Below are 132,461 nucleotides of genomic sequence, written 5' to 3'. Positions count from 1 at the left end.
TAAAAACAAAATACACAATATTTCATGAAATCATTTAAAATCACGTTCCAGGGACTAGGAAAAACAATACGTTATAATAACCATGTTAGTCAAAATAACCAAAATTAAAAAAAAAAAATGCTACGAAGCAGTATAAAAGATTTATATTTTTCTTATCATTATTATTCTACTGGTATGACTACTTTCTAAAAGTTTGCTGTCATTACTATACTCCTCTTGTCTCTATCTTGAACTGTATTTCTCTAGTTTTCAACTTCAAAACTTTTTAAGCCTCGTCAATCTATTTATGTTCCTGGGCCTTTCTTCTGATTCTCATTCAATTATATTACCTAAACAGTTTCGTTTTCTCGTTTACCCGTTGATTTATTCATGATGACAGATCCACAAAAATCATTTAAGAATTACAATATTTGAACTTTAATTATAAATGTTGTTCAGTATCAAAAAGTAAAAAGTATTTTCGTTACGTCATATTATTTATTATGTATAAAAATTGTAGGTATTATTATTATTTTTGTTTGTATAAAAAAATCGAATTGTATTTTCGTTTCTATGCTTTCAAAGTTTATTTTATAATTTTTATTTCATAGCCATTTGATACAGCAGATTGTTTAATATTTTCCAATATCTTGATATTTATTCTTTTCATAAATTCAATCAATAATATAACCCATATTTTGCAAAATCATTTTATGGATAAAAATATATTTGTCTATAAATGCGGTAAATTCTGTGAAAATAAACGTCATTACAACCATTTAATAAATAGTAATTATAAAAACTTCATAACAACTTTACTATTACCAATCAATGTAAAAAACATAGGAATTTTACCCAGTCTTTTAACTTTAAAAGTTCTTTTAGTATAAGTATTTGTGTCACAATAACCGCGATTAGTATAAAAATATCTATTATATTTATTATTTTTGACCGTTTTGACATAGGTACACAATGTTTTAACAATTTTAAAACTAAATAATTTTGTCAACAAAATATTTTTATTCATATTTTTCAAAACTATTGCTAAATGCATTATTTTGTTTTTGTTTTTATTATTATTTGAAATCTATAGAGTATTTGAGCGAAAAAGATATCTTTTGATTCAAAATACTGAATCAATGCAATAATAATAATAATAATAATAATAATTACAAACATAACAATAATACTCATGCAGGACGATATCTGAAAGGTTTTATCGTTATGAATCCAGAAAATATTGTAATGTCGTCGGTGCAGTTATTGTCGTCGTAATCAGCCGTACCCGCGAGGCCCATGCGTATATATATATAGGGGAGTGAGCTTTTCCGCGACGATTAGAGGGGTGCTAGCGCCCCATAGCTACAGATATTTATTTTACGCTGTTCGAAACGTTTATTGCCGGAATGCGAGGGTGCAAAATGTTTGCGAGAGACGCGCATTATTCAAACGTAACAATATTGAAAACAACATCGGAATATTATAATGAATCTCGCATCGCGTGCATATATTATAATATTATGTCCTCGCACAATGGCGCATTATTACGAATTATAATATATTTCATAAAATATTAAAATCAAAACGAGTAACGTTTATAATATATAAGTACATGTTAATTGGATTCGTGCGTAACTATATATACATAGCACAGAACACTAACTGCAGTGAGGATTTCAAAATGTCCGTATTACATATTATTATTATGTCTATATAGCATAATGAAATACGATTATAATGAGGACCTTGTAGGATAATATAATACATTATAGATGCATTATTCATATTAAAACATTTAAAAAAAAAATAAGAGGCCGTATATAGATATATCTATTCTGTAGAGTATCAGCTATATGTGCATAGGTAACAAAAATATGTTAAATATAAAAGTAACTTTTTTTTACTTAAAAATATTTACAATCTATACATATCTTGTATAGTATAACAATAGGTTAGGTTATACATGATTAATAAATGCACCTATTAAGACATGCATAGACGATAGACGAGTAGCAAAAAACTGTCCTTTGACAAGACTCTTCAAGTTAGCTTACATAAATGTATGAATGCATGAATACTATACAAATAATTAAATAACGATTATTTTTAACAATTTATTATTAAGTTCGTTTAATAATAAAATTTTAAACTAATCCTTAATTATCGAAACTAATTTGTTTCGCAAATAATAAATAAAGTTAAATATTATATCACCGAATAGGTTTATTCGTAACTTTTAGAACATAAAAATACTTGAACGGTTATTTTATAGTGATACAGATATTAAAAAATACAGTATCGTTTAATTGAACATGAAATACTTTTAATAATTAAAACGGGCAAAGTTTATTTTTTTAATAAATTTGTCATTCATTCTAACGTTATTCAGTTTAATTTTTTATGAATTTATTTGCCACATTTATTTTCAGAACTGTAAAATAAGACATTTTTTGAGTATGATATAACAATTATTATTAGTTACTTCCTTGTACTAAATTACTATCATTATTACTATTATTAATCAAAATATCAAATGTTATTTATATAAAATTATACTATGTATATATCACGATCTATTTCGTAGGAGGGGTCGATCACCTTATCGCTCCAAAGCACGAACCGACTCTGATAATAATCAACACTTTTAATATTTAAAGTTTTTCAAGAGTTTTAATTTTATATGAATAAAAAAGTTTTTAATGCATTCAGTGATTAATTAGTTGAGTGACAAGAATAATTAAAAATGTTCTTTTAATTTTAATTATTCACTTTTCACTTTAAATTTGAAATTAAGCCGTACGAGATAGTATCCAATATACCTCTTCGATATAATTCAAATAACATCACAATCATTATATTTACAACATAGTAAATACTAAATTTATAATAAATATCTAATAAAAAGTTTCTATTTTTTTTTTTACTAAAGAACCATTAAAAACAGCAACGACCCAAAATGTAAAAATACATACTCGGAATGTCTACGTCTAAATATCAAAACATTCTATGTTTTTCAAAACCGTCCAGAGATTTACAAAACAATAAGAAAAATCGCTATCGTTTTTAAAATGTATTTATTTATTTCATATTTTTTAACGAAACACAATCAGCGTTAGATTCACCCAAACATTTACTATTCCTCTGTTTTTATTTGAAATAATTCACTGTACAAATAATATTCTCGTGTACCTATGTCAAGTGTTGAGTTAATTAAAATTCACTTTTTTTTAAGCAAAATAGATATTATGTCTAAAAGTAGCAAATTTTTACTTTTATAATTACTAATTTGTAACTTTATTTTATTTTTTAAATATAAAAAAATATAACTAATTTTTTTTTATTAAATGAAAAATAAAAATAAAACAATGAAATAAATATATTTTCATGTGTCTTTAAAATTTGGCCAACGTTCCACCTTTGGCACATATGGTTTGCCAACTCTGGCATAGACAATGATACCTACGTATAATTTGGAACAATAATATTATAAAATACGTACAACTACTTGACAACACTACGTCATATTGTATTCTGTGTTCCAGTCGTTCCAGGTGATAGTTGGCAGCGATTCACGACCTCCGTCCAGTGAAAATAGTAATGGTTAAGTGCTCCACGAAACGGTTGTGGAAGACGACGTAACATGCATCATAACTTATAATAATGACGCCCTCGAAAAAGACGTGTGTACCGTGACCAAACAGAATTATGTAATAAGGAATAGACATATCATCGGCTCTCATTCAATCAAACACACACGTGTGGAGGCTGTGCGCCAAACGATAAATCAAATTATATGTTTTGATGTGTACTTATAAATTATGCACAAACATCGATTATGATCAACGGACCTAAATATTGTCGTACTCAATACGCTTATAGTATACCTGCTACTCAATGAGTGCACCATAAAAATATTATCATGATTTTATAATATGTAATAAATAATGTACTCTAAGAAATCCATTGAGGATTGACCGATATTAAGTCTCCGATTTTGTTGAAATAGACACAGTTTAAAAAGGGAAACTAACCCCCTCAATATTAAATTTAACTCATAGCCAAAATTTTCAATGATTTAAAATGGTTAAAATTCCTCTGGTCTATCTTCAATATTGAAAAGCAGTTGTCAAAGTATATTGACAGAGAAGAAATTATTGGAAAATTTGTTTAAAAAAATATAACAATAATCGTGCAATAATTGTATTAACATTTTACTTGTGTATTAATAGCTACCTATACTTATTTGTAATATTTATAATAAATTTTTTTAAATATTGTTAAATAAATAAAAATTATTTATGATACTTTTAGTACCAATACTATTATACTAAAAATTTGTAAATAAAAACTTATAAATAAATATTTATTTAAAGCTATTAAAAAGATTGAATAATATTATTTAATATCTTTTACGGTATAATAAAATAAAAATGAATAATATAATATAAAATCATATATTCGTTTTAGATTCTAAGCAAAGTGTTGAATGTATTGATTTTTTTTAGGTAAAGAAGCGTAAAGTATTGTTTACCCCTGAAATTTTATAGATATTTGCCTATGAGCATTAGTAAATACCTGCATAAATAAATTTGTCATAAAATGCTACCAATTTTATTATTTAATTAGCATTTATTTTCTAAGACCTACTGCAATTCAGTTTATTATTACATAGCAGATATTATCTACTTTCATCAAATACAAAATATCGAAAAGTAAACGAATAAATTTATTAAAATTAAAATTAGTACAGTGATGGTGATTCGATTTTTGTACCATTCGTTACGGTTTGGACGACTGCGGTTATTTGTCGAATTTAAAAACTATTTCAATAATAATATATTTTAGTCTAGTCTCTTCCACTAAGGCGTTCGAGCAATTTTTTTAAGCAGTATAAAAGAGATAATAATTTATAATTTATATTATCTTATCCTAAACTGCAAAGGCCTCGAAGTTAAATTCGATCCGCCGTACAGAGGTCAACCATATTATATAGGTTTAACTAATTTTTATACAAAGTTTCATCGTGGCCCTCAGTAAAATGTCGTGAAATTAACCTACATCCAATGTTCAATTGATGTTTCGCATGCAACGATTTCGGTGGGCACAGGTAGCTTTATTTTGCATACGAAATTTTGCGATTTGGATTACAAAATAAAAATATACGCTGCGTAGGGTTGTATATTATTTTATTATTATTATATTATTCATAGCATTTGCAATCGTCAAACGCCGTCTTAAACGAAATCATATTATTATATGCTGGCGGCCATCTCATCTTTTTTTTCCAATCTAAAATGCTAATATAGCGTTTTAACAAAAAATATATTATACCACAACCGTATATCATGTAGCTGGGCAATATATTTTACAACAAATCGTTGTTGGTAACAGGTACATAACTTGCGGTATAATAATTTATTTGTGTTTATTGCCATCGGATTAACTATACGTTTCGAAATAATATGCACCGGTAACGCCGGGAAGTCGGGCAAGTTGACAAATTGTTATTTCGACCCAACCGTGACAATTAATAGAAATTTTGTAAGGTATACCAACCAAGTTTAAACATCAAACTAACTAAATTAACATCGAATAAACTTCAATTAATTTCATTTTGAAAAACACCAAATTCGTTGTATTATACCTACAATAATTATTAACAGTGAATTTATGTAATATGCAACTGTGAAATATTTTATTTATCTCTTAAAAAAAATTTTGATTGTTGAAATTTAAGATAGAACAAAAAACAATTAAAACATTTAAAATAATAGAAATAGGTCAATTTCAAATTTTTATTTATTTCAGGAGACAAAAAAAACTTATTCGAAAACGACAGGTATAATACATTTTGATAAAACATATATTTTTTTTATACTAACTTGCTTGGTACCTCAAGTTTATCTAAAATAATTTATTAAAAAATCATTCTATTGTATAGTTAGGACTTCCTTTTTTATAGGGTACCTCGTCATTAAGCAGGTCACTGTAATGGATGTGGTCAATTTAAATCTAACAATAAATCAGTGCATACGAAGAACGATTCAAAACGGAGACGGTGCATGGTGTGTCAGCCTTTATTAGAATTCTATATATATAATAAATATTGAATAATATAACCTTTATAAAGGATATTTCATAATTTATTTATTATATTACTATTAGTAATACGATAAAAACACAGAATAGGTGTATAATATACATAAAATAATTGTTATTAAATCATACAGAAGATGTACCAACCATGGAGTAAAACATTATTTCTTTTGTAAATGAATTTATTAAAATTCTTATAATTGTAACTTTTAAGTATACTTTTATACAATATTTTTAAGTACTTAATAAGATATTTGGATCACTTAAGATGAGTCTTTAGAAATTGTTTTATTTAAATAAAAACTATCCTTTTTTCTTATAAATCACATAACTATTTAATATATAATTTTATAATATTACATAAAATAGTCTGAAAGAGTTAAATACTTGATGTTTTGTTTTATTGTTAAAAATAATAATTTACAATTTATTATAATTTAGTTATCTTCATTGAACGACTAGTGTGACGAGGTAAATGAGTTGTTAGTATAGAATTAAATTTAACCTATTTATAATAATTTACAAATATTTAAGATATTTTTTTCCTATATGATATACGACAGAGGCGGCCGAACAGTCGATCGCGAATAATTTCAAAATCGATCATGCTAGAATTTATTTTTAGGGCAACACGCCCTAATATGTTTCTTAATAATTATAATTATTTAATAATAAAAAAAATGTTCTATGAAAGTCGATTCTCAAAAGTGAAGTATATTTTTAATAGATCGTGACCAAAAAAAGTTTGGCCACTCCTAATATACGATTTAAATCAAGTAACAACCAGAATATAATAGTTTTTTTTTTTTAATTTATAATATTAAATTATATTTTTTTTAAATATAGCAGGATTGCGTTAAAATTTTTTTGAGCTCAACAATCTAAGAACTTATTCTCTATACTTTTTCTTGTGTTACTAAAATACTATGATATGCCTTGTTTTTCCGTTTATTGACTTATTAGTAATTTTAATCGTTTGAAACAAAATAGAGAACTTCTTAATATTTAACTCTCGTTACAATATTTATTTTTTAGCAATTACCTAATTTTAAATTTAAACCTCGTTTATCACAAAGGTAAATAACAATATCATCAAACGGTATAATATACGTATTATAAATAGAGAAAGCAACAAATAATTTACCTTATATTCAAAGTTAGTTTTTTATTATTTAGTTCTTGATAAATGTTATTTAGTCCAACAGTCGTTTTGTGATGAACATTTTCCCATGAGTTACTAGAAAAAAGAAAGCTTGTGTACTTATTTATTTTGAAATTCGAACTACCGGTTTTTTTTTTGTTTTTAACTCTGTGTACTTAGGATAATAGATCTATAGTAATATGTTTGGAAGATATGAAAGTTATGATGATTTGATAATGTAAGTAATTAGTATTAACCTAACAGTATTTTATAATTTTTTTCAAAATTACTCGAGTATAATATATACTAAATCTAAGACTACATACAACATATTGTATTTTATATTTTTATAAAACCATTTTTAAGAACTATTATCCTTAGTTTTTAGTAGGTACATAGATTTATTAAAATAGAAACTATTCGTTCGAATATTGATTTAAATATCAACATTAAAAAAAAAAAAAATTATTTACTTAACAATATTTACAATAAACATTCTCGTTTGACAGTTAATTTTTCAAAAATTGGATATATATTCTTATTGTAATAATTATTTTAGTTGCTTTATGTTTTAAAACTAAAAGGTAGTCAAATAAGCTATATTGGTAATAATTCGAATATCGGACCAACAAGTAGATACCTACATTTAAAATCAACTTTTCAACCCATCAATAAATAACCAGCCTTGGGTAACAAAATACTGACGATGTTACATTATAAATGTTTTGTAATAAAAAAATATTATAAACATTTTTGCAAAAACCGTAGTCGGTACAGTTATTATTTTCACACGTTGTGTGTTGCTAAATTCGTAGGTAAGTCTAGGTGCATTATTCTACGCAAACACGTGTAATACGACAACAGACAGAACGACGCGAAAAGCGCGGCAATATGATTAAACGTTAATATTTCACGATGTATAATAATAATATAGCAGGTACGCTATATTGTTCCGAGACCGCACGAACAAGTGTATAATATATATTTAGGCCTGCCGCCGCGTGTAAAGTAATATGTTATGATGTCACTTTCATATGTTCGACGAAACCGTTATTAATAATATAATAAGTTAATAGCGTATTTATACTACGACATTGTATGATAATAATGTATTATGTGTAGTACTGTAAAAATACGATGTTTTATTTTTTAATTTTTATGCTATCCCATTTTATACCTTGTATATTAAACTTTCTAGTTTGCCGTGCGTAATAAACTATATAGCTAGTTTAATGTATTAGTTTTATTTATTTGTACCAATCTTATAAATATATAGTATTCGAAATTTCATTATTTTGAATAAACCCCGAATGTTTGTTGTAATTCAGACTTTTACGAATGAAATTTGGTAAATCTTAAAATAAACAACTGCAACGTTTGTAAAAGTCCAACATTTTTATCAATAATAATATTATGTGATATTTTTCCATTACATTATACTCGTATACGAAAAAAAAATATTATAATATTATTATTTAAGTACTTGTATATTGGATACTATATTTATCTACTACCTACTAGTATATAGGATAAGTTAACACATTTATATTATTATTATTACATACTGTATTTTACTTGTATATTATTATAATGAATTATTATTATACTCTGATCGACTTTAGAAATTTTTATTTTAATATGTCACTTAAAATACCGTTTTATAAACTTTAATATATTGTCGCAATGAAAAATGATATAAGCTCTAACCAGTGAAAATTATTATGATGTATTATTGAATGAAATCTAAGAATCAAAATCTATCAATATTATAAAATCAATTCAGTATCAGCGACTGAAATAAATAATAAATATTTTTACAGTTATATTAAATAACATTTAACAATAATAAAAATTTGTTATCATTATATAAAATTAATAATTAATTTGTGTACCTAATATACTTAAATAATAATAATTATTTTATGTACAAATGTATAAAGAAATTTGAAAAAATATCACATAATTGGTAGGTACTAAATTTTGGTTTTTTACCAACGCTGGTTATTTATTCTAAGATTTACCAAATCACATTTGTAAAAGCCCGAACTATAACAATCATTCGGAGTTTGGCCAAATTATTTTGTATTTTGTATATCTTAAGTTTTACTGACTATAGTCGATAAAACTTAGGATTTACCGGTACACGTATTTTTACTGTAACATATTATATTTATATTAATTTAAAATTTAAAAAATATCTGATAAATGGTAATTTACCATTATTTACTATTTTAACTTAAATAAATCATAATACTTGTCCTTCAATTTTTTTTATACAATATATATAAAAAAAATGTATCATTTATTAGTACCTTTTTTTACATATTTTTTTTAACTACATTTTTAAAAGATAATAAACATTTTTAATTTCATATTTATTATTAAAACAAAAAGCAAAATATTTCACAAAATTTACTAAGGTAAAAATTGAATTTAAACGACTAATGGGTTAATAAATTACAATTGAATATAAATTTATAAAAGTACAAAATTAATGCAAAACAATATGTACCTTATATATACTGCTAAATGATACCATAATGGTAATTGGTCCACTACTCCACTCATTAAACTGTGAACACCAACTTTTAAAAATTGACCATCATTCAAAATTTTATTCTTATGCATTTTTTAATAGTAAAATTATAAATTTAAAAAAAACAAGAAAAATTGTAAAAAATATAAAATATACTTCAAATAATATAAAAAAATCAATAACACACTAATTGTTACTGTTAAAAAAATAAATCGAATCATACGAGTAAAAATTGTGGTTTCATGGGGGTGGAGGGTGTGATCATTATTGGTTAAATTACTTAAATCCTTACGACATTTAAATTGTTAATATAAAAATAACAATTTATTGCAATACATATTATTGTTGTAATCCTTGTAACAATAATTTAGTGAGTATTATATCTGTTTTAAAAATAATGAAAAATAAATACAGCTTACTATATAAACTACTTTTGGACAGTCTCCGACAAGAAGGCGCGGTTGATGTTTTTTCAAAACCACTAAAGACACGTGATTTTTTTTTTTTTGAACAATTTTCCGGGTACGCGTGCGTTCAAATAACTTACTGACGCGTCACCTTTTTCAAAAAACAAATATGCACCCCTATTACAGTTGTCTCGTCTGGCTCGTGTAGATTGGACTGATTTTTTTTCCATACATTTCGTAATACAAACGTTTCTCGCCAACGCGTTTTGTACCATGTATGTACATAATATATTACAAACACCATTAGTACTGAACATGTATAAATATTAATATATTATAGGTACAGAGATCGTTATTTATTTCACTTTGGAATGATAGTGAAACGTGGACATCAGTCGGTATAAAAGCGATTACGTTAGAGAAACAAAATAAAAAAATGTATATTATAATAAAAAGCGATATTATCGTTATGGTAAAAAAACCTATTTAGTTCTATCGCAGTTGCAGGTATGATAAAAACCGAATTGCGTGTCTTACAAGATAGCTTTATTATTTTAAAAGTCGTGTTTTCAGTATTCATATAAATATATACCTATATATTATATATTATATATATAGAAATGTGTCGTCTGAACCTTGGTGGTAATTCATCATTGACGCTGAAACACAAAAGGTTTCACGCATTAGTATACATTTTTTAAAAGGGTCATTCAAGAGGAAATAACAAATTATCATGTTTTGAACAATAATATCGATTGAACACGAACGGAACGCTATAAATACGGTGCAGTGTACAATCACCGCACCATACTGCTGGCTACATGTTTAATCGTTTTTATATTTTACGCCTATAGAAACAATAATAATTATTATCGGTTGTAATGGGTTTAACTGTGCACAACGGTCGGAAAATTATTTAAAAAAAAATATAATATACATTTAATAAGATAACCAATGAACTGTGCAAACAAACTGCACCAACCTTTTTTTCCTGAGATACATAAGTGAATTAAAAATTTTTTAAAAGAACGAACCACGTCCGCGCCATTATTTGCATGAGAATATTATCTTTACGCACCCATTTATTTCAATGGTGGTGCTGTGATCATGTAAATCAAGTCTATGTACTCCATCTACTAACAATTAATTTCATTGGCGATTTGTCAATGCATTTTTATAGTTACGATTATATACGAAGCACAGTTTGTGTTAAATTTCAAACACAATATTTCTGGTAAAAGATGTATTTAAAAACAAAGTCAAATACTTTTTTGTTTGTACAAAAAAATTACGGTAAAATTAGGTTTTTAAGGCATAATAAACGGATAATAATCAAGTATCAACTATCTGTTAGACTATTTGTGTTCAAATTAGTTATATTGAATGTACTTGATCATGTGCCAATTAATTTTAATTTACTAAGAATTATTATGGCTTTTTAATCAATAACTAATTTCAACATATTTATTAAACAATGTTAATTAAACTTATGTTTAATTACTAACCCCTAGTAATTTATACTTATGTGTATAAATCTAAATTTGTAAATAATTGATAGAACATTTTAAAAATTCAAAAAAAGTACCTATAATATTTCGGTACTTACTACTTAAATTTTAATATTGGCTAATACAGTTTGTAATACTCTGGCTTTAAGCTACTCATTTACTAAATTTAATGGTAATATTATACGTATTGCTTTTATATTAATAATATTAAGTGAGCATTTTTAAAGAGAAAATCTGTTTTTATAAGTGTGTAATTAACTACAGTTTACTATTATAAATACCAATAAAACAGTATTTAAAAAAACATACTAAAAAAAACTGTTTACGATACAATATTACTCAAATACATCACAGCACGCAATCCTGGTGATAAACGAGACGTTGGGCTATCAACGTCAATCGTCGACGAAACATTCAACGCACTTATAATGTAGAATACGATCCTAAAAGATCAGATGTTATTATATATATGATGGATGTCTAAGTATTTTTTTTTCGAAACATTGTCTTTTGAAAAATGATGTGATGCCAATTTGAAAACAAATCGTTGTGGCACATGGACTAACGCTTTCTAGCGGTCTGTGTTGCAATAATAGTTCTTATACTTACTACCGTACTAACTCTAAAACAGTCACAGTATAATATAATTAAATATTAATAATAAATTATTAATCTAAAAATGAACTATAATCCTGAGCAAAATATAATATATATTACACCTTCCCAACGCCATTAAAATTATAGATAATTTCCACCCCAAGAACAACCATAATCTCAACATAATAATTTGCTCCATATAACGTGACCGCAATTATGTTTATTGATGTAAACACCTGTATGTAAATAATCAATTATTATTTTATGAGTATATGGTTTCATGTTTCTACTTTAGATAAATAATAATAACTTTAAGCCAACATGATTTTTACAAGTTCGTTAGTTTACAGACTATGTATAATTACATATATATGGATATATAAATATGCAAATTGCATAGGTATTGGCCATTATTTTATCATGTGTAAAATATCACAGAAAATAAAATCTATTTTAAAATATCAATTTTAGTACTTAAAAAATATATAAATAACATTTTTCAAATTCTATGCGTATCGAGATAGAAAAATGTAATATAATGTTTATAAACGTTTTAAAAAATAAAAATATTTAACATCACTTGTCTACAATAAAAATATTACATTGTAAATAAGCATATATTAAAACGGTCCAAATAAGCGAACGCCAAAATATACATCATTATAATTTTAAAGTATGGTGAGTTATGACGAATCTAAAAAGGATATTATATAAGTTCATACAAGAGATAAGTAGATATTATGTGTGTATACTGTATACTTCTCATACGCATATTATATAAATATACATAAATTTAATATTATAAGTTTAATAATAAATAACAATTTTCCTTCTCGCTTCATTCAGACTTATGACTGACAAGTGACAACTATTGTCAATTTGTATAATGTCATGTGTAGATGCAATAGCTGCAGGTATTGTTTTGAGTTTTTGTTACGTGATAGAAAAAATACTTTTTAACCACAAGTCATTATAATATGTTGTTTACCCGTTGCCTTTATAATAATATAAATTATTTATTTTTTATGCTTACAGGAGTACCAATAAATTAATAATCCTAAACAATAAAATTAAATAGTCTATAAAATAATAAAAGTATTTACGATTTATTTGTTGGTAGGTATTTAATATACAATGGTTCTAATTGCATACCACTCTACAAATAATGATAAAAAATGTAACAGTCATAAATCATAATATTATATTCATAATTCATATTATCATGAAAATACTTACTAAACAATTTATCTGTTATTGTTTATTTTAAAAGATACTCCTAAATTATGTATTAATTTTAAAATAAAAACTTGCATAGCTTATTATTGTTTAGGAACTAATACATCAAATTTTAAAGCAACTAATGTAAGAATATATATTCAACTTTAACTTTATTTCCTATTTGCTTGCCTACTAAAGTATAATATAAAGATATTCCGTGCAATTTAATTTTTAATTTTTCAACAATGATAATCAATCGATCTATGATTTCATTTTTATAAAAACCGTAACCGTACAAAATCAATTTTTTTTATAAACACAATACTTATATTATCTATTGATTTGCAGTGAAATGATTCACATGTAAACACCGCGACCGATCGCGTTTTTTTGTACGACAGAGGGTTTAGCTCTGTATTCCCATCCATACTCCCGTGGTAGTATTATTTCCTGTTGGTAATATGAATCGCTTCTACAAACTATTTTACATAAGTAATTTATGGTCATATACTCGTGTACTACTACGTTATAATATGTACCATTCAAACGATCGATTTGTTTGCGATTGAACGACAAAAAAATCTGTAAAACGGTATATTATTATTGTACATTCATAATACACTTTTACCAAGAATTTAAAAAAAAGCCAATACTTTTGAGCAAAGTACTATACTTTACATCAGTTAATATTAATAATAATATTAATATTCATGAATCTCTTTTTTTTTACTTTTTTTTCCTTTTCTCCATATTTCTTATTAGAAAGATGGTGATCCGAATATTCCAAACTCTTCATGCTTATCCTCTATTATTGGTACCAATTAAATTTAATGTGAATCGTACCTTATTATTTATTTAATATTTAAGGTTTTTGACAATCGATTTTGGTTATAATTTTATTTCTATCAATTCAATAATATTCACTAATTATAATTAATTACTAAATTCTCGTCAATTATTTATAATAATGCGATACACATTTTTCTCATTTCAACCAAGTTATTCACATTTTTAGATTCTGAGCGGAGCGAGGAATGTAGTGGTTTTACAATGATGTTTATTTCTTTTTTATTCTGTAAACACTTTTTCTCCCCCTAAACTTGCTCAAAAGTACAAGTGTAGCATATTTTCTGAAAGAAATGTTCTTGAGCTGGTACTTTAGAGAGGTCATTTTTGGATTTTCGAAACGGTGCTTGAAATAAAAACGGTTATAGGAGAAAAAACCTACGATATCACGATTTTGTAATATTAAATAATTATGGACAACTAATTACGGCTTTGTTTATCACCATAGAAACGAATAAAATTAAAAAAGATCCCCTTATCCGCTCAGAAACGTTTTTTATCGAATGCAATCACTGCATTCAAATCGAATACCTATAGTAAAATTTCACTATCCTATCCGAGGACCGAAGGATGATGGACAAACATCCACCACCGAAATGCGCTGACCTACTTTGTTTTTTAGAATAAAGGCGTTGATTATTTCAAAATATTGATTGACTTAACATTTTTTTTTTTAAATTAAATAATTGAAATATTTTAAATGTAAGTTATCAATTTTATTTTTACAATGTACTTAAGTTTAAAAAAAATCTTGTAACCAACTTTCTTCATAATAACAACAAACAATATAATAATATAATATAAAATAATCATATTATATGTTATCTTTTAAAAGACGTTTTGTGAGTTTAAGTAAGCTGACGGGAAAATATTATATTAAGTATATCATTACTTTGTAAATTAAAATTTACGAACAAAATAGCGTTAGAGTTCTTAGAAACTAATTGATAAAAGAAATATCTAAGAAAAACAAGCAAACAAATGTTGAAGAGTAAAATAAATAAATTATAACAGGTTAGTTCACGGAACTAGTCGCAACAACAATCTTTTGTAAAAATACGTCGATTCACCGAATTATATGATTGAAGAAATGATAGCAGCGATATTGATTTCTATGCATGCATCGAATTAAACGCTACCTAAATAGACTTAAGATAACCGACGGTAACCGCAATAATGATATTATTCTCTGCGTTTGATCTGGGTGTAGTACAAAAATAGCAATGCACCTGCTTGGGGACGATATTTTCAGAAAACAAGGGTATGCATTGGCAACTTATAATATATGGTCCTTATATTTTGGTATTTTGGTATTTTGTAAATTTGTTATTGAAATTGAAAACGCAAATCATGAACTACTGCTCGGGGGTGCCATTTTCGAGAAGAAAGGGTGTGTATTTGCAACATATATAATATTATGTTTCTTATATTTTAGTATTTTACAGAATTTCCATTGAAATTGAAATCTCAAGCATGAACAACTAGTAAACTTATTCATGACACAAACAATATCATGTTAATGGTTTTCAACATTTTTAATGATAAAAATGATTATTGTTTTAATTTAAATTCTTCTTATATACCATATAAAGTACTTTATGAATTTAATACTAACTACCTGCCTTAAAGTATCTTCTGAATTCGCGTTCACATAATAATTCTCAATTGATAATGACCATAAAATATTTAAATGTGCATAATGTAAAAGATGAGTATACATATACCTAAATTGACTATTTTGCAAGAATCTCTGATTATAGGTTGGCCACTGATGATTTTTTTTCACTCAGAAATTCTGAAATTACTCCTATTGACCTGCTGCTGTGTTGATGATTAACCAATTAATAATAAAATTGAAAAGTTTTAAAAATGTACGCAGAGACGTATAATACGTAATTTGTACCGATAACACACATTAATGATATATATGCGCACGCGTGCTGCAGCAAGAGCTTTTTTAATTTTTAACGGGATAGGAAAAATGGTTAAAAAAAAAAAATTAAAAAAAGGGTCAATTATTCCGGTCTCGGTCACTTATCTCGTTTCCCTAGCTGCGTCCGAGATTAGTCTCGTAGGAATTCGTTTTGGGTCGGTATTATATTATTATACTCGGACAACCGTTATAAATGAGTTGCCTTTTAAAAGTTTAAAGTGATTACTCATTGTATTATTGTATTATAATATGTGTATTGTGTATTGTGAATATTATAAAAAATAAAAAAAAGGTTTTGAGTGGATCTCGTTACGCTGCAACAGCTGCTGTGGGAGCTTTTAATTAAAAATCTAAAGGTTTTCGTGAAATAATGAAAATGAAGCGATTTCGACGAGTCCGAAATACTAAACGATAGCAAGCCCATAAGCAATCGGGTATTTATTATTCTAGTTACGATGATGTATTGAATAACTATTCAAGTGTGACAGATTTTAAACGCTGCTCCTTTATTGCCTTTTGTATATTTTTTCGGTATGAGATAAATTATATTTCCCGGTCAAATCTTGTAATATCTTGCAAACAATTTGCTCGCATGTTTCGAATTTTATAAAACTTAAATTTGTTCAATAATAGACAAATATTACGCATTGGGAATTAAAATCAATAATTTTGCATTTATTACAACCCTCTGCAAGCCCCCGGGACAAATTACAGAAATATTCAAAGGGGAAATCATGATCGAACTCTCGACAGTAAAAATATAATATCGTAAGACTTATACAACTGAGAAAAATATATCAAACATTTCGTGCTCTGTTCGAGAAAAACAACAAAATATTAAATCACGTTGGTATTTACTTACCCGTATAGCATAATGATGTCTTAAAAATTTCCACTGAATTTCTGTTCGCTTTTTGTTTTCAGTGTTCATTTAATATCTTTAACGTGTCGCGAATGTATTTTTTTAACAATTTAAGTTTATTATTTAGATGTCTTATAAAATGATTTTTCATATGACTAAAAAAAAAAAAATAAACCACGTTAAATACAAACTGTATGATAGACGATACAACATTAATCAAAAACCTATCATGAACATTTACAATGTCATATCATTTATATGTTTCAAAAAGAAATTTCTGTTTTGACTTTTGAGCACCTAGCTCAATGTTATAGTTTTATTTAGTATCAAAATATATTGTAGTCTTTATCAGTATTATACGAATATCTTTTTTCTTTGAAACTCGTTAATGCTAAAATATAACACAATTGTTGAAATTGAATGTATGGTACGAAAAATCAAAAAACCTATATAGGACTGACAGTGTTCTAAATCACAACAGTTGTGCAAGGTGTTTTATTAAAAACCAACTCTGGATTTAAATTTCCCGGTAATTTTCGTTTCGTGGGTTGGCCAACTTGCTTTTACTTGAAAATATCATCAATTATTTCTCCGTAATTAGGTACTGAAAAATTTTTTGATTTATTTTGTTTTTATAACCATTGTACGACTTACTATTGAAGAACGTGCGTTTTGATCGTTAATTAGTCACAATGAAAGTTATGCCGAAACAATGCACAATCTTGAATCTTCGAAGGTCCATGAATCGAAATGTGACGCGTTATGAGTCAACAGTCCGTCGACTAATGAATAAATTTGTGGAAACTGGCTCAGTGCAAGATTTTAAAATTCTTCGTGTTATTGGTGAACCGAACCGGACCAGGATATATGTCAGTGAGTGATATTAAAATCTCAAGCTTGATCTTTTAATGTAATCACAAATATTGTAAGACCAAAACATTTTTAAGATTAATAATTTATTACTTGTTTAAGTACTGTTTAAAGCTTTAGGAATCGTGTATCACCCATGTTGTAAGGTTCGCAGTATAAAATATTTATTTATTTTTAATTCATCTAATTATTATCTCAAACATAATGTAAACGACGATTAAAATGATAAATTCTAATTGTTGTATAACTAGGTTCATGTTTATCTTAAAGGTTATATCTACTTATAATTTTTTATATAAACACAAATGAAAATATATGGTGAATGAATTAGTAGACTTTTACATCTAATCTAAGTAAACAAATGTAAAATACATTCGCTTTCAATTCATATCGTGTCATAATTCATAATATGCCTATAACGTGAAAAGGTCCTACTTAGTTTTTAACATGTTGTATTCTCTTTGAAGAAAATAATATACCTAAGTAACAAAAAGATAACGTTATATTAACAGTAGTCCTGTACAGCTGATGTTACTGTAGTTTACAAATAAGTAGGTATATATTATTATACCAAGAACAATAGTTAAGCTTATGAATAATAAACAACAAAAAATTTTAATTTAAATATTCAGTTAAATACTCGTCGTTTATAAAAGCAAAAAAATATATATAAGACTTCGAGCTTAAGCCCGTTTTAATGGGCTTAAAAATATATTATTCGTCATATATAAAATATATATATTATATATATATATAATAAATGTATATTTTATAATATAGCGAATGTTCTAAAAGTTTATAATGTTCTTTTTAATAAAAAGATAATGTGAAATACTTTAATACTTTTTAAACTTTCTTTTATTTTGTTGTGATTTAATTGCATTATTTTTTACACCAAATTAGTCTATCATAATATTATAATTCATTGAATTAGATTCGAATAAAAAAAGTTTTTTTTAAACTAAAAGTACTCATTGTTATAATATTGTTAAATTGAAAGTGAACTTTAGATTATTAAAAGTCATGGGATAAAAAAAAATAATACAATATCTAGTACACAAATAAAATACACCAAAATTTCAGATTTAATAAATCAAATTACTTTTTTACATTATATATTTTTATATTATTTTATATTTAATCCGCGCGCTGTATTAAAATTATTTATTATAATAAACTGTCATAGTGACACAATTGTTCTGTAAAATAAAACAAGTACCTAAATAAAAATATTCGCTGGAAATCAAAATTAATCTTTTTATGAAGCGATTTTCAAATAACCAAAATACCTAGAAATATTGTTAAATGTTATTTCTAAATATATATATATATATAATATGATATTTATATTACTTAGTAATGACTAGACTGATTGGAGCATTGATGACTTCATACAATAATATATTTTTATACTCTTGGTTGGTAATTATTGTTTTTACTGATAAATTAATCATAGTTTGAGAAGCATTATCGTTCCAAAAATTGACATATTTTATTCGCACGTTCTATAATTTCTTTAATATAATTAATTGATATTTTTTTAAAACATATAAGTCTACAATTTTCAAAATATATTTTATTTTTTTTTAAGTTTTATTTATAAGTATTTTCTATTTTAAAATGTATGATGTTTGTTTTATATTTTAAGATACATTTTCCCCTGTAGCGTCCGGATATAAATTACCTCTTAATATGTATATTGTCTATATTGAATCAATTTATATCAACTAATTGTATTAATATAATATGTTTTTTATATTTTGCAAAGTTATTTTCAACTGTAAACATTTTTAAATTATATTTCATGCATTTTTCTCGCTATAATATTCTTATATTAGAAGTGAAATGTATTTTTGTGCAATCTAATTAAACTATATAAATACTTAAAAGTTTTATTCTAAAATTATCACATTACGTAAGCTTTTCGTGGTAATATGTTCGATGTTTTGTTTTATGATAGCAGTACTTAAGAATTTTAAATTTAATCTAAAACCTTTAGTTGATATTTATGTTGTGGGCTGATAAGATTTGGATTTATTTGGTCTGGTCTAATGCAATTTATGTTTTCTCCAGAATCTATGGTTACTTTTATGTGTTCATTGTAGTTTTTGGGCGGAACGACGAACGAATTGAGAATTTACAATCATCTTCGTTTATATTTATTTTTATTTTTGTTCATTTATAAGCTATAGATGACAATATTGACGATTGAGACAATAAAAATGGTTCAATCTACATATTTAAAGTTAGTTTCTATATAGAAACAAATTTAATTTATTACTTTTAGTAATTTAAAAATATAAAATTAAAGACTTTTTAAAATAGTTGACACCCTCCCCCTCCCGAAAAATACGAAAACTACCCAAAAACAGTTTTTGAGAAAATCGATTTATTTTTTTTCATTAAAAAATTTAGAATCGTTAACACCTGAAATTTGCACCAACTATATTATGTGATGTGCTTTTCAAAATATTTTGACACTTTTATCTATTTATAGATAATATCTATAATGTTATTTTTTTAGTTTTCTTCTATTTAAACTGATAAAATATTTCTAAAACTTCCGTATAAATTATTCCAAGATTTTAAAATATGTAACGTTAAAACATTTTTTGTTTCTAAGACAAAAAGTTTTAAAGTGTAATATAAGATTTCTTAAAAGTTTTTTGCTAAAATTTAAAAAAAGTTTAGCGTAGATCCACATATACATGTTTTATGAGGATTTGATTGAAGTTAAAATTTTGACAAAATTTCAAACATAACGAATTATCCTCATACGATTATTTTTATAACGGTATTTTTATCTAAAAGTATAATATGAGAAAACCTAAACACCTTTCAAAATCGTACTTATAGATCATATCAGTATTTAATATGTTATTATATTAAAAATATGTTAATATTCTGAAAACTTTTCTGTGAATTCTGTTTCAAAAAAAGAATATGATTTCATTTTAATATAACAAAATAACTGATATTTTTTGGAAACTTCTCAAAAACTAAATCCCTAAAAATAACCTATTGAACACGAAAAATTGTATTTAAATAGCTGATTATAAACTTTAATCGATATTGTTATGTTAATCTTCAATTGTTCTCATTTTTTTTTTTTTTTGTTAATATAACCTAATTCATAAAAATATAAGCAATACATTTTATTTTCTTATTTCAACCTAATTTTAGCTATCTTAAAATAGCATTCTCTGTAAAACGAAAAACAATCAATATTTCAAATTTTAGATTTTTTATTCTAAATTATTTAAAAACCAAAGTTTGAATTAAATATTTTTTTTTAAGTTTTGAATATCATAACACCGAATATCAAATAACAAATTAAATAAAATTTGAATCATATAAGAGGTATCATTTTTTACGAGGATAATAATATAAATAAGTATTGCTAATAAAATGTCAATTTATCGGTACATTAGAAGAAATATAATTATGATAGGTATTAGTGATTTGATTTTTTTTTTCGTTTCTAACGTCATATGCTATAGAATATAGATTCTGTTAAGGTTTCCACCACAGATGAACGCCGTACACGTTATCAAATAACCACTCCTAGTCGATAAAAATATTCTCACCGTTCGCTATAATCCGACGGGGGTGAAAAGTCCTACTGTCTATATACACATTATATTATTATTAACTAGGGTAGATATTCTATTGTTTATATGGTGGACCGCGTATGGTTGTGTGATTTATATTGACCACTCGTGGTAGTTCGCACACCATTTTCTAGTCATACACTCATACATATCAATTATACTGTATTGTATAATTTGTAACTACAGTAGTGCAGATTTAAATACAAATTACATTTTGTTTTGTATGTTCTAAAATATTGCTTCCCGAGTACAAAGTTCGTTTCATACATCAAAGCACTTGAAAATAAAACTTTAATTTTATATCTTACAACTTTTCATTTTTAAAGCATAGCTTTTATTTTTCAAGCTAAATAAATATTATATTATACATTCATTCAATTAAAAACAAAACTTATTAATAAAGCGCTAGCTTAAATTTATCTATAAAATATATATTTTATTATGATATAAGTTGTACCTATAACCTGTAAAAATTTTTAATTTACGATAATGTTGTAAAATTTTGATTTATTTTTTTACAAATTTTTACATTAGGTATATAGAAAAAAAACTCACAAAACTAGAAATAATTTATTGTTTTTTTGATGAATAGTAGCTATTTTTAAATCATTAAATTTTTTTTAGCAAATTTCCCTTATTTTATTATTATTTTAATAATAGTTTGTGCCCCAATAATAATTACATAACTCGATTCCGACAAATAGAGCATATTCCGTTAACCACTGCAGTGGTAGGTGTATGCCGAATGATTATTATAAGTCATAAAAAGTATAAAAATATACACACCACGCCTAAATTTAATCTACAAGGTGATTCACCAAGAACGACATTTTTTTTTTTATAATGCCATTATTCAAATTTTTTTAAATTTTAAGTACATTTAACGATCAATTACATAAATACTTGAGATTTTATGTACTCTTTAGGAGTGTTTATAATATAAACTTCTGTTTTTTCAAATGAGACTTATCGTTCCCAATATATATAAAGCTTTTCAGTAAATAATTTGTTTGAGAAATTCAATATATCATCCGCATTAAATTAAAATTCAAACGTATATTTCTGAGTTATTAAACATGATCTATTATGCTAACGGATAATATTAAGTTTGAAAAATATTGGAGCTATAATGATTAGAAAAATATAATATTATTTTTATCATCCATCAACATTTAATAATTTATAAAAATTGTCTGAATATAGTTAATGCAATATTAAGTGTATATATAAATTTACATATATTTTATATTTTTGTAAAATACCATTTTTAAAGGCTATTATCCTTAGAGTAGGTATATATATTTTAATAACTCAAAAACCACTTGTTCAAATTTTGATTTAGATACCCGTACATCAAAAGTTAAAAAAATCATCTACTGAATAATTTAAAGTAAAAAAGGGAGATTTTATTTTGTAAACGGAAGTTTGTTTATCGCCACAATATATTTCTTAAGTAGTGCAAAAAATCTCAAGTATTCAGACACATGGTTTTTAAGTACATTTAAAAATTCGAAAAACACGATTTTGAATAACTGCATTCTTAATGAAAATAAGGGGATATACATGATTGGTGAATCACTCTGTACATAGTAATTATCCACAAAGATGAAAAGTTCTGCTGTCCATATGCATAATATTATTATTGTTATATTATGTATGATTAACTCGGGCGAGTATTCTATTGTTTGTTTCACGGACCGCATGTTGCTGTATGATTTATACCGAAGCGCATAAACAGCGCACATGTTCCCGAGTCACCCTTGTACACATCATAATATATTATATTAAAATAATATTAAACTATATATTATATTTAATAATACAATACATAAATACATTATCTATATCGAACACCAACGAACGTGTGAATAGTATGTACATAGAAACGTACTATAAGTCATAATATTATACTATATTTAATACCTACGCATATATGCCACCGATTTTGACAATGGTCCAATTTTCGGCTAACGACCTTTGACAACGACAAAAAGTCGGTATAATAATAAAAATAATATATTAATATTTATTTTTTGACTGGCAGGCCATAGCGTGGAATATTGTCGTATAATAGGGTAGTAATTCGCCAAGCATGCTCAGCGCTCACCTCTATTTTTCTTTAGTAATGAATTTGTACATATTTTTATTTTTGACATTTTTAAGTATCTGTCCTATAAAAATTACCATATTTCCAATTATTTAGATTTTTATACTATCTAAGGAGTTTCATGTGGCGATAAAACTTCTTTTTTCAAATGAGAACCTTGTTTAATGCAAATTATTAAGCAAATAATATTTTAAAAATTGTTATGAATCTAAATCAAAAATTTAATGAGTTATTGATATGCGTGTATACATTGTACAAATAATAATAATTGCCAATTATTATCCTTAAAAATTATTTCGCTGAAATATATAGTTATCATAGTGTAATATTGGATCTTGGATATTATACTCTGTCATTTTTACAAATTATAAACTTTTATACCTAGTGTAATAGATTAATAATATGTTAATTACTTACATTTTCAAATCATTATATTATAGCTCTCATAACATATTCCAAAACCATTATCACGAGGCTATATCCTTAGTATACAAAGTTAAATAACTTAAAAAATACACATTCGAAAATATGGATGAGTAGTTCCTATTTTTATATAAATGTTTCAAAAATGTGAACTTAAATAAATTTTTTATTATTAAATGAATTTATTTTATCTTCTTATTTTTCCCGATTATTAAAAAAAGAATTGGGAAATTTTTGTTTTTGACACCAACTAAATTATCAACTAAATCCAAATTATTAACAAAAATCGCCCTCACTGTAACTGCCCTAAAAGGTGATGACAGAGAAAAAAAACACATATACCATTATACAATCAATACATTCATCGCTCCGCTCAAAATCAAATTGAGGGGGAATAATGTCCGGTGAATCATTCTGTACAGTATACGAGTGTTATTTTCGTGAAAGGGACTCGGGAGTGCGGTGATTTCCGCAATTCATATACATTATTTCATTGTAAAATATCATATTATTGTAATTACGATTTAATATTTACGTCTGCAAAAGCGTTGTTTTATGCTCTAACTCGACCGAGTACGATATCGAATAGATTTGCCAGAGAGCTCACACACACACGCACACGGCTGCAAACAAGCGACGAAAATCCATTTTATGTTTAATTTATATACATACCAACCCCACCCACGTCAGACCCGACCACCAGCTACTCCTAACTGACGCGTGGTATTATGCCCATTTTTACACTACCATATTATATGCATACCTACTTTTACCCCCGACATGATAATTCGTTACCTACCCCTCTTCCCCTCTACACCGTATCATCACCATCAACCGCACGCGCATTCGATTCTCGCTGCCATTCTTCTTGCTGACTTTATAGGATTCTCACAACGCGTATTTCATCAACTGCGACAGGGCGACTCTCAGCGCAAAGAGACTCACTTAATGTATAACATTATACACGATTAGGTAACCGTTAAACTTACATAACAAGTTGCAATTCGAATATGGTTTTTTTTTTAATACGTGAAGGTTATTATGAGTTATTTTATAATGGTTAGAATAATATCCAAAGAATTTTACATCTATAAATTGTAAATAATATGTTGTTATAGACTATAAAGTACGATTTTAGCTATACGATCGGTCGCCGCAGAACATTTGGATGTTTGCATATCCGAGATCTAACGGGCAATACAATGGATGAACCGAATAGTACTTGTAACAATAGGATTTAAGGTTTAGAAATCCGCAAGTCGCACATGCGAAACTGCGAAAGACAACAAGGTTGATGGTGTACTGCAGACATCGGCCTAGGACACGATGACAAAGGACACCACATTATGTTAGGGAGTCCGAAGTACAGCATATTGTACAGATGTGCTTTATATATATTTTAGTCTCAAACACCTTCACTCCTATAATATAGTACTTGCTGTTTTAGAACACGTCTTAAACAGTTTTTTCTTATTTTCTCAAAAAACGTAAATAATAATGATCAGTTTACTCACGTACTCATAAGTTATACCTACATTGTAAAACGTTATAAAAATAGGCTGTTATTGGTACCGATTATCAATAAAAATCGTATGATTCTTATTGAAATGCTTCTAATTTAAAATGATAATATTTTCCGTGTACGAGTTTTATTTATTTTCTATAAAATAGACTAACACACTACCTATATCATATCAGATAATAATAAAAAATTTATCGTCAGAGAAAAAACATTAGTTTAATATGTATTATTTAATATTTATTTTAAATTATAGGTAAACACCAAATTGCTTGTAGTTATAAATATATAATAAACAACAATTTAATGTAAATAATTGAATGAATTAGAAAGAATTTTGTTTAGAATGTGTTTAAATAAATTAAATAACAAAGAAGATTTTCCACTTTACAATTTCTGGTAAAGAAATTTTACTAGAAAAATTAAGTTGTTAAATCTACCAGACTTGAATTTCTAGTGAGACAGGAGTTTCATCAAATCAATTTTCGGCTTTGATATGTGTTCATAGTGTTTAAAGTTCTAATAAGGTATTCTTCTTTAAAAAAATTTGATTTAATTATAAATTCAATGGTACCAATACATTAATACTGTATTCTGTCAATATCTGTTTATAATCTAACGTATCAGCGATTTTTTATAAAAGATTTTATGGTTTTTAAAAATTATTGAAGGTATAAATTGCATATTATTCATTTTAATTTTATTTTTGTAAGACGTTATTTTGTTAAATATAAATACGTGTTTGAAAAAAAGTAACAATATTTTATAAGTCCTTTAAAATATTTTCTTACAGATTTTTAGGTCAATGGTTACTGAGCACTTACTTATAAAGTATAACCTAGTATAATATATTATACAGACCTATGGGCATATTTGCAAATTGTGAGTACCCTACAATCCTTATTTAATGATTTATTTATTTTTTTTTTTTTGTTCAATTTCAGATGAAATCCTAAAGATCTGTTGTTCAAGATAAAAATAAGTTTGGTGGAGAAGACACAATTTATGTGTGTGTGCGTGTATGAGTATGACAGTACTGGTATTGGTCTGAAGGGCTTCAGGCCCGTTTCACAAAGCGTGCACATGTATGCGTGCTATTGAAAATGCGACACTCTTTTGTATTCACACATGTACGCGTACCATACGTCCATACATGAAACGCATATTAAAGTAACTAGGTGATAGAAATATTGTAATTTGAGGTTTTACTTCAGTATGGATAACACCTATAACTTACAATAATTTAACTATGAATATTCAAAGAGAAAAACGGCTTATACTTTTTACAAGGTACCTATTATTATATATATATTTTTTTTTAATGGCTTAAAAATCGTATAAAAGACTTTGGGTTCGCCTTTTGGTAGTTCAAAGCTCTTTAAAAAGGGCATTTAACACGATGTTTTCTGAGAGCACAATGACAATTTTTTGAAATTATTTTCAGATGTCTATCAGACGTTTTGACGAACTATTATACAAACTGAAACCAAAATTAGAACGTTCAAATTGTATCAGAATCAGAGTACCAATAACTTCAGCAGAATGATTGTGTATAACATTGAGGTAAGTTTATTTTAAATTTGAACTATCTATATTTTAGTTTTGAAAGTTATTTTTAATTAATACACTTTAATTCAACACAAGTAGTGACGTTTAGGTTGTGTTAAATAATAGGTTAAAATATAATAAATTATTTATTATTACTGCACATGAAATTTGTTCATATATTATTTTATGATTTAGTATAAAACGTAATGGGTTATACTAACAAAACAAGTGTTATTTTAAATTAAAAAAACTAACATTTCCAATGAAAATGTTATAAAAATTAAAGTTAAACCAAAATTTAAAATAAAAATAAACAAATAATTTTTAATTTGTATAGACATTATATTATGCAAATTATAAGAAAAATTATTAAGAATTTGATGGATAAGTTTGGTTGGAGGAAGTTGTCGAGATATTATGGAATATTGTGGTATTTGTAAATTTATTGGTAAAAAATGTGAATACTTCTAAAGATGTGTAAAATAATATGATTTATAGAGTTATGATATAATATAGAAGCAGAATAATTTGGAATTTGGTCAACAATTTTTGGTCTATGTTTAATTTATGAACAATTTATAATAAAATCAAAAAGGATCTATCTTTATCTTCTATCGATGTCTCTTTAAAAAAAATCTTCAAAATTGTTGTTTTTATTATTTTATCAATCTCAAAAAGAAAACCCATCAATTATGGCCATTGAGATCATAAAACAATTTTTTTTTATCCATTTGTTTTTTTTTTTTTTTATATAATAATATAATATTCCGTAAAAAGTTTATGTCGCTTTTCTCTTTGAATATTCACAGTTAATTTTTTAAGTAATAAGTGTTATCTATACTGAAGTAAAATCTCAAATTACAATATTTCCATCCAGTCACTAATACAGGCAATTACAGTTTCACGTATAGTACGCGTACAATGTACATGTGATTACAAAATAGTGTCGCGTTTTGATACGCGTCGTATGCGCGTTTTCAACAACGTGCGTACGATCCGCGTCCATGTGAAACGGGACTTAGCATAACAGCTTTTTGTGTACTGTGTACTCCACGTAGGGCTGGCGGAGGTATATGTGTGCGCTCGATAATTATAAGTATGTGGCCGAGAGAGTTATGGAACTGCGCGCCACACTGCCCATTATATCCGCCGCATATTGTGCATGTCTGTGTATATATTATACAAGGTGATCCATTTAAGAGTATACATGCAATATTTCAGTTATGACTTTTTAAAATATTAATTTAATACAATTTAACGTCATTGTAAAACAGTATTTTTTTAATTTGTATTATCTATTTGTATCATTTTATCTTTTTTTTTACTCAAATTTTTAATATTCTGAAATAAAATATTTTTATATAGTACTTAGATTCATACAAATCGAATTACAAACAATTAATATTAATCTAGTATTAATTATTAGACATTAGTAACCTAAGCTATAGATAAGTACTTATTTAAAGTTTAAATAATCGAAATAGTGAATCAACATTTTGACTTTTGAGGGATACGTATCACCGTGTCACCCACTCAACTTATTTGAAATTGAAATATTTGTAACTAATTAACTATTTGTTCAAAATATGAGTTTTATTTTTGAATAAATATCTCGAAAAATGCTATGCTTCGGAATGTGAAATAAAAAATGAATATTATCATTGAAAAAAGTAGGTTTAAAAAAATGATAATGGTAAAGTAATGTAAGGAATATCAATTTTGTTTTCCATTGACATCATAATATTATTTTAAGAACAAAATTATTTTATTTAAGTCAAACTCTTTAAAATAATAAGTGTAGACGTATGAATGAATCACCTTGTATGTGGGTGTCCACTGTACACACTTATCACCGTATATTCGTATGGTCGTATTTACTCGCGAAACTGTCGCCATCGTGACTTTTGCGTTAATAAAAATGTATGGTTATTAATATTTATTATTTCAAGGCAGAATAACGATATCAGATTATATATATATATATGTAAGTAGTTACTAAAGTTGAAATAACTAGTAACTATATAAAGTGCGATGTGTACATTTGTGGTTATAGCAGGGTGTGATTGTGTTCGCCAGAAATAATCGACTGGCCCATCCAGCAGTGCTGTTTAGGGCTAGAGACTTGTGATTTGTGGAGGGGGAAGTCAAAATGACTGAAACGTCGAATAAGACATTATTAAATAATTTACAGTGTTAAAAGCGAGAAAATAACACACCAAAACACTCGTGATTTAAAAATTAAAAGAGAAAAATTACTCGTTACTCAAAAGTTTATGATTTATATTTTAAACATAATTAACAACACAAATAAAAATTTAAAAATTCACAAAAAAAAAATCCTGTGTGAGCGTGTGTTAAGATATTAAGTTCAGTTTATAAATTTTTTGTTGAATCTAAGAAAAACAACTTAAAATATGTGCGAAATATAATACGAATGTCGAATGATAATAATAATATAGGTACTTCAAATTTTAAGTTATTATATTGCTTGGCTTGTAAACAAATATCAACTGATATTCCAGTTGTACCTATATATAAAATAGTTTAACTATAATATAACTATTTACGTTTATCATATTATTAAATATAAATTGTAATGAAGTTGTGTGCGTTCATAAATTTATACTCTGTGGTCACTGGTCAATATCAGAAATACTTATGTTTTGTGTATTATTTTTATTCTTCAGTTCCATTCTTGTTTTATAGTATAAAACTTTTGTTCTCTTCCGTTATAAAATAGGAAGTATGGAAGTACTTACGATCCGTAAGTTACGGACTATACGGTCTATACGGCCTCGAACTTATAAATCTGTACGCATTAATATAAAGTGGTCCGTTAAAAAAAATATTTTATATATATTTAAAATAATACTTTTTATGAAAGCTTACAAATAATTTTTAACTACTCGTACAACTTATATAGAAATACCTACACGGATATAAGTTGTTAATATTTTGATTAGTAACCACACATAGATTGAGTTGACGTCAGATCCAAATCCCATTTTTAACCCGTCACTGGTCGTGCGGGGTAAATAATCTCCCAATGTATTTATAAATATGTGACTTTCCGTAATTATCTGTAATTTAGATTCCTAATTCCGATTAGCTTATAAAAATCAGATCATAATTTGTTAATGACATTTACTTCGTCGAAAATTATTTTAGTTTGTTTGGTATACGCGTGTCGAGAAAAAATTTATCCTTTTGGACTCGTTTGGAAAATATTTATTCCGCGGGACTGAGATGTAATATCTTATACTACATTTTTTTCAATTTCATTTTCTCATTTTTATTCTTAAAACCATAAGTACCTATATGTGTAATTTAAATTATATAATTATTAGTGTATATTAATTATAAGCATTGTTAGCTACAAAGTACCAACTAAAAGTAATATTTCAAGTACATTTATTTACACAGCAATTGGTAAAATTCCCAATAAGAAATAAGCTTCTAAAAACAGGTCAACCTATGTATTCAGATAAAAAAAATTTGTCCCCCCCCCCTAGAAAAATTTCTGGGAACGCCCATGAATACAGTTAATTATACATATAAAAAAAATTCAAAAGTACATATAAATAACCTAAAATATAATTAGTAATTTTACATCATTATGTATAAAAAAAAAAAATGATAATTAATTAAGTAACAGTGGATTATATTACTTGTTTTTAACATTACTACAATCGATACTTTTTGAATAACAGCAAAATAATAAACATCGTTATTTTATATTAATTTAATCAAAATTTGAACTACTAACACTCGTAAAAAAATATTATGTTACTTTATGCTTATCATTTTTTATCCAGTAAGAACAACTTATACTACCTACGATTTATGGCTTTATGCTTGCATTACAATTTCAAACTTTTTGACTTTAAAAATGTAGTGAACATGAAAAAACAATACTATTTTATTTTTTAACAAAAATATAAAATAAACAATATGAAAATAATTAGTTATTAATATTTGGTTTTTCAGCTGTTTATTGACAAAATCTTTTAATATATCTATTGTTTCCAATATAAAAGTATCCATGCTTTCGACAGATTCGACAAATTTTATTGCCAACCATTTGCAATGGTTACATTATTGCTTGGTTCGCTATAGTCATATTTAAAGTCCTTTGAGGCTCATCATTTTCGAGATCATAATAATTAGTTTCTATCTACTCATTTGTTATCTTTATTATACAGTCGAGTAAATAAAACATAATATATTTACGAAATTATCCAGATATCCAGATACTCAGATACAGATATAAAATACTTCGACTAAGCTATTTATCACAATTTTATTACCGAGTTAACAAGACTTATAAAACATTGAGCATTATGAGAATAAAACAAATTCTAGTTTCAAAATTGTACAAATTATTGTGAGTCAACTGTAATTACATTTGATAGATATATAACATGAATCATGAATCATACAACATTTTTATAATTTTTAAATGATTAAACATAATATTATTTTACATACTACATAAAAATACCCCTACAATACAAAATGTTTACAATTGTAATAGGTAGTGATGAAGTTTTATTACTGTAAAATAATTACAGATATCTACTAAATATTAAAATCTACAATTACATCTCTTCAAAAGCATAGCCAAAATTACCTAATTTTTGACTTTTAGATTCTGAACGGAGTGATGAATGTATTGATTTTACAATAATGTATGTTTTTTTTTGTGTCTGTGTACAGCATAACTAGTCGAAATAATGCTTCAATTTCAAACTTTGGGGGTGGTTTCCGATGGAAAAGTGAATATTCTTGGTGCATTATAGAGATAAAAAGTAAACATTTTTCAACGTTTTTCAAAAAAATCGAGAAAAATAAAAAAAAAAAATGACAGAAAAACGGGAATTTTTACGCAAAACCAGTTTTCGATCAAATCGTTTTTTTTTATATAGTTGTAATTCAAAAACTAATCACTGTAAATACTTGAAATTTTCACCAAATGTTTATGTTAGTGTTATCTATACACAGTTAAATTTTCAACAATTTTTGACTTTTTTTGAGTTATTTATAGACCACTGAAATTTTCGATTTTTATGCGAATTTTTTTTTTTGAAGTTTCGGTAAAAAAATTTTGGATGACCAAAAAAAAGTATTTTTGAAATACTGCCCAACTTTTAATCTTTTATCGGGTAACAAAGTATTTATTATGAAGATGCTTATTAATATAAAAATATTAAAAAATAATTTAATACAAAATCAATAGTACTTAAGTATTAATCCTCCCTATGATATAATTTTAGAAGTATTTACTGTTTGAATTAGCAGATTACTAAGCCCCGTTGCAATTTCTACGAAGCCAATATCTGTAGTTCATTAGAAAAAGATTTAAAAAAAAATAAAAAAATGTTTTGACACAGAATATGAAATTAAAAATTTGTGTCATCAGATTGAAAAAATAAAAAATCATAAAAAATGGCTGAACGATAAAAATAAATGTATATATATATTATATACATTATAGGTAGGTACTTCAAAGTTTAAAGTGCGTAAAAATATAGTACATATTATGTTTTAATCATATACAATTTTAACGATAAAATGAATGTACCTTATACTTTTATTGAGCCACTGTTTATATTAGTAACATCGTAATAAAATATTTAATATTGAAAAATAGGTCATTTTAAATATGTATTATAGCATAGGGTAAAGAAATAAAAATTTACGAAAAATGTAATTTTTCGAATTTTACACTTCAAAGCTTGTAGAGAAACACTTACGAAATGATTCAATACAGATGCTTTGGAAAGATTGAAAAATCTGTACATACAATTTGGTTAGTGTAATATATTTTTTTAATTTATTCAAAGCTCTTCCCGAAGTTGTCAGAAACATTTGGATATTGCTTTTTTTTATATAGTTTTGGTCTATAAATCCCTATCGCACTTGAAACGACTTTCAATCCTACACACAATTCAACGTCTCCAATAGGTATAGAAAAACTTGGTTTAAGATAAATACCAAAAATACTACCTATAACAAAGAGTTTCTAAACGGAAAATTGAATTTTTTTTACAAGTACTATACTTATAGGTTTAAATGCTACGAATTCATTCAGATAAACAAAAATCATATAATATTAAATGCTTAGGGCTTTAAACGCGTTAAACGACTTAAGAAAGTGAACAAGGAAAAAATGATAAATAAGTTAGACTTAGCTTTCACAATGAACAAACGAGAGAATATTTACATTTTTTATATCAAGTTAAATCTGTGTACTCGAAATATACATCCCTGAGGTCCACTTGACAACTCTGTGGTACTGTACCATAAGACAAAATTTCGTCTAAGTAATTATTAAACATCGGAAATTATGCAGTTCTTTCATTTTATATTTTACGAAAAAATCTTTTAAAATAATGTTAGAGTGTAAGACGTTTATTATGTATCCCAATATCAATGAATTTTACTTGAATTGAAAAAAAAAAATCTCAACATTGTATGAAAGTAAATTGAGTACATGTTAAATAATATACGAATACTATAACATAATATATTATCATTTATGTTCTGAAATATGAACTACTCGTTGTAAAAAAAAAAGCAAAATAAAATAGTTTATTATTAAAGAGCTATGAGAATTTAGTTTTTATTATATACTCATTAATCAGAATCACATTATATATTTTGTATGTTTATTGGTATAGCAAAAAATGTTTTAAATGATTTAAGAAATATTGTCAATTTTTAGACGACGGAAACTAAACTAACGTTATTGAAATGTTTTTGAAAGGTTTCAGTAAAAGTAATGTAGTAATGTGGTATCTTATATTTTAAATCCATCTATTCATAGATGGCTGCAGTTGAGATGGAAACATAATAAAAAATAAGGATTTGGAGTAGATACACGAACGTTATGTAATGATTTTAAATTATCTTTATACACGAACATATTGAAAGTTTTACATTTTAGTGACATTCTCGCGTGATGTGTTTTATCGTAAGATATAAAGTGATTGTGGTTAGGGTCGAATGAGAAAAACATGACCTATTTATAATATTGAAATATTTTTGTTGATCGTCATTTAACACTAATCATAAACCATGATGCGGTTTGATTTTTTTTTTCATGCATTAAGTTCATACTATTAAAAATATACTAAGCTAACAAAACGTACCTATAATATTTTTCATTTTATAATTATTACGTAAAATGGTATTCAAAATAAAATAATTATATTGTAATATTAATTTTTAGTACGCCATTAACGTTTAGGTACACATCCATAGTCAATATATTTTCTTCTGTACTTCTCAGCTTCTCAGAGGTTTCCTTAAATATACGTATTATAATCATCTAACTTCAAGTCAAATCGCTTCAACTACGTTTGATCATATAACATCGGTCCATGAAAACTTCTTTGGTCTGTACACTTGACAATTTCAACCAACTATTATACTTGAAACTTTTGGCGTTCATTTTCACTAAAATATTTAACCGATATAATAAAGACAATATACAATATAAATTCATCGTATCGCTCGTAGATCTATGATAATAATGTTATATTATCATAAAAATACATTCATTCAATCATTCATCTCATTATTAAGAGTTATGAATTTTGGCTCTTATTGCTGTACAATTTTTAGCTTCTACGATGACAATATATTATGATATAATATATCATGTATAAAATGTCATGACCTATCATTACCTATATTGTGATAATATATCATAGAATAAAACAATGTTGATATATGTAAATATTATAGCTTTAAAGTAAACTGTTCCTACTATATTAATATGTATAGTCAGAATAAGTTAGATATAGGAACCATAATTTTATTGTTTATATGAAATGTAATTACAAATTCACGATTTTAGAATCAAATATATAAAATATATCATAATATGTTATTTGGTACAACAGGCCATTTTGCAATGGTTACAAATATGAGGTTTATCATAATAGAATCCTTGATTGCTGGTTAAAATTAATTATTGGATTTTTAATATTATTATATTTTTAACTCTGATATTTAATATACCATATATTTTTGTAGCTATATATTTAATATAATAATACATAGTTTATTATATTTGTATTTATATAAATGCAGTTATTTTTAAATGTTTATAAAAAAAAACAATTGTTTATTATTAGTAGGTACTATTATTATTATTGAATATCAATTACCAAAATGAGTAATTCAGTCATGGCTGTTTGTTGCTGTATTAATTCTTATTTTATAAAATGTAAATTACAGTATTTATTAATCATATGCTATAAAAAGTTATATATTGTGCTGTAAATTTAAAATTGAATGAATATTATTTTCTCTAGACAAAACTTTAAATACTTAACGAAGAACTAAACAATTTTAAATGAACCTCAATTAATATTTTATTCATTTAATTTCAATCAATAATATTAAATAAAAAAAAAAAGTCATTATTTAATAATTCCATTAACATTTTACTGTTTAAATCATTAAAATGAACCTGAAAAGTATTCAATGCATTGGTAATTATAACTTTTATTCGCATAATCTAAGAAGTAATTTATGTCACACTCCGGTAGGTACATACTTATATATGATAATAGCTAAATAATATTTTTGATTTTATAAAGATTTATAAAGAAAATCCTTAACTTTGATCTTAGTTTTGATGAAATATGGTTTATATGCAGGTTTAGAAGTTTTGTTCTTATTTTCCCATTAATTAATTTCAATAATAATATAAAGTTTTATGAAATCATTCTAATTTGAACTTTGAAAATTATATCTTCAAAAGCAGCTAGATAAATAAATAATAAAATACAATGATCACTAAATAACAAGAAGTTATAATATTTTTAATTTTATAAAATATAAATTATGGCATTGTCTTATATTATAAGTTATAACCTTATTATAACTATACCCGATACATAATTTCTGTAATTATTGAATATTGAATCATGCAATACAAATTATATAAGCAATTACTTATTTTTCATGATTAAAATTTATAAACCGTATTTTATAATATAAATTCAGTACATTATTTCAGCAGTCAGTACAATGTGATTCCATCAGTACCTAGATCAACTTGCACGTTTATTTGAAAAAATATATATTCAATTTCATTTAACAATCAATTTTAATGCAAATTTCTGTATCGTAGTAAACATTTTCCATAGTATTAAAATACGAATTAAATTTGATATTCACTACAGGCTCGCCTATGTTTATTGGATTTTCAACGATAACATAAAATAAATAAAATTATTCTCTATTTCTAGTATAAACGAATTTTTAATTTTGCATATTTTGTATACATTTTAGAGATGAAATAAACTACTTAAATATTTAGAAAACTATTGAATAACTCAACCCTCGAAGCGATTTTAGATACTATTTTCAAATTCATATACCAACCCGTGAGTAAAACTGTTTCATTATAATAATTAATACTATGTTTTAAGACTTTTAAACTTGTCAAACGTTTAACATCAACGTGTATACATATATAACGGTGTGTAATGGTGAATAAAATGATAGTACTTACATACTGATAAAATAAATTACCATCTAAGTTTCAAACTTGCCACAATCCACACAGTTATAATTTAATATAAGTTAATTATTATTACTATATTTTGATGATACAGACCCAACTCAAGTATTTTCACATAACTTGGCAATTTTATGTATAAATAATCATCATTATTGAAAAATAATTACTTTTACATCGTCTGATTGCTCACAATACTATATATCAATTCACGTAGTCAGTGAAATCGATTACATAAATGTAATAGTGAATTTATAATAATATTGTACCTATGGTTAAAAGGTTACTAGCAAAGCTAGGATTTGTAAGCTATAAAAAATTGTAAAATATGGATTTAATTTTTCCAAAATATGCAAAAATATACATTTTAATTTTTAAAAGATACATACAAAAATATAGTTACAAAAAAAATGAATTTATTGAAATACATCAGTGATTAGCTGATTGTCTTAGTATAATATAATTGAAATTAAAAATTAAAAATTATTTATTTATTTTTCACATGCATTAATTATTATTTTAGTAATACAATTTATAATTTTCATACTATAACCACATTTTTTTTTTAAATTTTTGAATTTAAATGATCGCGAACGTATTATTTTGTACCATATGATTGTATTTTTAAAAATAAAATTTATATTTGACCAAAAAACCAAGTTATATACTTTGATCGGATGAATTATTATCATCTTAAATACAATAAATACGATCATACTAAATATGCAAAAATATGCAAAACTATGCAAAATAAAAATAGTACCATTTTCATTACAATAATATGAATCATAGACATTACTCACTAAAACTCCAATTGTACGTAACAAAAAAAACATGGTGTTGCATACAAATCCAAGCCCTGGTCATAAGATATGAAATCAAAACTAAAACGCGCTTATATACCTACCAATAGGTCGTAAGTAAAATATTATAATTATTTTGAAATTATATGTGAGTTTTAATGAACACAAATAATACCAATACGGTATATTATATTTTTCAATTTTTTTTTACCACACACACACAGAAGAAAACGAACGATTCAATAGTGCTATTCATATTATATATATAGTGATGAAAGACATAAGAAAGAGGTAGAGGTAAAAGCCATTCGGGCGAACCAACCTCAATTAGATGGGTTCGCATTTTTTGTTTTTTCACACCCATAATCTTCGTCTGTCCGTCAGTTATAATTTATGTTGCATACGTTTTTCATCTCCTTCGCTACTCTTATACACCTCGTCTGGGTTTCTCGTAAACCTTCCGGTAAAGCCGTTAAAAGCATTAGGAAGAAAAAAGTGCCATTTTCCCGTAAGCTGTTGTCCGCATAGTATTTCGCCAAAAACGACTGAACCAGCCCGTGAGTACGTTTTTCAATTAACTCGACTTTAAAAAAAAAAAAAAGAAAAGAAAAAGAAAACGAAACAACGGAAAAGTCGACGGGGGAAAATTCTGATTTCAAAAACTTTAACAACATTATGTACACAGTGAATAAGTATATAGGAGCAAATTAATAACGTTCGTTCGGTACGCGATTACTTCAGAGAGATACAGTAGAAATAAAATATAATAACCTACAAGTCGTTATCGTCTTATCGATATAAAAAAAAAAAAAAAAACGAAATATATCCCACGAAAAATGCTGCGGGCCTTTGAATATTATTATAATTCAAACGTTTCAAACAGTACTAGAAATGAATAATTATATATTGCGTTTAAAGATAGACATAATTACTTTGGATTTCTTTTACCCGTACGCTACGATAACTACCCCGCTACACGTCATCGTCGACCGTTGTATATGATAATATAATTTTGTCTGAAACTCTCGAAAACACCATACGCGCTTTGAGGATATACGCGTATACATACGACGCATAACATTTGGTCTTTAGCATGTTTGTATTATATTTTATAAGTCAAAATAAGCCAAGAACAATTGCATACAAGAGGGACTCGAGTGGGACATTATTATTAACATAACATAATCAACTCTTATTACGAGACTTAATACACAGAGATTAAACCTCGTTATTATTATTATTATTATTATTGTGTATTAAATTAACGATAAATTCGTTTACGCACACTTGACGTTCGGATAGCCGTATTAGTTTGACCATGTCACGTTTCTCAAAAGTCGTAGGTCGGCTTAGAATTACCACGAAGTACAACCTACATCACTTGCAGTTTTCCGTATACCGATTCATAAGTGGTAAACTAAACAATAATTTCGATAAAATTAAATCGTTTTTATTACAAGATGCCATTTATAGTTTGGAATGTTTCAATGATGTGACATATATTATATAGCCTTCAATGAAGAATCAAAGGTTGGGTTAACAACTTGGGAGTGTCAATCACTGAAAATCTCGATACACTTAGGGGCTCACTGACCACCGAATAAATAATTGCTTATTTCTGGTTTTGTGTGCAATTTTCACTACAAGTATCAAATTCATAATACTTTTATATATTACAAGAAAAAATTAGTACATTCAGTGAAATATTGCTAAAAATATTTGTGAATTAATGGTATATATAATATACTAATATACTATACGTACACTGTACGGTAAATACTAAACACTATCAACGGCTTTTTCACGTATAAACCTTATCATAAAAACAATATAATTCTTTTTGTTTCAATCATAATAATTGAGGTACTTAGAGGATATTTTCAACTTTGGTTCAATCATCGGATCAAATTTAAAAAAGATAAAAATATAATTTTTTATTTGTACTTTAAAGTACCACTGATAAGTCATACATTATGCTCCTGATACTTAATAATAATATACTATTGGACATTAAATACATTAGTTTTTTACATAGGATATTAGGTACAGATATTTCATTCTAATAGTACAATAACTACGCATTTTTATATAACGTACGATTTATTTATTTAAAAATTAAAATTTGTGGTACTATTATTTTTTATCATGGTTGATTAGTGGTTTTGTAGTTTTTCAGTGAGAATTACGTTTTCAATAGACATCGCATCGATGGCTTTGGGTTCTGCGATTTTCCCTTTCAAAGACGACCCGAGTTTTTTCCTCAAAACACGTTTGACTCTCTTTACCGGCCTGGGAAATAATAAAAAAATCTTTAATGAAATCAAATTGATTAGTACATGTTCAAATAATATACTGTTTCTTAGCTGCCGTAGTTGGATTCGTTCCTTCCAGCCGGTGTGACGCCGCTGCAGAGACTTTTGGCATCTGCACGATAGTGGTGTTTGTTGCAGTTTTCATTGTAGAAATCGCTTTCGGAACTCGTTTTATCAGTTTCACCCTCTTCGGCTCGGTCTTATCTGAAGAATTTGGATCCTTCGTCACCAATCGCTTCTTGATAGGCCGAGGAGTTTTTTGACGATTGATCAGTTCGGTAGTTACAGCCAACGCTTTTTGTACGGGCAACTTCTTCACTGCCGATTGTGTAGTTGATTTTTTAACAGTCTCTTTAGTAGCACGTAATGCTTTCTGTTGTACTTTCGGTTTTGCAGGCACTGGATGGGCGTTTTCGATAGCCATCGACAATTTTCCACTCAGGTCCGTTTGTTTTTTAACAATTTTTCGATTGATTTTCTTAGGTGCGATTCCTTTTCCGTTTTTAGACTTCTCACTGTCTCCCAACACCAATTTCGCATTAGATAATTTGTTCATCGTTTGATTTTAAAATTTTATTGGATAATCGTTCGTCCTAGTTTGTATATTTGAAACTCGTTTGTTATTATTCACTCGAAGGAATATTTTTCAATGTTACGCATTGTTGTCGCGCTATTAGCAACGGTGAGCAGCCAGTTACATGAATATTGAGAATAAAGTTTTCTTTTTAAACAACGATTTTTTCAATAAAAATAGTTAGTTTTATCACTAAGAAAAATATCACAATAATTTCTAAATTTACACATTCAATTAAAATAAATACCTAATTTTAATGATTGTAATATCATAAATCATATTATTATATAATATTAATATATAAATTGTAAGTATAAATATACAAGTAGATATATAGAATATTATTTATTTATAGTACACTTATACACAGTGCATGTGTTATAAAAATATACTTAAATTAAATACATTGAAATTTGCAAAATTTGAAGGTATTCGTACATTATATATTTGGAGCTTGTTTTAGATTTTGAACGTAAAAACATAATGAATGTATTGATTTTACAATTATGTGTATTTAATTTTTTATTTTAGTGTTAGATACTTTTTAGTTTTAATAATAGAAAAAATGGTTTTATCATCAACTTTGATGAAAGTTTCGTGTAGAAAATTGAATCTAGTTTATACTTTTAGAAAGTCAACATTTAAAATAATGGAGAAAAACAAAAAAAAAATATGATAATTTATTAAAACAAATGTTTGGTAACCATCTTTATTCAAAAACGATATTTTCATTGTGAACAATGATTTATCATTGAATTCAAAATTAACACCTCGTCTATTATTACAATAACGAGATGTACTCGACTCCTACTGTGTAACAGAGCGGTTATCTATTCCCTCATATTAAAATTTAGATTTATATCCATCATATTTTGTTGATTTAATATTAATAAACATCAGCCCACGAACGAAAATTTAAGGCTCAAGTATTTATAATACTATGTACTGTGCAATTTACATACCATAAGACAATAAAACATATCCATTTTATACTTGTATACATTACATTATTATCATAGTAATCGCTAGTCGTGCGTTGTTTTATTTTTACTTATATATGCATTGCGTTGTGTGTCCCACGTAGATAATACCTACTACATTTAAATTACTTCTGGCCCACGCGGCCACGCAGGATGAAAACATATTTGTAAAAATATACTTATAAAGGTACATAATAAATGCCATACCAGAAAACGTTCTCGGGGTATCTTTAAATTCGTCGTCCTCTACATGTTATTAAATAGAAACCTTAACTGCCTTACCCCCCTCCCCTCAGTCAAAAAAAATTATGTACCGAAAACATGTAAAAAAATAATTCAATAACAATTAGATAAACCGTTGCTTGTAAAAAAAATCATATCAAATTTATTATGAGATCGATTTGTAGTTACTTATTTCTAGGTTGTTTTTTTTACAATTATTCGATGTATTATTCATATGTACATAAAAGTTCGTTTTCAGTAACTAAATTATATTAAATATTTTATTTCTCATATTGTTAACAAGCTATATATTATGAAAGAAGATATTTCGAGTATTAAGTAGGTATATTTTATATTTACCAATGTGCTGATCCGTGTGACGCACCATAGACACCGTGTGATGCCTGCTGCACGTGATTAGTGTAGTATTTAAATTCTGACTATTCGACACGTTTTAAGTACGTCAATGATTGGTCTTCACATGATCGATTAAAATAAAACAAAGGTTATCCTTTCACCTCCTATATATTAAATTAAATAATACACGTCTTCTATTGCAAATAGTAAGATGAGGTTATTTGCAGGATGGAGATTTTAAAGGGTATAAATATTTTTCCATTACCTATATATAATATGTATTTAAATATGAAAATAACACATGTGTGAATCTTCGATACGAATAATCTCGGTAACCATTCATCTGATTATGCGGTTTTTTCAAACGAAAGAACACACTACAGAGAAGGTTATAAACATAGTTTTATGGACCCGACTCTCGTCCATGGAATATTGAACGATATAACAAGAATATATCAGTGATTCCTACTGACCAAAAAAATAAAATTTAAATTTATACAAAAAATGGTAAAACTTTTTCCACAGCAAAGTCAAGCTTCATAAAACTATAAGAATTGTCAATATTTTATTAACTTAAATTTTTTCAATTAATTTTAAAATAAATAAATTAACGGTTTTTCAGTGATCTGATAGGTAGACTACACAGATACAACGATGTAGTACCGTTTGTTAGTTCATTTGCTGATGGGCGAAGAAGGCTTTAAATCTTTTTCTAATTCTTCAAGTTAATTAACAATGATATTACAATTTATCAATTTTTAAAATAAAAAACAAATACATTCGTCATAAAAATGTATAAAGTGAACGCCTTGTCATTAGCGAATAATTAGTATTAATTAATAATCAATCGAATTAAATTGTAATCACATTAGAAGGAGGAGTTATTATAATGCGCAACGAAGTACATGAGGACAGCTAATAATATATATTATACTTGAAACATATAGAAATCTAACACTGTCTTACACTTTATATATTATATATAGCTGTATAGGTATAAATTGAAAAGCTACTACAGACGTTAAAAACGTTTTTTGAAAATTAATTTACCTATTAGGTACAAACTAAGATATATTATATAGACACTAAGTATTATGAATAACTATATGAATATAACTTATTTATGAGCAGACAGTGTAGACTTTTATACCATTATTTTTTTTTATTATTCGGGTAAAGGATTTGGCTTCTAAAGTCATTATCCTATAAGTTAGGTTATACACATTATTTTTATAAGACACTTTACAGTTATACAAGATTACTACCTACTTAGTATTTTACAAGATATATAGTTATACATATTATTTACATTTTAAATTGCACTTACAATAGGTTTATAATCTTTGTGGATTGTGGAATTGATAAAATTAAAAATAGGTAGCATCCATTTTGGTTTCCCCTAGCGCTTCTTCCATATTAGTGGGGTGGTTTAGGATATGTTGTTATTCATTGTACATTGGGCAGTGAAGTGTAATGTGTTCAATTGTCAGTAGTACAGCATTATGCTACACTGTTGACAGGTTGACTATTCTTGGTTAAAACGATGGAGATAAGTGAAATGTGTATGGTAAATTCTTGCTCAGGTGATGACGTATCAACTATACGAGCTGTATTAGTAAGGGATCCATTATTAATATTAATATTTTATAACATGAAAAATAATGAATTTACCATTTTAGAACTCTATAACTGAAAAATAAGTGCCTAATCATTGTTTTTCGAACAAATGATACTATTCAAATGTAATGAAGTAATAAATATTGATAGCGTTATTAATACCTATTTAAATATAACTATAAATAGATACACAGTTTTAATACATTTATTCCTGCCCAACCATGAGTATCATAATATATACCTAAATACCTAACTAATTTGTTCGTATGTAAAATTTTAGCTTTTATACACCTGCAGGACCACTAGTCTAGTATATTCAATATGTATTCGTCTCTTATAAATTTATGATGTATTATTATGTCTATTTAAGACGAATTTATTTTGTCGATTGATACCATACAAAACATAATATCACTATATACATATTATAACCTTTGTTTGTTATCGATTCGTAATTGAATTATTAATTGAAATTTCTCCATATCAATATACGGTTCACATGACCGCGTGATCGAGTACAATATTTGCCAACGAGAACTGTTTGAGCCGGTCAAACAGTCTGTAACAAATAATCATGTACGTATTATAATGTAATATTATATTGTTTGTGTGTTAACAATTATTACGTTACAATGTTCATATAATTGTGATCCGAAATGTTAACTGGTAAAATATAACATAATAGCATGGTTTTTTTACTGGTTATTTGAATTGTTCAGATTTCGGAATCGGCGATGACAAGTTTTTAGTGTAAGTATGTGACAAGAACGTAACATGATTTTACAAATTATGAACAAAGTGAGGTAGAGGACTTGAACACTCGCCACACCATTCATATTTAAAAATGTCGTTTTCGCCATATACAAAACAAATTATATCAATATAATAATTGTTATAGTCATATTGAAATACGTACAGGTATACGCAATTTAACTGTACATTTTTTTGATCGTTGTTTAATCGATTATTTACGGATGAGTAAAAATAATTGTGTGAAGTTAAAAAATGTTAAAACAATTTGTTATTTTAGACATTTTAATACATGATTTACTTTTTAATTTATATTTTAGATATTCTCTTTATTCCGTGGAATAAATAATTCGTTAAAAGCAAGAATAAAATCAGGTAGGTACCTATAACCTATTTAACAAAACTTGAAGAACAAAATCGACAATCAGGCATCAAAAATGAAGTAAGTAAGTAATAACAACATTATTATGTATTGATAAGAAAACATTGTCCTATCACAATTAATATTATAGTAGAACGTTTTTTCTAAGACAGCAGTTATACCTAATGGTTTATATCAAGGTCTATGTCTATGGTAAAATTTAAAATTATTAATTTATCATTATCATAAATAACAATCAATCTTTTTATTATTATTACTTTTCTCCCACTTTAACTCCCAGCTATGTGGGGTCAGGCAACCCTATTCCTACAACTCCATAAAGCTCTATTTCCCACCTCTTCTTTACCGTTTATTTCCGTGTAATTCTCTAAGCGATCGTGACGTCAAGATTTTATCATAATGTTAAGGAAAATGAACTATATTCACGATGAGCTTTGTTAAAACTCACTGGATTTATCATAAAACGACGGTTTTTCGTTGTAAAATATTTCTCATCAAAACAAACCGCTAACAGTTGTATGCGCCTTTTCATGCTAATTGTATACCCCCATGGCGTGTACCGAACACAAAAGTCCGTCCGTTGTTGTTCCGAATCGAATGCAAATCGCATTATTTCAAAACGTCAACAATCCAAAGGAAGTTAATTTATAGAATACAATAAAATACATCGTTTTGCAGAAGTGGTGAAAGGGAGTACAACAATGTGGACTGTTTCTGCTCTATTAAATACCACAGTATAAACTGACCACTTTGCGCATCGCTCTCCGCCGTGCTTAAATAAAACCGTATTAGGGTCCAGCAAATGGAAAACGTAATACTTACGTAATATACTTTGCGAAAATGGTTGTTTAAAATTCAATGACAAGACAAATCTAATTTAAATGCAAGATAAATGTACTAAACCGTGATTTGGCTCTTATAAAGAAAGAAAACCTACACATTCTCCGATACTATAAATGTGTAATATACATATTTTATTATTTAATTCAAAGAACCCGTAAATATCATTCAAATCACTTCGACGTTACCTATATTATTATATTATGTATGAACCTAATAAATAATAACAATACATAATATGTGTACATGCCATATACAGCTGTACTTAAGTATGAAATCTACTTTATAGTAGATATAAAAAACACAATAATACGATGTGCTCCGTGCATAAAACAACGATTTCACAACGTACACGGTTTTACATTGATTTTTTAAGTCAATTATTGTTTCCACAATTTCGTATAGTTTTAAATATTACTTATTTTAGTTTTTAATCAAATAATGTTAAGTGTTTTTTATCTTATAATTAGAAGCAAAAATATACTTTTTCAAAATTGTTGATCTATATATAATATTACATTTTTAAGTGCATTATTATTATTTTTTTGTTATTAATTATTCAAGCTTAGAAACTATGGGGAAAAAATATTACTAAAATACTTTAAGTAAATTATCTGTTTTCCTTTTCATTATAAAAATTAAATACAAACGTCAAAAAAAAAATGTTTAAAAAGATGAAAAAAAACATAAAATATATAATAAATTATTATCGCTATTTGATCTTCTCACGGCAGTGTATTAACGCACACCGTACAAATGTACAATATAATATGTATGTAAGTGTAGTATTGCACTATTGTTCGTTGGTTCATTCGACCTCGAAAACCTTTACGCCTATAAATCGTCGCGATAAACACACCGCGGTGCAGATAACCAACTGATTTACGTTTTGAAAAGTTTCTCGTCAAACATTTTCGTCGAAATAACGGTTTGTAAACAAAACGTGTGCTGTAAAACAGTGCCGGTGCGGTACGCTTATATATACACATCAAAATAAAATATAGATGCCCTGATGCCCATGAATTCGCGTTGCAACAGACACTACGCGCGTCCGCCGCATCGCTAGTTTTGTACCCGGACGTGTTTTTTGCTCTAGATATGTTTTGTTTCCACAATCGGGTCAGACAGGTCCGCAAAAGTTTTCCGACCACTTAACCCTTGATTATCGAATACACAGAAATTGGGAATCGTAATAATAACAACAGTAATAATATGAAAACTTCATCGTCCGCGAAACGATCGATTGACCACGTCAAACGCACGCTGCGTATAGTCTGTGCGGTGGTTTTGAGTTTCGTCATCGTCGTCGGTAAAACGGGCTTTGATTAGATTTGTCCAATTGACGATATAAACCGATGATTAAATGCCAGCCGCCTCCCTGTCATCCGCTCCGGTCCAATATACTGTAGGAATTCGACAAACGGACGTTTCATTTGTGAGCAAATTTCGAGGTCAATACCGAAACGTATACAGTATTACACGTATGTACATGTACATATATCATACACGACCATCGGTCGAAAATCGGACGGGATCGGAAAAACGTCCTGCGGATACTGATAGGATTTGGCCCTTATTTAATTATCTATTTTATTTCCATATGTTCCGTCCGTGTGTGGTTTTATCTTCGTCGACAACCGCACACGATGTCAAATAGGGTGGAAATCGTATATTATACCATGACAATACAGAGCGCAGAATAATATTGCGTACGGCAAATAAACCCTGGGTAGGTTATAGGCCATGACGACTGCGTGGAAATCGCTTGTCCCGTTTGACGACATGATAAATGAGGATCACGGGTGTCTTATCGGAAGTCCGGATAGTTTTTTTTTTTTTTTTTAACAAAATCGTAGAACCATGACGGTTTGTTGCAGAGAACTATTGTCGTAATTTCGATTGATACGTTCAATTTATTTGTATTATAATACACGGATAAAACCCTTTAGTATGTAACTGGTAATCGTTACCAATTTCACTTAATGACTAGAATAAATAGATTTATTTATAAAATAGATTATAATATCATGATGTTTTGTAACTGCTTTAGAAATTAAATAAATACTTATTTTTTTTATTATCATTTGCAAATTACTGTATAGTAGTACATATTATTATGATATTGAAAAAAACTATAATTATTCCAGACCATAGACAAATATTCGTTAATAAATGAGCTATAATATGTAATACCACATAAGTAATTGTATAAAAGTATAAATACTTTTGTATACTGAAAAATAATATTCAAGATCAAGTACGATGCACTAAGAAAAAATGTATCATAATATAAAATATCAAAATTGAAACTACGCCTCTCCCCCCACAGATTACAATTTATATAGAAGTATATTAGACAGCCGAAGAAAGGATTGGGTAGTGCTAAGCGAGTGTTTTAATATTCGTCTTTTGGAAACACTTAGGAACTAGAAGGAAAAGGCAGTCCAGTAAATAGTAATTTAGTTGGTATATAAGTTGAATGTTGATAAATAAATGATAAATATAACATATTGTGAAATTAAAATCTTGTTATAATTTAAATCATATAAATTGAATAATTTATTTTAAAGTAACCTATGAGCTATCTATATCTAGCGGCAAATCTAATGTGTCACGTTAATATAAGAGAGAAGTGACGTAACTAGTAGGTTATTCTGAAAACTAAGTCTGTAGTAGTTAACTGCAGTCAACTTCATTGAATAAATTGCAATATAATCATTTAATATTATATAATTTGGTTTTAGAACTTTGAACCGTGACTTGTGATAATTTCACCATGCTGAAGTTGTTTAAGAGTTATGCTTAAAATCTAACCGCCATCACTTGTTATTGGTATTTGTCTTACTCATGAGTGAGTGTATAACGCAAAGCAAATTTTCGTACGATGTAAGTAGATCAGTTTTATAAAATATAATATTAAAACATTGATATATAATACTTATGAAATCAAAATGTTTGAATGTACAATTGTACATAATTTTTTTCTTTTTAAGTCATTGATTTTGTGCGACAATAGTATTAAATTATTATTATTTTCAGAAAAAATATTTTGCAAAATTACTTTTTCTAAAAACCATATAATTAAAAAAAAATGAAAAGAAAACTGTAGAATTATTAAGAAATATATGCCCAGCGCTTTTCTATGCTATTTTTTTTTATAGAAATATGATATTTTATTTACAAAAGCTGTGAATTAATATAACAGTTGTAGGTACAATATAAATTAATAACAGCATAGAATACATTTGTATACAGTATGTGAATATAAAATAAATGTATATACGAGAAAATAGTATGAATAATAATAATAAATAATTATATACACAATACATGATTTCAGATTTGGTAACATTATAAAATTAGATTAAATCAAATATTTATTTTTAATATCATTTTTATTATAATAAAATATATCTTAATTATTAGAATTACCCAAATACATTTGCATATTTGCTGGCAAGTTGATTAAATTATATTAGAACGTACGTTTTGTAAGAAAAATAAATTATTATCTATAGTAAATTTTGGATTGATTTTAAAATTAGGTTTTCTAATAAAGGATTACAATAATTTATTTCATTATTAAATATTTTAAATGAAAATTTTATAATCAAACAAATTCTACAACTTTTTAGGAAGTCATCAAAAAATTTTAAAACTCCATTGTTATCAGTATAACTTTATACTGATAAATTTATAAGTTATCTTTCTACTTTACTTTTAAAAGAAAGAAGTTTTCTAGCCGTTTTAACTCAAAAATTATGTAATATAAAACCTAATCAAATTAAATAAATATTATTTTATACTATAGATAATATATGTTGTAAGTACATCATTATGAGCTATGGGTAAATAGGTGATTGTCAGATTTTCACAAAATTAAACCATTTTTGTACATACTGTACTATACTCAAATTATAATATTCAAAATATAGTTTTTGCATTTTAACGTTATACTTTAATAAAGAATTGTTTGATATGTTTTGATCAAATTTGTTTCAAATTAATTTCTAATACATCATAGTAATTTTACCTTAAACAAAATTTTAAATTATCGTTTCGATAAAATATAACGGAATATATATAATATGTAACTTCTTCGAAATAAAAGTTTAGTAAAAGGATCAAGTGCAACGAGAATAAGTTTTTAGAACTTAAACTGTAACTCGTAAGAATAACAAATTTAAGTACTATGTATAATATTGTACTTATTGTACGTGTTTTGAATATTGCGTTTTAAGAAATTCGTAGGTATTAAAAATGTATCAAAGATAGTTTCTAAAACATACGAATATATATGCACCTAGTAAACGTCTACATTATGTTCAATTTTCCAAATACTTTTTACTTTATTTTGTCTGTAAGTCGTACATCATAAATATTAATGACTGTCGAATTCATATTTTCGTGTATCGTGTATCTATTAGTTTTGTAAAATTAAAACATTTAATGAATGTAATTCTAATAATGCAATCAATTATTCCCAATGAGTACCATGTATCGTATTACAAAGAAAACATTGATATTCGTTATTTTTATTATTTTGTAAACTACATATTTTATTAGCACGTCTATGTAATAATTATTTATTGTTACAAATTTATTTTGCGGACAAATGATTTCCATAAATAGCATGGTATATGTGAAAAATTTATAGTTTTATATTATGAATAATATTCATTGAAATACATTTTAAATTTGTTTTTGTTTCAATCGCTTTCCTATGAAATATATTATATCATATAGAATAGAACACCAAAAATTAACTTTTTTTACTATATGAATAACTAACAAATCATTATAAAAATTAACTGACAATAAATCACGATAATACACGTGTTACCATATTGGATGTTTATTCAGGATTTAGTTAATATTTATACGTCTGTAATAACTAAATGTTATTGTCGCCACAACGACAACTGACAAAATTCAAACAAACCCCTATTTTTCAGTTTATTTACATAAATATAATTATATTTTTCAGAAAAAATTAACCGTACATTTTCTCCTTCTGATTGTAGCATTGCTTTTAGATTATGTATTTCGCAACAATATTTTTGTCTAAAATAAACGCACGCAGCATGTGGGAGCTTAAGAGTAATGATCTGTCTCTATTCGTTCTTTGTATGAAAAACTTCCAAATAATTGAATTTGTTGTGGGGAGAAATGAAGCTGAGAAACCTGAGCTACAACTGTGTAGCAAACAATATTGGTTCCGAGTATGAAAAGTGGTGACTTGCAGCAAAAACAAAGAAAATATAAAACTGGTAAGAAGATATTTTTTAAGTGCACTATATAAAAAACCCGCGTGGACTAGAATAGTTTACAAACAAAAGACTAACATGGCATAACTTTCAAAAGTTTGAAACGAAAATGTATACAGTTGACAACTGTATGCACTCTAAAATCATAATATTTTAACAAAACGTTACATTCACACAATGTATTATTTATTATTTCCATATTCTGTTAAATGTATTAATCGGTTATTTTTATAATAAATTCATAACCCATTTAACGGTAAAAAATAGAGTTAAACGTCTTTTTTGACAACGTGGACAAAATCTGGATAACCATCAAAGTGTGTAACTTATACTTAAGTAAGTACTTAAAAAAATTTCAACTCACTCAATTATAATATTTTATTATCAGAAATGTTTTAAACTAAGGTATAATAATATTAAAGTTAATGCGCCTACATAAAATCGCATATCTTATCAAAACAATGCTTTTCAGAACAACAGAGTAGTTGAACGAATAATGATCTTATTATTACTTTATTTTATTTATTATTTTTTTTTTTGCAATTCAGCCAACTAAAACCGCTAAAAAACCACGTAGCGTTTTGTGGTTCTATAGTGTATATAGTGATGTATTACGTAAAAAAACATTTCTCAGGAAATAGGAAAATAACATACGAACGTGGAAAAAAGAGAAAGTTAGAGGAGAGAGAGAAACAAGAGAATAGAAAGCACGCGAGCGTTTTAGTAGTAATCCTTTTTGGCCGGCATTGTCAGGGATTAAGTGAGCTTTACAGAATTCCGATACCCTGCTTCACCTTAATATGACCCTGTGATTTCATCTTTTGACCCAAGTCCCTATCCCAAGCAGTAGAGAAATATAATGAATATACAGGGTCCTATCGTGATGACTTATGGAGCGTACCGTGAAAACGAAAACGGCTTCCTCTTTGTTCAGCCAAAGGATGCACGTATAGCAATATCTATACTACTTTAGAGCTGTCAACATAATATTTCAACCCTATATTTCGATATCAATCTACAAAATACATATTAAACGATAGTATTGATTTATTATTCTTCTAAACATTGGAAACCACATGAAATATTTAATAAATTTTAACCACTAAAAATAAATTATTTATACTTGATTTTTTTAAACTTAATTTTCGTTTTATTAAACAGAGTTATTCGCCAAGCATGCTTGCCCCTGTTTTTTCTTAACTAATAAATTATTAAAACTCAAATTTTTGAAATTTTCAAGTATACGGATCATATTTTCATTTATACTGATTTGTAAACCATTTAAAAGTTCATGAGACGATACTTCTTTTTCAAATTATCTTATAAAATTATAATATAAAAATCTAAATTTTAAGGAATAGTTTTTGAATCATTTAACTATGTGTACTTAAAATAATATAGGTCTAAAATAATAGTTTCAGAAGATATGAGGATTATGTTTATTTAAAACTAGTACCTAATCTTAATCTTTCAAAATATTTTAATGTATAAAATGTGTTAAAATATAATAAGTACAAAAGTAAATATTACATCTGCTTTAAACTTTTTAAAACTATTTTTAAGGACAATAAAATATAAGTAGTAATTAGTATTTACATTTCAATGACACAGAAACTATTCGTTAGAATTTTCACATATATCAAAAACTTCAAAAAAAAAAATCATCTTCTTGACAATATTTAATTTACGATAAAAAATGTTTGATCTCATTTGAAAACAACGAGTTTGTATATAAAAATATTATTCCCTCAATGCTTTTATATAGTATACAAAAACTAAAAAAAATAAAATATGATCCTTGAATATACATTATAAAAGTTCCAAAAATCATAATTTGAATACATTTATTATTATGAAAGAAAAAATGAGAGTGAGCATGCTTGGTAAATATAACCTTGTATACACTCGTCAATTTATTTAAATTATATTATATATGATAAGTACCTATGTTAACATTTTATTATTATGCATTATAATATTATAATTGAATAAATCGGACGGTGAAAGCCAATTCACCTGCAATTCAATATACACATTTATTTAAAATGTATCAGATAGTGTTAGAATTAAATAGATTTATTTATTGTTATAAAATATAATTAATAGTATAATTCAAGTGTTTTATTAAAATTATCGTCAGTACCTGAAATTTATTGAACAACATCTACAATATAATCCAATAATAATTATTAATTTCAAAACTAAAAATTAAATGTCATAATATTCACTGGAAACAAGCAATACGAATCTTAGATACGTCATATTGAAAGTTCTATATGTAAAAACCTGTTCCTCTTCGAATATCCTCTTTTTTGAGTAAGGTCTCTTATAAAGTTATGATTTATATACTTACTCAATGAGCTGTCTGTCTAGTTTAACCAATCTTTCATTAAATTACTAAAATTATTATATTGTGCTTTACGTATTCCAATTTCCAACCAAAATTATAATTGAAAGAAAATAGGTTAATTTCTGTGATTTTTGAACTTAACTAGTACTAGGTTTTTTCTTAAAACAAATTTCATACAATTTCATTTTGCTCGTAATTTATTTAGTGTCTGTCATAATTAAGTATAATAATGTTCCGTGTATTCATAGTAATTAAATAAATAATAACAAAATTAAATATTAAAATAAAAAATCCATAACAAATATTATATTTAATGTAAATACTTTAATACTTTAATAGCAATAAAATTACTGATCCAAAGGTCACAGTTGTATTATAGACGACTAAATTAATCATCCATCAAATTAGTTAAATTTAATTTCAAATATCATAAATGTCTTAAATTATGTTTTTACTTTTACTTACTTAAGAAATATAATAAAAATTAAAAATCCAAAATAACCATAACGTTCAATGATTGATCACGTATTCACACCGTTTGATGTAAAAATAAAGGCAAAGTTTTTTTATTTATGATAGTGGTAATGAATTTTAATTATTTATAAAAGGAAGGGAAAAATTAAATGCATCGGTTATATTTGTTCAGTACTTATCAAAAAAAAAAAAAAAATCAACAATTAAATTAATGTTCATTAATATAATTTAAATAAAAGGGAAATAAAAATAATAAACAACCATTGATTTTATAGCATTAGGCTTATCAAGTATAGTTACGGTCACGGAACAATTTTTTTTCAGCGCCTATCTCATAAAGTAGTGTAGTTATAATATTATTATTATTGTATTCAATTATTATTATTTAGAGTTTCGGTGGTAAAGTTTTGATCACACGGCGATATAGATAGGCAAAACCGCTACACCACAGCTGTCGAATCAATTTTTCCAGTAACTATACTAACTGCCAACACCGCCAATTACACACAAAACAAATATATCGGCATTACATACGATTATACGCTCTAACACTCACAGAAATACTCGAATGACGGTCATAATATGTCTGATGGCTGTGAATCTTTGATCTTTTTTTTTTTTACTAAAGAAAATTGTTAATTCGCTTAAACCAAACAATAGTTCTTATGACAAAATAAATTATTACAAGTTTAGATGCCTCAATACCACCAGCGAACTCTCGTAACTCGGCTTTATCTTTATTTATTATCTGTATAGCACAAGACAAAGTATAGTATTTTATGAACAATGAACGGATATTATTATTATAAAGTGAAAACATTTTATTTTATGATATAAAATATGCGTGTTTATTTATTTGCGTACGCTACACCGATAACCAACTGGCGAATAAGCTTAATTCCGCTTGATAAAAAAAAATGTATAAAACGTATTGTCAACTGATTTAATGTCTTTGTACAAATCGTCAAAAAAAAAAGTAATAATAATAATAATAAGTTCATTATCACAATAAGGCGCCAATCATACGAGCGTATTGATTCGTGCTCAGCCGTTGCTTTTCACTATTTATTGTTGCAGCGCCTATTCAATAATTATTATTAACGGTATAACTATGTTTACATTATGTTATATTTGCAATAGTTTATGTAGGTACACGAAACGTTTCACCGTAATTACGCTTAATTTATGGACTTTTGGTTACATACCTACCTATATACATATACTTTTGAATAATAACTTATTAATCTAGATCGAATGCGCGAGAAACCGTCTGAGAGAAAATTTTTGACTAATGTATTAATCAGGTCTTCTGCGGTGGTTTTGGTTGATTTAATTACGGAAAGTTTTGAAATTTACACTGAAAGTTATAATAATCGACATGACGACATTTTATATAAAACATAGAAAATACCAACACTATTATTTACTCTTGTCAAATAAACTTCATAGTCAGGCACTTAAAATATGTGCAGCGCTTGTACATAATTCGTGTTTAACACAGACCGCCGCAATAATATAGTTTAACATCAAATATGTATTTTATACTTGTGCGATGCTCTGTAATCGGTTTGTGTTAAGGCGTCTGGAACCGAAATGTAAACACCGTTCTTCCAAAAGTTGTACCGAATAATAACTAAAAACCTTCGCGAAATACAAATTACAAATTACAAACAAACGCGCGGTAGTAATAATATTATTATAACACGGCGGGGTATTGTATAATACGTTTTTCAATTATTATTATACGACTATTGACCGTTTCTCGTTTCGTTGGACAGATTACAATAATAATAGATGCAACTTTTCTCAAGACTCCTGTCTCTGAACAAACTCCAAAGTAGAAACATAATGTAAATACGTATATATTAGACATTAACATAAGCTAAAAACGAAACATTAACTCACAAACATAGTTACTTTTTCTAAAAAGTAATTTCTAATCCGTTTTATTACGGTACGGTTTTCTATACCTATATAGTACATATTTAATGTGTTTTGTCCGTAAAATCTTATTTTAGACTAAATATTATTGTTATCACACTATAATCGTTAATACGCAAGCTTCAAACCGGAACACAAACAAAAGTTTCAAAACGAACAAACGGTAACGTCATGAAACTGCGAGTTATATTATTTTTAACTAAACACCAAACACAAAATAGGCTCACCGCCTGTATTGGCGTATTACATAATACTATGTGTAATGCGTTAGTGCATGATACGTTTACGTGATAATATTACAAATATGTATACAGCGCTATTCTTTTATTTCGTTGATACTAACTTTTATGTTATTTTATTGTATATCTATTGCAGTTTAAGTGATATAGGGCTCTTATTCGTTACTGTAAAAAACAATATTTTACCCATCTTTTATGACTTATCATACGCACGTCGATCGATATTAATACGAATTTATTAATATCTCGTCGATTGATAATAATAACGATATTAAAGAAATAATTTAAATTTTAAAACGTTCATTATTCGCTTTCAAATTAAAATATTACCCCCAACCCCCACCCACCCCTCATACAATTCACTTGATATTATTCTTACTTTTAAAATCGATTACAGGTCAATTATAACTCTAACATAAAACGATGAAACGTAACAGAGTTAATTGAATTATGCTGAACGTAAAATTTGCTGTGTTATTGCGCGTTTGCTGGACAGAAACAACGTATTATTCAGACGTTTTCATTAAAAATATGAATTAAAACACGGAGGCAACGACATCGTGACATAAATAATTTGAACTATTTTTAATTCAAATTCAACGCTCAATTACCTAAGTATTTAAAACCACCCACTCAAAAGTCGGCATTTAAGTAAGTCGTTTGTACATATTAACACTCCAGTGGTCTATAGTCTATAGCATGATTCGATCACGTATATAGTTTAATAAATCTTAAAATTATTTTATCTTGTGTACTTGTCTTAGTCATTTTACAAGTGATGATGCAATGCGAAATGTTTTACCTACGACGTATTAGGATACTTTTAATGCGACCTTATTCTAATCACTGTATAATGTAGTCTAAAACAGATATATATTGTATTGTATTATTATGAAAACGAAACGCTAATCTTTTTTTTTTTTAATTTCGGAAATGTGCAGTACACAGGGATATTACTGCGCATTGCCGGAATACCGTGCAATAGAATAATCGGTTTATAGTTTATACAATACATTATTATACGCAATTTAGATTATCGATAAACTGTTGAGTATATAATATAACTGTTTATATATATTACATAAAATGTTTTGTTCGGACAATTAAATAGTTTTTAGAGCACAAATGCCGACGTGCGCGGGTGTGCGCAAACCACACATGTGTGGACGATATGCGAATATTTGACAAATCGGTTGTCACGGGACCCGATTTTAAAAATAGCACACTATAACCAGCTCGGTAATGCGCGTATTCAATCTCAGTTTGCAACAACGATGTTTTTGGATCATTTGACACGTATAATATCGGTACGATGTTGGTAGTGATATTGATGTATGACGTGCGCGTGTGCGTATGTTTGGACCAAAAGTTAAACGGGCGTTAAAATCACATAAATCGCAGCTCACGTCCGATTGGCTAGGAACAAAATAAAAACATAATAATAATTAATAATGAATGGGCCCGTCGCTGACGTATTTGTCTCGTTGCGTTTCGATTAATCTATAACCGATATTATATCAAAATTAACCATGCGAGATATCGTCGTACACGACATTATATTTACTTCTGTTGCCGAAACAGAATCACAATATGTATATAAATGAATCAGTTGGCCGCTAACTTGAACAGAGTAGGGTGCATGAAATTATTTACAAAGCAACCATACATTATTATATATTTTTCGTGGTTTCCAAGAAAAATATTCGTCGTGTTTTGCATAATTATAATAGTTGTTATTATTTCTTTATTAGCAGAAACAATTCCAATTAAAAAAACAATTAATATTGTAATGTTCAATTTATTTTTATTTTAATACTGATTGGATATCATTATCGTCGATAAAAAAAAATAATGACCTAAAAATATAAGAGTATCCTCCAGATTTGAATAGATTTTTAAGCGTTTTTAGAAAAATCAATGTATGTGTCCTACCTAGTTTGGCAAAATATCGACATTCTAGAAATACGCTCGGCCGAGAAGAAAGTACTGTAATTTGAGGTGAATCTTCCTTAACAATGAAGTGTCCGTTTGAAATATAAACTAACAGTAGGGAATTAAAGACATAATCGAGATCCTCTGAGCACTTTGGAGGGAAATAGATAGATAATAGTGGGTAACGGTCAACAATTTGGAATTAAGTATTTTCCACGATATAGATAATTAAAAATATGACAAAAACTAAATGTATTATTTATACTCTAAGTAGGTAAATTAATGACTATAGCCTCGAAAAATTTTTTGAAAAAGTTTTTCACTCTGCTTAGCTTATTTATAGAATATGGTTGATTATAACTACTTGATGTTATCAATCACTTAGAAAACACTGGATAGACTGTTTTTTGATCTCTCCAACTTGATTATTTTGAAAATTAAGCATTGGTTTTACCATTCAATAATACAATTGGATTTATTATAATTTTGTAAATCGTAGTCTATTACACAAGGACATAATTTTAAATCTATAGAATTATCTGTAGATTTTTGGATTTTTGGTCAACTTATTATAACTTTATTGTAACATAATATAATAATTGTTTTTGATTTTTAAGAGTACGTGAATGAAAAAATCGCTACTTATGATATAAATACTCTACCCAAAAATTACCTTTTTCTATTTTTAATTGCATGTTTTTAAATTTTTCTAAAGCATATTATGCTAAATTTTAATGCACTTTTACGTGTAATTATAATCAAAAGTTTTTTTAGTATATTGCTGGTTATAGTTATAAAATCATACTCGCTCTACATTACAATGAAATATAGTTTTGATTAATACGCAAACTAAAAAACGTTTTTATCAAAATAAACAGCGTCTGGAACAACTATTAAGTATTATTCCGAACGTGATCAACCCGCCTTTCACCCCCACACTCACACAATTTTCATCTTTGAATAACGCATTTATTCAAATTATAATTTTAGGTGTTTTCAAGTATGGGTAACAATAATACTTTCTAATACTTAAATATTTTCTTTTATATACCATTGAAATAGCTGTCCTGTGACAATGGAATTTAATTTCTTTTAAATGGCGATTCAAAAACCGTCATTATCTGTAGTTTTATAAATCACCGAGTTTTCGTCCACTTTACATTATTAAATATCTCCATACCGAATTTACATCGGTCTCATATATATTACATGATCTGTCGCTGTATCCGGATCGTGTGAAAATGTCGTCAACCCACGCGCGCAATAATTAGCACAGAGACGGCTGTACAGATTTCTTAATTGGAGAGAAAATGGTCATTCGACTGTACGTCCGTAAACCTACGAGGGTAGTATTGTGCGGTTAGAGGTCATCACTATATAATATACACGGTGTGTAATCTTTGAGAGAGATAAAAATATATATGCGACTAGTTTGGCTCGATTTCGGTTTCTGTATAGAATACATTTAATATAACACGAAATTATTATCAGCAATTTACGTCATATTGTTATTACACATATTTTTTATACCGTCTAAACTCTAACGGTTTTAATGACTTAACCAACGGTTACCAATGTATGCCTCTACAAATCTTACAAGTGAATTATGCCTTGAAAACTTCAATAAAGGTTATTGGGTGTCGATTTAATTTTTACATATGCATGTATGCCTATTATCTATGCCAATTAAAATATTATAAACATAATGAAATCGTTACAAAAGAACGACGAATCTTTACGATGACACCACGTTGTGAGGTGTGACCAATGTAAAGTAAAGTTATATTATTATAACACCTCCAAGCAATCTCCAACTATTATGTCTTTATATAAATAATATCTATACATAACTATATATATATATATATACCGAGTGATTCATTAATCACTCAACACTCATTGTCTCCATAGATCATATTTGAAAATATCTTTTTACATACAATGGATGCCATTTATAATGATACTAATTATAGTATAATTTAAAGTCATTAAAAAAATTATATTATTTACTATGTTACTTAAAAGTTTTTAAAATTTAATGAGTGGAGTAGGTAGTGCACTTACATTTTTCGGGGTACGTTTAGAAACACCATTTTGTTTATCTAAACTTTCAATGTTTACTTATAACTTATAGGTACAAGTCATAAATAATAAATTACTTGATTTGTAGAAATACGAGTATAATTGGTGCATTAAAATTCGCAGAAAAATGTTCTGCTACAAAATATAAAATTAGGTGACCCCTTATCTGCTGTAAAGTAAATGTCGGTGTACTTTGTCATTGAAGAGTAAGTCACTACAATACTCGTGTATGTGTTTAATTGAAATCAAATTAAAAATGTTGTTTTTAAAAGCATTGGGATTTTTTTACTCTCCCCCCCCCCCAAAAAAAAAGAAAGAATAAATACCAACTAGATCTGATTCACTACCAGATTTTACCCTCTTTGAAGCATTTTCAACGCCCTAAAAGGTGATTACAGGCATACAAATTAAAAACACGCGTTATTGAAAAATCAATACATCGTTGAGCTCAGAATTTAAATTGTATCCCATCATTACGTCGAAGCGACCAAAAAAAATTTAAACAAATAGGTATTTATTTATTTATAAAACGTTGTACAGCCGTACAGGGATGGCTTAAAATTAAGTGAAAAAAAATATTTCAAAAACTATTAATACACTTATCTGTTTATCTGTACAATTAAAAAGTCACCCTGTTCATATAAAGTAATACAGTAATATATTATGGCCATATCAACTGCGTCTTGTCGCACGGTATGGTGCTCGTAACCTTTGTGTAGCAACAATGTATATCATATATATATTATAGAATAGTGTTAGGTCCAACCACCCCACGTTTTTGTGCAGACACCCGCGTGGCGAGGCTCCTAAAGATAAGCTCAAATGTCATTTGTCATTTTACACAGTTTCTCTTGTTCGGTATAGCGTGCATGGTACATATAATATATAAGCCGTATAGGTATAGGTACGTGACCATTAAGCCACACGATGTATAACATTTAGCGGGCGAAAAAAAATAGAACGGTTTCGGATGGAAAGTTTTTTTCCGGTTTCGCATTTTCCTCGATTCAGACCGAAAAGCGATTAGATAATAATTAAGACCAATGCATACTAATCGAGTCACATACCTGAACGAAGAAAAAAGTAGTACACTAATTATTATTGAATTCCGGTATAAACAAAAAATTCCGTAATAAAGCATGAAAAATATTTAAATATTTATTAATTAAGAGCGCCCTGGAAATAAAAAAATACACTAATGGAATCCGTAGATTTTTTTATGTTAGATGTATTATAGTGAATTGTTATCATTCGATCTGGTCAAAAATATCAACCCATTAAAACTCTAAGCGTCCAACCACAAACGTCATCTAAATACATTTTAGGTACATCTTTTTTTATTTACAATAATAACAAAATAACCAATATGTAATAAATATTTATTATTATTCCATGCATATTCTAGACTGTAATTAGTAAGTCTGAGAACGTTAAAATTTCCCTCTATTTTCTGAATTTTATTTTATATTTAAGTATTTTAAATACCCATTAGTGCAAATTAGGGAAACTTGAAATACTTAGTCCACACCTAAAATGTAAATATATAGCTTCCCACAATTGTTTTTACATTTTTAAAATATATAATAATATATTATACGTACTGTTTATTATTCAATTATACGTTACTGTCGAACATTTTTTTCTTTTTCAGGTCATGACTACGTTCAAGAATTAAGAATTATTAGTGAAGACGTCATATTGAAATATATACTCGTATTTATAACAGAGTAAAAAAAAATATATATTTTTGATAATTTTACAACTCGTAAAGATCAGAATGAAAAGAAAACTTTCTACTTTTAAATTATAATATTATTTAGTAACTGGTAAGTACTTACATTTTATTTCATTTAACTTTCTAATACATTTCTTTTTTTTTTTACAATGGGCAATTCGTACCGTCCATAACTAGTGTCCGGCGTTCGGCCATAACACCCGGGTCGCCATACATATGTATATACTATATCTGATTATAAGAAAATAAATTGAAAAACGATTGGTCATTAATAAAATGGGTGTCGTCACTGGAGCACATAATATTTAATAATAGTTTGAGTGAGAAAGCTCACGCCTCGACGTAAAATAATCCGCAACGTCTGTTCCCATACATATTTATGTGTATAATAAAATATATGACGGCGTTTCGCGTAAACCGTTTCTAAACTGTAGGCAGACACGGCACTATATTATGTACCAACTACTACCCAAACATAATATATTAATACCGTATATTATTTTTACGAATTAACATCCATATTATATTTTTGAGGTTACGTATAATAAGATTGTGTAGGCGCGAGGCTCGTCGCCGGGCCGCTGCCGGAAAACGATTCTCTCGCACGCCCTCGCGGGAATTCACCGCCCTGTGACCTTTTAACGGCCTCGACGATCCCATTTTCCGCCAAATTAACCTAAAAGCTCGGCAAGAATATGCGCACATATTATTTAGCCCTCCGCAGCTAGTACAATATGGGATCTATAAAAGAAAAGAAAAACCATTGCGATTTGCAGTCAACAAATATACCGTTTGTTTTTAGTGTTTTCAAGCAAATACCTGTTCCAAATCGGTTTTCTATAATGTTCTGTATTGTAATATTTATGACAAAATTCCTGTCTGACGATTTTTTTTCACGGAATCGCCAATTTTCTTTAAATAAAGGTGGTATTATAGGTACACTATATAATAGTTTGTTTTTTTTTTTTTATTTAATAACGATCGAACACAATTGTACAACGAATTGGCGAACAAAAGTTTTAAAAAGTTTTTAATACCCCTCCCCTCTCCTAGAAAAAAACAAAATACATAAACTGAGATAACTATTTTTCCAATTTACAAAAAATTATTAGTGTACTATATTATATGTATTATAAGACGACCAACGCGAAATCTACCGACACTTACTTTTCATTTCCCAATCGGTATCAACCATAGACGGAACCAATATAACTGGCCTTTTAAAGTTTATTTTATTTTTTTTGTATTTTTTTTCTCTGCAAACATGAAGTAAGTCAACTTCAATTGCTCCCATGACGGAAACTGTCGATGAAGACAAAATCGTCCGTTTGCTGCACTGGAATAACAAAATCAACCGTTTTTTTTTTTGTTTCATTTTTTTCCCCCGTTGTTTTTGTTTCTTTCATTCATTGTTATCGAATATTATATATTTGACGTGTTCTTTCGGTAAATACCTTTATAAGTAAATAATTCAATGTAAATAATGAATTTTATTGTTTCACCACGTTTGCAGCTTCATTTTATTTTTCTGTTTAATACATTAATATTATATAGTCGTCCGGAACCATTTTTCATATACCTAGATAATATACTTGGGTAGTATATTATGCCAAAATCAAAATGTTAAACTAGTATACAGACTTGTCGTAAGCATAACATATATTATTCTACGACATGGCAGCTTTTCCAAGAACATAATCAATTTTCTTTTTTTTTCAAATTGATTCGTTTACGTACGTTTGAGCTTCAATGCCAAATTTGTCTACTATATAACTTTGCTTAATATAACGTTCAAACACGTCATTAAACAATCTAACAATCAACTATTTAGTCGACATCTTTTTATTGTATATGCAACCATCAACAACAGTACATGGTTATCACTATTCACTGTACCTACGCTGCTTTGTTGTAATTTTAACATGCTATTATTAATATTAACGAGATATTTTGATTAATTAACTTGGGCTTTAATTTGACCTCGTGAAATATTTAAACACAAACAACATGATGTATTAATATTTATTTAATAATTACACTCAGTCGTGTATAATGTATATTGTTACTGTATATAGTATATACCAGGTAGATGGTAGATAAATTAATAATGCAAAAAAAAAATTAATTATACCAAAAATTAATAGCATTGATGCTACGAATACCTATTACATAAATATCACAAAAAAATGATGATGCTTCTTATATTAACCTATATTATACGAAAATCCTTTGCATGACATAAAAACATTATACTATACATACGATAAACTTTATACTCTACCTAAGTGGTTATTTACCAATAACGGTTAATGGGAAACTTTATTTCACCACAAATATACATAGGTAAATATATGTAATATGTATAGTAATAATACACAGGGAAACTATTTAATAGCGTTTACTAATAGATAGACAGCGCGTATAAATTACGTGGGTACTCGCATTTCCTCGGGTATATTATAATCGTGTCGATATTGATGGTCTAGTATTAGTGTTTAATTAAAAAAGAAAAAAGCATATTTTTTTAAATTATATTTTATCAGCAATACTTGTCTTTTAGTTTGGAAAAATCTATATTTTTCAAATTATTTCGGTATAACTTTCAGTGTAAAAATGGCGACAATATTAACATATATTTATATACCTTAAAATGAATTTAAAAAAAAAAATTAAAATTATTATAATACATAGGTTTTAAGTTTTTCATATATTGCAACCGATTATCTTAGTTTCTAAATTCATATAATATTACCGTTTTCTAAGTATAGATATACTTTTCGTTATATATATTTAATATAATATTAGTTGATACTAAATTAGTATCTAATTATAATATCCAATATCCATATATTTCGTGATAAATAATAACTAATTCCTACCGTTAAACGTTGATAGCTCACTTCGTTATTTTAATTCTTAAAGCTCGTTACTCACCAAGCATACTCACCCCCTTTTTTAGTAAAACAATAATTCAATATGATTTTTTTTTAAACTATTAAACAATAATTAATATATTTGACCATATTTTCAAACACTTGAGATATTTTTTTATCATTTAAAAAATGCCTCGTGTCGATACAAATGTCTACTTCTCAAATGAAAACCCTCTTTTACTATTTTCAATCATAATTCTCTGAATACAGCAAATTACTTTTTTGAACATTTTTAATTATCCAAATTAAAATTCTGACGAATTGTTTCCGACTTGTTACGCAAAACTCAAGATAACTATATATGTAACACAATTGTACAAAAGCAATCAGGTATTCCACATAATTTATAATATAAATTATTTCATCCGTCTTCCAAACAATACATAAGATAATTTCAGGATTGTTTTTTTTTTCTCAACAAGACCGTGAGTTTGGATTATAAATCAACGAACTCTATGTTTTGCAATAATTTAAGTATAGTAAACAACGAATATAATATGTAATATAGGTAGGTACAAACTACAAACTATACAAACTCCAATTGTCCATAAAAATTTATTATTTTTTCTTATGGGAAAAGTTTTACTCAAAGTGTTATCATACAAGTTTAAAATATTATAACGATTGTTTTCTTTGAAGAAAATATCCCTTGAAAAAAAAATATCTATTTATTGTAAGTCCTAACTCTCTTTATGCAGCTATAGTACGTGTCTGTATTTATATTTAATAATAATATATCATCTGCCAATAAAACATTAGAACACTGTCATGAACTTTTAAGTATTCACAGAGAAATCTGCAATAAAAAAAATATACACAAACACTATAAAACACGTGTTAAAAATTAAAATTATTTTATTTTAATTCAGAAGTAATCTTATCTAAAAATTATCAAAACCATGATTTTTATGTGCAACAATATAAACCGCATAACTATTTTACTTATTAATTATACATACGAAAACAATACATATATATATATATATATATATATATTTTAATTCAAAGAGTCTGTTAAAAATAGAAGTTTATAAAACGTCACCGATGCACAAATATTATTTTTATTGATTAGTGTACTTACTATTTATAATAACCTATTTATTTTGATATTTTTGTTATTGGACAATTTCAATAACAGTAAAGTTCACGGCACAGATTATATCTAACTCCTTTCTATGGGGATGAGCCGATTGATCGAGAGAGACAGATCTCTCTCATTAAACCCGGTGACGGTCGTTGGTTCGATTTACGTAACAGCGTGGATGTTGCACACACTCAACAGAAAAAAATAATTAAAAACTTCTATCGTACGCCTATTCAAAGTTGTTTGTGTGAAATAACATATATTGCAGTAATAGTAATATATTATGCATTACACATACCGCTGATAAACAAAAAAAGGGTAAAAGCCTGCGGGGAGGATGAAAGACTTTGGAGTAGGTATTTAGTTCTACTATACATGCATAGATATCCTACTCATGTGACGTTCCTGACACTATTGCGATGACGTACCTTTTAGATCTTGTCCGCTGTCAAATTATAAATGCGTAACGCAATAACAATATTATATAATATGCACCGAGCAACGATGTACTCATAATGGATAGAGCCCATTATTAATATATTGACCAACGGTACATTTTTTTATTATAGATAATACCTATTTTTTATATTCGCGAATCCCGATAGAGTATCGTTATAGGTAATCGATAATGATTATAAGAATATTAGTTTTTCGTTATTATAAATGCCTATCGGTAACTAATTTCATTCTTTTGGGTTTAAGAGGCTTAAAATAGTGTTGTAGAAAATTTGAAAAATTAGGTTCGATGCTATAAATATATATTGGTGGAACTAAACACTAATAATTTACATTAGAAATTCTAGACGTTACAATACATAGAAAACAAAAATTTTAATTTTTTAACTTTATAACTTATAGCTCTCCAAAAGTTGTTGGTACCGCCGTCGCGGCAATCCGTCTTCCCCATTCTGGATAGTTTTCCACCGTGACGTAGAACTTAATATAGGTACTTATAATACCTGGAAAATTATGAAGTGGTCTCCAACTATGCGATCGTAACCGTTAATCTAAACAAATTTAGATTTATTATTGTACAAGCTTAGGGGTTTTAATCCGTTACAATAAAACGATGCAGATCTATACAAATCGTATGTTATACTGTATTTATTCAAACAATATTGCGTATGAAATAAACATTTAAAACTTTCATAGGTATTATCTACGCACATCAGACAATATTATCCAAACTTACGCGTAGGATATACACACACCTACGCACATGTGCAGTACACAATAAAATAATACATAGATGCAGATAAATTCCTGCGCGAAACTACTGCAGTCTATACTATATAATGTTATATTTGACAGCGTTATCGAATTATTGGATATTGATTCGTTATTTCTTTAGCGAAATTATGATGCGACAACAACTGCAGTCAAATGACAAGTGTATTATCGCAGCTGCTGCAGTATTTGGAATTACGTATTTCCGTGGTCAAACTGGTAAAATAATATTAATAATAAACGGATATCTATACATCGGTATACTGTCGTAAATACTTAAAATTCCTGCACCGGGAGAAATGCGTTATTTAATAAATAATTAACACTATGTGATCCGTAGAAAAACTTTTAGGAGTAGATAATATGTATAATATACATTATAATAAATAGATATATATTTTTTATTATTATGATTATAAAAACCACAATAGGAAGCACTGAACTAATGGAAACATTTGTATTGCTCCAAAAGGTGATAATAGACACAAAAAACATATAATTGTAAAACCATTACATTCATCACTCCGCTCAGAATCTACAAGTAAAAGGTTTTCATTGTGTATTTTTTGTGTATAGAAAATTATAATTTAAGTGACAATGGAATTGTGAAATCTTTTAAGTTTTTACAATTAACACATTTTCATTTACAACAAAAATCTTAAACAGTTTGATGAGAAATTGTTATTTTGCAAGTGACTATCCAATTTCGTTAGGTTTTGTTAAAAACTGGTTAGATTAAAAGTATACATTTCCAAATTTGGCCGTACGCTGTAACAATAATAACGATGATAAACCTCGTATAGTCATATAAGTATAGGTACTACACAGTTGTTTAAATTAGATATTATTGTGTTAATATTAATGTACCTACTAGATTTTTGTTGGAAATTATAATATAGGTATTGATATTGTCGTTTCTGTGTGTTTAGTATTATTAAAATAGTCAGTGGTTTTAATTATTAATAATAAAAAAAAGTTGGAAAAGAGTAATTAAGTAAGCTAATTGTATTTATGTTTCCAATCTCTATTTCGAACTAATAATGACACACACATAAGATACCGCGAACCCAAAAACTACGAAATAAGTTTCACTTCCCACGCACGTACTCGTGGTTCACATGATTTTTTTGTTTTTCCTTGTTATTTTTAAATGTACTAAACATTTTATACCTTTAACCTTCAAAGCTTCAACTACATTTAATTTCTTAGAAGACACCACCCTCAAAGTTTATTATCAAAACAATGTCACTACTTCAAAAGTTAGGTAATGATAGACACAAAAATAAATAAATATAAAAAAAACACGCATCATTTTAAAATCAATATATTCATCATTCCTGTTCATAATAATATGTAAATATCTGTCTCTAATAATATATAGTCACATGATATTTAAATATGAGTCATCTTTTTTTTTTGATCGACATCGCAGAGATTATCAAAGTGTGTCATTATCGTCAACAAAAGCAGAATATGTTGCAGCAAGCGAAACAGTAAAAATAATCATATACAGATAACACGGTTAATTAAAAACTTATCAAGAGCAGAGGGTAAACAGCCATTAGTGTACATTAACAACCAAAATGTTATACATTTAATGAACACCTAAGAATTTCACAAGAAGACACATAATGTCAATGTGTTATCATTATCATTTTAATTAAGAAAAGTATAAAGTTGGAGTGTTGGATTGTTTCAAATATATAGTACGAAAATAAAATGTATGGTTTTCGAAAGAACTTATAGTATAAAGGTCATCTAATATAAATTCTACTATATTACACTTTTTTTACCTACAAAAAAAAAATATTAACTCAATAAAATGTAAATTCCACCGACACCGGGTAATACAAAAAAATCAAATTCAAATTTGTTATATGTATGCATAATAATAATACATACAAATATATATAATATACAGCTAAAAAGAGGGAAATAAGTAACTGCTTTGCTTTATAATAGATTTCAAGTGTATTGCATCATTGAATATAGTAAATCGCTATAATTTATATCGTGCTAAGCACTAATTATATTTAAAATTTAATAAAATAAGATTAAATACATTACAGCTACTTAGCTATTAAGGACTTCAGAGACATTAAAGTTAATATTTTAATGTTATTTAATATATTTTATACATGTATTATATTATAATATCTAAAATAAATAATATAAATTGTATTATTATAAAAAAATAAATATTTTTATTAATTAATTTAATTGGTCTTTATTTGATATTATGTTATTAATAAATTCCAAAACGCTTTTGTAAAATTCATATATGGAGTGTGAAAATTGTGGTTAAGTATTTAAGGTTAGTTTTTTAGTTAATTAAAATCCCTTAAGAAATCTTGAATTTAATTGTCAAGCATTAAATTTGAATTCATTGATAATAATTGTACACTAAAAACGATTTTTAGTAATTTTGATAATACATTTGTATTACAATATGTATTTTTTATATTTTTTTAATTATTACGGTAGGCAATACAATTTTTTGTATTGGTTAATTTTCGCTAAAAAACATCGAATTTATTATATTGTTCATAGTCATTATATTATTTAAGTCATTAATAATTGAGATAAGCTTTTTACAAATACTTTTCGATAATAAATACGCATTAATTATAGCTTACGGTTTTTTTTTTTTTTACTTAAATATATTGACATTTTCAAAATCAAATTTAAATTACATAAGGTTTATCCTATGACCTATATTATAGAACCTCTTTATTATGGTCAAATAATTGATAACATTTTGAAAAAAAATGTTTGATTAACATTTGCATTTTTGAACAATGCACTTTTACTTTTTTACATAGGTACTTATTTAATATTAATTTAAAGACTTATGAAGCATAATCTTCGTATTTAAAAATTCAATTACCTCGGTAATAATTATCTAAAAAAAAATCGTTGTCACGTAAAATTAAAAACAAACATTAAACGTCCATTTTTTCACTACGATATTCTCGTTCTATCATTATAACTTATATATGTTATAAGTAATCGCAATAATTTTTAATTTCAATACTATACCTATTAATATTTTACTTGGAAGTTTGAATATGATCAAATCGAATGAATAACATTGCTGTCGCACTCAATCGGTAAATAATAAATACCATAAGGATACAAACTTCTAGTAAGAATTTGCCTACATGAATAATGAAACTGATTTTATTTTTTTACCGATGTGACAATTTCCATTCCGCCAGACTACACTATTAAATGCGTGAATAGTGTGATAACTCGATGTCAAAGATGAGATTTCTCGTCATCGGTTTAATGTCCACGTCGACTTTAATTCAATAATAAAAACAATATGTAACCTCGCGCGAGGCTCAAAACACGTATAGTGATAGGTACCGAAAATAAAAAATAAAATATCAAATATTATGCACTATAAAATAACGTTTACGTCCGACTATATAGGTATTATTGTACTCGAGAACACTTCGATAAAATTTTACGATCCAATTATATATCTAACAATGTACGAGACACGCGTAGGGGCGCCTAAAATATATTTTAAAAATTGTTTGTCCTACCCGCTGCCCGGCTGCCCCACAAATTCGACGTAATATAGTATTATTAAAAAAATTTATACCATATACGGTAAGTACGTCTTTAACAACCCAATAGACACGATGACTTATTCGTATATAGTACACAATAACGCGATGTTACATTATTATTATTTTGCAGTATACTGTTCGCGTGTTCGTAGCGTTCGATTAGTGGAAAGAAAAAAAACACACTACTCTGTCGACCATAAAATGCGATTTATTTAGGTACCTAGGTAGTAGGTACCTCCATTATAGGTATTTTCTCAAATCCGCTGCCGTACAAGAACCAAAATTTTCCTAAATATTTCTAATTTAACTTCAAGATCTCTTTCATTATTGCCCATATGGGACAGTGTGATAACTTCACAATTAAGGTTTCTAGCATGTCTGACAATTATAAATACGGTTCGGAAACGTAATTAAAATAATATGTTAGTTATTATAATTTATTATTATTATGAAATATTATATAATCACTACACTACAGTGGCAGATCGGGGGGGATGCTAAGGGCCTCTTATTCACAAATATTTTGATGTAACATCTTAATATAATATAAAATATAGTGTACACAATATTTTGTGTGTATAACGCATACTTTTGGGAAACCATTGGGAATGTTATTGGAATGAAAACAGATAAAAGTGCTATTTTTAGAACCTGTTTTGTCGTATTCGAAATTCGTCGAAAAACACGAAAATAATGATATTAGTATATTACGACATAATATATTTTGTCACCGTAAACATGTATGATTATCGCGTTATTCCGTTATTACTGATTCTTTTTCCAACCGTAATAAGTTATTTTTCTAGGAGCCTCCTAAATAAAAATAATTCAATCCTAGATCCACCACTGCTACCTTATTGTGATTGAACTTGCTGCCATATTCGTACTGTTTTTATACATTAGGCACAGCCATAATAAAAATATAAGATGCATATATGCCAACCAGTACTCAAGCAGTCAAGCAAGATATAATTGTGTATTATGAATAATTTATATTATATTGTGTAGGTACTAAGTACTAAAAAAGTTATCGTGCTTCATACGCGGCAGTGATGTGAAAGAGATTTCAGTAAATTGATCATGAACTTAAGAGTCAAAAAATGTTGTCATAAAAAAACTTTTAATGGCTTGACAACAGAATACCTATTCTGTGAAATAATTCCACGTATGGTTTCTGAAGAAATATTCTCCAAATTAAATTGTTATAAAGTTATAAAATTATAATAAAAAGGTACCTAGGTACATTTTAAGTACTATCACTCACTTAGAATAAAAGCATTTTAAAGAAATCACAATATTATGTAAGATACTATGATGGAAGTGTATATAAAAGAATATTAATTTAAAAATTATAATTAATTAAGCTAAATGTTATTACAATCGCCCGTTATTTTAATATTCAGTAATTATCAGTGCCGGATTTAAAACAAGTGCCGCCCTAGACCCTTTTAAATATGCCGCCCCTACCCCAAGAAAAAAAATGTAGTAAATATTTATATGATTTTTTTCCATTTCTTACAAAATTTGCCGTCCCAAAATATTTGACGCCCTAGGCCTTGGTAATTATTTTGATTGGCAACAATATTTTTTTATAAGCATTTAAAGTTAGAATATTTTGACAAAATTCATAAAAAACCCAAACATTATCAAATTATTTTATAGTTTGTATACCTAGTTATCAAATGGTAATTTTTATTTTTATTTTTCATAATAATAATAAAAACAGTAGTTTTGGAAAAAATCATATCAACTTACCGTAATATTAAAAAAATAAAATAAATAACTGAACAGCTATTTATATCAAAAACATTCAAACGTAAATGTAGTTAGTTATAATATTGTTATAAAGTCTGGTAATCCCTAAATTAACTATATCTAATAACTGAAACTTACAGTGGCGGAGAATAGAAATACACATTAATACATTATTACGCTGACGGTAAACGGAAAGGTCAATTTTGGCAGAAAAACGGAACATCCGCACACTTACCTATTTTTCACTCTTTTTAATTTTTAATTTATAGAGTAGCTCGTTACGAGGATTAACTCATAATAATATACTATAGTGGGTCTTTGTCCTTAATTATTTCCTGTTTCGAAGAAAAATGCTTGTCATGGATTAGGTTAATTTTTTTTAATTAATTGGCTGCCTCGATTGCCGATAGCACTTAATGTTTTAATTTCGGGACTTAGAAAACCGCAGGGGACCTACTATCTGTAGTACTCCAAAATTTAACAACATTTTCATATTGATATTAGGTACTTAAAGCTTAGATAACTAAATAATATTAATTATTTATTAGCAATAATATTTGAATTTAAATTCCAGATATTTTCGGGACATTTTTTGTTATAGTGTTGGCGTCGCAGTTGCGGTAAGATTGGTGGGGTTTTATTTTTCTAAGTTGGCAATCGTTAAATATTTTTATTCTTATCACTCCGGAAGAACCGAGTTATCACGCGGTTTAAGATATCTGATATCACCGCCTCACATTGTGATTATGTTATTATATTGATATTGTCTTGACTTGTCTCTTGGCCGTGTGCAGCTGCTGTACTCCTGTAAGTGTATGCCCCTAAACTTTTACTATAATTGTATAAATTAATTAATAATTAATTTCACGTCGGACGTGTGATAGCAGATATTGCGATTTATTTTCGCTACTTCAATGGCTACTGATTGTGAGAAACGGTTATTGAAACAATTTCTGGACGGAATCGATACAAATGAATTATGCAAAATTGTCCGATCTGTCTACCATGGTGGTGCAATCGCAGCAAATTCCCGAGAAGGTAAGGCAATAACATTTAAAATTGTATTATGAATGTATAAAACTAATGTATGGGGTCCACTAAATACAGCGCCACATTGTAGAAATCTACCACCCACTAAAATCATTGATGATTGGTGTTAATGGCTGAAATGGATGTTATCAGGGCCAGCTTTAACTCTTTCAGCGCCCAGTGCAAGAATCACTTTGACATCATTCCCCACTGATCAAATTCTAATTTTGCCACCTCAGACATACTCTTCTGGTTTTGGGGTTCCATACCATTGCACTTGTCAATTGTATCTAAACCCGGCCCTGAATATGGAAATATATAAATTTATGTTATACCTATTTATTTTCCATATGTGTTGAAGTTTATCATTACAACTTATAATGTGTTTTAGATGCTGAATTGTTACTATTGTCTCAACCTTTTTCACGGGTATTGTCCAGTAAAAAAGTACAGACAACTGTGTTGTTGAAGTTTTTAATTTCAAAAGGCTTAATACCTACTACTGATATGACAAAATCCGATTTGTGTTTGGCTTTTAAGACGTTAGTTGAAAATCAACCAGACTATATCAGACCACCTATACAACCTATTCAAATGTCTGTCCCTAATAATATGCTTGCAATCACTCAGAATAATAATATGATGCATACTCAACCATATCAAGCAGCTGCTCAACAGGTATGTGTTGCTTTTATAATTTTTTTTTAAATCAAGTTTTTTCGTATTATTGATTCTGTTTATGACCATTATGTAAAACAAAATACATTATTTTAAACTAACCTTATTAATTTTCATTCATTATTCAAGTTGTTAATTTCATAATTACTAGGTAATTTATTATAATCTGAAAATCATTGAAACTCGAATAAAATTAAAATGATTTCTCATAATTAACACTTATACCCAGGGAGGGATTGATAATTACATTTTTAATACATAAATATATTTTAGTTAAATTAATTAATTATTACATACTTCTGTAACTTTGGTAACTTGTTAATGTAAATGTAAAATTTCAAAATAGATACAAAAAATGATAAGATAAGATTTTCAATATTATCATGCAACTAGTTGAATTATACCATAGAGTATAAACTATAAAATATATTATATACCATAGATATTTAAATAGAAAATTAGTATGAATTGCAATGGTTTAAGATATTAAAACAATACCTATGAAAGTATTGAGTTTTTAATGTATTTTATGCTTAATTTACAAAAATATAATTTTTTTTTATTATTATATAATTAGTATAACAGTTCTTACTAGTACTGGCAATTCGGAAAGTTTCCTGATAAAAAGGCCTATATGGAAGGGCCTATACCTAGGGCCCTTGCTTATACCTATTATAGTGTTATTATATTCATCGAGTAAATTATTTATATTATAAAAACAATATTTTCAGTATTTAATGTGTTTTCACACATTGGTTACAATATTAACCATGATAATGAACAGTTATTTTTGTTTAAAATTCAAATACCTTACAATAAATAAAAACAATAATTTTAGCTTTATAAAATATTTATTTAAATGTATTTTTTTTAGATGCCTGTGTCAATGCCAACACCAGTTAACATGGCACTAGATAAAAAAGCTAAAAAAGATCGTGATAATGAATTACTAGAAGAATTCATTGAAATGTTTGCTAAACATTTTTATGATTTATTAAATGACCTTGGAGTTCCAGGAAAAAATCAATTAGACACTCGTCATTTTTATGATAATTGTACAATGTCATTAAAAATTCTTGGTGGCAGTAACGAAATCAGTGAGACTTGTGAAGATTCTACATCTATATTGCAATGTTTGTTGGGCGTTAAGAAAGAACACATACTCTTTTTTTCACCACATTTAAGCGATGTTAAATGGAAAAAAGAATCGCACGGCTTAGTAAAAGTGCATATCGGAGGTACACTTCATCAAGGTGTTGGAAGAATGGTTGGAATGTTTGAACAGCAATTCATACTCAGAGAAGATCCTCAAGCAGAAAACACGTGGAAAATTCTTAACACAAATTTTATGATGAAGAGTATGGATTTAATAACAGCTGGATCTACTTTAAGCATTCAAGGGCCCTGCCAAACAAACCAATTACAAATTGATAATGTTTAATAGCACTGTTTGTATGTGTAAAGTTAATTTTTGTTTATATTATTTACTTCAATTTAAATAATCTAATTATATAAACATAAGTAACATTGTATATGGTTTGTATTAATTCTTAAAGATTTCAACACACTTTATTATCTCTTTCTGTCTCTCTAATCTACAATAATATGTAGAATAGCAAGTTATGATAATTTTAAAATTATAACATTTTATTTAGATAAAACACATTAAAATTAATTTTAAAATATTAAAATGTTAAAATTATTCGATTCACTTTAGTATTAAAGTCAATGACAGAAAATTGGTTGTGCTGAGCGCAAATTTATTACATAACATGTGGGTCCTTATTATCTTATTAAGCTGGTATATTTTTACCTTTTTTTTAAAATAATTATTAACAATGTATAGGACCGGCTCAAGTGTCTAAATACATCTTGGCAAACTTGAGTTTTGCCGCCCCTTACATACTACATCAAACACTTTTTTTATCTATAATACAAAAATATTAAATGCCGCCCTAGGCGTGGGCCTATGGCGCCTAACCCTTGAGCCGGACCTAACAATGTACATAGTATAATGTCATAGTTATTTTTTACATTATTAAGTAACCAATTCCTTAAGCTGAAGAAAAATTGTACATATTTTAAAAATAAATATATAGATTATATCTAGTACGTAATATTTAAATAATTAATTGTATGTGAAGCAAACAAGTTATTATCATTTTTAAAGATAATAATATTTTAGATATTATGAAATGTACTTACACTCTATCCCAGTAGTTCTTAACCTTTTTTGATTCATGTCACCTTTCACCACTAGAATCAAACACTACGTCACCCTAACATCAAAATAATAAACAATCTTAGCTATATATTTAAAAATTATTTTATTATAAAAAAAAAATACAGTACACAAAAAAAAAAACGTTCAAAATGTTGATATTAATATAAATATAATATTTTTTTTCAAAAATTAATTTCTTTTTAATTTGTTTTTCTTCTTGTTGATTTTTTATGTCACCCCAGTTGAGAACTACTGTTCTATAAAATAAAAAAACACTTCCTACCAAACAAAAATTGATTCTTCTGGCACATATCCACATGATATCACTGAAACTAGTCTAAATGAAAGCACGTCTAGTAGAGATACGCAAAATGTTCTATTGCTGAAAATTAAAGTTACTTTTAATTTATATCAGTACTTCGGTTAAGACAACTATAAAATATTGAAATAAAAGTTCATAAATGCAAACAAAAACATTGAAATTTTTCTTATTGATGTAGTGAAGGTAGCATAGAAATATTCATCAATATTCTGTTAGTAATATTAATTTAAGTATTTCTATATAAATTTATTTCTCGGAGAAAAACATACTAGTCTTTTTAACTTCAATTATTCACATCCTAGTAATTTTACAATTTATTTATTTTACTTTTTATTTAATTTTTGTGCTATCCATTTACATAAACAATTGTTACGACAACTATTTTGAGCTTTTTAATTTATAAATAAAGCCCAAAATTCTACAGACTTTTATTTGCTCTATTTTCATTTCTAAAAACACTAATTAAATCATTAACTCAATGGACAATTAAGTATTTATTGGTCTAAGATTTCTATTTCCTAGTGGTCTAGAATATATAAAAAAAAAATTATTATTCTAAACAGTAAATTATTATTTTTTTCTAAAAGGCAATAACAAAATATTCAATACCTAAATAAAAAAATGTTTGCTTTTCTTTTTAGTTATTGCATGTTAAACTTTATTATGATTAGATGTCATATTAATAGGTATATTATAATATGCTTATTAAATAGACAACATTTAAAATTTCGGTCTTTATAAAATAATATTATAATCATTGGCAGACTATACACTTATAGAAGAATCAAATCAAACATTATCATTTATCATCCAATAGCATTTTCATTAAGCCAAAGTGCTACTAACTAGCATAGGTGTAACCACGAAGAGACTAGAAAGCCAGGTATGCGTTGGCTTCTGCTGTAGATACTTTCTAATGGATTTGATATGATTATTGAATGTCATCGTACTCATACTTACTTGGCATTGTATAGGAAATCCACCAGAAAAAAAATATGTAAATATAAGAGTAAGTCCGTGTATTATTTCAGCGGTGCTAAATATAGTGGTCATAATGATATTCCTTAAAAATAAGGGTATGAGAATATCAGATTATTGAAAGGATTTTGAATGAATGTGATTTAAAAGCATTCTAATAAATTATGACACATATCATATTTGTGATTAAAATTATTACATCTATAGTTTAACTATTCATTAATTACTAGAGTGTGTATTGAAGTTATTTGTGTATTAGTGTACTGCATTGTACGTGTACCTAATGTATAGAAAAGTATTATTATAATAATTAGACCAATTATTCAATTATTAGTAGAAAACTATCATATCGAAAAATTGGCTCATTTATAGTACCTAACACCTAAGTACATGAAACATGAATAAAAAAAAATGATAGCAGAGAATTCAATCAATTATACCAAATAAATTTTAATATTTATTATTAGCAACCGTAATAAACCATAATAAATTTTAATAATTTTATACAACAACAAACAATAATTATTATTAATTTGTATTTTCGTAAACTGTTTTAGATCCGTTATCAGGTGTAGTTGTTAAAATGTTTCTATTTATTATTTTTTATAAGAATGGATATCAGGTATGTACATAAACTTTATGATTATTTTCAATTTTGTGTACACTGAAGTTCGATAAATTTTAAATTTCAAAGTTCGAAATAAACTATAAACATGAGTAAATAAAAAAATCAATATAAATATAATTTCAAAATTATGCAATGTGTTTGTAGTGATTCTCATGGGTGGCAAAGAGGGTGCACGCCCTCCCTCAAAATTAAATTCCTTAAAGTACCTATATTGTATGTTTATGTTATGCATATAAATATGAATATTGAGTTTTCGATTATTTTCGTTGGTAATTCATTACAACTACTAACTGAAGTATAATAAAATTACGAAAAATAAAAAATTTTATATTTATTGTGTAATGACTAATGAGTACGTAATGACAAGTGTGTTAGGTACTGTTTTCCAATTTTTTCTTTTAAATACTTTTTGTTGCTTTTATTGATTATGTTACAATTTTGAACTCAGGTAGCTTAGTTATAAGCATAAGGACAATTTTGCTCCCCTTCATAAAACATTTCTGGATCCGTCCCTGAAAAATTGGAAACCTTTTAAGCTGGTTTGTTATATTTGTTTGCATATTTTTGGTAAAATCTTCTGTAAAAGTATTCATTGTCTGTTGAATGGTAAAATAACAGTATATATTATATGAATTCATAAACATTTTTTTTATTTATAAATGAATAATTTTAATTCGTAGCTCGAGGTAATTTCGTTAGTAATAGACACTGACGATTCCAAATGTTTCACCTAAATTACGGTACCTTCTCCAAAGTTCAAACTGCCAATACAAGACTATTAGATAACTACGTTATCTCAAACAAACTGCTCGCGGAGAAGGACTAGCAGGACTACGATGTACCGTTGACACCAGGATTATAATGACTCCGGCTGTGCAGGGGTATATATATGGTCACTGGAAGTCTTATCTTTATTCAACGATCCGAGCACAGCTGCGGCCATACACAGTTGTACGCAGACGGAAGAAGCGTACGACTCGCCAGTGTCATCGGACCACTCGGACTCGAGCGACGCGTTCCGAGTTTCCTACCCATGTCGCAGGGGTTCTCAGATCACCGGGCCCGCCACCTGTTGGCAAATATGCGCGTCCCGTCGAGAATGCGCGTGTGACCGTGCGAGACGCGAGTACGGCGCTCGCGGGTGCATGCGCTTGTGCGTGTGCGCGTGTTCGTCGTCACATCTCCGCAGCATCGTTCTCGCGGACAATCGAAACGGATAACGTCGGACAACGGGCGGGTACGATTTATTGTTGTGTCGTAATATCTTCCCGAGCCGTTCGGTTGATAAAAACGTTAAACGACGCGTCTGCGGTTTATATTATCGTCGTCGTCGCCGCCGCGGTCTTTGTTTTCGCCGTCGGTATTTTCGCGCGTACAACAACAACAACAACGGGTAAGTGGCGCAGCCGGTCATCACGTCCGCCACCGCCGCCGAGACGATAACGAATTATTGACGAACGATATCGTCGACATCGTCGACGTCGCGCGAAATCGGTGGTGCCGAAAACTTCTCGTGCCGTCGTTTCTCGTCGAGATGATCATACGTCTGCAGCAGCCCGATTCGGCGTCACGATGACTTAGACGCGCGACGTCCGTTAAAGTCTCCGGTCGTCGTAGTCACGACCGCGACGACGACGGACTAGAAACATGATCACGCGACCGTCGTCACATGGCCCAGTATGAGTTCCTGCCGCTGTGCGACGTCCTGTTCAACATCATCTCGCTGGCCGCGTACTTCTGCGACATCGTGTTCGACGTGGTCATGGGCTACGCGCTCTACTCGCACGGCCGCTACGTGCCGTTCGTCCTGACCATGTTGTTCGTCGGGGCGTCCGCCACCGTCGAGCAGACCATGTCGCTGCGCTGGTACCTGGCCGCCCGGGCCGTCGGCGACAAGTCCACGCTGGCCGACCGGCTGAAACGGTCGGCCGTGCAGGCGTTGCACTTTGTCCAACTGGGAGTCCTGTGGAGGTGAGCATGAGACGGCATTTTTTTTTTTTTTTTTTGTTTCTGTACGCCCACCCGAGGTGGGTGGTGGTTCACCGCCGGTTGCTTGACGTGCGTCCCTCGTTTCAGGTACTTTAAGCTGTTCCTGCCCGTCGACTTGCGGTACGTCAAGTTCGAGGTGCGCGACCTGTGCATGCTGCGCCTGTTGCACGCGTTCTGCGAGTCGATGCCGCTGCTGCTGTTGCAGTCCTACCTGCTGTGGACGGACAGCGGCGGCGACCGCAAGCATCTGCGCGACCTCAACAAGGTGGCCGTCACGCTGTCCACTGTCAGCGTGTGCTGGGCCCTGGCGTCGTTTGGCAAGAACGTGCGCATGCAGAACGTCCACAGGCTAGTCCTCACTTGGCTCGGTGTCATATTTCAGGTATTTATCACTCTAAACGTCAAACTGTGCCCATGTTTACTGTTTAACATATACCTAACGATTGTCGTGTTGTCACTGTGCAGTTCCTGTGGCGTTTGGGCACCGTCGGGGCCAGAGTCATTTCTTTGACCGCCTACGCCGCCATGTACAAGTATTGGGTGCTGTTGGTACTCGGTCTACATTGGTTGTCGATGCTGTTGTGGTTACATTCACCCAAGAACGTGTTCCACGGCGAACGCATGTCTCCCAAGCGTAAAGCTTTTTTGTTTGCACTCTTAGCGTTTGTGTTCACGTTTGAATACGTCAACCTACTAGAGAACAATCATAGAGAAAAAATGGTATGTACTTGCAGAAGTTTGTAAATATTATTGTGTATAGGTACACAAATTGTTTTAGATGTTAGGTTTTTCTTTAAAATAGACAGATTAATTAATTTGTTAGGTATGTTCATGATTATTTTTGTTACATTTTCCAGAAATTATTTTCTCTTTTCTGTATTTTTAAGCAAAATTTTCTTCTTGCTTTGTCTACAATTTTTTAATATTATTTTAAGCTTTATTAAGTATTGTACATTAATTTTAAATGTAATTATTATTATTAATGAATATCAATCTACTGTGTTAAAGTATAACATGTAATTAATAACTGTTTCTTGATTTAAAATAAAATGTATGTTACATTCCTTGAAGTATTATTTTATTACAAAAATAATAATCTAAATTGCTTATTAATTTAATTCAATATTTTTAGCTGATGTTTTATGTGGTGATGGCGTTAGAAAACGCTCTTCTCATGTTTGTGTGGAGCATTGGCAGTGGTGATGCAGTCAAACCATTTATTGTTCTTGGCCTGTTCTGTTGTGGTCTTGTGTTCATGGCAATTTATTATCAGTTTTTTCATGTAAGAAGATTGAAATATGAATCTGGAGGCAGACTGAGTAATGCTACAAATAGTAACAATTCAACAGCTAAGTTAGCATTAGAAGCCAAGTATAAAGATCAACTAAATGTGCCTAATGGCAAGGTAAGGCTGCAATTAATTAAAAAGTTTATATTATAACTAAAAAAAGTGTATTAATTTTATTAATAGTATTTATTAGTATTTGTACTATTATTGAAAGTTCATACAACACCTACTTGTAACCTGTATGGTATGCGTATGCTACTAAACAAAATTTATTTGTCCAATTTTTTTTAATATATGTATATGATTAGCTTTATGATATTTCTCTGTTGATGCATTCTGGATAAAGTTTTATGTTTTCATGTTCATTAAAAAGTTTAAATTGAAATTATAAAATCTAAAAAATAATGGACCTAAATGTGATTATGTATCACTGTAAATATTGAAATTATTATCTTTTTGATAACAGTTACAAATTTGTAATTTACCTACTATTTTTACTGATTTTAAGACTGATTGGCTTATATACTAGTATATACAGATGTTCAATAGTATAGTTTTTGTCTGTATTTCATTAATACTATATGCATATCTCTATTAATAACATTATTTTTTGTTTAAATTCAACAGACTGATCTTATTAGAAGGCACAGCTTCAGTAGTGTTTATGAAAACATACCGCCAGGTGGTTACCACAATCAAGCTATTGCTAGTGAAGCACCTCCATCCTTGCAGAGAAACCAGAGGTATTACAGCGCATTACCAGCAAGTGTACATAATGGCATTCCAGGCGTTTTCAACTGTCGTTTCACCAACCCATATGTGGCGGCCATGCAAAAGCGTAAGAAAAAAAAACCAACTACGTTTGTACCTCCACCGTCTGGCACAAGTGGCCGAGATAGTGTTGCTTTTTGGTGCAAACCGCCACCGTCCAACCACAGCCAACAGGGTTCTAGTGAAAACGAGAGTGCCAGCTCTCACGTGGACATCCGGCAGAAATTACAAGAAAAAAGACAAAACCAACTAGCTGAACTCCGAGCTATTGAAGAGGAGATTAGGCAAGGCAAACTAAAGGAACCGACTGAAAATGGTGAAGTACTTTTGTCTCCTCAAGGATACTTGCAACAACAAAATTGGATCGCTCCGCCATATAGGTAAGTTTTATTTCCTATAACTTGCATGTAGGTGTTTGGTAAACTGTTGAACATTAACTAGCATCACATGTTTTTAGCGCTCAAGATAACAATGCTCAACCAAATGACCAAGTGTTCACATTGATGTATAAATCGTACAAATCGCCATCAGACCTAGACTCACAGATATCACTGCCACGTTCTTACACACTGCCCAGAGAATTTAAATTCTATAGAAAAGTAAGGCCCAGAAAAACTATACGTTCCGATCACTTTGTTGCATCGACAAATTCAAGTGATGGAGATGTGGACTCTGGTGATGATGAGTCAGACACCTCGCAGCCAAACTTATCACCACGGCCCTTGCGACTACCTGATCGTAATGCTCTCACCACTCGACACGAAACCAAACTATAAGCCATGTTGATTAAAAATTAAGTGAAATTGATAGTTTTTTTTTATCAGGTATCTTTATAATACATGAAATATTTTGTAAATACTGTTTTGTACGATGTTTTATTATTATTATTATATTTAATTTATAACTTGCATTTTAAACGCAGATCGTTTATTGATTAAAATGTATAATATATAAATATATATTTATAAATCATAAACTATTAAAATACAAAACTTAATTAATCAAATACAAAATGTTTAATAATTTAAATGAGAGAAATTATACATAATATGTTTCTATATAAAAAAAAAAATACATAAATTAAGATTACATTAGAACGACGAAACTTATAGCGTAATAACAAATAAGTTTAATCGCACATGTCTGTCTCCTCGGTTTCTTCTTCTTCAATGTACTCCTCGTCCACAGATGCTTCCTGTAATGAATATGACATAAGGTTAGGTGATCAAATGTCTTGTAGAGAAAATAATAATTAATCGAACCGTACCTGATACTGTTGGTATTCGGATATCAAATCGTTCATGTTTGATTCGGCTTCGGTGAATTCCATCTCGTCCATACCTTCGCCGGTGTACCAATGCAAGAATGCCTTTCTTCTGAACATGGCCGAAAACTGTTCGGAAATACGCTTGAACAGCTCTTGGATGGCAGTAGTGTTTCCGATGAACGTGGAACTCATCTTGAGACCGCATGGCGGTATGTCGCAAACGGCCGTCTTCACGTTGTTTGGGATCCAGTCGACAAAGTAGCTCGAGTTCTTGTTTTGCACGTTCAACATCTGCTCGTCTACTTCCTTCATGGACATGCGGCCCCTGCGAATTGAATGCATAAAATATTAATTCGTGTGAACGGTTTATAGTGGTATGCAACTACAGTATCGGTTTACTAATCTGTTATCTATATATTAGGCATTTGTACGTATGGGAAGACATCATGTCTCGGCATTTAAGTATTTCTCGTCGATCGAATGCGATTTCATTAAACATCACAAATCAATTTAAACGTTTTTAGTAATATATAAATGTTGGTTGTTATTGTCTGCAATTACACCTGCGGGCAGGGTTAAAGGTAGGACTGGTAGAAGAAATAACTAAGTAAAAAACAAATATACATTTTACTCTAAGACTGAGCTAGACGTTTTTAGATGACAAGGCATAGTGGAGATTACTTTTTGCAGCTAAAAATCAAGGATCCCAAGGTACGATATCATAATAATATAGGTATATACTTGGTCCATAGGAATATTCAGCCTTTGGAGGTGCTTTTGAGAGGGGTCCCTCGCCATTTTTTTTTATCGATATCACGGGCCCCCCCCCCCCAAAAAAAAAAAACAAATACGTTGTTTGCCACCTATATTATAATATACTGACCTGAATATGGCGGCGACGGTGAGGTAGCGTCCATGTCGGGGGTCGCAGGCGACCATCATGTTCTTGGCGTCGAACATTTGTTGGGTGAGCTCGGGCACGCTCATGGCTCTGTACGACTGGCTGCCGCGGGCCGTGAGCGGCGCGAATCCCGGCATGAAGAAGTGGAGCCGGGGGAACGGGACCATGTTGACGGCCAGCTTGCGGAGGTCGGCGTTCAGCTGACCGGGGAATCGAAGGCACGTGGTCACGCCGGACATGGTCAACGACACAAGGTGGTTGAGGTCGCCGTACGTCGGGTTGGTCAGCTTCAGGGTCCTGAAGCATATGTCGTACAGCGCCTCGTTGTCGATCAGGTACGACTCGTCGGTGTTCTCAACCAGTTGGTGCACGGACAGCGTGGCGTTGTACGGCTCGACCACGGTGTCCGACACCTTCGGTGACGGCATCACCGAGTAGGTGTTCATTATCCGGTCGGGATACTCCTCGCGGATCTTCGATATCAGCAGTGTGCCCAGCCCGGAACCGGTGCCACCTCCCAGAGAGTGCGCCAATTGGAATCCCTGTGTGCAGCAGACGACGTTATAGTAATTGTGTGTTATGATATTATATTTTATCGCGAACAACGTTTATAGCGCTAATCGGGAGGGATTCCCTTTTGTAGGGCTCACAAATTTCGAGAAAATTTGAAATCGACGCCTTCCGCAGTGACGATGATACGAGGTTCTGTTACGCGTAACCGCCAAGTGGAAATATAGGTTTATATATGAATTTAAATTTTCACAGGGGTCGCTAAAATACATAAGTTTGGAACGCTTGTAGACTTTACGAGAAAATATGTTCTATTCTAGTATCTGCAGAATTCGTAAAGCTTCACTAAAAAATCAAATGCCTATGTTATTGATAATATAAACCGACAGCCGTGGGCGTAGTGAGGGTGGGACAGGGAGGCACTTACCCACCCCTGCGCCTCAAATTGAATTAAAACAATTTTTTTCAATATAATTATTATTGGCATTTTTATAATCTTGTCTTAATTCCCCCCCCCTGATTGAAATCCTAGATACGTCCATGCCGACAGCAATATTTGTAAATAAAAATGCGATCGGTTACCGTAGACCGGTGGAATTTACTAGTACATGTCAGAATATAAATATATATATATGCGCGCGGTACGTGTTTAAACTTAAATTGTTTATAATAGTAATACGCATAAGGCATAACTATGACATATATCTGATATCTCCCAAATAGTTTCGTTTGTACAAATATTATAACGTCTTGATCAAAAATTTAAAACAAATAAATCATTGTAGGTATGTACAATTTACGCATAAAGAAAATAAATAATATAAACGCGGGAGACCATCGCACATGGTTATACGTGTTAAATATAGCAAAATATTATGTATAATATATTAATGTATAATAATATATGTTTGGAAGATTTCCAGACTTTGGTCCCCGTCGCGACGTATAGTATTTACTTATACGTGCAATATAAATAATTTATTTGTACATAGTACATATTATTTACGATTCATGCTATAATAGTTACAACATTATCATAAATATGTGATTATCGCGCAAATACGAGTACGTCCGTTGATAAAAATTCGATTTATATTTTATCGTCCTGAGTTTTATATGTACACGAAATACAATGGGTACAAAATACTTCTATGGTGTTTTTTAGCCACGTCATTAATATTTATTGGTTGGTAATAATTATATGTAGTTAAGTAAAGTTATAGTTTTTTTTTTTTTAAAAAAAAAAATGTTTTATATACCTGCAGACAGTCGCAATTCTCGCTCTCTTTGCGCACCACGTCCAGCACGGCGTCTACGAGTTCGGCGCCCTCTGTGTAATGGCCCTTGGCCCAATTGTTTCCGGCGCCCGACTGACCGAACACGAAGTTATCCGGTCGGAAGAGCGCGCCGTAAGGTCCGGACCGAATAGACTCCATGGTACCGGGTTCCAGATCGAGTAAGACGGCGCGTGGCACATATTTTCCACCTTCCGAACGGTTGGCGGCTAGAAAGAAAGTCCAGTAAAACGTAAATTTTATATTGTTCGTTATTAGGCATACTATGATATAAATTATTCGTGGGTCACATATAATTTGTTTTAAGGTATAGGAGTATAAGACGTATGTATGTAAAGGTGATTGACGACTTTTTTCTTTTTTTTTTTTTTGCTCAAAATACCAAATGTGAAATGATACCAATTACCAAGTATCACTCTTGTATTAAACAAATTCTTTTTTGATACGACATATTCTTTTGTGCTCGTGGGAACTACAATATAGTTTTAGCAATATTTAACATAATGTTATCTCTAGTACTGACGTACTTATTACCTATACTGTAGATCAAATATAGTGAGGCCAAGTTTAGACGATGATCAGTTAATATGGGACAAAAATAGTTGATTACGCTCAACTAGTCATAGACTTGACTTAGTCGCGTTAAAGATAAGATTTATTTGTAATTGATATGCAAACATAACATTTTTTACAATCATGAATCAGAGTTTTTTCTGCAGTTACACTGTTGAATGTAGTTATTAAGTACCTACCTATATAGCAATTGATAATAAGTAGAGTAAGTACATAGGTATTTATTGACTATTCAATGTTTATTATTATATATATTAAAGTGTTGTGTTGTTTTAAACGTCTTAAAATTACACGATAAAAACCATTAATAAACTGTCGGTAATAATGCAATTTAATAGAGCCAATCGTAACCATCATAATATGATTATTATTCTTCGATAAATAAAATGAATCACTACATAGATATTTGACTTGATAGTTAAATTGCAACTTGTTTTTATTTCGATAGGTATTAGGTACCATAAAATAAAATGAAAAATTAAATAAATCGTTACGTTTAAATAGTTTTTAATGCAATAAAAATTACTTGTTTTTACATTGTTGCCTGCTGGATTGTATTTATATATATTATTATTATTATTATTATTAATACAACAGTCAACAATATTTCGCAAACGTGTTTATACGATGGTTGATGAAAATATAAATAAGAAAGACGAGTTGCAGTGAAAAATTTTAATATAAGCTAAATATTTTTTTTAAGAATTGTTCCCATACCACGTATATACAGGGTAATATTCACCAAACACACGCTTACCCCAATTTTTTATTTACTTATGAGTTTATTCAAATCTTGATGATTAATGAAATTTTTAAATATTATTTACTTCTACGATATTTTAAAAATCATGAAATTTCTTGTAGGCAAACTTTGTGCCTTGTGAAGTTGTGACTATACAATCTTTTGTTTTTCAAATGTGAACCTCCATTTAACAATTATTTTTATTTGTTTAAATGGTTTTGTATAAAATGTTTCCTTGATAAATCACCCTGTATATATATACTTAAACATTCAACAAATTTAAAGTGCGTGTACAAATATCTATTCACAAAATATATCTATAACCAATATACAGCCACAGTGTACACCGAACTCTTTATTGTTCTACTAGAGTAAAAATTTTAAATAATAAATTGAAAAAAATACACGAAACCAGCAGTACCTACTATATAACAGTACCAAACCGCAGACAGACTGCGTCACATTTATTTTATTCTCTTTGTCATCACACGAATTTAAAATAATAATATTAGTTTATCTGTAGTTAATATAAATAAAGCCTATTATAGCTAGGCAATATAATATGTATTTGGTAAATTTTCATCTTAGTTGACATTTAATATATAAATGGAACAATGGAAGTACATTTTCACATTATAAAATGTGTATAAACAGACATTATTGTAATCGGTATGAATTATTTTCAGTCATACTGATGTAAAAGGTTATAGATACAAGCTATCTGCCATCTAGATACATATAAATTGACTTTATCTTCTGCCTAAATAGACTTAATTGTACATTTAATAACTATCGATTGAACATAATTAAAACAAAATAGAACGCATTTTTGAAAATAATAAATTTTCTTATTAATATTATAAATCATAATGATCATCGTGGGTTGTCTGCGAGATAGTGTTAAATATTTAAACGAACAATTTAAATGACTATTATTTTATTATCATTTGTAATAATTGTATACGTTGTATATTATTCGTCAACTATTTAAATAGATGTTTATTTAAATTATCAAGTTTTAGGTTTATTTAATTATAATATTAATGTATAGAGCACTAATACAAATGTTAAGTACTTATCAATCAAAATAATTATAAAAAAATAAAAAGAGAAGCGACAATATATTTTATTTTAATCCTGAAAAAAATAACGATACGATTCAAAAAGTAAAAGAGTTGAAAATTGAACACAAAAAAATGGTAACGAATAAATAGGCTTATAAATAAATATTATGATGTGACAATAAGTGAAAAAAATTAATCAAACCTATAGTTGAAAATGACTGATTTCTTTTTATTTTACGTCACAGTAGACTAGTTGTTTGAATTTATTCACACGAGACATTTGGCAATAGGGCATAGTGGTAGAAATAGGATAATGGCTGTGTTAAAAACAGGCAGTTATAAAATATTTAGGCTTATGCAATAATTGTAAAATAAATCAATCGTATCCAAAAAGAGGACTTGTGAGAAAACCAATTCTATATTCTTATATTATTTAATTAGAGGTCACCAATATTGTGAATTGATTTGATTGAAATGAAATCGTAAAACCACAATAACTATCGATATAATATTATAATGAATAAGTAAACCAGGATCATGTAACTTGATTTGTCATTTTAAAACCTTTGAAGACAGATAAGACTAAAGAAATCGCTTTAAATCTGATATATATTTATAAAATTCAGATTCAGATGATGGTCGTGAGTTTGTAAAATCTATAATTATAAATAAAATGTGGGATAACATTAAAATTGTGCATCACAAGCCTCGTTACAGATGCAGTGATCAATTGAACGGGCGAACGGGAATATTGAAGAAATATTAACTAGAGGCCATGTTTGGTTGTACAGCGAGGACAGAACTAACTTCAACAGCCAACAGGGATTCACTTACGATGAAATATAAAAACTAAAGTCAAGAGGATTATATTGAAACACTATTTAATAACAGCAATCAATCGAATCGTGTTAAGGAAGAAAATAATTCAGTTGGTGTTGAAAACTTGACAATGAAATAAAGATATAGAAAATGAAAATTACTAAACATAATATAGGTGATTATTAAATATATTAATTATATTTAATTAACAAAATAGTAACCGTTGTCTTTTTTAAAGGCAAAATGATTGAAACACAAATATATAAGAGCACTAATGTCTCCGTAGTTCATGTAGGTAATGTAGGTAGGTAACAAAAAATGTATAAAACTTGATGAAGTCATGAACAAATTAAAGGCTGCAGAGAAATAACTCTACGCGAATCCGCTGAACGAGAAACAGATGGTTATTAACGTTTCAATCGATTTCGTGATTGTAATGAATTTACCGTTCGCTCGGATCCCTATACGTACGTACGTATTATTGACGGGCCTGGAAATTCACATTTGCTCGTCGGCCGGTATAGAACGTACGAGTATAATAATATAAGGACAACAAATTCGTGTTTTCCGGTTAGGTTAGCACGGAGATGTGCGGTCGTTGACGGGTCGATCGATAAATATTTTAATCGATTGCCGAGTTTGTTAAATTATAATTATTTACAGGTAGGTAAGTCGTATTAACATTATTACAAGGTATAGGAGGTAGGTATGTTGGCCAGAGGACCATGGGCGGTCGCCAAAACACGAACGACGATACAGCACACTGCGAATGATACATACAGGGCGTTTAATAGAGACAACGAAGAAGTCTTAACCATCGTTCGTCTCAAATCGTTAATGAACAACATTATAAAACGATACGCCCGCGCTGTAGTCAACGCGTATTTAAACGCATATAATATACGCTCGTGTACTCGGTACACGATGTCACGATCCTCCCGCATCGTTCTCCGCCTTAAAAACGCGGTAGTAATAATCATTGACCGCCGTCGTAAATATTATACAATATTATATTAATAATAATTGTGATGCACGTATAATGCACACTGTGTAATATACATTTAGTGTCTGTAGCCGTCGTACAAAATGTACGATATTATTATCGTCGATTGGCCTCGTCGTTGAATAACCCCGACGGACCGGGCGATAATATTAAATACGTACGTCCTATACTCGTAAATTCTATATTATGATATTGCACACACACACACACACATATATTATCTTTATAGTTTATAATATACGTCTATGAGCGTTAAGATATTATGTCGAAGAACGCCTTACCAGACCCTTCATTGTAGTAAACGTTAATGCGTTCCAGCTGTAGTTCGGACGTGCCCTTGTAGAATCCCGTGTAGTCGATTCCGTGCTCTTCCGATATGACTTGCCAGAACTGTAAGAAAAAAACCACACGTGACTGTATTAGTATTACGTTTTGACACGTGTATACGACGTATACGATTATTGTACGTATAGGAATTGACGAAAAACTTGTCAAATCCTGTAAATTTAATGTTGTAATAATATGTTGTGGTAAAAAAAAAACTGTGTATTTGCATTATGAGTTTATTATATAGTGGAAAATTTACGACATCTCTCTTATTAGCGGCTTAGCAGCAGGGTTGTATTCTTATATTGTATATAATAATATCACGATTCGTGCGCAAAAATTGTTCGTTATATTTTCGTAATTCGTAACCTGCAGCAAACCGAGTATTTGAGGAGAATAAACTTATGACGGGAGTTCGGGTGATTTCGATTTGAAAATATAATTTTTCTCCATAACGATTTATTCTAACACAAAATGTGTTTTTATGGTACATACCAAAATACTCAATATATAATATTATATTATGTACAAAATTGAATTAGTACGCTAAGAATGAAATTTTGTTTTAATGGTTTTGCAGTAAAATTTCAGTGATTTTACAATACGAGTACCTACCCTCGGAAAAATAAAATCACAAACGTATACTAGCACAACGCACAATGTGAGATTAGGCTACTTTTCTACGTTTATCGTTGTTTAATATTTGCGCCATGATGGCTATACTATACGCACCATTGCACATCTGCCCATTGTAATGTCTTTTGTCTATAAGACCAGAAACCCGCGTTTAACGCGTGCGTCACGTCGATTGTGTTACATAAGAACGACAATAATCGTTTTGGCAATGTGAAAATTGTCAAGTCTGACAATAAATCGGAGGTGGGACGGTTCGTGGTGAAAAACAATTCACAGCGTAAAAACATTATAAATTAGGATTTTTCAACGGCTCGCGGCTATAGCTATATGTATAATTAAATGTTAAAACGGCAATATTTTGAGGGCTAAAAATCACTCCTACCGTACAATATTATAATATGTTACTATTATTATATATGGAGGAAAGTTCGTAGTATACCGTTTACCGATGACCGCGGAAACCGGTTCCGGTTCCCACGGACGACGCGCGACCACCCCCTTCTGAGATGACTTTAAGCGCCCGTTAAACGACTTTTTAATAACTCCCGTTTCCGGATGGCGTATACCGGCTACGAATATAATATTATACCGACCGTCGTGGCACGAAGTAATTTCGTGTGATTTTGACGGAATGGATTCGCCGCCGCCGCCGGAGCCGTAACGACTAATGCGCGAGAAACGCGTAAAACCCGTAAGTACCTACACCGTGTTTTATTATTGTTGTTGTTGTTAATATATCTATACATTTTGTTTGCAAATAACAGTCGAGAAATCATTAGATATAATGATATGCCGCTCAAGTGATGAGTGCGTATTTCCGTCGAAAACCGTTTCGAGTGCATAGATAGGAATGCGCAACATGGGGTGATTCACTATATACCGATTATGTTCACCGCCATTATCGTAAATTATTATAACGCATTTATTCATATTTCAATTTTCAAAATTCGTATACGTTAATGTCATAAATTTTCGAGATGTTTTATTTTTATACATTTAAGAAATAAGGAGCGTCTTGTGGCGATATAATAACTTCCTATTTTAAAATGACAATGCTTTTTTTTGTGAATTGTTAACGAATGATATTATACCTAAAAACGGCGGTGTACCTACATGCAAAGCTCTAACACATAGTTTCTAAAATAATATTTATACGTCATATTTTAGTCTACTTATATCTTAAATAATACATTGGTATATAGGTACATAATATTCAAATTGGTTTAAAAAATTACACGCAATTATAGGTACAATCAATATAATATAATATTGTTTTAATAAAAAGTAAATTAATTAAAACTAAAATATTATTGTTAACTATATATGACCAATTTTCACCAACTTTATAAATGTATAGCAACTAATCATCAAAATAACAAAAAATTAAATATTAAAGTAATAAAATTGGTAATGTGTCACATGGATATTGAGTACTAATTAATATGGGGCGAAGGAAAATATGTGTCTAATCAAATTTAATCTTAACTTAAAATTTAAAACAATAAAATAAAATTGAAAAAAAAAATATTGGTGGAATTAACGTTAATTTGTATAGGTCGGAAATGAGCACCGGTGGAATTTATAAGTTTTTGTTTTATACTTCAAAAACCCGTACCGGTAGATTTACAATCGCTCTGATTTTCGCATATAGATATCAACAATCTTGAGCGTAAATCACCAAATCGGCCGCATTCGTAAACACCAGACCGTGATAATATAATAACGTACGACGGTGTCCCCGGGATACGCAGCGTTGACTGCGTGAGTTTACACTATAATTATTATTATTATTATTAATTCCGACGGCTTATGATAAATAAATTAATAAATAAAACACGCGCGTAAAACGCCAAATGAGTGTATTCATTTATTTATAACTTGCACGCGTAGACTTCACCCATTAATACGAGAAATGAGGTTTATTACTACGAATACGAATTGAGGTACTTGTAAAAAATTATACTAGATTCCCTCATGAGTTTGATGCACTGTACAATATATGTATATTATCATTTTGCAGCTGCAACTGTCATACGAATTTCACTTATACGTGCATAATATAGAACAATGAAATCGTTTAAAAAAAATTCCTGAAATTTTTGGATTATATACCGTTAATATTTAACACTAATTCGTATACATAATATTGCAGCAAGCTAAATTATAATATAATAGATCCCGAACGCAAATAGTAAATTCAGTATTTATCGATAAACATTCGTTTTTTAGACGAGAAAATTACTGCGACCAATTTAACAGATCATTCTACACGTCATACTATTGTAATATACCTGTCCGACACACGAGCCACTATATAACAATAATATAACAGAGGTGTTTCGTGCGCAGTGTTTTTGACGCGTACAGTTTGATGGTATAATTTGTGCGCACATTTTTAAAGTTGCGTTATTCAATTTGTTCGTCGTGTGGAAATTCGACTTCACATGCAAAAACACTATTATATGCGGGCTGGGGCGATGGTGTGCGACGTACAAGGCACGCGTATAGCATAGGTATTATTATTATTATTTGCGGGGAAAAAAACGTAAACGTTTCGGCGGCTTGTAATGATATGGTTTTTTTTTTAACGATCTACCCGTACCCGACTGCCACACACCGCCGTTTTGAGTTTTGACAGTACTGCATTTATTCGTTTACATACACACGATGATGACCTGCGTGCGCTAAACGAGTCTGACATTAACGTTAAATTCATAAAATATGTGTATATGAAGGTGGTACACGCGGAGACACCTATTAGCTATTTATAGATCATAATATATGCGCAGGTAAACGAACGGTTATAACGACTATATTAATTTGATTTTTTTTTCATGTAGGTATTTTTAAAATCGTTTTTTTCTTTATTTCTTACAACCGTTTTGCGGATATTCGAAGCCGGTTTAAATTGTTTACGATTGAAATCGATTACATACATATTTTACAATTGACTTTGTCTGCAGTATGACTAATAAAATATATACACGCAGGGAAAAATATTAAAAAATAGTCGTGCGTAATTCGAACAGTTGAAGATGATATGACAAATTCAGATAACATTTAACAAGCATTTTTACGTTTATTTTATACTCGCGCGATCTGTAAACTATAGTATTACAATATTAATTTACCTATATAGTTACATAATAATGTAAGCTGACGTATATCATATACATTTAAATATCAATATATTATATCGTGATGTGAATAACTAAGTATAATATGTATTACTAAAGTCACAAAAGACGTAACATTATATAGTTTCAAAACACAACTTAACTATTCGACTAGGTATGGCACATTTTTACTCTTTATTTAAATTTCAATTTTAAGGTCTAGTGGCTATATTAATTTATGACTTCTTATTTGAAACCAACCTCGAATGTACATAAACACTGCAGTAGTGCAGCACTCATATTATAAACTGTTTTGTAAACACAAAATAATAATAACCCACTTAACCCGGCCAATATTTTTGTTTATACACATTTTATATACAAACTAAGCAGGACACGAATAGTTGGAATTTATTATTTACGACCACTCAAAGAAAGGTATTTAATATAATGATTATGTATTATATTAATTTTTATTTTAGACTTTGAAGCAATATTTTAATATATATGTATACAAATCTTTTAAGTACAGTTTTATATCGAACCGACGAGGCGCTTAGGTTTTGTTTAAAGATTGCAGTCGTTTGAATTTATTTAATTTTGACAATCTGTTGTAGATGGTGTACTTCAATAGCGGTGGGTGATACATTTTTTGGAAACCATAAAAACCTAAAAACCCATGACGGCATGACATGTTTACTGCACATATTGTATTACACGCGTAGCCTATAATATGGCTATATTATAATAACACTATGTATAGTAGAGACCACTAAAACCCGCAGGAAATTGAAAATCATATCATTTTAAGGGATTGGCCGTATAAGTGGCAAGTGTAGTACCTATATACATGTATAGCGTACGTTTTGAATTATCACGTTAGTCATCGGCTACATACGCAGACATACTTAAAAAGGTATACATTTTCGTGTATTGCGTGTGTGTATATATACATTCGGATTAGTTGTTCGCACAATAATGATACGCGTGGCGACACAGAATGGGTCTGTGAAAAAAATAAAATCTGATAAGATTTACACGGTTACAACAGTATACGTATAGTTGATACATAACTGCGCACTCGGTAAGTGATTTTCTCGAAAATCTACGATTACCACACGATACACGTGCAAAACAACGTATATTATATACTTACAAGTATGTATAGTTGTGCAGTGAATACGAGTAAGTATACTCAATAAGTATCGTGACACGATAAGAGTGTATGATATTTATTTCTACGTCCATTTTTCACTACGCCAGCCGCGCGAGCACAGACATTCTTTCAATCGTAGTTTCTATTTAATATATCATAATACGTAATACGTATATACTATAAAAAGTATATATATATATATCTACCTCCTAATCGTTTACCATCGACCGCAGAGTGCTAATAAATTTAAAAAAAATAATAATAATAACTCATTTCCACTCCTGTGAGAATTTAAAATATTTACGACAATACCTGTTTTTTTTTTATAATCATTTTACGAGATTGACTAGAAGAATACGAAATTTTGTGAATACTGCAGCAACGAATAAAATAACTGCATGCTAATCACTTGACTGTTGCAACATTATAATCTCTGCACCGAGGGAATGTCGAATTAATAATTCGATAATACGCGAACACAATATAATGATATATTTATGTATAGTATTGATTATACAGCAGTAGTCCGGCGCAGGATTTTATTATTTTATTTGTATCCTTCGTGTGCGCGTAGGTGTGCATAATATCCTGTGTAATTTTTGATAATATTATCCGATGCGAGTAGATATAAACGAGAGTTTGAAATGCATATTATACGCAGTATGTGTAAAGTTTAAAATATATAAATATGATACGGTTTGTCGGTCTGTACCACTTCAGTGTAACGGATTAGAACCGAAGCGTGTACAATTATAAAATTATTATTATTTTTTTTTTTAAAGAAAAAAACACTCATCGACTTATTATTTTTTTTAATAACAGCGAATGTATACACGCACACACACACACACACACACGTATATATATAAATATAAATTTAATATTTATATTTAAAAGTAACCGGACCGTCGATGCAACATCGGTGACGCGCGAAAAATTAAAAATTCAAACTGCAAAGACCGCAGCAGAATAAGGTAATAAAAAAACTAAAAAAAAAAAATCCGAACGCGTTTAGGTAAACAGCGTGTTCTTTGTACACGACTTCATAATTTACCAGATATTATATATATATACATATATATTATGCATACACTCGACACTCGACATCAATATATTCGCTACGTGTACACTTATACATAAATTATATTGTTACCTACATCCGAGGATAAGATCGGGTTTTGGACGCGACGAGATGGAAAACGTACTCGTATTTAATAAGCGCCAACGAGCGGTTACTGTAAATCGTACGGTTTAAATTGTTTTTCCTACTAAATGTTCTACCGAGGTAAACGGTGTAACACCGCGAACATGTGCGTGGGAGGCTATAAAAAAAAATGTCCGTACCGATATGTAATGTATAATAATAATCAGTGGCGACTGTATAATAATCATAAATCAGCTGTAGAGCCACAGAGGGTATAATTGTATAAACTAAGTATGATATTATAGTATGTTACTACTGAGCTATATGGTCTACATATATCTATATTATATATAAACAGTGCTAATCTCTTGAACTCGCTTAATAAAAAATTGATATACAAATTATTATCATAATTAGGCACCGTAAAATTACCAATATTTTAACAAGCATTTCAAATCTATATAAAATATAATATCGTCCCACAAAAAATATCATTTTGTATACAATTATATATACATATATTTAAATCGTTTAAATCACAATATCTTATATAATATTGGTATAAATAATTATTCTTAGACGTTCTACTTCATATTAATTAACACGCACTTACATCTGTACACGATGGATTTTAGTATTTCAACTTAAGTTAAAATATGTTATAAGTTATAACTACCATGAATAGATCGCCAACAATAGTTTTCGTATAACATATGATCTAACGTTAAAGTCCGCAAATGTATAAAGAAGAAGAAAAAAAATAAAACAATTTTAAGTACGTCATATATAAATAATTTACTAAGATTAGAAGAGGTTTACGATTAAAAAAAAATAAATAAATAGTTTGAACTAAATGATATTAAAATGATATGTTAATTTTATTACAATTTAATGAATTATTAATAAGTATGACTTGTATGTAGAACAAAACAGACCGAAGTTTATCAAATATCTAAACATAACCGTTCATGCAATTAATTAATTAATTATTTATATTTACTGTGTTATAGTTTTATGTATTGATTACTATTTAATTTATGTACTATTCCCGTTTCCTACTAGTAGTATTAAAATATTTGAAACTCTAATGTACTAAAATATAATATTGCTACTATTATAACGACGCATTATTTACGACCAATATGTAATCGACCTCTACACCGGGTCGATTAAACTTGAAATTGTATTAGGCATAATAATATTATATTATAATATACTCAAACGTATCTGGCGTGGAAGCAACAGCCCCCGATGTTGTGGCGGTGTTTAAAGCGTATGATAACATACATTATGCCTAATATCTTTATAATAATATTACGCGTTCAAACGTCAAACATGTGCAGTGTAACAATTATTATTAGGAGGAGATGTGTACGTGCGTGCTGTTTGTGGCGGCGGAAGTGTCTCTTGGTCCTTTTTAAGATGTAAAAATAAAATAATTGGCAGCGGCGACGACGAGTCACATAATTATATCTATCCCGTATAGGTTCTACGCGCTCGCGTTCCAGAGGAAAGACCAAAAATAAACATTCCAGGGGACTCGTCTGGAACGCTGTCAGGAAAGACTTTTCGTATGGCGTGTGTGTGTGTGTGCACGCAATGTTTATTTCGGTCCTTTTGATGCACTCCAGACCGACCTGCAGGTCTGACGACGGATTTGTGTGTGTATAATATTATTAAAAAGTATACTTATACGTCGTCGCACTCGAAAACTGTCGGTCCATTTATCTTTTCGACACACGCGGTCGGTGTTTTTTTTCTCTAAACACTACTAAAGTCCCAATAATAGTCATTCGCCGACACATCACAGTGGCCGTCTAGCGCACGACGAGGTGTTATTTATACGATAATGTTGCACGAGCTACGGTAAAAATCTGCCATCGGTTGAAATAAACTGCGTTCTACGTTCCCGTGATAGATGCATATTTTGCTGTTGTATATAGTATATTAAGGTATACCACACGAAGAGTGAAAATATCTTTAATCTTCATGCTATATACCAGATATACCTACTATAACGTACGATAGAATACCAGAAATAACTCCACGTAGGATTGAACGCAACATTTCTGAAGACCCGGGAATCCGCCTGCGCGGACCTGACCGTCGGCAAATGTAAATTAAATTAAATTTTTAAAGCAAACAAACAAATCCGAAAAAAAAACAAATTAAAAAATATATAAAATAAATAGGTACCTATACACAATTTTAAAGTAAATATTACATAGCTATAGAGCCTTTGTAGCCGGAGGTGAAATTAGTGTCTATATAACACGCTAAAGATCTATGTTGTGCGTAGAGTTGGTCGATTTATTGCGATAATACAAAACTGCAGCGTGTATAACGACTCTTCGCCTTTCGGTCCGGAACGATTTCTGATCAGACTTTTAGATTAGATCTTTCCGATCTAGGTAGTAGGTACAGTGTACACTGCGTGCGGTACATGCGATTACAATATAAATTATAATAATAATATATACACTCGGCTGTGAATCCCGAGAAAGTATAATATACGATAATTACGGTCGTTGTACTCGTCTGAGGCTCCGAGTGTATAGGCGTGTATTTATTATTTATAGTACATCGTACATGTACTTTTTATGTCTAAAATAGATCTACGAATCTGTAGCAAATAAGTTGAGCTCGAGATGTTCGGAACTATATCTTAGCTAGCAAAAAGTTCTGACCATATGACAACGTTTTGAAACTTTTATTTTGCATTTTCTTTACATTTTAATAAGCTTTTATAAAATCGTTCGACTTAATGAAAAATTTAGTATCTTTTCGTATTTTTAAACATTGCAGTGTATATAGTACACGCTGTATATAAATATGTTTTTACGATCATAGATTAGATAAGTTACCTTAATTAGGATTTATTTTCGTGCATAATTATTATAGGAAAATTATACTTTTGTACATCATTATGTGTATAATATCTTATCATTTCACTACTGTTAATTATAATTTGTAAAATGAGTTTTCTCCTAACATAAAATAAATAAATACTCGAGTTAATTAATTTTTTTTTTATAAATAATTTTTTATGGAAATTCTAAAAATGTCAATTTTTAATTATTTTGAACTTGCATTTAGTATTTTAGTTTATTTTTACGTAAATTATGCAAAATCATTAAGATTTAAAATTTGATATACATCTATATACTTTTTTTTATACTTCTTTTTTCGATGTACTATGTTATGTTAGATTCAAATTTGTGTTGCTCGTTTGTTTCATCGTTTATACGCAAAAACGTTGTCGCCATCACAACGGAAATAATATAGAAGTTGCTGTGTATGCTCGAGTTTTCGTCGTATTAAAATTGTAGTATAATGATGGAAAAAAATATCCACTGAAATGAGTAATGACACGACATAATGTACAATACGAATATTACCGCAAATCACGGCGTAATCGCTGGCTACGTATATTATAATAATATTATTATGCTATGCATCAATATAATGCCCGCGTTGGCGCGTCGCAGTACACAATCAGAATATTCGAGTATAAACGTGACAATATTATACGTATCGCTCGCTTCTCGTTTTCGAGCACATAATATGCGAGTTATTTATGAATTGTATATGATGTTACCCACATAATATATAAAAGAGTTATCACAATACGATGACAATATAATATTTTATAGGGAAAATAATTACTTAGGTAATAGAAGATTACAATCGATTATTGAACACCGTGACAAAGACTAGTGCGTTTGCTGCGCGCGATGATCATCGCGAGTGCCCTGAGGAGATACAAACTAACAAATTTCTTTTTATCAAAAAGAACTATAATGCCTATTTTAATATAAATTGTTGAGAAAATAATTTTTTTTTTTCAAAATTCAAATGAAAGGTTTCCGATAGTCGTTTATAGTTATATACTTGAAAAGCTTTTACGAATTATCATAACCAGCCAATCCATTTTCATTTATAATTTTTACTATCGTTAATGCCTAGGTACATAAAGTTAAACAACTCAAGAACGACTCAATAAAATCTCAATTTATAACATAAGAACATAACATTTGAAAAACAAGTAATTTGCTTTTATTTAACAATAAACACTGAGAAAGTTTGATCCGTGTTAGAAGAAAAAAAGTTTTTAAACATAGAGTCCTTAAATATACTTAAAAAAATGTAAATAAATGCATCATTATTAAAAGAAAAATAGTCAAATGGGGGTGAGCATGTGAATCATAATAACTATATTTAAGTATTACATATAGAAAAGGAAAAGACTCCTAGAAACATACTGCAGCCCTGCAATAGTTTATAGTATTATTATGTACATGGTGTATAGACTACAGATAGGTACCTCTTATACGGATAGGATTATAATACACAATGCTCGTTGTGTAGCGTATAGTAAGCGCTTTATAATAAAACCGCGGACGTCGTGCAGCACTATAAACAGCGGCGATTGTATAGGCATGTATATGGTTTTTTTTAAATTAAAAAAAAAAACCGAATTTTTTTTTTCGGCTTTTAACGAGTACGTTCTATGTAGGTACTCGTATTGGATCTCGCCGGGGCGATACGACGTGTGTGTAACAATATAATAAAAACCTAAGCATTACCTACCTCGCGCACATTCACCGTCATACTTATACCATGTGTATATTTATTTATATATATATATAAATGTGTATGTATATGTGTGAGTGTTATAATAACGAAGACAGCGACGACGACGACGACGTACGTCATAATATTAATATCATCGTGAAATACGTGCGCAGAACATTGAACTTATCTTCTCGCCGGCGATGCGTTCACGGAGCATAGATACCCGTACCTGTAGATTTTATGTGGGTACCTATGTGTATAAAATATATACACCATGTATTTACGTGTAGTGTTATAATGCGTGTACAGAGTTTGCTCCGATCCGAGACTATTGTGCTCGATATAATATAAAATAATATTATATTATATGGGAGCGTGGCATTGTTAAAATAATATTCTACCGATTTGTCAGGGTCTGTTCGTCCTGCACTGCTGCTGCTGATGTAGCTTCTTCAACAGCACCGTCGTGCATACAATGACGATATTTTATATACAGTGTGCGTGTGTGAATCTCCGCAGCCGCCGCGAACAAAATAATGATAATACGTACATATATATATATATATACGTATATAAATCGTATATTGTATGCGTGGCGTAACGGTACAAACGCGAAAATGCAATTTTTTATTATTTTTTTAGTTCGACCGTCGCCGTTTGTCGTCGCGAAGAATATATTATAATATAAATTATTTTAAACCATTCCGAAAACGGGGTCGGCGGAATAATGTATAATATATAATATTTATTTATTGGTATCGTCAGGCGAGTCGAGGGAAGAATAACATACATTATAATATGCACTCGCTGCAAACACAATAGGCGGACGCGCGCGCTGCACCCGCAAAGACGACCGCTATGACGCTGATGCTGCACCGCGAAACCCGATTGTAATGTGATTATTACCTAAATGTAATAATAATAATAACGATATAATATATTATAGACGATGCCGGGGACCGGTTACCGTTCGAATTCCGGAAATCCAGATCGCGCGTGTCCGAAAAGGTGCAATTATCTCCAGTGAACTTGTATATAAGGTACTTTTCCGTCGCCCTAAATATTATAAATTATAATATAATAATATGTATGTATGAATACGCTGCAGTGTGTCTTTACGTCGTTATTTTACAACGTGTATATATACATATACATATATATATATATTGTATAGATTTCTGCTGCGGTCGTCGTTAAAAAATTACGTTTGTATACGCGTGCGCCACGCCACGAAGATCTGTCGGAAATATATTACAATAATATAATATGATATGTATGTGTAATAATGATTTACAGAGAGAAAATAAGAAAAAAACTCGACTCTCCCCGAACACGACAACGCTGATGCATAACGCCGCGCACAACATATTATAAAATGTAGATATAAATGGTATACTATACCTATTACACTGTATAAGTACAATTTCGATCGAATTTTCACACAAAACCTAACCACGTCAGATCACGACTAAGATGCCGCGGTTGTTGTGCCTACATAGATCGTGTATTAAATCTACATAAATCATTATGATTGGTAGGGATCGAACTTTGTTGCATTGTTTTGATTATTGGATATACCTTTTTCTAGGCAAGCTATAAATTCATTCACGACTTAATCAATGAAATATCAAAAGGTTTTCCGTGCATATTTTGCATATTATATTACATAATATTTAGACGTTCTTATAGATTATAACTTCGCAAATTTAACGCCGCGCGTGTATTTCTTATGTTCTTGGACAATAGTCGAAAATACTTATAAAATTCGAGCTCTAGTTATTATTGTAAATTATAATAATTTATTTGAATATTAAAGCGATGCGTGTGCGGACATTATATTCGTATTATAATATCAATATTAGCTGACGAACTGTCGTGGCGCCGTCGTTATCTGTCTAGCATTTATTTATATTGTTTACAAAGTACATACATACATACATACATATTATTATACATGGGCTACCTACTAGTATATATATACAGTGTGACGAGACAGTGTTTCGTTTATTGTACAGACAAGGCACACAAAGGTCGCGGTTTTGTGTACACTGATCGTTTCGAACGATCATGGGATAGGCGATCATAAATTATTATGCATTTTTATATCAAACTTAAGGAGTAGGAACATATACGATCAAATAATATAAAATATTATGAACTGCAACAGGAATGTCGTATTATCGCGTTCAATATGTATAATATAGTGACCAACGGCGATAGATTCCGGCAGACCGTGTTTATAAAATCGAAATACCTAAAACCGTAATATTATACGCATAAAATTATAATAAGAACGAGCTTATAGCATCGTTTAAAAATGAATTAAACCGCCGTCACCGCTTTAGTCTTATCGCTGTGGCGATTATTAATTTATTAAAATATTATTATTTTATCTACAAGTAGCTAGGCGATTTAAGAGTTGTTAAATGTATGACCATTATTATTTATTTGTGTGCTGCAGTATACTTGTATATACTATAAATATAGATTATGTTTGAATAAAATTATAAGTGCAAATAAGTGGAGCTTTGGAAGCTTAAAATCTCTCAGTAATTATAAAAAAGTTTCACAAATAAATGAACATGCAAATAAATCAAAAATATTTTGGCACTGAGATTTCAAAAATTTCAAAGTAAATCAGTTGGGGAAACAAATGTTCATGTAATGTTTCACTATAGTCCCGTACATTTATAGCATAATACTGCATTTAATTTAAATTATTATAAGACGAATTTAATTATTTTGAAACTTATTTTATATTTTTTACCTTTTTTGTTTCTTTTTTTATTGCATTTGATACTGCTTTTTTAGGGTTATTTATTAAAGAGAATTAAATTCACAGTCCTAATTATAGATAAGTTAATAATATTATTATTGTAAGTAGAATAACATTTGACCAACGTTTCACAGTTTCTTTTGATGATTTCGACACGCTAAAGCTAAACCGATAAATCATCGTTGAAACCGGATATGTTACAACGAGGAAACGTTGGGGATTATAAGAAAGAATATTGATTTGACAAACTGTCTGTTTGAAAATATATGATGACTCAAAAACCTAGTCATTGAAAAAAAAGTTTACTTGAACGTAAAAAAAATTGAGTTAATACTTTATGTATATATAATATAGGTATATATAGGTACTTTTTCAACAAGTAATAATACATATTTAGTCCGAACGATCAAAATTTGTGTTATTTACGTGGAAGTAGGTAATACCTACTTTTAAAGAGCCACTGAACCGTCAAATTCCAAATACACATTGGTTTACTAAAATGAGACGATGATGTTCAAAATTTAAGTTTTTTAAAACCAAAAAATTACAACATACGAAAAATCCGAAAAAGTACACCATTTAAATCACATACAGTTTTTCCTAAATGTTTTATTAAAAAGGTAAATAATTAACGCATAGCAAACATAGGCTATTTATCGATCAGCTTATAATTAAATTTCAACAATCCTATATTTACGGCACGATAATAACTCTATACAGTATGTATATCCATTTAAGTGTCGACACTTAGTATTTAGAAAAGTTTTAACTTTTTGAAAATATTATTTTTACATAATTTGATAATCATTACTTGCAGAATATCATTTGAAAAAAAATGTTGAAATTTATTATTTATTTGAATGACAACATTTTTAATTTTATGTCCGAATAAAATAATTTTTAGAATTTTTCGATAAACAAAAATTAAAAATTGAACGAATTAACTTAATTAATTGAACGTAAATGAGCATATATAGCAATTGAAAAGTGTGTCTCATTTTTTCAAAAACCATGTTTTGCAATGGCATTAAACTATAGATAAAAAAATTTAATATATTTTCAACAAAGAAAAAACTTTCTGAAATAATGAGCGTAGATATTTAAGTGTATTACTCCTTATATTATACAAGTATTCAGGGATGACGACTATAGTAATAAGCGTTTAAGACTTACTTTGGCGCCGATTTGGTTTCCGCATTGTCCGGCTTGCAAGTGCACAATTTCCCTCATGATGTTGATAAAATTTGCTGTTCAAGTTCACAAAGAGTAAATAGTGTCTATGTATTCGGCTGCTGGCTGCTACTGCTAACTTCCTTTGGACTTCCGACTAGACGAGGAGTGCACCGAAGAATGGAGCCCCCGGACCGAGTTATACTACTTCGTCGGCCGGGCGCTTAGACGGTTTCCCCTACCACCGAGTGCGCGCGCGGCCGATACTTCGTGGTAACACTATATATTTTTTTTGTATTTACAATGTACAAATTATTATATATTATATTATATAAACTCACACAGACATACAAATTATGTATATATATTATAATGATAAAAGAAATTGCTCGTCGTAAAGAATATATAAGGCGAACCCATCACTCCTCACCCATCATCGTATATACATATTTTATACATATTATTATACGTCTGTTACGGTACTGCACGTGGCTTCTCATCAGCTTGATTTGCATAAAGGTAAGTACTCACATGCATGCTGCGGCAGCGATTTAAAGCTTTGCAATTAATGCCATAATATGCATATTATTATATTATATTAATTATATATATACTTTAAACGTTTTCAGACGATATTGGCTGATAAGGTTAGTTTTTTATATTCTTGATAATACGTGTTGTTACATATTATCAGCAAAATATATAGTACATGTATAATAATACGACAATCCACTGGCACAAAAGTCAAACTATATAGTCATAATACTATTGCTATAATACTTACCTAAAACCTAATATCTAATCCTCTCCATCGCCGGCCTACAAATAAATGCAAGACGTGACTTATGATTATCGTGGTGTTTTTCGGACAGGAAAGGTGTAATACGCGAAGTAGGCAAGTTCCCAACCATATAGACATATTATAATAATAATATAATAATTATAAGTTTATGTTCCCAGCATACATTGGGTTGGATGATTGAATGTGATTTTGAGATTAGGAAAATAATTGTTGTTTGTTTACCTACCGCGCTACCCATCATAGCGGTCGTATAAGTAGAGTTATAGGCACTCCTTGACACTTGTCATGAGTATATTGGGCATATAAAATTTATTCTTGCGAACCATTATTTTTCTAGAGCTAATAGAGAAAAAAAATGAAAAGCCAAGGGCTGTTATTTGGCACTAAAGTCACCCCATCAGTATAGTTAAAATAGATTATACGCAGTTTTGAGTGAGAGCCGCTACGCCAAATTAGGAATAAAATAATAAGTATACAAGACACGTCACCCGTCGCAACCTCCTTGGCGGATTTGGTCTGCTTTTATAACACGATGTAGGTATATAACAATGTATAGAAACTGCAGCAGCAGCTGTGTTAGCTGCAGAGACAACAAGGCGTTCCGATGCACCGTGTGAATAAACTTACGAAAATAAATAATCAAACCGCCTCAGGTTTTGATTTCATTGTTCACTGAAACGTGAAACGTGCGTCATCGGCTATAAGAAATATTATTATATTATAAATAGGTACCGCGAACCGCAGCGCGTGTATACGACTTTTCTAAAGTATAATCAGTCATCGACTACGCCGATCATCGAAGAAACACTGCTAACAATGTCGACCAGCGTTTAATGAGAATGCATAATATGCTCATATAAAGCTTTAAATGAAGAACGACTGTAATTCGCGATTCGTTAAAATTTGTCGTTTACTGCGCGATTGCTCATTATGACGAGCACACGCGCTTCGTAGTTCGTATATAATACCTCATGGTATTATATTATATATATAGGCACAAAATAGGTATTTTAATAATCGCTGTTGTATGGTTCGTGTACTATATGATAAGTAATAACACGAAAATCGTGCGAGAAAACATCCGACTCGAAGTTCCGTTGGCGGATGGGGAAGATCTATAACGGGGATCGACGGCCATGTATATCATAACAGAATAATAACACTATATACAATACTACTACTACAGCATATATTATATATTATGTAGTATATATAGTGCGTTTGAAGACTTGGCCCCGAGTTCGGACGTGCGGTCGTGGTATCCTGAAGGCTGTGACTGAAAAAAAAATATTTGTTACGCAGTGATACAGAACGTTGTTATATATTGTGACCGGATGATTAATACACATATTATATATATATATACAGAGAGAGAGAGAGGGAGATGTAATATGAAAACAGAAATTGTCAACAAAACGAGGAAACCATCATCGTAGCAGGGTCATTCGACCAAATTATATCCTGTTTCGGGAGTAAAAAACGATGTCGAGTTTATACAAAAACGATTGAATAGATAGGTATATACTTGGGTACTTTACATGTATATATATATATATATAAATATTATTTACGTGGGTGAATGCATACCCGCGTATAAAAATATATATAATCGTCGCACTACTTATCCAGTAGACCGCACCGATAACTGTAAGGGAAACATCGACTTTCTAGTTTTCTGATGTCGACGATCTATATAATTGGAATACATTTTTATTATCATGATTATTATTATTTAGTATGTTTATCTATCTATCTAATAAACTGCAGAAGACAATTAAACAATGACCCGATGATACTTTTTTTCTAACACTAATAAAAATACGGTACGACCGGTACGTGTCACGCGACGGTGTCGTTTTAATAATAATAATAATTGTCTTACCCGTATAGAGTTACGTTGACGTTGCGCTGCTGCAGCAGCTGTGTATTTATTGTTCACGTTAATTCTTTGCATTTGCAGTAGTTGCACCGTACATAGAAAACTTAATATTTTAACATTAAACGCATTGTCGAGTCGTTAGAAAATACCTGACCACGGGAGATTTCAAATCGACCGCTGAACAAGACAAATTGCTTTTATATATAAAATATTTTCGAAATTGAATCGTTTTTGGTGCGATTGCCTTTGCATTTAATGGTTTTAAATGATTTTTCTTACTATATAGAAGTAGAGTGTGATCAAAAGTTGTTAAACATACCACGCATTACCGCTACGACATTCTGCACTCTATATGTTTTCTATATTTTTTTGTAATCGATTAACCTGCTCAAACACAAAGATTTATTTAGCAATGCGCATGTTTTTGTATAGATAATAACGTCATGTCAATTTTTATTATATTGTTTTATAGTCTTATGGGTAGTTATATTAGGCATAGATTTAGTATTAACATTGCAAAGTTTGTAACGATCTCGTAATCTGGCATCGTTATTAGTTTATGACTGTGATTATAAAAGTGGACTATGAGTGTTGTGCAGGTGGGTGGCAAATTAAAATCATAGTGCGAATGATGTGTGATATGACACTATATACCTGCAATTGCCATACAACATCATCAAGTGTAATAAAAAAAGAAAAAAAGAGAATTTCAATGAGAATTTCACGTGGACCACAACCAACTAAAAGGCATAATATGTGCATGTTAAAAATTGACACGAAATATACACCTTATAATTATTGTCGATTCGGTCTTACGCGTAGAATAAATGATGGCACCAGTTATATTTAATGTGGCAACATCACTCTATATATATCAGATATTATAATATATAGTTACCTACTACTATATTATAATACTATTTAGACATGCACGTGTTATATCATTTTACTTTTATTATATATATATATATACGTGTAAAAAGGACACGTCAGCGTTATTCGGTTACCGCACACGATACTCCTCCACGTTACAATATAATATATCGTCATTATTATATTGTTTATCCGGGAAAATTGCGTAGACAATGACACGATATTATTGAAAGGAAGACCCAACTATGTCAGAGCAGACGGTCAGGTGGATACTCGTGACGACAGGATATAGAGAAAAAAATTGCCATAACCAGGGGTAGCGTAATTGCACTGTATACTGCAGTTTACAATATTGCAGAATAATATTGTTACTTTTAATATTATATTATATTATTATGTCCTTTGATTATTTCTATATCAAAATGTTATATTTTGTCTATTGTCCATGGGTATAAAAGCCAATATTATAGTTGTGTAATTGCCAATAGACATTTATAAAGTTTTAATTTTAAAATAAACATTATAATATCATATTATTATTACTGTGTTTAAAACATTTTTATTTCAAAATTAGAACGTCAAAAGCTCATAAAAAAAATTGTTTCTGTATACAAATTTTCGATATTTGTTGTAAAAATAACTTTTTAATAACTAAATAACTTACTTAATAACTTACGAGTAACCTTGAATTACATATTCAATAAAATATTATAATATATATGCAGTCAATAAAATGCATCGTTTTATACTGTGGGTATAATATGACAAGTAATATAAAATAGTGATGTATAATAGTATATTTTTATTATAATATAAAGGCGTACGTGTGCGGTGCACAAACCATTTACGAATTTGTCAAAATCGAAGATATTATTTTTCACGCGTACCTACTACTTTTTGTCACATATACGTCAAACAGTTTATTACGACAACAATGCAACGTTTGAGAGTCCGTTTTCGGTGAACGTTTTCGTCCATCTATAGGCTATAGTCCAGAATACAAATCGTCATACGATCCATCCGACACAGTCCGGAACCGTTTCTTCGTCTTCCGTTTTGTAAACGCGCGCGATAGGAATTATTATTATTTAAAACCGCTACCTATTCTGAAACAACAAACACTCACTGCAAAATGTTATTTAGTGTTACAGAAATTTCAAACATCTTTGTAATTATAAACGCATCGAACTCTATAGCGGAAGAATAACACCGATTGTAGAATTGTTCTAAAACAATGCAATGAATAATTATAAATTATTATTGCAGTAAAACCAAATCAAAAACTGGTATGAATTCTGTTGCTGTATAGGTACTTGCTGGAAGTGGGAAAAAAAGTGACATTAATTGCTCGGACCACAAGTTTTTGAGGTGACCAACTGGTATGTTGACGACTGTATCGCTTTAAAGAAAAATTAAAATTAAAAATGACTGTTATAAATTATATTTTAAAATGAGAAAATTAAAAATCAGCCCAATAATATAAGATTATGAAAAGTTTGAATGGAATTTAATTTCAAAAATTTTTAACGAAAAATGTATATTATACTGCAGGAAACGAATAATTTATTTAGTTTTTAACGTATACATCAAAATTGTTTGAAAATCAGTAACACACTTACATAGTATAAATAAACTATTTCATAACTATACACCTTCAGTACTATGCTGTTTTCGGTCTAAATTTATAATTGATTTTTTTTTAAAGCTTTTTGATAAGATTCACACCAGGAGCACCTTTGAAACAGATATCTGAAAACTTTTGAGGAATATAATTCCAATACTTACGAAAAAATAACGGAAAGAATAAAAGTAAACTAAATGCTCGTATAGTTTGTAACCAAGGTCGTGTCAGGGAGGGTTTAGGGTTCAGACCCCCTAAACCGAAATTTAAATTTAAATAATATTTATATTATTTCATATTTTATAACATAATATAACATATTTATACTGTAATCCCCACTCCCACAAATATTTTGGTGGTTGCGGCCTTGTTTGTAACAAACGTCAATCATCCATACTCTTACTAACAAATCTTCTCTAAGTCGTTTTTTAAATGCAATACGCCTAAATTTATCATTGCTTTCAAATACACAGACACTCGCCCCACTGCCCCACTAAAATAAACACGTGTTATTATACATATTATCACATTCCTGCGTATTTGTACCTGTACCTACATTACACGTTTACACGTTACACGCATACCTATATAAATAACCGGGCATCTTTATTTCTACAAGTTATTTTAATTGGCATTATTTATGTACTACCTATAGGTTATAAGGTTATAACCGTATTATTGTATTAGATATATAGGTATGCTATTGCATAATTGGTAAACGGTATGTTTAACTAATATTCGTAATCATAATAATTGTACGTTAATTATATTGAGCGTATACAGTAAGAATACTCTAAACTACGGCCCGCGAACCAAATCTGCCCCGCTGGCAAATTTTTACTGATCCGCTTTAACTGCAACAGCCAACGAATAATCTAAAAATTAACTATTCATATTAACTTAAATATTTTTTATTAAGAATAAAATACATACTGTAGTTTATATTCAATATTAAATGAACTGGGTACAATAGGTACATTTCTTTAAGTTCTAGAAAAATTCACTGGATGGCTATACCTATATATTAAATATAATTCTACAAAAATCATTAAAAACGTATTAAGTATTTACTATATTCATAACATTTAACTAAAAAGTGTAAATTCGATAACTGTAGTTATATTATATTTTACTTTGGACCGCAGTTTTTAATATTTGTAAATCCTTTGAATAAAAAACTTTGGAGACCCCTGCAGCCTACAGTAAATATTGATATATAATTGACCAAACTGCATAAATTATCATCTTTAAAATATATCAATTGCAGGGTGTGCCTACAGGCTACAAGAGAGATCCTGATTGTCTCTCTTAATTTTTTGTCTACTGATTTCTCATAATTTGTTATAAGATTGCATGTTTACCAATGACCCATTGCCGTATGGTCTAAAATCTCTATATCAAATTATATCATAATCAGTTCAACATAATATGTTAATATTGATTATTTACTCAATAATGATTGAAATTTCCACAAAACACAACATAAAAATGTCAAATGTCAATACATTATAATAAATGACTTTTAATAGAAACATTAAAAACGTATAATGGTATATTTTATAAAAAGTAATTATATTATACTATTTGTTTAATTATAATTATTTTAAGGCTTATTATTAATTATAATATCAAATATGTAAAGATATTTAATACAAATAATTTATTAAAATTTAAATCAATTATCTCTATTAATTAATTTATATAGTATTATGCCATTTTGTGTACAATATTAACTAGCACCAAAAAAATTATATACATAAAAAATATTAAGTAGGTACTAGGTACCAATGTTTTATTGTACATTTTAGCTACTTCCTGTAATCTCCCTCAATTAGCAACTGATCAAATATATAGCATATTCAAATTTTTCATTTAATAAATGTAAACATAATATTTGAGTCAATAATAAATTGACAGCATTAATAAATAATGACAATTGATGATGATAAATAATAAATTATTAAAAAAAATTATAATATATAAGATAATAAAAATTATTGATTAAAATATATTTATCAAGACATCAAGTTATGTTTGATGACTTGATAATTAAAAATGTGTACTTCAGTTCTGTTACTAAATATTTTACACATAAATCATATCAATTATTAAATCAAATAAATTAATTCATGTATGAAAAAGGTATAGTTTATTAAATTTAAAAATATAAAAATTATATCATGGAATCTAAGTACAATATTTTAATGAATTTATAAATAATTAGTTATAAAAAAAAAAATGGAATTACATTTTAAAGACAAAATATATAAGAAATAGTTACAGAAGTAATTCTATAGGTACAATTCTTATTAAGGTATGATAAATAAACACCTATTTAAAACAACTGGAAGTAGGTAACACAAACTTATTATTTATGATTCTAAATGAAATCAAACTCAGTTTAAAAGAATGGACAACAAAGATTTGAAAAATGTTGATTACCTCTTAAGAATGTTTATGTTCACTATAATAGGTACATTTAATTACTATAACAAATTTATGCTCTAAATACATTTAGAACATAATTAGAATTTTAGCAATCTATTACAAACATTCTAGTAATTAAACATTTAATTAGTTGTTAAGTATTTTTTTTTTAATTAGTTTTTTATAGTTGGAACACAATTACACAAATAAATATTGTTTTTAATTAGAATAAAAATAACAAGCAACATATTAATTTTGAAAATGTAATTTTTGACAATATGCTTATTTTTATTATTTTTGGCACTACATTTTACAACAAATGTTTAGCAAAATTAATAAAAATAAAAATAAGTAAAACTAACCAAACCAAGTATCATATATATCCATCACCATTTATAAATACCAAATAATTGATGTAGCACAGAATAAATTTAATTTATTCTGTGGATGTAGTAAAAATATGGGGTAGGTTTAGATAGATAATAATTAACAGGTCTTATGTATTTAAATAACTTTGAAAAATAAACCAATAATTAATTTAAAGGTATTGTAGTATAATTAGCCAATAATAATTATAATAATAAATAAATAAATAAAAGTCAATCAACAAATACAGATATATAAAGCAGAAATTGATCATTGTATTGATTGGTAACACAATATTAAAATTATTTGAATGAATGATCAATTATAAGAATTATTATCAGCATATTTTAAAATCAATTAAAAATTAACTTACACAATACTAGCATCATATTCCATTTTTATTCTTGCTAATTGGCCTTCTACTTGTTTGATGAATGTCAACTCATTAGCTTCTTTTTTCATATTTCTAGCTTCAAATTCCATTCTAGTAAATATATTAAAATTTTAATAATAGAGTACATAATTAATAAATAATAATAATATTACACATACAAGTAATAATCTAAATACTTTTTAAAAATTAAAAAAAAAATTCTACTGTAACTTTATTAGACATTTGTTAACAAAAATTGTATAAATAATTATAAATTAATAACAGTGCTGTTAACCTCCAAAAAAATGTTACGTACCAAGGCAACTGCTTCTGTTGCCCCTGTGGTAGCTATACCACTGAATAACTCTTTATAAATAAATAAAAGTACTATAGTTAAAATGACAAATTTAAATACTAATCAAGCTTCAATTTTATATTGTCAGCACCATAGATATATTATTATCAGTTAGTTATTAACAGTAAAATATTTTATTACGTTATAATAATATGAAACATATGCAGACTTCAGAGTAGTAATTACGATTATTGTTATTATTATTATTTATTAATTTTTCGTATGTATATTGTATACTTAACATATACACACATAATTCTAGCATTAGACATCAGAAATTTAAATTGATTTGAATATTTATTATTATATCTCAGATTGCCTTTAAATTTATTTTAAATATCTACAAATAAACATTTTTTTTTGCTTTTATAAATTAGTTTATTATTTTATTTTATATACCAAACCAATACCATATATTAATTTAATTTTTCAAAAATATTTATATTATTAACAGATTAAGTTTGCTAATTTGGTTTCAGTTTAAATATAATATGTTATTTAATACTGAAGATATAACTTTTACTATAGGTTATATTAGGTATTGTACAATGAGACGCAAAAAAAAAAATGCTGCAACATTTGCAGAATTTAGCTTAAATGTTTTATCACATTAAATATATTCACGGTAACCTTAATAACTCCAAATATATTTTACATAACACACAAAGAAATGTGGTTTTTAATTTTTTATGCTGTAACATGGTTCAACAACTGATTACATAAATATAAAAATTAAAAAATGTAAAAAAACTAGTTATAGACTAAAACAATTTCATATTTTTAAATAATATTATACATTTTAGATTTAATATTCTGTAGCAGAATATTGTTGAGAATTTCAATGCATGACAATCTTCAAATGAGTAATTAATTAGTTATTACTTTTTATCAATTTAAATTTTAAATGAGGAGAAAAATAAACATTTTGTAGGATTCTTTATGCCATTCCACATTACTTATGTATACTCTTAACTAATAATTTAAAATTTGATTTTTTTATTATTCAAAATATTGAATTAATAATATATACTATCATTCAAAAAGTGACAATTTAAAAAAATTATATTATAACAATAAAAATAATATATAAGAATTGTTTAATACTTCAAATTTAAAAATTTAATATAATATGTAATATGTATATTATTAATACATACGATAACATTTAAACTATTTAATTAAATTAATGTTTAACTTTACAAGAATCAATTTGTATTTTAGAAATACTTTCTTAACAAAACCAATAATTTATATAAGCCATACAAGAATAGAACTGAAAAATTACCAACCCGACTCATTTTATATTGATTTAAATTATTTTATACTTTTGTAATTTTTCTAACTTATTTAAAAATTTTAATCAAATCTGAAAACAAATTATTTAGACTTAATAATCAACAACGAATTAATTTTTTTTTTAATGATAGGTGTAAACACTCTATATGGTTAATATTAGCAAAATTAATCATAATCAGATAAGCATAGTAACATTATTAATTTTGTTGATATAGTATGAAAATATTAAATGTAATTTTAATTTACACCAAAAACTTTAAAAAAAATTGTAGGATTATAGATCATTATTTTATTTTACCTTTTAATTAAAATACGTTCAAAAAGTAAATCTGTTGTCATTTTATTTCCTGAATCAACTATCACAAATTTATTCATCAATTTTGGAACCGCAAATGGGTCTTCACCGTTTATGTCCATTTTCACTGGTGTTAGACCATGACACACAACATCAACATTAAAATGTTTCATTAAATCAGCCGTTACACTGTATGGTGCTCCAATAACAACTTCAGATACATACTAAAAAAATAATAGTAAAATGACCCATTTTAACAAATTATAGAGGAGAAATAATACTTTGCAGGCTAGAACACTCAAAACTCGTTCATGTAAATTCATAATTGGGAAATTCCTTCCTTTATATCGGTTAACCACTGGATCAGTATGCAAGCCAACAATAAGAAAATTACCATGCTGATGAGCTTTTTCTAAAAAATCCAAGTGACCAACATGAAACATGTCAAAAGCACCAGCTACGTATACTACTTTATCAGTAGGCTGAAATGTAAAATAATGGTAAATTAATATTTCAAGGTACATAAAAATTAATCTTAAACTTTTATTACTTTTGGTTCTATGCCTTCACTGAACTGAATAATTTTTTTTGTAGTAGGTAAAAATTGTGAACAACCCGTCCATGGACTTCTGGCAGCCTTATCTTGACCCATCACTGAGGAATGCTCTTTTTCCACTTCATATTCTTTATCACCCTTGTAGAAATGTTGTCTTGTCATACACAACATACGGTTAAGTACATCTGTAGTTGAAACTCCTTCAGTTCGTTTTACTTCCCTAGAAAAGTATAATAATTTAATAGTAATTACTAATCATCATATCATATATATGCCACATATCATTAATAAATTCTATTTATTTGGCATACTTGTATCTGTTTGCTTTTTTAACAAGATGATATGTGTCAACTCCATCTGCTGTAACTGTTATATCATCTACAAAACATACACACAAATCAATAAAAAATTATGTATTTATTAGAATAAAATAAAATGTTTACCTCCATGAACACAAAAGTCACAATTATATTGATCCAAAGTTTCGAGAGTTGTAACGTAAGGAGCACCTTCTACTACTTCATCAACCCATTTAATCGCTTTTACCATTTTATACCTGAGAATAATTTAACCATGTATTAATAATTTGTTTTGAAACATTTTTATAACAATTCTGTACAATCTTGTCACTTATAATTTTATGGCATTACAATTTTCTACAATGACTCATTGTTTATTCAAACAATATAAAATGGTTAAAAACAAATTAAGTCACCATTAATTATTAAGACATTTTCTTATTTAGTAATTATACTAGATATAAAAACTACCAATGATGACTCATGCTAAGGTGCATAAAAGCACGTGAAATACCCCAAAAAATTATTATACTTCTATAATTAATTAGAATCTATTTTTATGCACATGGTCTATTATACAAACATATAAAACTAGTAAAAAATATATAAAACAATAACAACTTGACAGAAAGAAATTTTAAGCAATGACGTTTTTTTAAATCGATACAACCTGATTGCCAATGTAACTTTTACAAATTTGTTTGATTATAGTAATATACGAGACTAGCCCTTTTCACAGTTGAAAATGTGGATGAAATACAAAGCTAACTTAATACATAACACAAGAATAATAAATAATAATAATAATAATAAGGATTAGATAATACATTTATATTAAATTACTTGCAGAATCAAGATAAAGAAAATGCTAGCTTACAATACAATTGACTATTACAAAAAATAATAATTTTTCATTAATATGCTTGACTTATATTTAGGTTTCATAAGGTATATCAAAAAAAAAAATCTAAGTTAGTGGAGACTATGTTAGCAAGTTTCAATGATCTGGCTAAAAATGAATTATTACCATTTTTAGCATTGAAATATTGTGATTTCAAGAATAATAGGAGGAAATACAAAAATTTATTTCAACTAAAAAGCAATGACATAATAGACACATGATCGATAAGTGATTAGCTACCTCTCTTCTGCTGTGAAAACAGGCGGACCTTTGTGCTTGGTGATTTCTTCGTCGGTGTGTATACCTACGACCAGATAATGTCCCAACGCTTTGGCTTGTCGCAACGAGTTTGCATGACCAAAGTGCACCATATCGTAACTGTGGAACGAACGGAAACCCGGAAACAAAATCGTTAATGATATTAATACGATCGCTTCCACAAAACAAAACGAGATAAGACTGAAGTGTACTCACCATCCGTCGCACCAGACCCTCACGGGTTTATTTTCAACTTGTTCGCTCATCTTTGCAAGTATATGAACACCCGCAGCTGCGTAACCGAATGAAGTCGAAGACGGAACTTCGCCGACTATTATGAATTGCGACGTAAATCCGTGTATTGACTGCGACGCCTTGCGTCGACGTGTCTCGCTGTTATATGAGCGCGTCGGAATGTTATCGACGGCAACGAATGTCGCAACGGTAATACCGGATTCCGGTGCGCTGCACAGAACGGTGGTAATTTATTCGTTCACCGCTCCACCGTAAGTACCTTGTAAACGATCCGAGCCAAATCGATGCAAAGTACGACGAATTGCGATGCTATCAATAATGTTCCTGTTTCGTTGCGATTTGTACGATTTTGAAACGTTATAGTAATCACAACATATTTTACAGTGTTCAGCCAAAGTTCAAAATGATAACGCGATCAAACGTTGAAACGTCCGTATTCCGTAATCACGACGCCGCCCGGTATTTTCTTTTATCATAGATAAAAAAAAATATTTTTCCCTCTTTATTTGAAATAAACTATCTGTACCTACGAATTGCACGATAATAAGACGAATAATATGACACTGACAGAAATCGAATTGAAGGCCTGACCCGCTCGAAAATCGTTTGAGGCTTTGAGCCTCTGTGACCAGTTACCCCACTAAAAACAAATAAAAAATAATTGTAAATACCTACCTAATATTGTACAAAATGTCCATAAAAAAGTTGGTACTACTACGAATGTATGATATTTTCCCAAGTAAAATGATAAATATTTTGACTGAAAAAAATGTCTTGAATGAATAGAAAACGGCCATCTGAATATAAGTATTATATAATACACAATATATATTTTTGATGTTTATAAATCGTTGTAAGATCAGCTTTGATGGGGTATTGTATCTTTGATAATTAAATTAAAAATGGAATGAAGGTTTTTTTATTTTTCCGAAAAATTATTATAATTATTATTATTTACAATGTGTACTAGGATGTACAATAAGTAATATCATTGATTATAAAATAAAAATATATTTTAAAATCAATGATAATATTTTTAGCTGTATAAATCAATAAAATATGTGTAGGTAATGTAAAAGGATTAAAGACGGTGAAAAACTTAAAACCGCGTCACATTAGAAACGCCTGAACATGAGTGATTTATTTAAAATAAGTATGTGTCAAAGATTGAGTAGGTCTCTACTTCTCTAGACCATTTTCAATTGAGGCGTTTCGTGTCTTACCTGGAAGATGATTTGAGTGAAATTAAACGATTTGGCGTCGTTAATTATTTTAATTTTCCATTGGTTGAACCAATAGGATTGGTTTATCAGGTGGTTACTGGTTTTGCATTTGTAGGTTTGATTCCTGAAAGTTGTGGCTGGATGAAAGTACTGCAGGTGTCAAAAGTTAGGACGTCTGCAGTTTGCTGTGAATACTGAATAGCATGTAGAAAAAAGGAGCAATATCGCTTCCTCGTGGGACACCAGCTAAGATTTTTTGTGAGCTGGAGAATGTTATATTTCTAAGTTTGATTTTGAAACTTCTGTCATTTATGTAAGATTTAAGTACATAGCACTAAAAAAATATTTTTGAATTTGTACAACAATAACCGCCGTGCCAAACGGTGTCGAATGCTTTATGAAAAGATCTAAACAGTATTTTTTTTTGTTTCGAGTGTTATAACGATAAATCCGATTACCTACTCTATGTAGTTGATGGAATTTTGCATGTTTGGCACGGAAGCCAAATTGAAATTCGAAAAGGGCATTTTGATTTAGTGCGATGGTACTAAGTCTCTTAAGAAAATGAAGTTATAAAATCAAAATAATTTATAAATTTTGATGATTTGAATATACCTACTTATCGAACAAAAATAACTAAACAATTTTATAAGGTCATACACTATTTAATATTATAGAATTTTAACAACGGTTGATCGGCCCAAGTGAGAAAATTCTTTTATTGCATTATTTGCATTTCAAGAGTAGTTTACATATTATAATTATTATATAATACCTATCTATATATTTTTTAATAAAACTATTAGAAATATAGGAATTTTTACACAAATTTAGGTTAGGTAAATAAATCCCTAGTCTTTTAGACTTGGTAGTTGGTACTATAGCTATTTTGATTCTAGTCATAGACCTATAAACTAGTTTACAGGTCTATGATTCTAGTGATACCACAATACCTGTGAATCGTGCACCAATTTTAATTTTTAATATCTCAGAATTTATCTCTTAAGAGAGTCTCCTCCTATAATTTCAAATTTGGTAAAAGCGTTAGTCGGAATCTTTTTTTCTAGAAAAAAAAATCATTAAATCGACGTTCAGTTTAATTGTCATCATGATTACAAGACAAACCAAAATCTTAACACGTGATTAAATCGACAAACCAAAACGTGACCATGTATGACTTATCCTTATATTCAATTTCTATAATTCTGTCAGTTATTTTCTACCGATGATTCATTTTAGATTCTGAACGGAGTGATGAATGTATTGATTTTACAATGATGTATGTTTTTTTTTTTTTTGTGTCTGTGTACAGCATTTTATCTTTTGAAGTATCTTACATAAAACCAATTAACCATAAAAATGGTGATGGCTGATATTGGTAATAGGCAATAGCGGAATGATATTTTAAAATTACAAGAGGTACGTAAAGGCAAAATAAATACAAAATCCAATTGTGTTGATAACCGACGTCGTTAAAGTATTATCATGTAAATCAGGGGTGTCCAAACTTTTATTGATTACGATCTACTAAAAATATACTTCACCTTTGAGGATCGTCTTCCATAGGAATTTTTTTTTATTATTGAATAACTATAATTATTAAGAAACATACTTCTATAAAGTGTATAATATACAATTTTTATCTTTATAGTTTATAATTCAGGCGTGTCCAACCTTTTTCAACTAGTGAGCCACATTCAAAATTTATATTAATACTACGGGCCGTGAGTACATCATGGATGTTTATCATGGACATTTTTATAAAATGAACATTTTATTGTACATTTTTCTATATTCAATTTTAATAAATAATAATTAAAATTAAAAATTGTTCAATATTTTTTAATCCTTAAAAGCTTATTAAATTAAGTAAAAATAAATACATTTAAAATTAGGTATTTTTAAACTATTATTTTTTTTCACCAAATTTCTAGTTTTTATAAAATGGTAACGTGCCGGTTGAAATACTCTCGCGGGCCGCAGGTTGGGCATGCCTGGTTTATATACCTATAATTCAATATCTTTCATCTTTGACTTCTAATAGTAAACAATAGGTATATTATTTATGGAGATTTCAATGGGTACCCATAGTTTTTTTTTGGTTGTATTTTTAAACTAGAAATTAAAATTCTTCAAAAATAGTTATTTATTTATAAAAATATTTCTCATACAAAAAATGTCAAATTGTATGTTCTTTCTAAAAGCATAACTGATCAATTTAGTTTAATCTTAAATATATACATATAGAGGTATTAATGGTATTACCAGAAAATAATTATAACAAAAATTAACAAAGCAGAAAATATGAATTAATTACCCACACTTGCCACAATTAAATGTATTTATACGAATAGAGAAACAAAGTTCACTTTTTGAAGGTAAAATTATTATGCAGTCAGTTGATTTCTTTTATGATAAAATTAAAGAATTTATTTATTTATCTTTAAATGAAATCAAATGTGATGTTAATACTAATACAAATTGTAAACTTAAACCTTGAATTTCATTTGGTCTCGTAGTCATAACTTCAATAAGAATAAGAGAAAAAATGTAAAACAAACATTTAATGTTACCCTGGAAACCCATTATATTCTGTACAGGAATATATTTAATAAATAAATTAAACTGAAAGCAAAATTTACAACCATCAAAGAAGCAATTGACTATACAAAATCCATCTTTATAGTCCATTAATAAATCACTTGTTGTTAGTGACTCCCAGTGCTGGGGTAAACTTATACAGATGTTATTTAGAATTTTTAAAACTCCATTAAACTTACAAACCTATTGTTAATCAATAGTTCAAATATAAATATGTAAGAATACTTTTAAAAACCTCAAAAATTGTATTTACTATTATTTACATAAAAAACAATATATATACTTCAAAACCCATGTAAAATAATGTTATAGGCTAATGACTTGTTATCAAAGCCTTTAGTCTAAAAATATATATATTTATTATTTAATAAACCAGTCAGAGATTGTTTTGCTTTATAAATTATATATGATTTATATGCCTATAATATTTTAAAGCAATGGGATATTAAATAAATTAAAGCAGAGTAGAAAACTAATAATAAAATAATGAGCTTTATTATGTTTTTCCTATAATAATATTAAACAAAACTTAAAATAACTTGAAAAGCCATGTACCATGTTGTTGCATATCCAGCGAACCAAGATAAAGCTCTTGATGGCTGTGGTAAAACAATCACGGCATAAACTATTGTATGAATTATTCTACTTGCTACAAATAATCTTATTAAATTGGTAGCAATATATATACTTGGATTGGTTAATAAGTATCCAAAACATACAATTACAAAGAATGGAATATTTTCTAAATCGTTGAGATGAGCTCTGAAAAAGAATTTGAATTTAAACATGTATCTATAAAAGAGTAGTTCATAAAATATAAAATAATATACCTTCTAACTCTTTCAATATCAGGATCATCATACTTCACTTTTGATTTTGAATGCATTTTTGCATCTTCAGGGTTAGCAAATATCTATCAAACAAAATAATTAACAATAATTATTCGTAGTTGCATTTAACTATTAATACCTACCTATTTTAAATAATTAAATTAAATTATATCTATAACAAAATAATGAATGACCACAAATACTTAGTTATAAAATTAATTTGTTAATTTATGCATGTTTCAAACACATTGGATAAAATAAAAAAAATACTTAACATTTAAAAATCTTAAAAACAAAACTGTTTTACAAGCTAATTAAAGTAATATTATGGTCAAAACCGTAGAAGTATTTTGAAACATATCTATAAGAATATAGTTAGTAGTTACAATAGTTACATTATAATCGAAGAAGAGAAGTAAAATATATAATTTTCTTTTTGAACATTTCTACAATAGTAGTTTGACATTAAAATTTCATAGTCTATAATACATTTAATGATGAAAATATTAAAAATATCATTTTAGGCATATACTAATTATTTTGTCTACTGTATGAGATTTAAATTAACTCTCAATTCTAATGATACCTATTATATGAACAAAACATAAAAACTACTAAATATTCTAGCATGTTTCTAAATTATTTTTAACATAATAAAATAATTTATAAATACACAGTACGTCAAAATGTTGTGGGATTCTCTAAATGATTCAACAAGAAACATAGAGGAACATATCTACAGTTATTTGGTTGAATTCATGTGGTGTTAAAAGCACGATAACCCGTTTATATGCGTTTTAAATTGCATGGCTGAACATTTTTCTCCTCTTCAAGTTAATTATCAATTCATTCTTTTAAATTATGCCGTATAAACAAGGGTAGTCGCAATAACTAATAACTATACAAAATTTGAATATTTAAGTGAGAATAGAAAAAATGTATGTGCTGCACACATCCATCGCACCGCCAAGTGAGAGTGATCGTCAGCACATGGAAAGTTTCTTTATAAAAATACTTAACACTCGTTACATTGCTATTAGTTAACCTTATATAATATTATGTACTTTAGTATGGTTTATTATTTACATAGTATTATTTTAATTACCATTTTTGAGAACCGATGTCTGCCCGTTAATAGGGCCATTGTGAGTACTTTTATTACTAATACTGCTGTGTAGAACAAGTACGTTCTGAACAAACCTTCGTCGATTTCCAATGCAACCTTCATGGTGTAGTGTGTATTGTTAAGAAGAGAAATAAACGGAATACGAAGTAATTAATCGTACTGGACGCGACAAACGTGAACAACTCGCAGCCGACTGACGAATGTTAGTCGTTTCTCGTTGGTTGGTTACTACTTACTGATTAAAAACTAAAAAAATATAGGTAGTCATTCAAAAAGACTCATTTCTAGTTTCCAGCGTTTCGATCGCAGCACACAACACGAGCTTGTAATATGATAATAGTGTGTTATTATTATTCTTTCACCATGACCTTTACACGCAGACGCGGCTGTCGACCAATACGCGTTCGACTGTACGAGTACAATTTTACGATGGTATTTTTTTTTTTTTTGTGTGTACTCGTGTAGTCGTGTCTCTTACAGTCTTACCGTAGTACCAGACAGACGGATACCGATTACCGATTTACCACACACTATTTTGCATACGCAATACGTTAGTTATTTAACTTTTTCGACTTTAGGTTGCCGGGAGTGGTTGGTTACGTCGATGTGCGGTGACCCGTGTACCCATGTCCCATGCAACGAACGCGATGTGCTGTCGTAGATAAATTTACGTTTAATCTTCATCGGATTTAGTAACGTCAGTAACGAGTATATTATTTCTGTAATCGAAAGTCAAAATCTCTAAAATTTATGTGAAAAAAAAAACGAAATAGTCAATTTTTCACGACAACAACTTAGAAGATTATAAAACGTAATTTTCATTCTATGTACTTAGTCGGTAACCCATACAGACATACAGTACGCACTGCATAAGTATTGATGATAAATGATAATTAAAAAAAAATGCACCTAGGTAGGTATTTCATGTATTGTTCATTACTTATATTTAAATGGTGAAAACTTATATGGGCAATTACCACATTTTAGCCCATATTTATTACTATCTAATAAATAACATTACATAATTTGATAATTAACTTTATTCAACTTTTTACTCTAGTCTATCAGTTAGGTAGAACGTCATATAGAACACAATGGATAATTATAGGTACATATCCAATTTATACAATACGGACTATTTTTATAAAAATATATCTAACATGCATCATGCATGATATATTTGTCAATTTTTTTTTTTTATTTTTTTTTTTCTCATGTCCTTTACATGTATTATCTTAAAAATTGATAATATTAGCAAGCTGCATGCCCGTGGATTAATCCTATAAACATAAATTGAAATAGTATACCTATAATTACCTACAGTATAAAAATAATTATGAGACGATGTAGAATTCGGTATGAGACATGTCTCGTCGTTCATATTTTTTTGTTTAGTTTTATTAATTTTAAAAGGACGCTACAAGTTACAACCGAATGCGTTGTCTCCGTCTTAAAAATGCATATGTAGGTACTAGATATGTATATATATATATATGTATATGTATATACTACATATGTACTGTTGTACCTACTACCTAGTACCTAGGTAGCATAGAAAATTGTACATCAAATTGTGTATCAAATTTAAATTTTAGAATATTGTCTAGTGAATCTTATAGATTTTTATTTAATTTTTATTTTAAAGTGAGTTATGACTTAACTGTTTGTGCATTTTAAATAATATCTATAAATGTATAAGCTTACATTGTGGTTTAAACTGTAATTAATATCACGATATTATACACGATACTAAAATCAACTATTAAAAAATGATTTTTTTTTAACTATTATCATTATTTGTTATATCAATAGGTTAATTATTAATAATTAAAATATCATCGGACATCGAGAATCACAGATGTCCGAAAACAATCAAATATTTAACCTACAATATACTTTTTATCGAAGAAATTTATTGTTAAAATTTAAAAATAAAATAATAATAAACAGTCTATAGAAGAATGTGACCAACAAAAATATGTACCTATATTATTAACACTAGCTAATGGGCATCTACAAATCTATAATATTGATGCTTTCTCAATGTTCGGTAAATTAAACAAATGTAATTGTCTAAACTTTGTACCAGCAACTTAGCTTGTATATTATGATTCATGAAGTATAAATAATAATAATATTAATACAATTTTCTCTTTACTATTAAAATGTTTTGTATAATTAAATAATTTTACTTTTACTTATATCTTTCTACGACCTTTTTATAGGTATTATGTGAATAATATACACATGTATATTTTAAACACTTAAAATAAAATGTATAGAGTATAGGTACTAATAAGTAATAAATAATAATGTACTCGTATTTAATATTGGTGCTTTTGAGATGTAAGTTTTAATTTGTTAGACGTTTTAGATAAATGCATGAGGAAAAAATCGAGGAAGTTGCTCATCGACTTCATTATAGTACAGGTTTTGAGTTTACCTCGTTATTGAGAGTCATTACAATGATGATAAGTTAAATTTGAGTTCAATGGTAAATCTCATGACAAAATACTATTTCGTATGATGGTTTTATTTATATATTAGCTAGTATAGGTACTATTTAGGAAAAAAAATATTCTGAGTATAGATATTATGGTTTTATAGTCTACCTATGTTTCTTAATAATACGAAGTAACTTTGTACCTATACGATCTAGGTATTTATATTTAGTATAAATTACTGTATGATGTACAAAGTATAATAATAATAATTATATTAACCTAATCTAATAGTCAGAACATTTTACTAAATTAATAAAAGAGACCTATTGCTAATGTCATTACATAATAAAATATTACGATTTTATAGCCTGTAAAATATACCCAATAGCAATAACAAAATATAATATTATTTACAACAAGTATTTTTTTTTTTATTATTATTGTTTATATTTCATCATGTAAGTATATTTTATTTAATCGGAATTTTCTATTTATTATGTAAAGCATATATTTACTTATAACTCGTCACTACGCTATAATATATAAGGATATAATATAGTAGGTATATTATTATATTATATAAGTTATATCCAAGGTTATACACTTATACCAAGGTTTCAATACTTAAAACTATATAATGTCTAATACCACAAATTCAAACATTAATGAAAACTGTACACATTCGCGCTCATACTAAATAATAATAATTTTACATACATAATGTTTAAATTCTTAATATCAATTCTGATATTCGACAATGAATTTTCATGATTATGAAGATTTTCGTGCAACAAACACTTGAAAATGTGAATAAATTACTAAATTGTATTGATGTTTTAAAAATAATTAGAAAACAGCTACCTATTGCTAGTAGGTACCTATTTCAAATCATATTGTCATTACTCATTACTATATTTTATATTATAAAATTTTAGTATGTAATAGGCAGAATAAAGCATTTATATAATTTTTAAAAAATATGGGCAAGTGGATTGTGGATATTGCTTTAATCTACAGTATTGAGTAGATTACTATAGCTGTAATAGATATATTAAATTTGAATTCTTTATAGTCAGCCTTTATCACTAAATATAATTTTATGATATTCGTTAAAATTGTTTTTTTATTAATTAAGAAAAGAAGAAAAATTTTTATTCCCTCTCACTACCAACCAGAAATTACTTTCAAAATTGAAAATTGAAGCATTTGTCTTGCTCTAAAAAGTGATGAAACATAAACATACACACACACACCATTGTAAAACCAATAAATTCATAGCTCCGCTCGGAATCTAAAAAGTATGATCTATAATAAATAATATTTTATATCATATTTTATCATTTATTTATGTAGTTTTCACATTACTAAATAATTTTTTTTATAAAAGAAAGGTTTCTATACGTTTTTTTTCTAACAACCCTGGTGCGTGATGCCGTGATGATTATTATACTGTATATTATATATTTTATTAAAAATTATAATATTAAATTCTAAGTCATCGTTATAATGATAAAATAATACAAACTATACCTATACATAAATTTTAATGAAAATAAAATATTTCTAAGACATGTAATTGTGTGCATTTAAATTAATGTACTTCACTTGATTTGGATTTATAACTCGTTTCTATTTGTAATTTAGTATACGCAATTAAAAAATTGTACGAGAATTCTAGTCTTTATTCATGACGTTACAACGTATATAATGTGTATTACGTATCTACTACCTATACAACACACCTATACGGCTATAAAAACATACTATAGGACATAGATACAATTAATTAAGAAGCTCACAGTAGCCAATAGTAACAATGAAATATAGTTTTAACATAGTAGGTATTTTTTTTTTTATTATTAACTTTATTATATAACTATGTTTAATTTCTATTTATTAGCTATATAGAGCTATAAAGTATACGTAAAATGTAGATACGTAGGTATGATTTGTAATTAGGTATAATAAGGATGAATATATAAGCAAGTTGTTTTTATAACCATCATGTCTAAGCCAATAAAACCAATTAAATATCAAATGAAATCTGTACTCGCACAATGTTTATTGTTTATTTGTTTATGCATACAAAATAATAAAAAATTAGCTTAGGTAATATTATAAATTATAATTGACACTATTATTATTTTTTTGCATTCTAACATTTGATTACACGTCTTCATGAGTATATATACATGTATGTACTCGTATAATGTGTATTGTACTGTAGTGTGTAGTTAAATTATTCAATAAAAGCAAAAGTCATTTACCAAAGACTTTGAATAATTAATACATTTATAACACAGTACACAGAATATATAATACCGCCATTACCTTTAAGTTATATAAAATGTTGATTATAGTTTTAATAGTACAGCTAATCACATAAAACTGTTTTGACGTAACTGTACAATTCGTTATGTCGTTAAGGTAACGAAGACAACACGTCATAACATAATATTATAATAGTATAATATTGTTGACGTGACGTCTTCTCAGAAAAAAAGACCTCTTCATGTGTCCGACAGTATTATCAATTATTATTAATATTAGGTTTGTTCCAACTTCCAACACGAATTTGGGATTAGTTGCCAACTGATCTATGATTGATTTACAGTGCATGCGTTAATGTGATCATGGATTTTGACTCTCAGTCCGGTCAGAATCCGCGGATCGTTTTGGCTGTCAATAACCAGTCATAAAACTGGTCGAATAACGTGTTGGAACAACTATCTGATAGTTTGAGTTTGGCGAGTTTTCTTACCTTATAATAATTTATATACTTACAGGAACAACAATGAATGTGGAAAAATTTGGTTGAGGGTTTGTTAACCGCCTTTCAATTTTTTTTTTTTTTATTTGGCTTTTTTATATAACTGTAAACGTTTATTTGTTTCGTGTTTGGTATTTTTTCTTTGTGAATTCTGAAGATAACATTTTTTTTTCATTTACGTGGGTGTATGAACTTATTATGTAAATAGGTATTTTAAAATTCCGGCAGGCAAAAATAACATAAAATCAATTTATCTTGTCGATGATCGGTCCACTCATTTAGGCATGGAAAGTCGTCCAAAAATGATAAAGATTTGGGACGAAAGATAGACGCGTAAAATGTAATGCCAACATCAAATTTTCAAAAATTATCACTAAATACTAAATAGATATACATTATACATACTATACATATAAATAGGTAGAAACAAAAATAACAAACTAGATTTAATAAGAAGAATCAGTACTAATTTATTGAACTAATAATATTTTGTTACATATAATACATTTAGATTTATAAAAAAAAAAATTTAAAAAAAGTAAATTCTTCAAATTAAACTCATCATTTTGATACAAATACTATTTTTCATCTCTACTTCTCTTTCTGTATATGAATACATGAAACAATATAACATTATAACGTATAACTATATAAAGTACCTAAGTCCTAATTGCTGATATTATTATGATTACTAGTTAGAATTTACAAATTACAATACAACAAGGTCTCTGGGCTTGCATATTATATTTCATGACAATATACAACCGAAAAATAATCATTATAAAAATTAAAATTGATATAGTCATTCATATTCATATACAACTAACTATTAAATTCATAAATAATAATTTATGGTTAATTATTAATCACAGAGTTGTCGGTTTACGCTATAGTAATTCAGAATGGTAAAAAAAACATTTAGTAGGTAGTTGAGCCGTTGCGTTTTTGCTTTTTAGTTACTAGTTACTACAATAAAATTACCTCACAGGAAAAATTTGCCAAATGAAATAATCAGATGGCTTTTAATGACAAAATGAATATCCTTGGTGTATTATAATAGAGACCAAAAGTAAGAATTTTCCAGTACCTACCTAGTTTTCAAAAAAAAAAAAAAATGGAAAAAACAAAAAAAAAGTACGGAAAACGGAGATTTTTATTTTTTACGTCAAACCAGTTTTTGACAAAATTAATTTTTTTATATGGTTGTAAATGAATCTTTGTAAATACTTGAAATTTTCACCAAAATGTTTAAATTAGAGTTATCTACAGTTAAATAATTTGGATTTTTTTGAGTTATTTATAAACAACTGAAATTTTCAATTTTTCTAGTGTCTGTTGATAAAACATTTTGTCTGCTTAAAAAATCTTGAAAATTTAATACAAGGTTTTTTATAAGTTGTTCTTATTGCAGTTTAAAAAAATAAAAAATCGTTATATTATAAAAAAAAAAAAAAAATAGTCACATATATTTTAAATAACGTTTGAAGTTTAGGTAAAAAAAATTAGCAGATAAATTTATGAATTAATAAATAAGTAAGCTATACTGCTATAGTATAAATATAAATATTTAAATCAAATCATAATATTATATTAATTTCCAGTCCTCAGATTTTGAATTGCCTCACCTAGTCACATGTAGCTAGACATTTTTATTCTGAACACTGATAAATGAAGTAAGAAATCTAATAAGCCAAAACTATTATATCAGCGCTATCTAGTGACAAAAGTTTATCGTTAGTCGTCTATATAGACTGCGTAGTGTAGTTCGTACGTATGTAGTTTAAAGCAATACATGAAGATGGCGTTGCTGTTATACTGCGAATGCTGTCGACTGAATACAATGCTCGAAACAGACGAAAGTTTCTAATAGAAAATATAAATTCATAATAATATAACATAATAATATTTCATAATATAATTATTGCAATTTTTTATTAATAAAATATGTAAAATATTTAATGTAAATTAGATATTAAACTTATATTTATGATTTATGAATAAGAGTATTGACACTTGAGAGTATAAATAATTAAATACCTACTATATTTTTATAATATAATATAATATTATATTATATTTACTAGAAACATAATAATATAACTAACGTTAAAATAAATTTTTAAAACTTTTCAATAATATTTAATTATAAATGTTTTAATATTCAAAAATAATTTATTTACAATCTATATAATTTTACAAATTTACAATGTATAATAATTAATAAGCAAGTTTACAAACTCATAATGAAACAATATTATAAGTTACAAGTGTTATAAATGTTATAATTTAGAATTGAAATACTATAATGTATGGGCAACACTCAGCAGTACTACTCAATTAAAAAAATTATAATTTTGAAACGCTATCTAATATTTTTCGGAAAAATTATTATTTATTATTATTTGTTTATAATACCAACAGACTATAGTCTTTTGTATAATTTAGCATGAACATTTCCTCATTTAGCTCATAATTATACTAATATTTCGAATTTATTTTATATGCTTTTCATTAGGTATGTATTGAACTTAAGAAAAATGTTAAATTTAAAATGTATCCTTGGTATTTTAACAATTAACAAACCAAATTGACTCTATCTTTGTTGTTTCTAATACATTTTTATATTTAAGATTCAACGATAGGTAAAACCACATTTTCAATGCCAGCCTCAATTTTCTTATTTAAAGTTTCAGTTGATGTCCATGTTAAAATAAATGTTACATCTTAGCATAAGCGCATTTTGGGCATAATTTAAATAAAATCATAATTAATATATACCTACTTAAATAAGATTAAAATATTCAATGATATTTTTGACAATAGGTATGAATTGGTATGAATCTCTTGATAGTATATAGCTATATATTTTAGACCGTATAATAATAAATAAATGAATATAAGTAAATATGAAAAAATTCTATTCTCTTTGAGAAATTTTATTCAATGAATTCAAGATCGTTAATATAAGTTAGTAACAAAGTTTATGATCGACTTTTTATTTCAGAACGTACACATGTATCACAGTAGTGAATACCTAATACGAATAATTTCATAGGTTAGATATTTTAACAAAATATATAATTACATTTTTTATAATAAACGTCTGATGGGACTGATTTAATTATTTTAATTTAAACTAATAATATTCATTTTTAATGATAAAAACTTAAACTTTTAACTCATCAGAAACGTGAAAAGATATTTTAACATCCTGTAGGCTGTAAGGCTGTAAACGTTTTGGTACTTGGTAAAATAAAATGACAACCACAATCCAAAGTCTACGATTGAAACGTTCCACTAAAAATAAAAGCATATAAGTGATACAAAATACATGTTTTGCCTCTAGTCTCCAAAATTACGCAACTGAAATCGACTGAAAATATTGATGTTAATAATGGTAACTTACATGATTTTAAAAACGAAGCAGGAATTTTGTCAGATCATATCTTATTACTAACTGATCATTAAGACGTGTATTTAGAACATCCTCAATTTAATATTCTGAAGCGCACAAAGAATAATTTAGATTAAGATTAAGGTTATTTAAAAGTTGTAAATCAATTGTGCATAAATGTCTTGCTTTAAGTCATGTAACATTTTTTAGGGCGATCACTGATTATATCTCCTGGGCCTCCACACGGGAATACTCAGTGAGGCCCAGTATTCTTATCTTGAGAAATAAATGAATAATAATAATAATATATTATAGTTTAATAATACAGCCAATTTAATATATTAATATATGAAAAAATAATATAAA

The 132,461-nt window shown here is 28.4% G+C and overlaps 6 protein-coding genes and 1 long non-coding RNA gene across 9 annotated transcripts; 3 read left to right on the top strand and 4 right to left on the bottom strand.

Annotated features, from left to right (window-relative positions):
* The first annotated feature begins 17,776 nt into the window (after nt 1–17,776).
* LOC126551342 (uncharacterized) lies at nt 17,777–27,210 on the top strand. Its single transcript, XR_007605232.1, has 3 exons — nt 17,777–17,996; nt 26,598–26,943; nt 27,098–27,210. It is a non-coding gene; the product is annotated as an uncharacterized LOC126551342 (long non-coding RNA).
* A 12,410-nt stretch (nt 27,211–39,620) lies between these two features.
* On the bottom strand, nt 39,621–40,407 carry LOC114130534 (uncharacterized). The gene is made up of 2 exons (XM_027995521.2): nt 39,893–40,407; nt 39,621–39,828 (listed from the first exon to the last, which is right to left on the bottom strand). The coding sequence occupies exons 1-2, from the start codon at nt 40,405–40,407 to the stop codon at nt 39,693–39,695; spliced, it is 651 nt and encodes a 216-aa protein (XP_027851322.1). The 3' UTR covers nt 39,621–39,692.
* A 32,337-nt stretch (nt 40,408–72,744) lies between these two features.
* On the top strand, nt 72,745–75,989 carry LOC126551207 (uncharacterized protein C3orf38 homolog). Of its 3 annotated transcripts, none has more exons than XM_050204039.1 (4): nt 72,745–72,977; nt 73,058–73,208; nt 73,591–73,877; nt 74,752–75,989. In XM_050204039.1, exons 2-4 carry the CDS (start codon nt 73,085–73,087, stop codon nt 75,316–75,318), a joined length of 978 nt encoding a protein of 325 aa, XP_050059996.1. In that variant the 5' UTR covers nt 72,745–72,977; nt 73,058–73,084; the 3' UTR covers nt 75,319–75,989. The 3 variants fall into 3 exon arrangements, with proteins under 3 accessions (XP_050059996.1, XP_050059997.1, XP_050059995.1); XM_050204040.1 differs by having other exon boundaries at nt 73,055–73,208; XM_050204038.1 differs by having other exon boundaries at nt 72,745–73,208.
* Nucleotides 75,990–79,110: 3,121 nt separating this feature from the next.
* Nucleotides 79,111–83,090, top strand: LOC114122576 (uncharacterized). The gene is made up of 6 exons (XM_050204036.1): nt 79,111–80,000; nt 80,106–80,400; nt 80,484–80,738; nt 81,151–81,423; nt 81,934–82,457; nt 82,535–83,090. Exons 1-6 carry the CDS (start codon nt 79,699–79,701, stop codon nt 82,851–82,853), a joined length of 1,968 nt encoding a protein of 655 aa, XP_050059993.1. The 5' UTR covers nt 79,111–79,698; the 3' UTR covers nt 82,854–83,090.
* LOC114122577 (tubulin beta chain-like) lies at nt 83,075–105,433 on the bottom strand. Its single transcript, XM_050204037.1, has 6 exons — nt 105,155–105,433; nt 90,533–90,641; nt 86,015–86,259; nt 84,228–84,787; nt 83,345–83,669; nt 83,075–83,272 (listed from the first exon to the last, which is right to left on the bottom strand). Exons 1-6 carry the CDS (start codon nt 105,209–105,211, stop codon nt 83,207–83,209), a joined length of 1,362 nt encoding a protein of 453 aa, XP_050059994.1. The 5' UTR covers nt 105,212–105,433; the 3' UTR covers nt 83,075–83,206.
* Nucleotides 105,434–113,286: 7,853 nt separating this feature from the next.
* LOC114126737 (ethanolamine-phosphate cytidylyltransferase) lies at nt 113,287–118,113 on the bottom strand. Its single transcript, XM_027990744.2, has 8 exons — nt 117,669–118,113; nt 117,435–117,572; nt 116,438–116,550; nt 116,306–116,372; nt 115,989–116,214; nt 115,720–115,920; nt 115,442–115,662; nt 113,287–113,603 (listed from the first exon to the last, which is right to left on the bottom strand). Exons 1-8 carry the CDS (start codon nt 117,716–117,718, stop codon nt 113,489–113,491), a joined length of 1,131 nt encoding a protein of 376 aa, XP_027846545.1. The 5' UTR covers nt 117,719–118,113; the 3' UTR covers nt 113,287–113,488.
* A 3,891-nt stretch (nt 118,114–122,004) lies between these two features.
* Nucleotides 122,005–123,864, bottom strand: LOC114126739 (microsomal glutathione S-transferase 1-like). The gene is made up of 3 exons (XM_027990747.2): nt 123,467–123,864; nt 122,362–122,444; nt 122,005–122,293 (listed from the first exon to the last, which is right to left on the bottom strand). The coding sequence occupies exons 1-3, from the start codon at nt 123,587–123,589 to the stop codon at nt 122,050–122,052; spliced, it is 450 nt and encodes a 149-aa protein (XP_027846548.2). The 5' UTR covers nt 123,590–123,864; the 3' UTR covers nt 122,005–122,049.
* Nucleotides 123,865–132,461: the final 8,597 nt, after the last annotated feature.

This window comes from Aphis gossypii, chromosome 3, assembly GCF_020184175.1.
Source record: "Aphis gossypii isolate Hap1 chromosome 3, ASM2018417v2, whole genome shotgun sequence".
In the NCBI taxonomy this organism is placed as follows: domain Eukaryota; kingdom Metazoa; phylum Arthropoda; class Insecta; order Hemiptera; family Aphididae; genus Aphis; species Aphis gossypii.
Note: the sequence above shows the minus strand (reverse complement) of the source record. Positions and strands in the feature narration are given on the sequence as shown.

What these genes read in the sequence shown, in the direction of transcription:
- LOC114130534 (XM_027995521.2), bottom strand. Translation starts at nt 40,407, where the DNA reads ATGAACAAATTATCTAATGCGAAATTGGTGTTGGGAGACAGTGAGAAG. An exon ending in ACTACGGCAGCTAAGAAACA is followed by an intron (nt 39,829 to 39,892) that starts GTATATTATTTG and finishes ATTATTTCCCAG; the next exon opens with GCCGGTAAAGAGAGTCAAAC.
- LOC126551207 (XM_050204039.1), top strand. Translation starts at nt 73,085, where the DNA reads ATGGCTACTGATTGTGAGAAACGGTTATTGAAACAATTTCTGGACGGA. An exon ending in CGCAGCAAATTCCCGAGAAG is followed by an intron (nt 73,209 to 73,590) that starts GTAAGGCAATAA and finishes AATGTGTTTTAG; the next exon opens with ATGCTGAATTGTTACTATTG. An exon ending in ATCAAGCAGCTGCTCAACAG is followed by an intron (nt 73,878 to 74,751) that starts GTATGTGTTGCT and finishes TATTTTTTTTAG; the next exon opens with ATGCCTGTGTCAATGCCAAC.
- LOC114122576 (XM_050204036.1), top strand. Translation starts at nt 79,699, where the DNA reads ATGGCCCAGTATGAGTTCCTGCCGCTGTGCGACGTCCTGTTCAACATC. An exon ending in ACAATCATAGAGAAAAAATG is followed by an intron (nt 80,739 to 81,150) that starts GTATGTACTTGC and finishes CAATATTTTTAG; the next exon opens with CTGATGTTTTATGTGGTGAT. An exon ending in TAAATGTGCCTAATGGCAAG is followed by an intron (nt 81,424 to 81,933) that starts GTAAGGCTGCAA and finishes TAAATTCAACAG; the next exon opens with ACTGATCTTATTAGAAGGCA.
- LOC114122577 (XM_050204037.1), bottom strand. Translation starts at nt 105,211, where the DNA reads ATGAGGGAAATTGTGCACTTGCAAGCCGGACAATGCGGAAACCAAATC. An exon ending in TTACTACAATGAAGGGTCTG is followed by an intron (nt 86,260 to 90,532) that starts GTAAGGCGTTCT and finishes CTTTCTTTCTAG; the next exon opens with CCGCCAACCGTTCGGAAGGT. An exon ending in AGAATTGCGACTGTCTGCAG is followed by an intron (nt 84,788 to 86,014) that starts GTATATAAAACA and finishes TGCTGCACACAG; the next exon opens with GGATTCCAATTGGCGCACTC.
- LOC114126737 (XM_027990744.2), bottom strand. Translation starts at nt 117,718, where the DNA reads ATGAGCGAACAAGTTGAAAATAAACCCGTGAGGGTCTGGTGCGACGGA. An exon ending in AAAAAAGCAAACAGATACAA is followed by an intron (nt 116,215 to 116,305) that starts GTATGCCAAATA and finishes ATACTTTTCTAG; the next exon opens with GGAAGTAAAACGAACTGAAG. An exon ending in TGAGTGTTCTAGCCTGCAAA is followed by an intron (nt 115,663 to 115,719) that starts GTATTATTTCTC and finishes TTATTTTTTTAG; the next exon opens with TATGTATCTGAAGTTGTTAT.
- LOC114126739 (XM_027990747.2), bottom strand. Translation starts at nt 123,589, where the DNA reads ATGAAGGTTGCATTGGAAATCGACGAAGGTTTGTTCAGAACGTACTTG. An exon ending in GACATCGGTTCTCAAAAATG is followed by an intron (nt 122,445 to 123,466) that starts GTAATTAAAATA and finishes TTTGTTTGATAG; the next exon opens with ATATTTGCTAACCCTGAAGA. An exon ending in GATATTGAAAGAGTTAGAAG is followed by an intron (nt 122,294 to 122,361) that starts GTATATTATTTT and finishes ATTCTTTTTCAG; the next exon opens with AGCTCATCTCAACGATTTAG.